The sequence below is a fragment of the Cucurbita pepo genome, chromosome 18 (assembly GCF_057944985.1).
Source record: "Cucurbita pepo subsp. pepo isolate OVF chromosome 18, ASM5794498v1, whole genome shotgun sequence".
NCBI lineage: Eukaryota > Viridiplantae > Streptophyta > Magnoliopsida > Cucurbitales > Cucurbitaceae > Cucurbita > Cucurbita pepo.
Genome location: NC_141815.1, coordinates 7,183,814 through 7,300,699, shown reverse-complemented (window position 1 = coordinate 7,300,699; position 116,886 = coordinate 7,183,814). Strand labels below are relative to the sequence as shown.

General features: G+C 36.4%; 14 protein-coding genes across 17 annotated transcripts; 9 read left to right on the top strand and 5 right to left on the bottom strand.

Moving 5' to 3' along the window:
• Window positions 1-3,079: 3,079 nt before the first annotated feature.
• LOC111780503 (cyanogenic beta-glucosidase) lies at window positions 3,080-8,498 on the bottom strand. The gene is made up of 13 exons (XM_023660929.2): window positions 8,280-8,498; window positions 8,130-8,193; window positions 7,985-8,043; window positions 6,449-6,524; window positions 6,259-6,336; window positions 6,092-6,179; window positions 5,761-6,016; window positions 5,558-5,673; window positions 4,577-4,794; window positions 4,411-4,427; window positions 4,232-4,337; window positions 4,034-4,136; window positions 3,080-3,417 (listed from the first exon to the last, which is right to left on the bottom strand). Exons 1-13 carry the CDS (start codon window positions 8,430-8,432, stop codon window positions 3,249-3,251), a joined length of 1,503 nt encoding a protein of 500 aa, XP_023516697.2. The 5' UTR covers window positions 8,433-8,498; the 3' UTR covers window positions 3,080-3,248.
• A 9,271-nt stretch (window positions 8,499-17,769) lies between these two features.
• On the top strand, window positions 17,770-23,241 carry LOC111779699 (beta-glucosidase 12-like). Its single transcript, XM_087119600.1, has 13 exons — window positions 17,770-17,998; window positions 18,084-18,153; window positions 19,125-19,183; window positions 19,278-19,353; window positions 19,469-19,546; window positions 19,613-19,700; window positions 19,778-20,033; window positions 20,856-20,971; window positions 21,512-21,729; window positions 21,920-21,951; window positions 22,017-22,122; window positions 22,203-22,305; window positions 22,911-23,241. The coding sequence occupies exons 1-13, from the start codon at window positions 17,837-17,839 to the stop codon at window positions 23,077-23,079; spliced, it is 1,533 nt and encodes a 510-aa protein (XP_086975726.1). The 5' UTR covers window positions 17,770-17,836; the 3' UTR covers window positions 23,080-23,241.
• Window positions 23,242-27,820: 4,579 nt separating this feature from the next.
• Window positions 27,821-32,295, top strand: LOC111780268 (cyanogenic beta-glucosidase-like). The gene is made up of 13 exons (XM_023660622.2): window positions 27,821-28,012; window positions 28,094-28,163; window positions 28,825-28,883; window positions 28,972-29,047; window positions 29,137-29,214; window positions 29,295-29,382; window positions 29,522-29,777; window positions 30,961-31,076; window positions 31,192-31,409; window positions 31,555-31,586; window positions 31,673-31,778; window positions 31,840-31,942; window positions 32,035-32,295. Exons 1-13 carry the CDS (start codon window positions 27,851-27,853, stop codon window positions 32,201-32,203), a joined length of 1,533 nt encoding a protein of 510 aa, XP_023516390.2. The 5' UTR covers window positions 27,821-27,850; the 3' UTR covers window positions 32,204-32,295.
• Window positions 32,296-35,064: 2,769 nt separating this feature from the next.
• On the bottom strand, window positions 35,065-37,537 carry LOC111780671 (uncharacterized). Its single transcript, XM_023661138.2, has 2 exons — window positions 37,208-37,537; window positions 35,065-35,744 (listed from the first exon to the last, which is right to left on the bottom strand). Exon 2 carries the CDS (start codon window positions 35,696-35,698, stop codon window positions 35,282-35,284), a length of 417 nt encoding a protein of 138 aa, XP_023516906.1. The 5' UTR covers window positions 35,699-35,744; window positions 37,208-37,537; the 3' UTR covers window positions 35,065-35,281.
• Window positions 37,538-39,452: 1,915 nt separating this feature from the next.
• Window positions 39,453-41,259, top strand: LIP2 (lipoyltransferase 2). Its single transcript, XM_087119447.1, has 3 exons — window positions 39,453-39,636; window positions 40,227-40,345; window positions 40,483-41,259. The coding sequence occupies exon 3, from the start codon at window positions 40,497-40,499 to the stop codon at window positions 41,175-41,177; it is 681 nt and encodes a 226-aa protein (XP_086975573.1). The 5' UTR covers window positions 39,453-39,636; window positions 40,227-40,345; window positions 40,483-40,496; the 3' UTR covers window positions 41,178-41,259.
• Window positions 41,260-43,754: 2,495 nt separating this feature from the next.
• On the top strand, window positions 43,755-46,846 carry LOC111779737 (G-type lectin S-receptor-like serine/threonine-protein kinase LECRK3). Its single transcript, XM_023659858.2, has one exon. The coding sequence runs from the start codon at window positions 43,853-43,855 to the stop codon at window positions 46,307-46,309; it is 2,457 nt and encodes an 818-aa protein (XP_023515626.2). The 5' UTR covers window positions 43,755-43,852; the 3' UTR covers window positions 46,310-46,846.
• Window positions 46,847-47,395: 549 nt separating this feature from the next.
• LOC111780159 (G-type lectin S-receptor-like serine/threonine-protein kinase LECRK1) lies at window positions 47,396-50,521 on the top strand. The gene has a single exon (XM_023660480.2). The coding sequence runs from the start codon at window positions 47,785-47,787 to the stop codon at window positions 50,173-50,175; it is 2,391 nt and encodes a 796-aa protein (XP_023516248.2). The 5' UTR covers window positions 47,396-47,784; the 3' UTR covers window positions 50,176-50,521.
• An 81-nt stretch (window positions 50,522-50,602) lies between these two features.
• On the bottom strand, window positions 50,603-61,181 carry LOC111780158 (uncharacterized). The gene is made up of 8 exons (XM_023660479.2): window positions 60,739-61,181; window positions 60,069-60,178; window positions 58,071-58,127; window positions 57,689-57,988; window positions 57,080-57,327; window positions 55,691-55,997; window positions 55,327-55,600; window positions 50,603-51,014 (listed from the first exon to the last, which is right to left on the bottom strand). The coding sequence occupies exons 1-8, from the start codon at window positions 61,147-61,149 to the stop codon at window positions 50,760-50,762; spliced, it is 1,962 nt and encodes a 653-aa protein (XP_023516247.2). The 5' UTR covers window positions 61,150-61,181; the 3' UTR covers window positions 50,603-50,759.
• Window positions 61,182-63,332: 2,151 nt separating this feature from the next.
• Window positions 63,333-68,056, top strand: LOC111780034 (protein EMSY-LIKE 3). 4 transcript variants are annotated; one of them, XM_023660291.2, is made up of 10 exons: window positions 63,337-63,802; window positions 64,947-65,152; window positions 65,243-65,352; window positions 65,448-65,664; window positions 65,740-65,925; window positions 66,001-66,069; window positions 66,877-67,122; window positions 67,220-67,288; window positions 67,369-67,432; window positions 67,709-68,056. In XM_023660291.2, exons 1-10 carry the CDS (start codon window positions 63,775-63,777, stop codon window positions 67,756-67,758), a joined length of 1,245 nt encoding a protein of 414 aa, XP_023516059.2. In that variant the 5' UTR covers window positions 63,337-63,774; the 3' UTR covers window positions 67,759-68,056. The 4 variants fall into 4 exon arrangements, with proteins under 4 accessions (XP_086975757.1, XP_086975758.1, XP_023516059.2 ...); XM_023660292.2 differs by having other exon boundaries at window positions 63,338-63,802; window positions 67,712-68,056; XM_087119631.1 differs by having other exon boundaries at window positions 63,333-63,802; window positions 65,448-65,925.
• LOC111780035 (uncharacterized) lies at window positions 68,042-71,000 on the bottom strand. Its single transcript, XM_023660293.2, has 2 exons — window positions 70,421-71,000; window positions 68,042-68,537 (listed from the first exon to the last, which is right to left on the bottom strand). Exons 1-2 carry the CDS (start codon window positions 70,764-70,766, stop codon window positions 68,215-68,217), a joined length of 669 nt encoding a protein of 222 aa, XP_023516061.2. The 5' UTR covers window positions 70,767-71,000; the 3' UTR covers window positions 68,042-68,214.
• Window positions 71,001-72,868: 1,868 nt separating this feature from the next.
• LOC111779675 (non-structural maintenance of chromosomes element 4 homolog A) lies at window positions 72,869-75,933 on the top strand. The gene is made up of 7 exons (XM_023659782.2): window positions 72,869-73,362; window positions 73,463-73,540; window positions 73,980-74,232; window positions 74,319-74,412; window positions 74,815-75,031; window positions 75,122-75,213; window positions 75,343-75,933. The coding sequence occupies exons 1-7, from the start codon at window positions 73,128-73,130 to the stop codon at window positions 75,604-75,606; spliced, it is 1,233 nt and encodes a 410-aa protein (XP_023515550.2). The 5' UTR covers window positions 72,869-73,127; the 3' UTR covers window positions 75,607-75,933.
• A 1,525-nt stretch (window positions 75,934-77,458) lies between these two features.
• Window positions 77,459-80,813, top strand: LOC111780649 (zinc finger CCCH domain-containing protein 31). The gene is made up of 3 exons (XM_023661112.2): window positions 77,459-77,678; window positions 78,825-78,885; window positions 79,845-80,813. The coding sequence occupies exons 1-3, from the start codon at window positions 77,597-77,599 to the stop codon at window positions 80,599-80,601; spliced, it is 900 nt and encodes a 299-aa protein (XP_023516880.2). The 5' UTR covers window positions 77,459-77,596; the 3' UTR covers window positions 80,602-80,813.
• Window positions 80,814-81,500: 687 nt separating this feature from the next.
• On the bottom strand, window positions 81,501-90,141 carry LOC111779667 (putative E3 ubiquitin-protein ligase LIN-1). Its single transcript, XM_023659774.2, has 10 exons — window positions 89,690-90,141; window positions 89,533-89,573; window positions 87,321-89,007; window positions 86,595-86,783; window positions 86,387-86,414; window positions 85,651-86,299; window positions 84,726-84,870; window positions 84,203-84,439; window positions 82,717-83,026; window positions 81,501-82,017 (listed from the first exon to the last, which is right to left on the bottom strand). Exons 3-10 carry the CDS (start codon window positions 88,980-88,982, stop codon window positions 81,896-81,898), a joined length of 3,342 nt encoding a protein of 1,113 aa, XP_023515542.2. The 5' UTR covers window positions 88,983-89,007; window positions 89,533-89,573; window positions 89,690-90,141; the 3' UTR covers window positions 81,501-81,895.
• A 4,621-nt stretch (window positions 90,142-94,762) lies between these two features.
• Window positions 94,763-116,492, top strand: LOC111779636 (callose synthase 3). Its single transcript, XM_023659728.2, has 44 exons — window positions 94,763-94,914; window positions 95,014-95,051; window positions 95,241-95,452; window positions 96,792-96,892; window positions 97,788-97,912; window positions 98,991-99,084; window positions 99,227-99,337; window positions 99,447-99,563; window positions 99,656-99,748; window positions 100,713-100,804; window positions 100,910-101,036; window positions 101,187-101,324; window positions 101,430-101,506; window positions 101,597-101,690; window positions 102,459-102,581; window positions 102,671-102,788; window positions 104,159-104,496; window positions 104,580-104,632; window positions 104,714-104,774; window positions 104,942-105,023; window positions 105,100-105,149; window positions 105,245-105,331; window positions 105,983-106,117; window positions 106,213-106,307; window positions 106,403-106,487; window positions 106,583-106,743; window positions 106,878-107,001; window positions 107,087-107,187; window positions 107,288-107,405; window positions 108,357-108,508; window positions 108,602-108,711; window positions 108,801-108,926; window positions 109,020-109,088; window positions 109,174-109,363; window positions 109,486-109,636; window positions 111,485-111,604; window positions 111,684-111,802; window positions 111,919-112,002; window positions 113,398-113,510; window positions 113,588-113,817; window positions 113,895-114,698; window positions 114,785-114,835; window positions 115,740-115,925; window positions 116,020-116,492. Exons 3-44 carry the CDS (start codon window positions 95,275-95,277, stop codon window positions 116,266-116,268), a joined length of 5,832 nt encoding a protein of 1,943 aa, XP_023515496.2. The 5' UTR covers window positions 94,763-94,914; window positions 95,014-95,051; window positions 95,241-95,274; the 3' UTR covers window positions 116,269-116,492.
• The last annotated feature ends 394 nt before the right edge of the window (window positions 116,493-116,886 follow it).

Below are 116,886 nucleotides of genomic sequence, written 5' to 3'. Positions count from 1 at the left end.
AAACACTTATAATCATAATGATCCTAACATTTGAAGGATTATAATTTTTGTGTTATTTCTAAATTAAAGTTTACCTGGGTATTTGTGAGTGAAGGTATCCCAAATACTTTTTTCTTTCGATGAAACACCACCTTCATACTGAACAAAACACAAAATCAATCAACAAGGGGAGTGAAACCCACGTTGGTTCCTGAATCTCTTCAAAGTTATACAAATTTTTTAACCTGATAAGCTGAAGATGATGCACCGAAATCGAATCCTTTTGGAAAATCTCTTCGTTTGATAGTTCGACCCTCAATGTCGTCTTTTGCATCTACTAGAAGAAGAAGAAATATAAAGTTAAAGGAAGAAAACAATGATATAACCATCTCTAGTTGCCATTGTCACTCAACCTTGTTAGGTTTTGGTGTGACTTCTCTCTCTTACTTGGCCTCCTTTATATAAAGAGAGATTACACGCTATTGGCAACATACTCCCTCTTTCGTATGCGTAGATTCCATACTATGTTGAAGATTGTTGGGAAAAGAGTCTCCCATCTGCTAATTAAACCGCTAATCATGGCCGACCAACACATAGCTTAAGAAAGGGGTTTAAGAAGAGGGAAAAAGAAACATGCTGGAACCAATTTCCTTTTCAATTGCACCATTCAACGTAGGAGGACGGTTTCGATTTGGATTTTTAATAATTAAATCATTAAAATTTTAAATTATGATATTACCATAAAAAAAAAATTCTTGTGATTAACATATGGACTTAAACAATTATCTATGCTTTTAAATTTTTACAAGTTGCAATAATATATTAGAGTTTTGAAAAAGTTTAAGAAAAAAAATACATCATTATAGGGAAGAACTCACGAACCAATTACCAAATTTGTAGAGTTGAAAATTTTGTTGATATTGTGCGGTTTAAATTAATCTATTTATTGTAAACACTTCCCAATGATGAAAAATGATATTCTTTCTTCACTTTATTTATTATTTGGAGATTCTTTCATTTATTTTTTTAAATTTAAGTTTTATTACCCAACACAATATATACATATGAAAACTTGGGATTGGATTTTTTATTGAGTCAATTAAGTTTATTTTTATTTTATTCCATTTTTTCCCTTATTTGTTGTTCAATTGTTTTCAATGTTATGTGTTAGAACAGGTAAGATCATTTTAGTGTTTTAAAGTTGAAGATGTTTTAAATTTGTTCGAAATTTATGCTGTTTATGATGTCATTTTAAAGAGTATATTTTGCATATGAACTAAGTAGTAGACATTAGTAGCTGTTAAACGAACACGACTCTCCACAATGGTATGATATTGTCCACTTTGAGCATAAGCTCTCATGGATTTGCTTTGGGCTTCCCCAAAAAGTCTCGTACCAATTGAGAGAGTATTCCTTAATTATAAACCCATGATCATTCCTAAATTAACGAACATGGGACTTTCATCCAACACCTTCCCTCGAACAAAGTACACCTCCCCTTAATCGAGGCTCAACTCCTTTTCTTTTTGGAGTCTTAGTCATTTTTTGACTATGCCATCGAGGAGCCTCTATTCCTTTTCTTTTGGAGTCCTTTGTTAGACATTTGAGGATTCTATTGACATGGCTAAAGTTTAGGGCATGACTGTGATACCATGTGGGTTTATAATTAAGGAAGAGGATTCTATTGACATGGCTAAAGTTTAATCATGTTCGTTTAATAGTAACGACTCTATTAAGTAGAAATTAAAGGTCGTTACATGTGGGTTCAATACTTTAACTTGAAGTTTTTAGTCTTGTTTGGTTTTCGAAGAAATGGGTTTAAGAATTATTCGACATATGAGTCGTTTCAAATTGGTTCTCTCTTAACTCAATATCCATTTCAAGAAATTGACGGTTTGGGTGTTGAAATTTCTTATATCTATGTTCGGACATACTAAAAAATGAGAAATTTACAGTCTATTTCATAGTGTTCTAGGTTAGAGAATGAAAGAAGAGGATTAAAAGGACCCAAAGAGGAGAAAAGAATGAGCAAATAGAAGAGGAAAGCTATGAGATGTAAATAAACAATTTTCATCTATTTACTGATCATTATAACATTATTTTGATTTTTCTTTATTTTATTTTCTTTCGTTGACTCTTTCATTGCAGTTCGAGATTTGAAGCTTAAAAAATCGAGTCATGACAAGTAGGTACCGTAAAAAATAAGGTGCATAAATCTTGATGTTATGAAATTTCTACGATTTTAACCGGCTTAAATGATAAATAAATATTGAAATTACAATTAATATAATGCAATAAAAGCGATTGTTATCTAATAACATCTTTGGACTAAGATTCATAATTTAATTATGAATTGATTAAATGAAAATTAAAATGTATTTAATGCTTCTATATTGAAGTTCGACTTTGCAGAACATGTCGGGAAGAACTCCAACTTCATATAAAATTTTGTTTGACGAGTTCACTATAACTTGAATACAAATGATTAATTAAAATTAACTTCTCAACTCTCATCCTTATAATTGGACCGGTACGTGTATCATGCCATAGATATTTCTCAAATATCAAGAATGTTAAAATTAATGGAATGTCTAACATTCTTGATACTCATTACATATCTTCTCTATACGTGAAATTTTGTCCTCATCTAGTTTATTATTATCGTGACGATTCCTTCTCTAGACCTCTTAAGCAAAGTATATATTAAACTTCTGTTTAAATAGTCATATCTATTAGTCTAGTACTATGATTACATTTTTGGAGCTCGCAACTTCTTTGTACAACACTTGAGCTATTATGACTATACCTTCGAAACTTATAGCTTTTTTATTCGACACTTGAGAATTTTATTGATATGACTAAGTTATAATAAAGACATGATTATAATACTACTTGAAAAGAAAAAGAAACCTTCACAATGGTATAATATTATCCATTTTGAACATAAGCTCTCGTGACTTTGATTTTGATTTTTCCAACAGGTCTCATCATTAAAGTCGTGTCCCTTAATTATATGTTCATGATTTTTCTCTTAATTGACCAACATTAAACGGGACGATCTTCAATAATTTTGATATTAAGCAAACAAACAAATGCATAATTAAAAAAGAAGACCCATCTTATTATTTATCAACGAAAACACAAAAATAAAAACGACAAGACAATGCAATTTATTTAATACTTATTTCCACTAGCAGTGTTTAAGAAAGTTGCGAGAACATATTGCAACGACACACAACAAACGACAGGAAGTGGTTGGCGAAACATGTTCATCCCTTGAGGAAATAAGAGAACCATTTTAGTGAATCCTTTGGTGTTCTAGTCAGGTTGTTATTGCGATCGATGTAGACGAGGCCGAAGCGCTTTGTATATCCATCTGACCATTCAAAAGTGTCCAGCAATGACCATGCAAAGTATCCATTTACCCTAACGCCATCCCTATAGTGTTTCCCAAAGTTTAGTAAGAACGTTACTTATGACACAGAAACACAACAAAAAAATATATTTAAACCAACAAAAATGAGGTCCGTTTGTCCAAAATATCGGTAATGCTCCATGTCCAAGATTTGAAATCTATTTTCTTGCATTTCTGGCAACATGATTATGCTATTTCTTCTAGCTTCTAAGAGGTAAAACTATCCTTACTAACCAACACGAATCCTTTCAACATGTTTTGTCCTCACTGACATGTTTTATTGGAAAATTTCCAAGATGTCACACGACAAACCTATAATTAAGCCTCTAAAAAGGACGGTACCCATTGTGGGTATAGGTACTACCTTTCAACTCTTTTAAATCTTTTTAATCATCCTATCTTATTGCTCTCATCTAGATATGATCTTGATTCACATCGAACATGGGTTTTTTTGTCAATTTTTATTTTATAAAACCTGAAATATTATTACTTTATAACACATCGAACATGGGTTTTTTTTTTTAATTCCCTCGAATCACAAATATTAAATATCAAACATTAAACTCGAAAGTATGAATATTGATGAAAATGGGTGAGTAGATGTAAATGAAAAAGAGAACCTCTCATTTAGTTACTTACCTCATTGCTTCGTGAAGAAAATAGAGATGTCCCATATGGTAAAAAGTTCTCTTACGGTCACAAAGTAGTTTACGAGCACTAGGATCATCATAATCAAAGAATCCTACACATGTATCATTTGATTAATAAATAAGGTTACGAATAACAATTTCTTTTTTTTCTTCATTCGAAAAGAAAAAAAGAGATTTTTTTCGATACCATTTTCGGTGATGTAGATAGGCGGATTGTTATAATCATTTTTCATGGTTATCAACAATTTTTGTAATCCCTTGGGATAAACTGAAAGCCAAGACGACGCATTCACCTACAATTGAAAGAGACGATTAGCCAAGTGTGATTAGTTAAGTTCATAATTGATGAAAATTTATGTAAATTACCTTTGGTCCAAGTGAAACTTCATGAAACGATCAGCAGCAAATCCCAAGCACATTATACAAAATTTAATTAGAGATTTTAAAAAGTTATGAAAGATAGAAAAATAATTTTACAAAATAGTTTTAGAAAAAGGATAGGATTTTGAATGATATAATATGAAGGCCATACTTGAAGTATTTACACCAGAATCGGTACGCCAGGAAGGGTATAGAACATGAGCGCTGGAGTCATCGATGGCATATGCAGCTGTGTAGTAGTTGAGTCCAAGAAAGTCATAGCTGCATTTGATCAAAGTGGCTTCGTCTTGTGTGAATGTGGGCAGTCTATCTTTTACACGCAGCCTCATACTTTGTGGGTAATCACCATGGACGATTGGATTGAAGAACCTATATCATTCATTTAATTTGGTTACTATCGAGTTCATGACTTAGATTAAGTGAGGATTTCGGGCCTCTCTAAATTTTTATGATAAATAAAAATTACCAAAATATCTTGAAACAAAGCCGGTTAGGAATCAAGACTCTCCACAATTGTATGATATTGTCCACATCTCTCATGGCTTTGCTTTGGGTTTTTCCAAGAGGCCTCATACCAATGGAGATAATATTCCTCACTTATAAACTCATGATCCTCCACTAAATTAACCAATGTGGGACTCACTCCCAATAATCTTCAACAAAGTATGAAAGGGAAAGCCCAAAGATGACAATATTTGGTAGCGGTGGGTTTGGGCCGTTACAATTGGTATTAGAGGCAGACACCGGATGATGTGCAGCGAGGAGGTTGTTCCCCGAAGTAAGCATGCTGGGCCCCGAAGGAAGGTGGATTTTGGTGGGGTTCCACATCGATTGGAGAAAGAACGAGTGCCAGCGAAGACGCTGGGCCCTGAAAAGGGTGGATTGTGAGAATCCCACATTGGTTCGGAAGAGAATGGAACACCCTTTATAGGTGTGGAAACCTTTCCCTTAGAGACGCATTTTAAAAACCTTGAGGGAAAACACACTCGAATTTAGAGTTCCTATGACTAAGCCATCGTGTTCGTATAGGTAATAACTTTCAATTCTTTTTAAGTTTTTCTCAGTAATTCAATCCATAGGATCACTCTCGTTTGAATGTGATCTAATTATTAAAGTTTGAGATGGTACTTACCAACCAGAAAAGAACTCAATAGCTCGTTTTGCAGCTTCTTCATCTGCAAAAGTGTTTGAATATGGTTCGTACCAATTTCCAATCACGGTTATTCCGATCACACCCTTTTGTGTTCTCTATAAACACAATGTGATAATACTTCAAAATATATGAAAGAATTCTTCATATAAATGCATATTGCTATAGTTTTAGAAATCGCAAACCTGATATTTCGTTCGATAAACTTTGACCGCACGAGCATGAGCAAGAATTTGGTTATGACCGACTATATACGGTTCCTTTGAAGAATCTCCATCACAACAATTATTGAGTATCCATCTCGAACATCTTCCCGGTGCAAATGTTCCTTGCGCATAACCGTTTATAGCGAACATATTTGGTTCATTCAAAGTGATCCAATGCTTAACTCTATCACCGAACTGGTTGAAGCAAACGTCGACATAGTCCTCAAAATCATTCCTGTTTTTCATTTTGAGTTTTGAGTTTAATTTTTATTTGGTTCCTAATTTCAAAATGTTACCATTTTTTACTTACAAAATTTGACGATCCAAGAAACCTCGATACTTATCTTCTAAAGCTTGTGGAACATCCCAATGGAATAGTGTAGCGTATGGTTTGAGGCCTATAAATAAATCAAAATGAAATGGTAATTTTTTTTTTTTTTTTACCGACTAATATATTCAATAAAATTTAGGACCAACCTTTCTTAAGGGCTTCATCGATGAGATTGTTGTAGTAATTAATGCCTTCTTGATTTACTCCTCCCTTCACTGTTCCATCTGCGGTAATTAAGAAACCCCCAAAAAGTTACCATTATATTTTCAAGTTTATTATTATTATTATTATTTTTTTTTTTTTTTCTTAAACTAAAAATAGCTTTTAATATCTTACCTGGCAATATTCTGCTCCATGCGATTGAGAATCTATAAGCGTTAAAGCCTGTGTCTTTCATAAGGGAGAGATCTTCCTGCATTTATAAAGAGACATATCAATCAAATTTTATATATATATATATATATATATATATATATATATATATATCTCGTGACGTGGGAGGGAGAGAGGGAGAATTTAATCTCTGTCTCGGACTTCATGGGTTAAATGAATATCTCTAATAGTAAATATTGAATAAATATTTATAAACAAGAACGTTTATCGCTAAAGGTAGAGATGTTCGTTTAACGTGTTGGGACGAAGACATGTCTTGCACAAAGTGGGAAATTTTCATTTAAATGGGAGAATGAAGAGGGAGCGAGAAAATATTTCTTCCTGTTAACTAAACGAGATCGAGACTGAAAATAGAAATTATATTTTTCGTTTCCGTCTTCCCCACGTATAAATATATGTATCTCTATATATCAAATTAAGACAAAACTAAATAACTTTTTTAAAATATTGAAAATTATAATAAAATATTGAAATTTGAGTGTTTGGTGAGTTATATTATATTTTATGAAATATTATTGAATTTATTAGAATTTCTATATTGTTTTTTTAGGTAAGATCTCAGGTCGGTTAGAGAGAGGAACAAAATATTCTTTGCGAGCGTGTAGAGACCTCTCCCTAGCAAACGCGTTTTAAAATCGTGAGGTTGACGGCAATACGCAATGGGCCAAAGCAGACAATATTTACTAGCGGTGGACTTGGACTGTTACTAATGGTACCAGAGCCAGACATCGGGCGATGTGCTAGTGAGGACATGAGCCTCGAAGGGAGTGGACACCGGGTGTTATGTCAACGAAGATGCTAGGCCTCAAAGGGTGGTGGATTGTTGGAGAGGGAAATGAAACATTCTTATAAGTGAGTAAAAATCTCTTAGACACATTTTAAAAACCTTGAGGGGAAGACGGAAAAGGAAACCACAAATAGGACAATATTGGGTGGCGATAGACTTTGGCGGTTACAAATGGTATCAAGTCAAATAACGGATGGGTGTACAGACGTGGATTGTGAGATTCCACGTTAGTTGGAGAGGGGAACAAAGCAGCAATCATTGTAAAAATGTTAAAACCTCTCTTATTAGAAGTGTTTTAAAATGGTGAGGAACAAATCATTCATTGTAAGCGGACAATATTTGTTAGCGGTGGAGTAAACCGTAACATTTTTAGTGGAAATTATATTGAAAAATATAAATTATCCATTATAAATTATATGAAATAAATATGTTTTTTAAAAAAATAGAAAATTTTATCCACCAAGAACTCGATTCCCACGAATTCTCCATGGTAATCCCACTCTGATACTAAAAAATAAATGAAAATTTTGGTCGAGATGCAAATTGAAATAGAAGGTGGAGCGAAAATGGAGAAGATTTTTTTTTTATCCGACCTCCTCTCATGAACATCTCTACCTAAATGTAAATGCGCATTTAAACCCTAAGCTATCTAAACCCAATCTAATCACTATTATTGTTGGCATCTCACGCACCTTGTATCTATGGTATGTATCTAAGGCTACATCTCCATTGCTACGATCGGCAATTTTATCTGCAATATTCACAAACACTTACAATCATAATGATCATAACATTTGAACAATTATAATTTTGTGTTATTTCTAAATTAAAGCTTACCCGGGTATATGTGAGTGAAAGTATCCCATATACTTTTTCCTTTTGATGAAACACCACCTTCATACTGAACAAAACACAAAATCAATCAACAAGGGAAGTGAAACTCACATTGGTTCGTAAATCTCTTCAAAGTTATAAAAAATTCTTAACCTGGTAAGCTGAAGATGATGCACCGAAATCGAACTCATTTGGAAAATCGCTTCTTTTGATAGTTTGAAATTCAACACCGTCTTGTGCTTCTACTAGAAGAAGACATACAAAGTTGAGGAAGAAGAGAATGACATAGTCATTTCTAATAGCCATTGTCACTCGATCTTGTTAGGTTTTGGTGTAACTTCTCTCTTAGTTGGCCTCCTTTATATAGAGAGCTTACACACTATTTGGCAACTCACTTCCTTCCCTTATATGCACATATTTCATATCGTGTTGAGGATGGTTAGGAAAGGAGTCTCACATATGTGTTAATTAAGGAATACATCTCCACGGGTACGAAATCTTTTGGGATAATTAAAATCCAAGTTACTAGAGTTTATACTCAAACTGAACAATATCATACAATTGTGGAGAGTCGTAATTCCTAACATATTAACGTATGGCTTAAAGAGAGGCCAATCGACGACTGTTTTGATTTGAATTTTTAATAATTAATTCATTAAAATTTTAAATTCCGACATTACGATCATATAGGCTAAAATTATATAAAAAAAGTCATGAACTTTTTATTTTGTTTCAATAATAATTAACTTTTAAAGGTTATAGTAATACCCTTTAGTCTGTGTCAAAGAAACAATGGAAACATGAAATTCGATTTTTTATTGAATCAATTAAGTTTACTTTTATTTTATTCCTTTTTTTTTTCTTTTGTTATTCAATTGTTTTCAGTGTTATGTGTTACAACAAGTGAGGTGTTTTAAATTTTTTTCGAAATTTATGCCATTCATAATGTCGTTTTAAAGAATATATTTCACATATGAGCTAAATAGTAGACGTTAGTAACAACTCTGAATAAGTAGAAATTTAAGGTCATTACACGTGGGATCAATACTTTAACTTGAAGTCTTTAGTTTTGTTTGGTATTCGAAGAAATGGGTCTAAGAATTAGACAAATTAGAGGGAAAAAAGACGGTATCCATATGAGTTGTTTCAAATTTGTACTTTCTTAACTCAATATCATTTCAAGAAATTGACGGTTAGAGTGTTAAAATTTCTTATATCTATGTTTGAGCATACCTAATGAAAGATTTTTTTTACCGTTTATTTCAGTATTATAGATTAAGAGGACCCGAAGAAGAGAAAAGAAGGAGCGAAGGTTATGAGATGTAAATGAAGTTACTAAGAAGATCATAGCCAAAAGGAGAGGATTACGTCCCATACTACGTCAATAGTTGCTATTTGTTTAATATTACACGAGCAAAATAGGATTTAGGGTATAGGATTTAGGGTTTGGAATTTAGGGTTTGAAGCGTATAAATCAAATATTTATTACCACTTAATAACTATGGCTAAAATTTCCCTTCCCTACAAAAAGAGGAAGACTTTAACAACAATCTTTTAAGCACAACATTATTACCCTAAAATCATAAACCAATCTACCATTACATTCTAAAAACTTAAGCTACTCATTATACATTCAATTAGGAAAAAAATTCATATTTTAGTTCGAAGTATATATCTTAATCAGTTATGCTCCAATAAATAAATAATTACTATAATAGTAAATTTGAACTGGAATTAATTCCGATCGAACAAACTTTGGTGAGATATTTGAACACTTAACCTCTTAGTTCAAAGTGACACCCGACTGAAGGAGTATATGACTGAATCGATACTACTTCCGAATGAGAGAAATCTTGAAAATAGGATGACTAAAAAATAATTAAAGAAAATGAAAGTTATTATCTATACTAATAAGGTGCACTTTCTTTTTCAGTGACTTTATCATAGAAACTTCATGGTTAAGCGTGCTTTGCTTGGAACAATTCTATGTTAGGTGACCTCCTCGAAGCTTTCTTAAAATTCATGTGAGTATGAACAAAAAATGTTGGAAGGACTCATATTGGTATGTAGGGATAATTTTCGCTCTTAAAAGTAAGGAATGGTAACTTGACCATATTGTAGAGAATGTAGGATATATCGAGGACATGCCAGGACATCGAGTGCCGAATCTGAATTTCGTATATCTTAAGCCGTTAAGCTTAGTTTCATAAATAAATAAATAATTATTGCATTCTTAAATTTGAACTAACTTTATTGGAAGATTTGAATCTCTTAGTCAAAATATATATCCTAATAAACTTAATTTTTAAAAAGTTAATTACTACAATTACTTCCTCCCTAAACTAACTTTGCATAAATAGCATACAATTACTTTATTACAACCCAACTTTAGAGAAAATTTCAAACTCTCATAAATTAATGCAATAAAATCAAGAACAAAAATTAATACCCGACCTAAGAAAAACTTTATAATCAACCTCGTAACCACATAAATTATTACGACTAAACCATTAATATTGTAACCTTTAGGCCGAGCTACAATACGAACACGACATAAATTACAAAGCTACTAAGTGTACAATCATAAATTAGACGTTTATACAACTTAAAAAGTGCCACACTAGGTTTCCACCCTCCCACCCAAAATCAAACTTTAGAAAAAAAAAATGTCATTACCACATAAATTATTACTCTAAAATGGCGAACGAAGCGACTTAATTTAAGGTCGCTACGGTATCCATATCATAAATATTGAATGCAGAAATATTTCATTTAAACTTTAATAAAATATAACCTAAAAACAATACGTCTTCATAAAACATAACACTTTAGCTTAAAACACTGTCATGGACTTACGTGTTTGAAAACACTTTAAAAAATGACACAATAAAAGACTAAATAAAATAAATAAAAGTTTAACTAAAAAAACATCATATTCTAGCATAAGTCTAAGAAAATAATACGATTATCCTATGCATGTGTCATGGTCTCGAGTTGCAATGCCGTCATCAGCTGTACAGGAATGTCTTACTTTAACTTGAAATAGAGATAGCACATGACTTGAGTATTTTAAGAAATACTCAGTAAATGACCCCACTATTGGGAGTTAAATGCAAGAACATGCGAATGCAATGACGGGACCTATCATATCAATCTATTTTTCCTACGGTACTATTCCAATGGGAAGCTTGGATGTGCACCATATACTCTACACAGCCCATATATGCGAGTATGGACTCACCAGACAGTTCGCATACCATTGGGCCGCTTTTCTTGTTGGGTGAGCCTTCTCTGGTAGCTCAACTTTTGCCGGACACCCATTAAAATTAGTAACTATCAAGGCATCATACTGTAATTATTATCATACAATCCACATATCTTAACATATACAAAACATGTCATAAGCATATCAATCCACAAACAATTCACGCATATCAATCCACAAACAATTTACACATATCAATATACATGACACGTACATAACCACGAGTCACGTGTCAACATCATAATATAACTATGTCGATAGTAAAGCCACCTACCTGATTAGCTTAGGCTAATGTCACAAAGTTATCCTTAATGAAAGTTTGATTTCGCCCATTGAAATCCAAGTCAACCTATGTGAGCCCATAACATCAGTTTCAAATTCGAACTTCTACAAAATTATTTCTCTAATTTACTTTGGTTCAGTGCTAAAAGTCTTGAAATGTTATATATCTATAATTATATTTTTATTAAAGATCTTATTTTTTATCGTTAGTGTTGTATAAAAAGTTGATAGAGTTATTTCAAGTTATTCTATATTTACTTTTCTCTCTATATTTAGTTTAAGTTTTGTAATTACTGAATCTTCCTTCTTTTTCTTTTCTTTATCTAATATGAGGTGATTTACTAAAATTAAACTCAAAGCTAAATCAATGTAATGATTTAATGAATATCTAACTATAATTCAATGTGATTTCTAACTGGAAGAAATAGGATAAAAGAAAATGGAGATTTAATATATACCTTAATCTATTTTCACGTAAATCTCCCAAGTGAATCTCAACTTGGTAAAGGTCATTCTTTTTTTTTTTTTTTTCTCAAATACATTAACCATGGTTTGGTTGTTTTTCTGTTTCTTGTTGCAGTAAATGTGATTTATGACGTAGGATGGGTTGAGGAGAGATAATTGGATGAATGGATGAGAGGTCGTGGAGAGATGGGAAGAGTTGTTTTTCTTTTTTATTTTATTTATTTATTATTATTATTATTATTATTATTTTTTTTTTTTTTTGCTATTACAGTAAACCAAACCAATATTATTACAACCATTAACCAAAAGTAAAACTCATCCCTACAAAACAGACTTTTGAGAAAAGGACAACGTACTTAATAGTGTAAAATCTTAAATTATGCACTAAATAAGCGCACACAAAAAATAAAGAAAAAAGGGTAGTTGGCGTTTTGATCAACCGTGATAGATAAACTAAAACACATCCATTTAGCCACGTTTTCCTTCAAATTTATGGCCAAAACGTGTAAAATAATTTTTATCAGATCTCATATCGATCGGAGAGGGAAATAAAGCATTTTTTTGTAAGGGTGTAGAAACCTCTCCTGATAGACGTGTATTAAAACCGTAAGCCTAATGGCAAGAAGTTAGGTGCTTTAATTCTATAGAGATGTTCTAATTATGATATCATGAGACACCATATGTATACTCAAATCTCGACAAGCAAGATCCAACGAACGTCAATGCAAAAAATTAGTGACTTTGGCTTAGGCCTACAAGTAAATCTTATTGTTGGAATGCCCTGATCGAGGTTGGATGAATTGTATGCTGTATGAATAACACATACTCTATAGCTAATCTACGTGTGATTACTTGTAGGATGCGATGTTTATGAGCTTTCTGAGATCCATGTGATTCAAGTATGTCAATTCATGTACGTAGAATACCATGTTCACATTACACCCTGTGAAACACTAGATGAGTCACATATGATAAGAATAAATAGTATGTCGTGTAGTGTATATACATGTATGTCTCATAGGAAGGTTATGTCATGAAAAGTATGAAAAGTATAAGAATAAAAGTATTTAAATATTGAAAACTATGATGTGATATAACATCTCAAGCCCACCGCTAGGAGATATTGTCCAAAACGCATCTGCTATAGAGATGTTTCCACACCGTTGCAAGGAATCCCCTCCCCAACCAACGTGACATCTCACAAGGGCTAAAATACCCTTATAAGAAATGTTTCGTTTCCCTCTCCAACCAATGTGGAATCTCACAATCCACCCTCCTTGAGGGCCTAGCGTCCTCGTTGGCACACCGTTCGAAACCTGGCTTTGATACCATATGTAACAACTCAAGCCCACCACAAGCAGATATTGTCTACTTTGATCCGTTACATATTGCCATCAACGTCACGGTTTTAAAACACGTCTATTAGGGAGAAGTTTCCACACTTTTGTAAGAAATACTTCGTTCTCCTCGCAACCAATGTGGCATCTCACATGTAATATTGAAATTCGAGTCTTTAAAATGTTTAAATTTGTATGATATTTTACTTATGTAATATTATTGAATTTATTAAAAATTTTATATGTTTTTAGTGGAAAATTTTGAATAAAAATTATATGAGATGAATACGTTTTTTTTAAAAAAAAAAAAAAAAAATTCGAAAATCTTCTCCACCACCAATCCTCCATGGTAATCCCACCCTAATCCCCAAAAATAAATAAAATTTTTGCCTAGATGCAAATTGAAATAGAAGGTGGGAATAGGGAAAGCTTTTTTTTATCCCACCTCTCGTGAACATCTCTAGTGAGATATAACTCACCTTGTATCGATGGTATGTATCTAAGGCTACATTTCTATTAAGGCTACATTTCTATGGGTACGATCGTTACAATATTCACAAACACTAACAATCATAATGATCATAACATTTGAATGATTATAATTTTTGTGTTATTTCTAAATTAAAGCTTACTTCGATATTGGTGAGTAAAGGTATCCTAAATACTTTTTCTTTTCAATGAAACACCACCTTCGTACCGAACAAAACACAAAATCAATCAAGGGAAGTGAAACCCACATTGGTTCGTGAATCTCTTAAAAGTTATACAAATTTCTTAACTTGATATGCTGAAGATGATGCACCAAAATCGAACACATTCGGGAAATCGCTTCGTTTGATAGTTTGAAGATTAATGTCGTCTTTTGCTTCAAGAAGAAGAAACACAAAATTGAGGAAGAAGACAATGGGCTATGAAGATTAATGTAGGAGTTGTATCATATGGTGTTGTACTATGATGAAGTATGAGCTATGATGATCTCTGAGTTGTGTCGTACGATGTTGTACACTAGTTATATGATGATGTATGAGCTATGATGCATGATGATGTTCGTGAGTTATATTACGATCTATATCATACTTGACATGCTTTATATGTTTAATGGTATTACGATGACTGTGATGTGATTGCATGTTGTTTATCTTAATACGTTGATGTCTTCCATATTAAGTGTGTTATATGATGATGAGTGTCATATTGCATCATGTCGATAGGTCGACCTAGGACACAACCCTAAGAGCATGAAAAATTATATTAATGTACGTATCTAACGAGTACGTGTTACTTAACGTAACAAAGAGATGAGACTAGGCTTGTATCAAAAGAAATGTTAAGACGAGAATTAGAGGGAATTCATGCAATTGTGTGTACATAAGCATAGGGATATTTCCCCTAGAAATGATGAGTGCGAACGTGCACAGTATGTTGATGAGGGTGATCATGGAGAGCATGACACAAGGGTTCTACTAACCTCCGGATGTTGCTACAAAAAGCTAGTTTGACCAGAAAGGGTCCAGAGGCTTTCAAATGAGAACGATGACAATACATAAATATATATTTTTAAAAAGAATTTAACAAAATAATCTTTTATATACATTAATTAAAGGCCAATTTGGTGAGCACGTGGTTCACGAGCAACAAAATCTCCATGCTTTTGACTTATATTTTAAATAAAAGGATCTCTTTCCTAATTTTATAATATTTTATTTCTTTAGTTTTAATATTATTTTGAAAACTCTAATTCTTTATCTAATTATTTAAATCTCTCGTTTATAACAATTTATAATTTTATAATATTGTCAATGTCTCTATTGAGTGTATCTTCATCATCTTGGTTGTCTTTTGAACAAAACGTGAAACACGACATTCCCAAATTGGTAATACTAACACAATTGCTTACCCTTAATTCATATATTTATTCCCAAATTTTACTAATTCAAAATTAGATCTTTCACTTTCTTTTATATCTAGCTCGAAAAACTTTCGAGAGAATTTTATCGTGATTTAAGAGGCTAATTACGGTTTTTTTTTTTCTTTTAAATCGAGCTTCAAAAGCGTAACGACCCATGTTTACGATTTGGCACCTAATGACCCCTGCATTTCCCTGCAACTGCATAACCGTAACAACTCATGTTTAGGATTCGGCACCTGTGACACCAATATTTCCCCTGCAACATGGTCACGTTACTTACTCCTTGTTTTAAAAGAGAAGACGATCTCCATGGACCACTACGAGTCTTTCTAATGTGATTTGTCCTCACTCACATGCATCCTAAAAAAAAATCCTAGAATTTCACCAAATATAGAATTGGTTGAGGTAAAACACATTAACTTTGGAGTTCCTATGATTGAGTCATGGAAAAGGAAGGTTCACCTTATTTTTCAGTAGCTCGATCATAGTAATTTCATGGTTAAATGTGCTTTGTTTGGAGCAATTTTATGTTAGGTGACCTCTTGAGAATTTTTCTAAAATGCATGTGAGTGAAGACAAACCATGCTGGAATGACTCGTGTTGGTCTGTGAAGATAATCTTTACTCTTAGAAGGGAGGAGTAAGTAATCTCGTCAGATTCCAAATCTTAATCCAATTTCTAAACATAAGGCATTACAAAAAAAATTACCATTTAGTTTAGGTTTAGATAAGGACATTGAAATGGTTAAAAAAATCCTTCTAGACAATTTTAATAATGTTTTAAAATAATATTTTTTCAAGAAAGATATTATTAGATAATATTTCTACTAATATTATTTTTTTTAATTTTTTTAATTTTCATTTTTAGAATTTGACTAACTATTCAAACATTATTTTATCTACTAGATAATTTTGTAGTATGAAATCAAACGCAAGACAAAAAAAATTAAATAAAAAAAAAGTTAATTACCATTTTTGTATCAAAATTATTTAAATGGATAAATAAGAACGTAGTTATCATTTTGGTACATTTGTTTTTTAAAACCATTTTTAGTTCATAATCTAAAGAGGTTTAAATAGAAAGATGTTGAACTTAATTGAGAACTATTTTTGTAATAGTTTTGTATTCTTTGAAAAACAAATACACAAATGTTCGGTTTTTTCATATATATTTTTTTTACGTTTTTTATGTCACGACCAAACTTTTTAAAACTCTAGATTTATGCACATCGCTACCACCACTTTGTTTGTGACCTAGCATACAAATTGCTCATTCGACTTTTGTAGCAACAAGCGAGAAAGTGGTTGCTCGAGCTCCATGTTTCAAGTTTGGTATCTTAACCCTCTCCTCTTCTTCTCTAAGAGAATATTGATGGTCAGTCCTACATCTGACTAGCCGTTCCTCCCGTCACGACTCTTGCACCTATCTCTTAGGATTAGACATGCATATATTCACAGCAAAATATCACAAAATTAAGGGAGCTCATATCGTGTTTAAAACTAGACAACTCTCATTCACACTGGCGAACATTTACCACAAGTAAAATCACAATTCAGTGATATAATCTTCCTCTACACAAATAGATGATTGTCATTAGATCATATCATAAAAATTTGTACAATTTTCATACACATACACGTAATTGACCTCAGCCAACTCGTATAGTTCAATGTAATTCTTATGGACACAAATTAGTAATTTCTATAATTCTCATATATACAAATTGATTATTTTCCTAGTCTTAATGTAATTCATGAGTACACACATAGATAATTACTATAATTTCAATGCATACAAACAAGTAAATGTCTTAGGAATCTATGTATACAAAATGTAAGATCATACATCGGTTGGAGAGGAGAACAAAACACCTTTTGTAAGGATTTGGAAACCTTTCCCTAACAGATGCTTTAAAAACTTTAAGAAGAAACCCGAAAGTGAAAACTCAAAGAAGACAATATCTACCAGCATTGAGCTTGAGCTATTACACAAAAAAATATTCGACATAGTTCAAAATAATATTTACATATATTCACGTCTTACCTCAAATGAAAGCTAAACAAATATATTGTTCCAAAGGAATTTATATCAAAACAACATAAATTAATATCATTCAATGCAATCTCAACTCAAAATAGGAAAACTAAACATTAATTACATAAAACACATACATCTAAGCATCTAGTTATGGGTAATACGTAAGAGTAAAGTTTTATATACATAAAACTAATCGATTGTCTTGAACCATGTGGAAATGATCTAAAAGAACAAATAGATCTAAACCAAATCCATAAGATATGAAGGAGTTAATAAAAAAATGATATGAAGATTAATATATTAATGAAGCTTGCAAGCTTTCCTTCCATGGCTTCCCATGGCTTCCCATGGCCTCCATGTATAAATAGGCCTCTCCTACGGTGAGAGCCACTCGGCCCCAAACCAATAACTAAGGATGGCTATCAAAAGTGGTGATGCCTTCCTTAGCTTTGTGTTTTTTCTTCTTGTTCTTGTAATTGCAAGAGCCGATGAACCCTCCCGGCGGCCAATTGATGTTGTGAGGCGAAGCAGCTTCCCCAAAGGCTTCGTTTTTGGCTCATCGTCTGCTGCATATCAAGTGAGCGATCGACTTGTGTTTCATTGTTTTAAGGCATAGTTTATTGTAAAATGTTTGTTGATGATTTTGTTTGTGATTGATTTAGTTTGAAGGTGCTGCTTTTGAGGATGGGAAAGGGCCAAGTGTTTGGGATAACTTCACCCATGCACACCCAGGTTTGTTTCTTCTTACTATATTTCTCTTGAATTTTTTTTTTTTTTAAAAAAAAAAGTTGATCACCCAAAATGAATATGAAGTGGGTAATGCATTTTATGTAGATGATGACATTCGAGTAAAAGAGGGATATATGAATAAATCGATACCACATTTGAATAAGAGTTGTAACAGCTCAAATCCACTGCTAATGGCTGATTACGTATTGTTATTAGTCTCACGGTTTTAAAACATGTCTACTAACGAGAAGTTTTCACATGTTTATAAGAAATGCTCCATTCATCTCTTCAACCGATGTGGAATCTCACAATCCACCCCTCTTGAGAACCCAGCGTTCTCGCTGGCATACTGCCCGATGTCCGGCTTTGATACCATTTGTAACAACCTAAATTTACAGCTAGGAGATATTGTCAACTTTGGCCTGTTCGGTATTGCCATCAGCCTCACGATTTTAAAACGTCTAATAGAGAGAGGTTTTCACACAAGGAATGTTTCGATCTTCAACTGACTTGGGATCTCACAATGGTCCAGAAAGAGTGATCTGGAGGATAAGATGACTAAGAAATACTTAAAAGATTTGAAAGTTAGCATCTATCCCAACAAGATCCACATTTCTTTTCGATGGCTTAATCATAAGAACTCCAAAATTAAATGGGTTTTGTTTAGAGCATGTCTATGTGAAAAATATTTTAATAGGCAGGTGAGTGAAAACAAAATATACTAAAAGAACCCATGTTGGTTTGTGCGGGATAGTCTTCACTTTTAGAAGCAAGAATTAAGTAACCATGTCGTAGTGTTAGTCAATCGAGATATTCTTCACTCTTGGAAGTGAAAAGTAAGTAATGTGACTATATTGAGGGGATGTCAGATAATGTTAAGGCCATCAAATGTCAAATCTAGATTCTAAATCTTGATGTGAATCTTAGATATGAGGTGTTACACAACTTACGCTTATTGGTTATTAAAATTGCAGAGAAAATTTATGATCATAGCAATGGAGATGTGGCGCTTGATCAATACCATCGTTACAAGGTATTTACGTTTGGGTTTAATTGTATACATCGAAGTCATTTTTATTATAAGATAGTTGTAAAAAAATCGGTTTCGATAATTTTTCGCAATGCAGGAAGATGTTGCCATTTTGAAGAAAATGGGTTTTGATGCTTATCGATTCTCGATCTCTTGGTCTAGAGTATTACCAAGTAAGAAAATCAACTTGTCGAATCGTTTAAAAATAAGATTAAAAAGTAATATCTTTATAGGCTATAAGATGTTTGAATTGGAATTTGAAGAACTTTTGTTCATTAATTTTGGCAGAGGGAACCCTTAAGGGAGGTGTGAACAAAAAAGGAATTAGATACTACAACAACCTCATCAATGAACTACTCGCAAATGGTAGGTTATGGTATCATTATAATACTCCTAAATAAGAAATTGATACTCACAATCGTAATCATGTAGGCATCAAACCCTATGTCACACTCTTTCATTGGGATACTCCCCAAGCTTTAGAACAAAAATATGGAGGCTTTTTGGGAGCTCAAATTGTGTAAGTATCAAAGTTTCATAATTTAAAGGTTAAATGTTTTGAAGAAAAATTGATATCATGCTAGAAACAAATTTCAGGGATGATTTTCGCGACTTCGCTAAAGTTTGCTTTGAAGCGTTCGGAGATAGAGTGAAGCATTGGATCACTTTGAACGAGCCATGGAGCTTTTGCTCGGGAGGGTATGCTTTAGGAGCCAATGCTCCTGGTAGATGTTCCTCTTGGCAACCATTTAATTGTCTTGGTGGAGATTCTGGCACCGAACCCTACATTGTTGGTCATCATCAACTTCTTGCTCATGCCGCCGCCGTCAAATTGTACAAAGCCAAATATCAGGTTTCTTACATAGTTACCTCAATTTATACTTTGCTAATTACTTGCAATTCCAAACTTAACATTCGGTAGCGGGTTTGCTAGCCGATATTGTTCTTTTAGCCTTTTCTTTTGAATTTTTCCTCAAGATTTTAAAAACGTGTATGCTAGGGGGAGGTTGCCACATAAACTGTAACGGTCCAAGTCACCTCTCTTTGCGTTTTCCCTTTTTCACACAAACTATAATGGCCCAAGTCCACCGCTATCATACATTGTTCTCTTTGGATTTTCTCTTTTTCACACAAACTGTAACGGCCCAAATCCGCCGCTAGTAAATATTGTTCTCTTTAAGCTTTTCCTTTCAGGTTTTCCTTCCAAGTTTTTAGAACGTATTTGATACGGAGAGGTTTCCACACCCTTAAAAAAAAATGTTTTGCTCTCCTCCCCAAACGACGTGGGATCTCACAATCCACCTTTCTTCGAGGCCCAACCTCTTCGCTGGCACAACATCGAAGGGAGAAGGGAACGAGTGTCAGCGAGGACGCTGGACCTCGAAGGGGTGGATTGTGAGATTCCACATTGGTTAGAGAGAGGAGATCGAAGCATCCTTTGTAAGGGTATGGAAACATCTCCCTAGCATACACGTTTGAAAAAACCTTGAATAGAAGTCCAAAGAGAACAATATTTAGTAACACGAGCTTTGGGTAGTTACATCGACTATGAATTTTAATGAGTATTATGAATATAGTAACCATTTTGATGAACTTTCTAGACGTTTTTTAATGGTTAATTGAATGTAAACTGATTTTTTTTTTTTTTTTTTTTTCAAACTTATGGGATTTGTAGGCTCGTCAAAGGGGTGTGATTGGTATCACATTAGTGTCAATTTGGTATACTCCATATTCAAACAGTGAGGCTGACAAAAAGGCTGCAATTCGGGCTCTTGATTTTGCTCTTGGCTGGTATGAACCATTTCTATTGAACATTATTACAAAAATTCCTTTAGAAGCTTAAGTTTTTAATAAATATTTCACCCATTTAATACATTTCTCTAATATCATATTAATAAACTAAGAAATAAAAGAATATGTTCTAAGTTGTGACGAGGTTCATGCATCTCCTGTATATGTATTCATATTTATTTGGTTAATAACTCTAGTTTATTTGGTTCATCTTTCGTTTATTTGGTTTATAACCCTTTTTTGGTTCATCTTTCATTTTAATACATGGATCATCGTGATTCATGTATGACATTAATGCTTCGAAAGGGTCGTCTAGGATGATTGAGATGTATTGAGTTTGAGTGTCATTTTATATTTGTTGAGTTGCATAGAAAAAAACTTTGTTGAGAGATTTTATAATGTGAGAGTATGAGATATACACTCTGTAAACTAGAAAATTTCTTCTCTTCGAACCACCACGTAAATCTCTGTGTCTTTTTATTTAATTTATATTTGTGGGTGTGTGAATACGATCGATCTTACTTCGGATAAAAATGGCAGGTTCTTGCATCCACTAACCTATGGAGATTATCCACCTAGCATGAGGGAACTGGTAAAGGAGAGATTACCCAAATTTTCAGCGGAAGAAAGTGCTTTAGTCAAAGGGTCACTTGATTTCCTTGGATTGAATTACTACACAGCTAATTACGCAAAAGACAATCCCAATGCACCTGGTCCACAACCAAGCTACTTGACTGATTATCGTGCCGATCTTTCAAGTATGTATTACTTTTTCGAGTTCGTCGAGATTCGTTTTATCATTTGGTGTTCGCTTAATTTGTTCTCGAGTCAAGCTAGGCTTGCATTTAAGCTATTTTATGTTCATGACTTTCGATTTGACGTTCTTCAATAGAGTATTAGATCTTAACCAATTTTGATTGAACATTTTGTAATATTTGTGGGTTGCAGCTGATCGCGACGGAGTTTCGATCGGTCCAAAGGTAATTTATGCTCAAATTCTCGTCATCGAGTGATTTATACTTGGTTCTAACAACTTGTTTTGCAGTTTAATGGAACATCTTGGCTGGCTGTCTACCCACAAGGATTTACAGATCTATTGGTGTATACAAAGAACAAATACAAAAATCCAATTATCTATATCACTGAGAATGGTACCATAAGAACAAATCTTTGTTCAGAAAAAGTGCACATAATTACATGTTTTTTTATTAATTAAAATCATATGTTGTAGGATATCTCGATATTGAAGGTCCTCCATTTGTGGAAATGATCTCGGACCGGCGTAGAGTCAGATACCATCACGATCATCTGAAAGCTCTTAAAGAAGCAATGAAGTAAGTATCAAAGCAAAAGGATATGACTATCGATAATTGAAAGAAATTTTTTGTAACAGCCCGAAAGAAATTTTTTGTAACAGCCCAAGCCTATCGTTAATAGATATTGTCCTATGTAAGCTTTACCTTTCACGCTTTCCTTCAAGATCCTCATCCGTTGGAGAGGGGAATGAAGCATTCTTTATAAGGTGTGGAAACCTCTCTCTAACAAACGCGTTTTAAAAACGTTGAGGGAAAGTTAAAAAAGGACAATATCTGCTAGGTATGTTATAAGGGCATGGAAACCTCTCACTAGCAAACGCGCTTTAATAACCTTGAGGGGTAGCCCGAAAGAGAAAGCCAAAGAGGACAATATCTGCTAGTTGTGTTATAAGGGTGTGGAGACCTCTCCCGAACAGACACGTTTTAAAAATCTTGAGGGGAAGCTTGAAAAGAAAATCCCAAAGAGGATAATATCTGCTGACTGTGTTATAAGGGTGTGGAAACCTCTCCTGAGTAAACATGTTTTAAAAATCTTAAGAGGAAGCCCGGAAGGGAAGTCCCAAAGATAACAATATCTACTAGCAGTGGACTTATATTATTACACTTTTGGTCGTATTTTGCAGGGCTGGTGTACGGGTAAGGGGATACTTCGCATGGTCATTATTAGACAACTTTGAATGGGCGAGTGGATATGTGATTCGTTTCGGCCTTAATTACATCGACTACAAAAACAATTTGAAGAGAATTCCGAAGCTCTCAGCCAAATGGTTCGAAAATTTCCTCCGAACTTGAAGATCTTCCATCACCTTTGAATTATTGTTGGTCATCTTTGGTGTATTTTCATGTGTTGTATCAATAACTAGGGCTAAAAACAAGTCCTAAGGGATTGTTTTTCTTATGTGTTGTGGTGTGTTCCATTTTGTGATGAATAAAATAAGCTTTTTACTTCTTTTTTCTTTGGTTCTCTTGTTTTGTTGGGTGCTCTTCTTAACCCTATGCATAAAATTATTGATTGATATCAACATATGACAAGTTTGATCCTTCTTGATTATACTAACTCTTTAAAACAATTCAAAAAGATGTCATTTGCCCAAGACTTGTCAATCATGCCATCGGCATAGACCCACATTTCCCCTTGTTTCATCCAAATTTGACCTTGCTCCAACAAACAAAGTGGTATCAGAGCCAAAAATCAATGGCGGGTTTCGGGAAGATGTCATTGGGTGGTGTACCGCTACCACGTCTGGTGAAGTCGAACTACAAGAATTGGAGCATCCCCTTTTCACGGGAAAGTATCAAATTAATAAGAAATGGTCTTTAAAGGCGTTTACTGTTCAAGAAGTAGGAGAACGAGGAGAAGGAGTGAAGGGGAAGGCGTTCCATAAGGTTCGGGGACTTACAGGTTTATAATAAAATTGTAAAAACAATAACAGCTAAAAATAAATAACGTGAACTATAAATAGGATAAAATAAGGTTCTAATCTAACTTAAAGATATAAAATAGACATCATGCAACCATCATGCAACCACCTTAACACTGATTTCATGGTTTTGATCGGGACGTTGTCATCTGTATAAGAGTGTCTTGCCTTTACTTGAAAAATAAGAGTGGCACGTGACTTGAGTATTTTAATAAATACTCGGTAAGTAACTTAGGTCAGAAACTGCAAACACATGCATTATGGTGGAATCTATCATTTTCAAAACATCATGGCATAGCCTTAGGAAGCTTTCTAGTGTGGGCAAAGTTGGACATGTAATACTTTTCTACACATGGCTCACACACGCGAGCATGGGCTCACCAGGCAAGCTCACTCACTAACGGGCTACCTGATACCATGGAGGAAAAAGGCTCACATAAATGTGGTACATCATATGGTATGCTTTCGTACTAATCATAACCGGAAGTATCCTGCATATGACACACAAGAATGCATTAGATCCCCATAGCTTATAATCGTGGCATAGACTGACGGTACAAGTCAAACCCCATTCATCTATAACATGATGTGTCTATGAATTATATGCATACATAACTTTTATCAAGTCTTTCGTATCGAGCATAACTTACCTGACATGTTCTATGGAGGTTTATGCATCATAGATTATTATCAAGAAACAGCATACAACTTAGCATAGCATGACATAGCATAGTACAACATGACATAAAAATTATAATTATGACATGCGCAAGGGCCACGAGGCACACTTCATCATACATAAATTACACTTATTTGGTTGACCTAAGCTGGTGTTACTAAATTACACTTAGCGATCCAAATCAACCTACGTGAATCCACAACATCGGATTAGAATATAATAACAAGGTTAATTTACTTAAAAGATATCAAATAAACCCAAACTTTAGCTCAAAATAATTTAAATTGAGCTGGCACCCACCTTGTCGAGGCCGTGGTTTGGTTGAACCTGACGTCTGGCTCTGAAACTATTTTTTTCTCCTCTAGATTCCTTGTTTCTCCTTCCTACATTTTTTCTTCCTTTTTGGCCCGTTTTATCGTCGACTTTTGGTCACTTTTTGTTCGATTTTCAACCCATTTTGACGATGAGTCATGAACGAATTTACTAGAACACGAAAATCATTTTAGTATTCATTTCTCTAATCCAAATCAATAAGATTGATGGAGTTTTTGATGAAAATTGAGAATTTGGAAATTGATCGACCATAATGGATGGTCTCTTCCAACGACGATTTCTACTTTACCAATAGGATCTATATGATGTCGAGGAAATCGAGAGATATTATATAATCGAACAATAGTCCATAGACTTCATCTTCTTCATTTGTTTCTGAAGAATCGAAAACCCTCACCGTACCTATGTTCCACCGACGATCCACGCACACTCAATAACAAGTGAATGAAAATGCATGGTCGATCGCAACCATGCACACTCTCGAATTTGTGATTTTCAACGTGCATGTTTTGCATAGTAGTGAGTAACAGTTTCTAATTTTTTTTTTTCAAACTACCGCTACATGGCTAATTACTCATCGTATAACGTTGTAATTATCATAAACTTATTTTATAACATGCCAAAAAAATTTGTCCAATGATGTCATATTAATGTTCAAGATATATTTTAATGATGTAAAACCAAATAATTTGCAAAATTAATCACATGCATATATATCTAATAATTTTAAAAATAAAAAAACATTATCATTTCAATCATACTCTTGTCATAGCTAGCTGTCAATTGTATTTATTTAAATTTCAATGTCTCAAATAATAGAACTCAAAAGATAATCTTTTTCTCGAACAAAAAAATAACATTATAGAATTCAAACACTATCCTGAATTATATGTTGTTTAAGCTGTGGTATTCGTTTCTTTACTTATAGTCATATAATGTTTATTTCTTCAATTCTTCAAATCGGTTTTCAATGTATTTCCTCGCTCATGCTTTCTAAACTTTTTCTCGTAACGTGATTCGAGGCATACGCCGACGTTGTTCGTAACGTTCGAATTTCTCAAGACTGACTTGTTCGCTTGGTTAGAACAAGTGCCGCATAATCGCTGTCCCGCTATCTCAAGAACGTGATTGTGACAAGTCTTGTACTCAAAACCCAAAAGGCAACGTAATTGAGTTTTAAAATTATTAAAATGGTAGATTGGTGTAAATTTAATGGGTATATATATATAGTAATAATTTTTACAAAATGAAAATGAATAAGTTAAAGAAATGGTACCAAATACCCTATTCTGAGCCGAATAAGTTGCCAAGCCGAGCAAAAGGGCCATCAAGCCAAATTCGAGCGCACTAAGTAGAGCTGAGAGCGAGCTGCGGTAGGGAATATCATGTGTGTCGGGTCATAATCACACTCTAATGGCAGTAGAACAATGATTGTGCTGCACTTATTCTAACCCAGTGAACAAGTCAACCATGTGAAATTCCGACTTCACGTACAATATCGACGTGCTCAAACCTCGGGTCACGTTTGAGAGAAATCTTTTAGAGAACGTGAAGGAGAAAATACGTTTAAAGAAAACAATGTTATAAGCTAAAAGTGAGTTGGAAACAACAACGGCTTTGATAATATATAACCAGGATAGGAAGAATTGACAACTAGTCACATCCCCTAATTGGAGCATTTTAGTCATGACGGGTGTAGGGTGTAGACATAATTTTAGTGACCTGTCATACACTCTCGTGTTGACACAACAATGATAGTAAAATCATATCTAACAAGAAAGTAATTAAAATGGGTGAAGAATGGGCATGCAGCCATAGACAAAACGTTCCGGACAAGCATAACTAGGACATCTAACATGCAGCCACAGGTAATACGCCTTGGACAAACATGACTACAACACGCCGCATGGGAAGAACCGAGCGACAGTCGCAGGTTGATGAGCTCGGGACTTCCGTTCGATGCACGGGTTCTAGGTCGAGGTGCAGGCCACCCTTCGCTCGATTAATGAAACAGATTGAGCTCCTTAGGTGAGGACACGTGAACTTGGACTTCGGGGCCGCTCTATCTGCTAAAGGTCAGTTTTGGAATGGGTGATTCAAATAAAGACATTGGGATTCAAATAATAGAACTCAAAAAATAAAATGAAATAAAAAAAAATATATTAAAAAAAAAAAAAAAAAATCTTCAAATAATATTTTGACCCCACCTATTTTTTTTTTTTTTTTTAATTTCTAAATTTTTATAATTTTTAAAAAAATATTAATCTCATTTCCATCAAATTTCTATAAATTTGAGATTTTGACACGTGGGTCACCAAAAACGCTTAAGATCTTCGATCAATCGACATTCCAACATGTTCTCGTGTCAGAAATAAAATAAAATTGTTATCGTAACATATTTCCAGTCTTTTCAAATAATTATCTTGTTAATCTTTTTCTCCGAACAGAAAGTAACATTATAGAGTTCAAACACTGTATCTCGTACTTAAAATCCAAAGGGTAACGTAATTGAGTTTAAAATTTATTAAAACGATAGATTCGTGTAAATTTATTTATTTATTTATTTATTTATTTATTAAGTAAGATTTTTTACAAAATGAAAATGAATTTGGACATAATTAGGTCCTTTTGTGAGGCTACAAGTTGGTATGGCCTCAACACGTTGTTTTTACTTCAAAAATATCATTGTCTTTTAGCTATTTGGCGTGAAACACGACATTCCTCATCAACTCACCAAATTAAGACCAATCATTCCTTAAACATTTCTATGCCCTAACGTATTAGCGAGGTAAGTGGCTAATTCGAGAAATTTCTATGCCCTAACGTCGTAGCATGACATGTGATTTTTGATATCGTGTCTAGTATTTTCTTAAAGCTTCAACCGATATGTCGTTTATGTGAATCTATAAATAAGATTTACGCATTGAATCTTATGTTAGGGTTTTGGAATCCAAATCTGATGTCTGAGACTCGAATATTACCTCATAAACCTATGCGGGTCTTTTTAACATGTTTTGTTTACGGTGGTCTCAGATCATTTATGCATCTTTCTTCTACATCATACCATATCCTCCCTATATAAATAAGGGTGTACGGAGAGCAATTCTCATCACCAAACCAAAAGCTAGGAATGGCTTTCAAACATGGCCATAGCTTTCTTATCTCTGTGGGTCTTCTCCTTTTTCTCGTAGCGGCCAAAGCAGACGTAGCCCCTCGACGCCCCATCGATGTCGTAAGACGAAGCAGCTTTTCTAAAAACTTCGTTTTTGGCTCAGCATCAGCTGCTTATCAGGTAGGAGAGAGAGCTAAATTTCATTTGAAAGGAACTTCAATGCATCAATGTTTGCTTATCATTTTAAGCCTTTGATATCAGTTTGAAGGTGCTGCTTTTGAGGATGGTAAAGGGCCAAGTATTTGGGATAATTTCACTCACCAACACCCAGGTCTCTTTCTCTTACAATATTTCTATTGATTTACTCTCTTTCATGATTCTAGTACGACTTTCCACAATAATATGGTATTGTCTATTTTGAGGATAAGCTCTCGTGGCTTTGCTTTTGGTTTTCTCGAGAGGCCTTGTACCAGTGGAGATAGTATTTCTTACTTATAAACACATGATCAACCTCTTAATTAGCCGATGTGAGACTTCTCTCCCAACAATCCTCCATAATCTTCCCCTCGAACAAAATACATCAAATAGTCTCTCCTTAATCTCGACTCCTTCTCTGAACCCTCGAACAAAGTACACTCCTTTGTTCGACACTTGAGTCACTTTTGACTAGACCTTCGAGGCTCACAACTTCTTTGTTCGACATTTGAGGATTCTATTGATATGGCTAAATTAAGGGCATGGCTCTGATACTATGTTAGAAACCACGCTATAATAGTATGATATTGTCCACTTTGAGTATAAGCTCTCATGACTTTGCTTTTGGTTTCCCAAAAGGTCTCATGCCAACAGAGACAGTATTTATAAATTCATGATCAACCCCTTAATTAGTCGATGTGAGACTCCTCTCCTAACAATCCTCAACATAAATAATGTGTAAACGAAAACCATCTACAAAGTAAGAGCACTTACGTCATTGTTTCTTAAAATTTCAGAAAAAATTTATGATCATAGCAATGGAGATGTAGCTCTCGATCAATACCATCGCTATAAGGTACATACGAGATGAACATGTTTGAATTTTCTTATTCATTATTGAATCATTTTTCTTATTAAGTGATAAATAATTGTTCATAATATAGGAAGATGTTGCCATTTTGAAGAAAATGGGTTTCAATGCATATCGATTCTCAATTGCTTGGTCTCGAGTTTTGCCAAGTAAGAAAAAAGAGCTCGAGTTGCTTCGAAAATAGTCAAAATATTGTGAAGAAATAACAATTTTTTACTCCTATTTATAATTATTGTAGAGGGAAAACTTAGTGGGGGAGTGAACAAGAAAGGAATTGAGTACTACAACAACCTCATCAATGAACTACTTAGAAATGGTGAGTATCATTATAACATGTTCTTAATTATTTTGATTATTTGAACCTAATTTGATTAATATTCACACTTGATTTCATAGGCATCCAACCCTTTGTCACCCTTTTTCATTGGGACACTCCCCAAGCTTTAGAAGATGAATATGGAGGCTTCTTAGGCCGTCAAATTGTGTAAGTATGAAATACTCAGACGTTAAATTAATAAAAATATCTTTGATCTTTCAATTTAGTCTTAAAAAATGTTTTTAAATTTTTCAAAAGTTACACTAATACATTTAAATTTTCTTTTAACTTCGAAAATTAATTACAGGAATGATTACCGAGACTATGCTGAACTTTGCTTCAAAGAGTTCGGAGATCGAGTTAAACATTGGATCACTCTTAACGAGCCATGGAGCTTCAGCATGGGAGGCTATGCCCAAGGAGCCAATGCTCCTGGTAGATGTTCTTCTTGGCAACCATACAAATGTCTTGGTGGAGATTCTGGCACTGAACCATACATTGTTGGCCATCATCAACTTCTTGCTCATGCAGCTGCCGTCAAAGTTTACAAAACCAAATATCAGGTTCGTTATCTAATGTATAATGTTTTGATATCAATTGTTGTAACGTAAGTAGAAATAAGATCGATCGTACTCATACACCCAAGAACAAAAATTAAACAAAGAGACACAAAGATTTACGTAGTTCAGAAAGAAGAAATTCTCTTACATCCACAAGTGGTAGCCAATCACTATATGTGAGATCTCACATTGGTTGAGGAAGAAAGCCGAAAGAGGGCAATATTTTCTAGCAGTGGGCTTAGACTGTTGCACTATAACCAAAATGTTTACAAGTGTATCTCTCACACTCTCACACTACAACGTCTCTCTTACCAAATTCTTCCCAATTGCTTCCAGGCAAATACAAAATGACAATATCTCCAAATGAGTCAAAACAACACTAATGTTCATACATGAATCAAGATGTTTCATGTACCAATATGAGAGAATGTACCAATATGGAAGAGGTGAGATCCCACATCGGTTAGAGAGAGAAACGAAGCATTCTTTATTAGGGTGTGGAAACATCTCTCTAGCAAATGCGTTTTAACAACCTTGAAGAGAAGCCCGAAAGGGAAAGCCGTTACTAATGGAATCAGAGCCAGACACCGGGCGACGTGCGAGAGAGGAAGCTGAGCCCTGAAGGGGGTGGACACGAGACGGTGTGCCAGCAAGGACGCTGGGACTCAAAGGGGGTGGATTGGGGGGTCCCACATCGATTGGAGAAGGGAATGAGTGTCCACGTGAGTATCAGCGAGGACGCTAGGCCCTGAAAGGTGGTGGATTGTGAGATCCCATGTCGATTGGAGAGGGGAACAAAGCATTCTTTATAAGGGTGTGAAAACCTCTCCCTAGTAGACACGTTTTAAAAACCTTAAAAGGGAAGCTCGAAAGAGAAAGCCTAAAGAGGACAATATTATAAGGGTGTGGAAGCCTCTCCTTATTAGACGCGTTTTAAAAACTCGAAAGGGAAAGCCTAAAGAAGACAATATCTACTAGCAGTGGGCTTGGGCTCTTACAGAAGATGAACTAAATGAATCCAGTAAATTCATGAATCGAAGTGGGAAATATACCAAAAGTATTCATGAATCCAAGAGATTCATAAACCAAATGTTCACGACAATTCTCAACATTTTCAAAGCTCCCAAAGATCGAGCTCATTAAATTTGATCATTTTATAACTCTTCTAACTTTATGGGATTTGTAGGCATATCAAAAGGGTGTGATTGGTATCACATTAGTGACAGTTTGGTATACTCCAAACTCAAATAGTGAGGCCGACAAAAAGGCTGCAATTCGAGCTCTTGATTTTGCTCTTGGCTGGTAAGCAAAGTTTCTATGAAACATTATTACAAAAATGAAAAACCCTAAGTTTCTAATATATATGTAACCCTTTGATATCATATTATAAACTATACTAAGTATATAAATATTGTAGGTACTTGCATCCAATAACCTATGGAGATTATCCACCTATCATGAGGGAACTCGTGAAGGAGAGATTACCCAAATTTTCAGCTGCAGAAAGTGCTTCAATCAAAGGGTCACTTGATTTCCTTGGATTGAATTACTACACAGCTAACTATGCCAAAGACAACCCCAATGCACCAGGACAACAACCAAGCTACTTGACCGATTATCGTGCAGATCTCTCGAGTACGTATCACTTTTTCGATAATCAAATTTGGGAGTTCATCACGATTCGTTTTATCATCTGGGTTTGCTTCAGAGCCTACTATTTAAGTTTTTTTTATGTTCAAAGACTTTCGATTTGACATTTTGTAATGTTTTTGAACTGTAGCTGATCGTAACGGAGTCTCAATTGGTCCAAAGGTAACTTACGTGCAAATCTATTCAGTGATTGAATTGTACATGTCGTGATTACCTAATAATTTTCTTTATGATTGTATTATATATAGTTTAGTGAGGTATCTTGGCTCGCTGTCTATCCACAAGGACTTAAAGAACTACTGATCTACACGAAGACCAAGTACAACGATCCATTGATCTATATCACCGAGAATGGTAAGGAAGCAAAACCTAGGTTTAGCAAACGTACATTACTAATGAAAATCATCTGTTGTAGGGTATCTCGAAATCGAAGGTCCCACATTTGAGGAATTGATCAACGACAAGGCTAGAGTCAAATACCATCACGATCATCTTTACAATCTTCACGAAGCAATCAAGTAAGTATGAAACAAGGATATGTGTCGATGTTTTAGATTCGTTAAATATACTAAAGATTTTTGTCTTACGACGTTTTTGGAAACCATTGTAGGGCTGGCGTGAAGGTAAAAGGATACTTTGCATGGTCATTTTTGGACAACTTTGAATGGGCGAGTGGATACGCGGTTCGGTTTGGCCTTAACTACATTGATTACAAGAACAATTTGAAGAGAATTCCAAAGCTCTCAGCCAAATGGTTCGAAAATTTCCTCAAAACTTGAAGATGATCCATGATGTTGCCCCTCTTATTCAATGAATTTTCATGTCTTTTGTTGATTATGGGATATGCCAGTGAAGTAGCTAAGAAATGTCCGCTAGTTTCTTATGTATGGATGATGTCTCTTTTCTGATGATCAATAAAATAAAGGGTTGTTTTCATGAATAGCCATTCTTTCCCTCAAGATTTTTAAAACGGGCTTACTATGGAGAGGTTTTCACACCCGTGTAAACAAAGAATGGTTTGTTATCCTCCCCAACCGATATGGGATCTCATAATCCACTCCCCTTCGGGGCCCAACGTCTTCGCTGGCACTCGTTTCCTTCTTAAATCGATGTGAGACCACCCAATTCACCTCCCTTCAAGGCCTAGCCAGCGTTTTTGGGCTTTTCCTTCCAGACTTTCCCTTCAGGTTTTTAAAACGTGTCTGTCGGGGAAAGGTTTCCACCCTCTTATAAAAAAATGTTTTGTTCTCCTCCCCAACTAACGTGGGATCTCACAATCCACCCCCTTTCAGGGCCCAACGTCCTCCCTTCTCCAATTGATGTGGGACCCCCTAATCTACTCTCATTTGAAGCCCAGCGTCCTTGCTAGCACACCATCTCGTGTCTACCCCTGTTTGGGGTTTAGCCTCCTTACTGGCATATCTTCTAGTATTTGGCTTTGATACCATTTGTAACGGCTCAAGCTCACTACCGATAGATATTGTCCTCTTTAGGTTTTCTCTTATAAAGAATATTTTGTTTTCCTCCCCAACCGATGTGAAATCTCACAACTCAACTCTCAAAACATGACTAAATCGAACTACTACAATGTGCATTGTATAATGATCTTTAAAAATTAAATTAAGTTTGAAATTATCTAAAAGATAAAAGCTCTTGCAATAAAATAGACTTTTATTTGGATCCCAAGTTGAGTGTTCATGTCAAAACAAAAAAAATTACATTTGACAACGCAAATCATAAAAGCTGGATTGGGTTAGATGGTTTCGATTTTACATGCATTAAATTTTTGAAAAACCTAAAATTTGATTCAGTGTAAAGACTAACATTTTTTTTATCACGTTAACCCTATTAACCCGAAATTAAAGTTACAACCCAACCCAACTTTTAAAAAGATTAACAATATTTAGTGCATAATTGGACGCGCACATAGACCCCAAGCGAGCTCGTATACGTACCTCCGGAGCTGCTCCCTTCCCTCCAGGGCATTGCGTCAGTGTGAGTGTAAGTTATACCATCGTTCATTTCATATATAACTTAATCATTTCATGTCATCTCATAATGTAGTGTATAACATGGTACAACACTCTCCATAACATAGCACAATTTCATAGGGCATAACATGTCAACGTGATATTCCATAAATTGTTTCCAAAGATATAATCATTACGAGAAAATGGATCATTCATGAATTGTTCCTAATTACAGTTGGGGCAACAATTAAACGAAATCAGCAATTAAGGGAATCATTTTCTACTTATCCTATTCGAGCATGAATGAATGTCATCTTAAGATTATGTCTACCGCTCCCTATTTTTTTCAAGTCCCAAAAATAGTTAGGTTATTGAAACGGCTATAAGGAGTTTGTAACTGAGACAAAATTAAGAACGAGTCACATATGATAATCACGTGAATTATTAATATTTTCAGTTAACGAATTTGTAAAGATATATTAAATATTTTGTGGTTCAATCTTATACAAACTCATTATATAGGATACTTTCACTCACATGCCTATACATATAAACTATTTAATTAAATCATCAATAGCAATTCTAAAGTAAACTATATCAATAGCGTTCCCAAGATCAGGAGATTTAATCTTATACATATATAATAGATCTCTTAGGTTATTAGAACGACAATTTCAAATACGTTTTTAGTGATTTTTCATCTGATCAATTTCAAATACGCCAGTTATTTTAGCTCAACAATTTTTAAAATGATAATTAGTGTCTTATCTATTGAGCTATACGCCGATTGAAAAATCTTTAACCGATCTTTTGAGTCTATTTGACAAAAAGAAGCTATTCTTATGATTTTAAAAAGATTCTTGGCTTTAAAGTAGGTATTGAAGAAACAATGAGATGCTCTCCTCCAATAAATTAAAAAATTTACTTGATTTGAGAAAGCTTTTAGATTTTGTAAAGCTTTTAGATTCTATCACATCTATTCTATAACAACTAACTCTAGTACATATGGTTTGTTTTTGCTCGTTACGTATCACCGTCAACCTCACAATTTAAAATCGCATCTACTATAAAGAAGGTCTAGCTCTACTCCAACCAACTTCTTGCACTGTCTAGTGAGTGGTTCTAATACTATTTGATATCGAGCAGTGATTTTCACGAGCCTCCAAGTAAGTTGATTGTGAGATCTCACGTTGGTTCAAAAATAACCACTCCCTTACGGACCCATTTTAACACTTTAAGATGAAATTACTATAAGTTCGCAAACCAAAACATAAAATGAAATTTTAAGAATGAACATAGAAGAATCGAAAAAAGATTGCCAATTCAAACTTTTTATATCACACGTCATCACCTCACTGAAAACCGCGTCTCACTAAAAAAAAAACCGCGTGACACGCTTAATGCACTTTTTATAAAAAAAAAAACAATGAGCTCACAATCTACTTTTACACTATGAAGACATAAAAAAAAAAAAAAAAAATGTTTATATTCTCAGACATAATAACATCTCAAAAAGAAAAAAGTAAGGCAAACCACGTCTTTTCAGCATCCAACACACTCACTTCATTCAACAAACTCATCAATGCTTCATTTCTTCAACCCATTCTTTGCAAACAATTAAAGCTTTTCTCCTTAAAAAGTGATAGCAAAAACAAGAAATGAAGATATCATTGTAAAGAATGTTGATCCATTTCATTCTTAGTTAGAACATTCTGTTGTAATGTTAAGAACATATGGTGAAGAGAGAAAGAATAATAAAACAAGCACAGTGGATCATACTGAATTCAACAGTTCTTTAGAGATAAGAAAACGCAGCAAATATGGTAATCTAGAAGAACATCTCTATGCCTCATTCACTAAGAAAAACCAAATTCTTCCAAGGTTGTTTTACCTGCAGTTCACGCCCGCTTCAGCAGCTCGATGGGGCTTGCTTTTTCGCCTGCTTCCGTTGTGACGAAATCCGTTTGATCTTGTTGATTCATCGGTGCTCGACCGTGTTCCGTCCCCGTTTTCGTCTTTGACTGGATCGAGCTTTTCTTTCACTTGTGAGCTTCTTCTCCTTCTTTTCCCATTCTCGGCTGCAGGTGGGCTTTTCATCTCCTTGCTCACAATGTCGCAGCCTTTCACGTTCTCGCTGTCGTCGTCTTCTATCTTTTCGGCTTCCTCCTCGTCGATCTCGTCCTTCAATGGCTTTTGTGGCCTTCCCCTTCGCTTTTGTGCAGGGATCTTCTCTTCCTCACCGCTCCCAGCATCATCGTGATTCGTCACGGTCAACTTCCTTCCCTTTCCCCGACCTCTACCCATCCTCTTTAAGCACTCCAAGAAAGAAAAATCATGCAACAGATTGCAACTGCCAGACACAAAACAAGTATAAAGCAATTACATAGGAAACAATTTCAATTCACTTGCGATAAGAAACTCGTGAAGTAAATAAACACGGCAAGCTCGAATATCGTAACCAGCTGATGGTTATACATCAAGCATGACACATCTTGTAACAGCCCAAGCTCATTGCTAGTAGATACTGTCCTCTTTGGGTTTTCCCATTCGGGCTTTCCCTCAAGGTGTTTAAAACGCATCTGCTAGGGAGAGGTTTCCACCCTTATAAAGAATGTTTCATTCTCCTCCCCAACCAATGTGGGATCTCACAATCCAACCCCCTTCGGAGCCCAGCGTCCTCTCCAATCGATGTGGGACCCTCCAATCCACCCCCTTCGAGGCCCAACGTCCTTATTGACACACTGCCTCGTGTCCACCCCCTTTCGGAGCTCAGCCTCCTCGCTGGCACATCGCCCGATGTCTAGCTCTGATACCATTTGCAACAGCCAAAGCCCTATGTTAAAAGATATTGTCCTCTTTAGGCTTTCCCTTTCGGGCTTCCCCTAAAAGTTTTCAAAACACATCTGCTAGGGAGAGGTTTCCACACCCTTACAAAGAATGCTTAGTTCTCCTCTCCAACCGACGTGGGGTCTCACGCATCTAATACAATTACAATACTTCCTCAAACTAATCAGCACGGAAACCTAACCAGTAGAATACAGACCCTTGAATTCTTTAAGGATGAGATCAAAGAAACTTAAACAAAATTGCACGACAGCAACAAGAGAAAAGGGCAAATTTATCAAACTTCATTGTAAGTTCTCTCTTAAAAGACCTAAATCATGAAAAGTAAACACATAATATAAGATGATTTGAATTCTTATAATAACATTTTTTGCTCCATTGATATCAATAATTCTCAAGCTCGGCTTCGAGAATCAAATTAATATCCAAGTGTACACAAGGAGGGAGCAATAAGAGTATTATAAGAGATCAAGATTTGTTCATACTAGTATAGATTCTAAGTTCAAATCCCTACAATATCACTTCCTCCCAATTGATAGCTAAAGTTCACATGTAATTGAATCTAAAGCAAAGCCGAAGTTCCTATAATATGCTGTTCTTGCTTGCAAAGTTTCTCAAACCTAAGTTGACTTCCCCTGATTAGGTAAGGATTAAACAGAGCCAGAAAGACGAACAAATCTCAATCGCAGATAACCAAATTCTAAGCAACAAGAATCTCAAAACCACAAACAAATATCAGAATCGAGAGTAAAAGCTACCAAGAAACTCGAAAATCTCCAAACAGCAGAGACAAACAAGATCCACGAAAAAGAAACAGAATCGGATTGGTAGAAGACAAGATTAGAACAATAGAAACAGTTAATCGACAGATTAATTCAATTTTCTAGGCAACAAAAGCAGAAAAGAACAAAAGCAACAAATGAAAGAAGAACAAGAAACAGACAAATTGAAAAAAGAAGAAAAAAAAACCTGATAAGAAACGAAGGCCATACGAATCACTGAAACGGACCCATTACAGTGAATCTGTTGGAGAACGAAAAGAAGTTCACAAGAACAGAGAAAATTCCATGTGGGTGTTCATGGATTGAGGATTAGAGCGAAAAGAAGGGGAAATTACAGAGGCATAAGGAATGATCTGAAGAGGGGATTTGAAAGAAGATTGAAAGTGAAGAATGAAACGAAGATTTAAGAAGGATTGGGATATGGGAAACAGTGGTGAAGGTCACTTGAAGACCTGCCCATATGAATCACAGAGAGAAGAGGCGTAAACCGAAGAGATATTTGTTGAATGCCAAGATTTGGAGCAAAAGTCCAATGTGTTCCGAGGCTTCAAATTGCAAGGTCACTTTGGTAATTTGGAGTTTATTCCAAATAATTCTATTTTTATCATTTATTTTTTTTATAGAAAAAAAAAATTAATGCTTTATTTCAAACCTATCTTAAAAAATAATTATTAAAAATATTTTTATCCGTTTTTAAAAAAAATTAAAAGTTATTTTCATTTAGTATTCATACTACCACATGATCTTTTCCAAGACCCGTTGTAGTGTTGACTTTGACTCGTTTCTGCACTCAATAGGGACTCTCATCTTGAGACCTATCCGTGTTGTCCCTAGTTGTAACGGCCCATATCCACCGCTGTCCTCTTTGGGCTTTCCCTTTCGAGCTTTCCCTCAAGGCTTTAAAACAGGTCGGTTTCCACACTCTTATAAATGGTGGTTTGTTCTCCTCATCAACCAATGTGGGACATCACAACCCACCCTCCTTCGAGGCCCAGCGGTTTGTTCTCCTCTTCAACCAATGTGGGACATCACAATCCACCCTCCTTCAGGGCCCAGCGGTTTGTTCTCCTCCTCAACCAATGTGGGACATCGCAATCCACCCTCCTTCGGGGCCCAGCCCAGCGTCCTGCTGACACTCTTTCCTTTCTCCATCGATGTGGGACCGCCCCCAAATCCACCCCCCTTTGGAGCCAGCCCAGCGTTCTTGCTGGCACTCTTTCCTTCCTCCAATCAGTGTGGGACCGTCCCCAAATCCACCCCCATTTGGGGCCCAGCGTCCTTACTGGCACACTGCCTCGTGCCTACCCCCCTTCGGGGAACAGCAAGAAGGCTGGCACATCATCTGGTGTCTAGCTCTGATACCATTTGTAACGTCCCAGATCCACCGCCAGCAGATATTGTCCTCTTCAGGCTTTTCCCTTCGGGCTTCCCCTCAAGGCTTTAAAACGCGTCTACTAGAGGAAGGTTTTCACACCCTTATAAATGGTGATTTGTTCTCCTCCCCAACCAATGTGAGACATCACAGTCAACCCATGAACTAACTCAAGTCCTCAGATCACACGAAGACCCCTATCAAACAATTATTTATTTAGCCAAACCAATAGCGGGCAAGGACTAAAGACTTTTTTAAGGTAAAGTTGATAGAGTAGGAGAAAATGTTAAAATAGATTAAAAAAGAAGCAAAAATAAGCTAAAGCTATTATACTTATTACCATTTTACTTCCTAAACTTTAAACTTTTTTTTTTTTTCTTTTTCATTTTTTACTTTTAAATTCAAAGTGAAAGTAAGGAATCTATTTACGTCCTCTCATTTAAAGATTCTATTGACATGTCTAAGTTTAGGGCATGACTTTGATACTATGTTAGTATAACATGACTCTTCACAACAGTGATATTGTCCATTTTGAGTGTAAGCTCTCATGGTTTTGCTTTAAGCTATGAAGATAGTATTTTTTTTATTATAGACAAAACCTTAGTCATGGTTGGCTTCAGATTTTCAAAGACCATTTGACATTTATTTGACCACGACTAAGGGTGGTCTTTCTTCAGAACCGCCAATAGTAGTTTACTAATCCTGGACCGCACATCGGATACAAAAGTAGGGACTTTCCACTCTTGGATAGCTTTTATCTTATCGCTATCCATCCCGATCTGTCCACAACTGATGACATGTCCAAGGAAGTTGATGCATGTTTGTGCGAAGACACATTTTTTTCTTTCTTGACGTACAACTTATTCTGCCGCAACTTGTCAAAATACCAGCTTCAAGTGCACTATCCATGATCATTAAATAGATTTAAATTTTAAAATTAAAATTTGTGCTTTTTTATTTTTTATTTTTATTTTATTTACAAAAAGATAATCTCTTTGGTTTATTATCCTTTGGTTTGTGAGGTTATTATTTCTTTATTTCAAAAAAAAAAAAAAAAAAAAAAAAAAAAAAAAAAAAAAAAAAAAAAGTTATCGTTTCCCTCTCCGGTGGACCTAGCTACCCAGACCCGATCTCCTTATCTGTGACGGCGGCGTGACGTACCAGATCAGCAACACTGCGGCTCTGCGTCACCACGCACGGCGGACAGTAGCGGCGGTGCGGGAGGGCTGAATGCAAAGTTATAGGTAAGTTGGCTAGGGAGAAAGAAGAGAGTAGTATTTGTATCTGTTGAGATTATTTTGGTTGGGATGCTGCGTTTGTTTGTGTTTGTTCAAATGAGTAAATTGGCGAGGGATATGGAAATTAGAAAGCAGAATAGTATGAATCTGTGTAGAAATCGATGAAAATATGTTATAATGCAGGTTTTGATTGCAAATGGCGACGAAAAGGAAATCGAATGTCACGATTCAAGAGGAAACTCTGATTTGAGTTAAAATATGAAGTTCTTTAGCATTTCTCGCCAAGTTAATTGCCTTCAGTTTGTTCATGTTTGATGTTTAGCCGATTTCCTCTTTACAACTGAAATTTCCTTAAGATTCTAGTCTCTTTCAAGGATTTGTTACTTCTAATTAGTAAATCTGTGATCATCCTTCAGATATAAACGCTAGGAATTGATCATCGAAACACTTGGAAGTAAAATTTAGATTATATTAGAACTGAACCAATGAGGCAATCAAAAGTTTATCCCCTTAAGCCTGTTTTTAATAGATTATAAGTATGAATTTCAAGAGTTCTTGTTCTTTTCATTAATTTTTCCTTTGTGATTCTTGCTCAGGTGTGGATCTCCTTCAATTCTTGAAGCAATTCATTCTTCTGTTCTTTCATTTTCATCTGTTGTTAAGAAGATCAACCACTCTCTGGAATCAATCTCAACATTGAAATCATTGGAGAGAGGTAATTTTCGACTTTACTTTACAAAGAATCAAATATGAATCCCTGAAATCCGCCCTGTGTCTATAATCTCTGATTCCATTTCGATTACAACCCGTAGATATTAAGAACATACTCAAGTGTTAGAATTGTTTCTATAGCTTTAAAATAGGGAATGAGATTGCCACAAACTCTGAAGATATGGAAAATGGGGATTGTCAGCTACAGAGAAGCCCTCCATTTGCAAGAAAAACTTGTGTCTGCTAGAAAAGCTAGTGAAATCCCAGACACCCTCTTATCCCTGCAACATCCACCCACATACACTCTTGGAAAAAGGCGCACGGATCACAATCTGTTAATCCCCGAGTCGGATCTAGAGAAGCTAGGAGCTGAACTTCACTACACTGAGAGAGGGGGAGACATTACATTTCATGGTCCAAATCAGGCCATTTTGTACCCAATAATTTCCCTTAGAGATATTGGAATTGGGGCTAGAAAGTATGTGGAGAAACTGGAACAGACCATGATTGACATGGCTGGTCTGTATGGAGTGAGAGCTAGAGCTGGGGAGAAGGGGGAAACAGGAGTTTGGGTTGGAGATAGGAAGATTGGAGCCATTGGGGTTAGGATTTCAAGTGGGATTACTTCTCATGGTCTGGCTTTCAATGTGGATCCTGACCTAAGCTATTTTAAGCATATTGTGCCTTGTGGGATTGCTGATAAAGATGTGACATCTTTGAGAAGGGAGACTGTGGAAGTTCTTCCCAGTCAAGAGGTTGTGGAAGAACAATTAATTTCTTGTTTTGTTAAGTTATTTGGTTATGGTAGATCGGTGGAGGAGAATTCTCATATGTAACTTCAATTTTTGTGTAGAAATACTTTAAATTGGTTCATAACCATAGCTTTCTTAATGTCATATTAGATTTTGGATGATTGTATTCCATTTGTCGTAAGGTCGAGGTTGAGTCTTCTATGATGTGACTGTCTTTTAATAATAGTTGGATGTAGATTTGAAAATCTACATGCCCGTTATAGTCACGGGATACAAATTTGATGTACTTCAGCAGTTTCTCTCTTATACATCGACGGTTAGAAATGGTTGATTACATTGTGGCAGTCTCTCCAAATAATTTCACTTGGGTTGAGTTAGACGAGATGGATAATGTTTATATGAAAGTCGAAAGCTCAGCGATGTTGAAAGGAGATATACTGTCTCCGAGGAAGAAATGCCAGTGGTCATTCACTGTTTCAAAACTTGGAGACAATATTTGTTGGGATCCCACTTCATGGTAAAGACTCACAACCACACTATTTGACTTCAAATTTGAATGTAGAGCTGGAAAAAGTAATGAAACAACTGACGTATTGAGTCGGAAGGGCGAACATGTGATCCTTTGCATGTTAGCCCACATTTATCCAAGTAAGATCAATGGGTCGATGCGCGATATCATCAGGGAACATCTATATTAAAAACCCTTCTGCCAAAGTTGTTGTTCTAGTTACAGTCGACTAGACAATTTTGGGTGGAAGGAAAGAAGGGTTGAGAATAAATTTAATGTATATTTCAAATTTGAAAGATAATTTAATGTATGTTGTTTGTGTTGAAGTTCGAAGCAAAATAAATTGATATCGAGATAATAAAGTCACTATCATAGTTATATCTCTTGTATTATTGTCTAGGTGTCTCGTTCAAACCATAAAGTAATGTCTTTAATATGCTCATATGGTCCTTTAAAGTAGGTGAAATATCTCTAGTGGTCTTTAACGAGATTGTTGTTTCGACCTCTATGATATCGATATAGATGTCTTTCAAGAACAGTTTGATCGAGAGTTCTGTATGCTTTCTAATAACCATTAGATACAAATTCAAAGTAATTTTGCAGTTTCTCTCTCGTACATTCAACCGTTCAAAAACTGTCAGTCACATTGTGACAACCTCACTGAATAATTTCACTTGGTTACAAGTATCAGGGTTATATCTTTGGTACAATTTGTCAAGGTGAACGGTTTGAAAGAGTCGATATAACGAAAAATTCTCGTCTAATCTCAAAGCTAAGTTAGATGAACTGTTTGAAAGAGTCAATATAACGAAAAATTCGTCTAATCTCAAAGTTAAGTTAAAATAGAACTTTTAAAAGAAACGAGGCTAATTGAAAAGTCAATATGACGATTATTTTGAAAAATAAAGTCAAAAAGTCACAAATTATTTAATGTCAAGTCAACGCTTCTAATTTTTGAAATTGAAAAGTAAAAAACAAAATTTTGGAAAAATGAAATCAAATTTCAACTACCACAGTTATATCTTTAATATAAATATATAATATATGGTCTAACAGAAGACACGTGTTACAATAATGCATGAAATTTCTCTTTTGATTAAATAAATTATAAAAATTAGACTATGGTTCATATTTGTTTGAATTTCTTCCACGTTTTAAATATGTTAACACTTTTTTATTTTAATAAAATTGAAGTAATATAGACAAAATAATAATAATAATAATAACTTTAAAATTTTAAAATTAAAATGAAAAATCAAAAAACCATAAAATTATATTTCAAGTTGTAAAAATACTATTAAAATTTTTATTCTTCAACTTTTAAAAATTTTAATAATACCCTTAAATTTAAAAAAAAAAAAAAATCATTAATACTCTTGAATTAAAACTTAAACTTTTGAAAATTAAAATATATTAATAAAAGAAAAAATTAAATGAGAATACAACCGTTAAAAATATTAATAAATTTTTTAAAAGGTCGAAGGTATTGAAATACTTTTGAAAGTTCTTACAATTATATTTAAAATATATGGATATTTTTATTAATTTAAATCAGTTTAAGACAAAATATTATTAATATGAGCATAATATTGTAAATAAAAAATGAATAAATCACGAGTTTTATTTCGTAATTATAAAGTTTGCATGTTAAAAAAAAAAAAAAAAAACTAAGCTTTCGATTTTTATTTAATAATTTCATTTCCATATATTTTTTAAGTTCTGAAAAATCTACACAAAATTAAAATTTTAAATTCGTAACAATGAATATATTAAAAATTTATTAGACATAAAATAAAAAATTTATAAATTTATTAAACTTATAATTTATTCTAAATATTTTATTTTTTTAATTTTTTAAAAAATGTATGGACACTGATATTTCTATTAAATTCATAATTTTGTCCATATTTAATAAATAAATAAATAAATAAAATTCTCAATAATGGTAAATAGAATTAAAATCACAATATTTCAATAATAAGTTTGAAAATTATTATATAAGGTTTTTTAAAAATATAATATTATTATTTATAAATAAATAAATAAATAAATAAGGAGAAAAAAAAAAAAAAAAAAAAAAGACCGAGTCAAACTTGGATTTTTCTGGGAAATTTGTAAGAAAAAAAAATAATTTAAAAAATGAATTTCTGGAGCAAAGGAAGACTATGATGATTCTGTAAACGTTGAAGTTCTTGTTTCTTCATCTTCTTCTTCTTCTTCGTTTGCTCTCTCAGAATCGAAGCAGCCAAAAATGGTTCCAGTAAGCGTTCTTCTTCTTCTGTTGCTGAGTTTCGTCGTCGTCGTGTGTTCTCAAAGCAATGGAACTCGAATTTCCACTGGTAGCTCTCTTGTCGCCGGTAGTTCTTCTGTTCAAACATGGCGTTCTCCTTCTGATGATTTCGCTTTTGGTTTCCGGAACGTTGATAATAATAACGATGATCTTTTTTTGCTTGCTATCTGGTTTTACAAAGTACCGGAAAGCAACATCGTTTGGTTCGCCAAAGAAAACGACAACAATCCTGTTTTCGCACCAAGAGGATCGAAGATTGAGCTTACCGCTTCAAGCGGATTGGTTCTTCGAAACGGAAACGGCGGAGAAATCTGGAAATCGGAGCCTATTACGGCTTCTGTTGCGTTTGGTAGTATGAAGGATACTGGTAATTTCGTGCTTGTGGATTCAATCAATGGATCCATTTGGGAGAGTTTCTCATATCCAACGGACACGTTGCTTCCTACGCAGAAATTGGAGGTTGATGGCGTTCTATCCTCCCGTAAATCTCAAGGTAATTTCTCACTTGGAAAGTTTCAGTTCCGTTTGCTTAGAGATGGAAATGCTGTTTTGAACACCATAAATTTGCGCTCTGGCTTTCCATATGATGCATATTATATTAGCAACACTTATGATTCTGCTAGTTCACAAAATTCTGGTCGCCAAGTGATTTTTGATGAACAAGGATTTTTGTATGTGCTAAAAAGAAATGGAGAACAGTCTAACATTACACAGCCTAGTGTTGGTAACCCTGTAGAGGCTTATTATTACAGAACCACCATGAATTTTGATGGAGTTTTGAGTGTAAGTTCTTATCCAAAGGGCATAGATGGAGATGCCAATGGAAGCTGGAAAGATTTGTTTAGAATACCTGAAAACATCTGTCTCTCTAATGAAAATCCAATTGGAAGACTTGGCTCTGGAATCTGTGGATTCAATAGTATTTGCACATTGAAATCTAATGGAAGACCGAGTTGTAATTGTGCACAAGGCTATTCTTTAGTTGATCCAAACGATGAATTAGGTAATTGCAAACCATATATCACACAGAGTTGTGATGAAGAAGAACAACAAGGTGCTGGAAACTTCAACCAGAATCTATATGAAATGGTGGATCTTCCAAATACTAATTGGCCAATGTATGATTATGAGCGTTTCTCCACTTTGAATGAACAAGTTTGCAAAAGTTCTTGCCTGGAAGATTGCTTTTGTGTGTTAGCAGTGTTTGGAGGCAGTGATTGTTGGAAAAAAAGGCTACCACTCTCAAATGGAAGACAGGATGCAAGTATAACAGCTGTTTCTTTCCTTAAATTAAGAAAAAATGTCTCACTTGAGAGTTTCCCAGATGCTGATAGAACAGTTAAGAAACAAGGAACGCTAATCATTGTCATGTCTGCACTCTTTGGTAGCTCTGTGTTTATCATCTTTATGCTGTTGGGATTCAAATGTTTAGGCTTATTTGTCTTGAAAAAGGAGAAATTAGCTGAAACTTGCACAAAGAATGTCTTTTCTGATTGTAACTTAATCCAGTTCACATTCATGGATATCTACAAAGCAACAAATGGTTTCAAGGAAGAAATAGGAAGAGGATCATGTGGAATTGTTTACAAAGGAACAACAGAAGCCGGTGCTATTGCTGTCAAGAAATTGGATAGAATGTTTGAAGCAGATAGAGATAAAGAGTTTAGAACCGAAGTGAATGTCATCGGCCAAACGCACCATAAAAATTTGGTACGTTTGCTTGGATATTGCGACGAGGGAAGCAACCGGATGCTTGTTTACCAATTCATGAGCAATGGCTCATTGTCTAGTTTCCTCTTCAATGGTGATCCGAAACCGAGTTGGAAGCTTAGAACTCGAATAGCCTTTGAAATTGCTAGAGGTCTCTTGTATCTACATGAAGAATGCGACACACACATCATTCATTGTGATATAAAGCCACAGAACATACTTCTTGATGAGGATTACAATGCCAAGATCTCTGATTTTGGTCTGGCAAAGTTGTTAAAGGTTGATCAAAGTAGAACTGAAACTGGGATAAGAGGGACAAAAGGATATGTGGCTCCAGATTGGTTCAGATCTTCGCCGATAAATGCCAAGGTCGACGTGTACAGTTATGGGGTGCTGTTGCTAGAGATCATATGTTGTAGAAGGAATGTGGAGATAGAACTTGGTGATGGTGAAAGAGAGGAGGGAATGATTTTGACTGATTGGGCCTATGATTGCTATGAGAAAGGAAGGGTGGAAGCTTTGATTGAAGGAGACATGGAAGCCATGGATGAGTTTCATAGAGTGGAAAGGTTTGTAAGGGTAGCAATTTGGTGCATTCAAGAAGATCCATCCAAGAGACCCACCATGGAAAAGGTTATGTTGATGCTTGCAGGTAATGTAGATGTTTCTGTTCCGCCATGCCCTTACCCATTTAGCTCCATGGTTTAGTGTGAGATTCTACGTCAATTGGGGAGGAAAACGAAACATTCTTTATAAGGATGTGGAAACATCTTCTAACACATGCATTCTAAAAACCTTGAATGGAAGTCCGAAAAGAAAAGCCTAAAGAAGACAATATCTACTTGCGGTGGGTTTAGGCCGTTATAAGTAGCGGCAAAGTAAGTTGCTCTTACCTCAGGGGTTCGACCTCCAAATTGATGCAGAAAATGGCCCCTCTCCCATATAATCATCATCATTCAACTAAATCATGTATGGGAAGAACTTGGAATCACAAACATTCTTCAACTTCTAATCAAGTTCATTCAATATATCTAGTGTTTTTTACCTTCATATTCATTTATCGTGTTACGGTTGTATTTATCTTATTACGGTTGTAATTATATGGCCCAAAGAAAGTAAAGACTGGCTCGAGTCACCTAGTTCTGTAGTGGATTGTTTGATTTAAAGTTTTGTTATGATATGTGAGAATAAGATGTTTTAAAACATAACGTTTGGAAATCCAATGACGAGAGGAATCGAAGATAACTTTGTTTGGTATAACATGAGAATGCTATTAGAATTTTATATTCATAAAGAAATGTTGACCACTTTCAACCATTTTATTATATTAGTTAGTTTTAGATAATTAATTGTGGTTACTTATTTTTTTTTTATATATACACAACCAAATTATTAAAATATTTAACAAATTAAATTTTAATTTAATTATCATTCATTAATAAATACATTTTAAACCATATGCTTCAAATATTAGGTTTTTTTAGTTAATTTAGGATATTTATCTTCATAATTATATAAACTTTTAATCGCAAATTAGTAGTATAGTGATCTAATTGAAGAATTAATTTATAATATTATATCTTAAAAATCAAATATTATAGAGAAAAAAAATCAATATTTTTCTCATAATTTCATATTTATTGTGAAAGGGTAATTTTTTTCGACTAGGAACTAACAATTTCAAAATATTTTTGAGCTTTTTTTTAAAAAAATTTAAAAATTAAGGATACTAATGAAATTTTTTTGAAGTTCACGAACATTTTATACATTCAATTTTAATTCAAAATTGACAGTAAATCTATTTTTTTTAAATCTAACAATATTAAAACATTTGAAAATTCAAAGATATTAACATTATTTTTCTTTCAACTTCTTAACCGTCCCAGTTTCGACTCCTGCTACCATGGTCTCCACCATCTTACATCATCAAAGGGTTTGAATATTTTGGTTCCTAAACTTGTTGGAAACCTTAAAAATTATAGATTTTTTGTGGTCAGTTTTTTAATTTTAAAATTGAAAAAAAAAAAATCAGAATTTCACTAGACCTGACGTTGCAGCTTTGGCACGGAATGAGTCAAGCTTCAAAGTCAAGCTCTGTTTCCATTGCTCAAAACTCCAAGCTTTTGATCTGTTTCCATTGATCATCTCTCTTATTATCTTTCTTCACCTTGTAAGCTTCTTTCATGGCTTCTCTGATTCCCCATCTTTTTCTCTTGTTAATGCCTTTCCTTGTGAATGCTCAAAGTAATAGCATAATAAACACTGGTAGCTTTCTCATAGCTGGTGATGTTTCTACTTCTCCATGGCTTTCTCCTTCGAAGGATTTCGCGTTCGGTTTTCGAGAACTTGAAAACGGTCTCTTTCTGTTGTGTATTTGGTACAACAAATTACCTGAAAAGACTGTTGTTTGGTTTGCCAGACATGACCAAAATCCAGCCCCAAGAGGCTCAAAGGTTGAGCTAACTGCTTTAGATGGCTTATTGCTTCGCGATTCCCGAGGTGGAACTTCGAAACTGATCGGCCTTGTTTCGGGGACGGTTGCCTCTGCTGTGATGAATGATACAGGTAATTTGATGCTTAAAGATTCAGACTCCATGCTGTTATGGGAGAGCTTTAAACAACCAACAGACACCTTGCTTCCTACACAAAAGATGGAGATAAATGACATACTTTCTTCATACAAATCATATCAGAATTACTCATTGGGAAAGTTTCATTTTCAATTGTGGAAAGGCAATGCAGTGCTCAATATCAGAAACTTGCCCACTGGCAATATGTATGAATCGTACGATACGATACGAGCCACTAATGGATACGAAATTGTTTTTGACAAGGATGGTGTCTTGTATATAATGCAAAGAGATGGAAACAGGGTTAATATCAGTGAACCAGAAGGAGATTACCCAGCTGATATTCATTACTACAAAGTGACAATCAATTTTGATGGTGTTCTAACAGTGAGTCACTATCCAAAGAATCCCACCACCAGTTCAAATGCAGCCTGGAAGGACTTCAAGAAGATGCCTGATAATATATGCATGGCTATGAGGGGAGAGTTGAGCTCTGGAATCTGTGGATATAATAGTATATGCACATTAAATGATGATCAAAGGCCAAGATGCAAGTGCCCAACTGGTTATTCTTTTATGGACCTGAATGATACCTACAGCAACTGTGTGGCAAATATCCCACAAATATGTGAAGAAGGTGCACAAAATTCTACTGATGATCTATATAGTTTACAAGAACTTCCCAATACTGATTGGCCAATGCTTGATTATGAGAGGTACAATCCTTTTAGTGCTGAAGAGTGCAAGAAAGCTTGCTTGCTTGACTGCCTCTGTGTGGTGGCTGTGTATAGAGACAATACCTGTTGGAAGAAGAAGCTACCACTATCAAATGGGAGGGAAGATAGCAAGGAAATATCTGTTTCTTTTCTAAAATTAAGAAGAAATACTAGTTCCACTGGGAAAACCCAAGATGGGTTTCCAATACCTGAAGGAAAGAAGAATCAGCAAACATTAATTGTTGTGATTTCTGTGTTGCTAGGTTGCTCTCTGTTTGTCATTCTCATCCTGGCTAGTATGATATGTTGGGGTTTCATCTCCTGCAATAAAAAGAAGCTTGCAGCAGGTAATATTCTACCAAGTGAAAGCTTTGAAAGTAACAATCTATGTCAGTTTACATATAAAGAACTTAGCGAAGCTACAAATGGATTCAAGGAAGAACTAGGAAGAGGATCTTGTGGCATTGTTTACAAAGGGAGGATTAAAACTGGTGTTGTTGCTGTGAAGCAATTGGACAGAGTGTTTGAAGATAGTGAGAAAGAATTCAGGACAGAAGTGAATGTGATTGGGCAAACACACCACAAGAATCTCGTTCGACTACTCGGGTATTGCAACGAGGGGAGATACCGCATTCTAGTTTATGAATTCATGAGCAATGGGACTCTAGCAGACCTCCTTTTTGGTGATGGGAAGCCAAGTTGGAACCTCAGAACCCAAATAGCCTATGGAATTGCCGGAGGACTAATGTACCTGCACGAGGAATGCGATAAGCAAATCATCCATTGTGATATAAAGCCTCAAAATGTACTTCTTGATGAACACTACAATGCCAAGATTGCTGATTTTGGGCTGGCAAAGCTATTGAAAATGGATCAAAGCAGAACAGAAACAGGGATTAGAGGGACTAAAGGGTATGTTGCTCCAGATTGGTTCAGGTCAGCTCAAGTGACAGCCAAGGTTGATGTGTATAGTTTTGGTGTGCAACTGCTGGAAATCATATGTTGCAGAAGGAACGGAGATATGAATGATTTTGAAGGAGGACAAGAACTATTAGTTGATTGGGCCTATGACTGTTTCCAACAAGGAAGATTAGATGTTCTAGTTGAGGAAGATTTGGAAGCCATGGACGACATGAGGAGGTTGGAAACGTTTGTGATGGTTGCAATCTGGTGCCTACAAGAGGATCCATCACAAAGACCAACAATGAAAAGGGTAACGTGGATGCTTGAAGGCATAGCTCTTGTTTCTGTTCCTCCAAATCCCAACCCATTTACCTCCAATTGCTAAGTTTCTTCTATCCAATTTGAGCAATTTTCATAGGAAGGGGTGGGCTTGATATATCCTACTTTGAGATAGAAATAAAATGAATGATCCAACTCTCAAAAATAGAAAGACCAAAGGTGAAAGTAGAGAGATCAAGTAGTAGTCAAACCATAAATAAACAAAAGTCATAATTCTCAAAGAACATATTCAGAGAAGTCATCACTAGAATGCTTTTTATGCAGATCCTTGAATGTTTTCAATGATTTCTGTTCTAAACAATAAAAATCAGCAATTTGCGAACAAATCCTAGGCATGTCTGAATACAAATAAATAGAAAGGATCAATTGAATCTTGTCTGTCAAGACTATATGTATGGACATTACAGAACGTTTCTCTCAGTAATGCAAGTACAAAAAAGCATGTATATGAACGTAGAAGTGGAAATGAGAACTGTCTAAATTTCAGGTCATATTATAGAGAAAAACAATAACTGAACATTATTGTTGTTTGAGATTACAACACTGACTTGACAACATTATATACACAGCAAATATCCTATCAATAAATTATTTCCCCCCTTTTCGTGTAACGTAAAGCAAGCTATCAACTCATGAGGAACAAGAAAGCATACAAACGCCCGGCCGATAAGCCCAAGCTGGGGGCAACCGTGCATATTTTTCCATTTCTGGCTGCTCATCAAATGGTCGTTCCATTATCTTCAGCAGTCGACGAACCTCTCCAAAATCACCCTGCTCAGCTGCATCAATGGCAGTCTGGCATAGGTAGTTCCTGAGAATATATTTAGGATTTATTGCATCCATGGAGGCCTTGCGCTCCTCATCTGATATGCCACTTGCAGCAAGCTGCAAAAGCAATAGAATACTGGATAAGATAAAGGAAAATATAATTATCATTATATTTAAAGCAGGCCAGCGTTCCTTAAATGTAGTGTCTTATGAAAATTCAGCTACTAACAGAAAACACATCTAGTAGCACTATAGAGTTTTCTGAAACTTGAACCAAGTCCAATATCTGGGCATGATTTCTGCCCAACGCAAACTGGACCGTGAGATGAGCATTAAGTTGTTTGGTTAGAACCTGGAGGTTATATGATTGGATGGCAGACACTGCCTCAAATTAGATAAAGAGGATGAGTTTTAGCAAATGATAATCATATCAGTTTAATAATTTTCATTCTCCCCATCCAAATTGAAAACTGGAAAAGAATGTATATGCCTAAACAGGCTTTCCTCGATGCTTGCGGGGACTCCAGATTGTTATAGAGATAAAATATTTAACTCAATATACTGAAAACAGAATGAAGGGAAAAAAAATGAAATTATGAATTGGTAGGTCTATTTTACTTTCTTTTTTTATAATAACCACGAGAAAGCTCCACCATACCCGATGGCACCAGTGCCACACCAAGGCCCCACCAGGAGATATGAAGTATTTTTTGGTATTAAGCATACCCAAGGTTTGAACTTATGACCTCTAAGCCGGTATGACCAAGAGTCCCCAAGCCCTTGCCAATGAGAAAATTAGCATTACAAATTGAATTATTTAATTATTGATATGAGTTAAGTTGAAGCTAATGCCTGCACAACGTCATTCCATTGAAAGGTATGGACTTCCAATTCTCTCCTACTACGGTCAATCAATTTCTAGGAAGGTATAACAAAGTACCAAGCACTAAGCAAGCTACAACCAGGAAAACCGACACCACCTGAACAGAAGTAAAAATATATAGTAGACAAAGGTCAAAGAAAATTGAATTCCAGATATTTATTTTAGGAGAGAAGAAAAAAAAAACCAAGAGATTTTCATTTGGGGGCCCTTCAGAGATAGTATGTAGGAAGGCTATTAACATTGGCTGCGTCAACGTCAACCTCCCAGCTTTAGACATGGCAAGACTCCTCCACTTGTCTTGATTTGAAATCTATCAAGCAAAGGTTCCCAAAAACCAATAGTGTGAGAGTTTCCACCTAAAGGGAATCCCAAATAAGAAATTGGGAGCTCTTGAACCGCACACCCAATCTATGGCCTTATCAACAACCTCTTCAAGACTGGCATTAATGCCCACAATGGCTATTTTTCCCAAGTTTAGGATTAATCCCGAGGCCTGCAAATAGATCTGCGGAGAAACCACAAAGCCTCTAAATTCTCAACTTCCCCATCACCAAAATTAAGGTGCCATCCGCATACTGAAGGTGAGTAACAAAAACCCCTTATTTTCCAACCACAAAGCCCTTCAACAATCTCCTTTCGTTCAGTACAAAAGTGGATAATTCTACCAAGGGCATCTCTGGCTAACGTGAAAAGAAATAGAGAGGGAATCTCCTTGTCTCAGCCCTCTCTTCACAAAAAATTTCCCTCTAGGTCTTCCGTTAATCCAAACAGAAATTGGCTCAAGATAAACAACTCCTTGTCCACCTTCTCCACCTTGTGCCAAACCCTTTCCACTCCAACACTGAGTCTAAAAAGACCAATCTACCTTATCATAGGCTTTTTCCAGATCCAGCTTCAACAAGAAACCCTTCTCCCCATTAAATTGTGTGATTTATTGGAAGGTTTGTCGCCAATTTCAAATTTAGTCATAAGAAAAAGTAAAAATTTATCCACCCTTTCAAAGTTGAAGTTTGATAAAATTAAAAATTGAAGTTGAAAAAGACTCACTGCGTTGAGTTGGGTAGAGTATAGGAGACGGAATTTTCTTATATGAAACAAGTACATATATATATACTTTTATTGGAGGCATGAAATACCAGATTTCCATTGGGAAGAAATGAAAGAATACACAAGCTTACAAAAAAATAAAATAAACCCACAAAAGGGGAGTCAACTTCAAGAAGTGGCTTCAATAAAGTAAAATAAGACATAATGAGAAATTACAAAAAGGCCTAGATACATAGACCAAGATAGAAACAGAGAGTCTAGCAAAAGACCAAACATCATGTTGGAAATCTCCTTCCATGAAGATTCTATTGTTTCTCGCCCCCACATACCTCACAAAATAGCACACTCCAGCTTGCCCCCAAAAATAGCCTTTTAATAGCTCCTCAATCGAATCCTTGTAACTTTGAGAGCTAACAAAGCTATAGCTAAAGCCTCAAAGAAAACAAACCAAACAGCCCAAGCAAAAACACAACTTCAAAGGATATGATCAAGGTCCTCATCCACTTGCATGCAGAGTACAACAGTGAGACCCAACCAAGGAGAAACCTCAGGCTGAGATCAAATCCAAGGTGTTGGCCCGTCCATGTAAAACATGCCAAAAGAATTTCACATACTTTGATATTTTTACCCTCCACACCAAGGAGAAAGTATAGGAAGGGGTCAGGCAACCGAAGAAAAGGCAGCAAGAAAAGCCTTTGGAAGGACTACGAACCAAAGGTAAATGTCCCCCTACCGGACGTAAATCAAAACTCACAAAACAAAGATAAAATAGCCAAGATATCTGTCATTTCTCAATTGGTCAATGGAAAATAGAAACCCAAAGAAGATGGAAAAGATAGAGAATCTGACAAAGAAAGGATTGACACCACGAAATGATTTCTGAAAGAAGACAGCGGATATAAATGAGGAAATAAGGCATATAGGTGTTATCCCCCAGCCACTTATCCTCCCAAAAATAGGTATTCCTCTCATCCCCACCACATTCAGAATGAACAAGGAAAGCTAAGGGAACTTCGCCGAAATTTCCAATGATTTTGGAGCTTCCTTTAACCCCACCATTGGTTCAATCAAAGGGATGAGACCCGTATTTGTAACAATAACCTTGTGATATAAAGTGTTGGATTTATGATAGAATCATCAGAACCATTTAGCCAAAAGGGGTTGTGCTTCTCTCCCTCGGGTTACCAATGCCTAACGCCCTAACCCCCTGGGTCCAACAGCCTAGAAACCACCTCCAAGTGCATGAGGTTCAACCCATTGCCCTCGTTAATGCCCTCCCGTAAGAAATTTCTCCTCAAATTCTCAAGCGACTTACTCATCGAGCTAGGGACTCTCAACAGAGACAAGAAGTAGGTAGGTATACCACTCAACATCGACTAAATGAAAGTGAATCTTTCCCCTCCTAAAAAGAAGCTCTTTTTTCATGAGGCAAGCGAGTCTTATTGATGATCAGGTCCCAAAATGAAATGCTCATATGGTTATGACTAAGGGGAAAACCAAGATAGGCCGAAGGCAAAGCATCCACCTCACACACACCCAAATGCCCATCTACTAAGCTCAAATGAGTTGCAGTAAATCCCCAAAATTTAACATTTACCTCTATTAGTCCTCAGGCCCAAAAAATGGGTTCGAAAAACGATAAAACTTGATTCAATTACCAAATGACTCCTCTTTTCCAGAACAGAAAAAATCGAGTTGTCGACTATGCTTCTCAACCTGAAAAAACCTCCAAATGTTGCTCTCCATCCTTTTTTAGATCAATCTACTTAGGACATCCACTACCAAGAGGAAAAGATAAGAAGAGAGCGGATCACCTTGTTTGATATCTGGAAGCTTAAATCCTGCCTCTCAGGTTATCGTTGATAAAGATGGAGAACTTCACCATTCAAATGCCACTCCAGATCCAGGATCTCCACTTAACACCAAGCCCTTTTTCAAAGACCTTATCCAAAAAATCCCAATTTGCATAAGCTTTCTCGAAGTCAATCTAAATGATAACTCCTCCTGCTGGCAGACTCTATAATCCTATATGGCCTCATTAGTTATGAGCACTTGATACAAGTATATAATTTTTTTTAAGAAATAGCTCTTAGAATCCCTTCTTTATGGGAATGAGAAATAGAGAATACAAGGAAGATATGACAAAGATTGCAAAAGGCAACTACATCTTGCTCCTGTGAAATTGAAGACATGAGAGAAACAGTTTCCAGCTACTTGAATCATCTAATGGCCTCCTAGTCTCATTAGTAATAATTCTATGCCAACTCCATTGCAGATAGACATGCAAGTTATATAACTTATAAATGTGACGTCCATAGTGATGCAAAAGCTTCAGAATGTTTAACTCCGAATCAACAAGCTGACATACTGAAACATGATTTTAAAAATGCAAAGGAACAACAGCAAAACAGATCAGAACCAACGTAGAAACAGAAATAGGTCAAAGTTTTAATTCATGACTGCTACTTTTTAACCATCGGGTATTTAAGGTCACTATACCTCCGCTATGTAGGTCTTTACCCAGCTGACCCAAGCTTCCTTACGCTCCTTGCCCATATCTAACAGAACAGCCTTCAGAGGGACCAGCAACTCCTCCTCTGGGGTGCTGGGATCAGCTTTGATATTGGCAAGTGATCTAAAGAAATTTGTATAATCAACTTTGTCAACAGCCATGTTGTTGAGAAGTTTGCTGATTAACTGTTTATTGTACTTTGGTAGACCAATTTTCTTGGTCATGATTGTTTGATAGTCATCCATAAATTTGTCTCCGTATCTGTAAGAGGAGAGGGGAAACGTCATATTATGAGTGCAATGATAGGTCAACAGTTCTAGAAAAAAACATAGTTCGATAAGGTAAAACTACCTCTCCATGGCATAGTTTGCTTCTTTATCATTTATTAATTCAGCAGCTGAAAGTGTTGAAGCAAATTGGGCTATATTCCATAAGCCTACATCTGGCTGATTTGCAAAACAGTATCTTCTGCCCGGAAGATCAGTTGTATTAGGCGTATAACTAGGATCAAAAGCATCCAAAAATCCGAAGGGACCATAATCAATGGTAAGACCCAAGATGCTCATATTGTCAGTGTTGAGTACACCATGTGTGAACCCAACTCCCTGCCAACTTGCTATTAAGGAAGCAGTTCGCTCAGCAACTTCTACAGCCCAAGCTGATAAATCAACCATGTAAAGGAAATAAAAAACAAAAGAGTCATTAAGATAAAATGTGAAACCCTTTTTGTTCAGAAACAGCAAGTTGAATGCAACTAAAAGGAGAACTACATCAACCATGCCATAAAATGGAGAATTTTTTCATACACTTCTTTCCCTTCTCTCCATAAAAGCTCAGTTTCTTACCCAAAAAATTTATAAATGAATAAAAATAAACAAAAATAAATAAATAAATAAAAAGATCGCATGCGCTGGCCTCTACAAAACTTCACAGACAAGAAAAGAAGTAAGCTGTTAAACTGGATTCATCACATAGGCTATGCTGTCCTTGGGTTGCTAACAAATTCCAGGTTGCTGCCAAATGCCATAAAGGAATAAAATTTTAACACGAATCCAGACCAAGGTCTTGAGAGAGAGAAGAATGACTGAAACCGTCGCTTAATAATAGGCATGAAATGTTCCTTTATGTACTTCCACGGCCACTTTGCAGAAGATGGTGGGGGTGGATTTTTACATGATGTAGGAATATATTTAGCTTTTATAAGTTTTCTCCACTAGGCATTTTCTTTGTGATGATATCTCCATATCCATTTTCCGAGGAGAGCTTTGTGCTTCTTCTTTATCGAGAAAAGACAGAGTCCTCCCTTTTCTGCAGGGAGGTTTATAATACTCTATGGAACAAGGTGTATGTCATCTTTCCACATATAGTTCCTGAACAATTTTTCTATATCTGAAGCCACTTTTTGTGGCATTTTGAACAGCATTAGTCTTTTCTCATTTTGTCAATGAAAAGTTTGTTTTTTGTTAAAAAAAAAATAATAATTAATCGACTTATCATTCTATGTATGTTTTTTTTTAGTGAAGTATTTTTTTACGTTAATTTAAAAGATTTATCCATAAAAAAGTATTAATATATCAACAAATACACATATTCTATTAAAAAGAAAAAAATGTGTCCTAGTGTGTCTGTGTTCTACTTTTTTAGAAATTGACAAGTCACCGTATCTATGTCCTACATTTTAAAAATTCACATGTCGCCACCATATCTATGTCATATCAAATTTTTAACAGAAAAGATTACCTGCATACTTGTTTGAAGTGAGATCAACAACTGAACTATCTTCATCACCCGTGCTGAAAGATAAGCTCTGACTGCTGCTCATATTCTCAAAGTGCGGAAAATGGTGGCGAATCGCATAGTCTGCTAAAGCCCGAACAATTTTATAATCATCCTTCCCTCTAGAGGCATGAATTTGGAAGGATCCAAAACGCAAAAAGGATTGAGCCACTCGACATACAATTGCACCAGGCTCTTCTTTTTGATTCCCACTACAAATTGAAACAATCGGAACTTATTATTGCATTTCCATACCAGCATCAATTTATATCTCTTCACATTTTTTTAGTTGATTAACATGTTCAAAACTACCAAAAGAGTACCTAAATATAAGTACTCAATGAATCATGATTTCAAATAAAATAAAATAAAAATCCTAACATGTTCATATTAATGCCAATTGGAATTTATTTGTGTTAGAAAGGTTTTGCAGAAAAAACGACATATTCAGAGATTAAGAATTCTTGAATTTTTTAGAAAATCCTATTCAAATGCATGAGAAGATGTAAGATCATCTTATAACTACAAATTTTCTTAAACTGCCATCTTGACCAGATTATTTTGTCTACGTACTCATAGAACATGTCTCGGGTAACAAATGTTCCTGTGGTCAGAAGACAAAGGGCACGAGTTGTTGGTATTCCAAGACTATGCATTGCTTCACTACAAAGAAACTCCCTGATGCTACTTCGTAGCACAGCCAAGCCATCTGCAAACCGACTGTATGGCGTCTTCCCAGCACCTTTTAACTGCAACTCCCACCTTTCAAATCGGGAATTAAGTATCTCTCCAAGGGTTATTGCTCGACCATCACCCAACTGCCCAGCCCACATGCCAAACTGATGGCCCCCGTAACATTGAGCATAAGGTGACCTGTAATACACGATATCAGCAGGCAGGGGATAATGAAGATCAGAATGCTGGTGCTGTCAATCAAATAATATTTCACACTTACACTCCAACTAATGGAGATGCGCCAGAGAACAAGAGGGGGAAATCTGGCCTTTCAAATCTGCAGTGACAAAAGCAAAATCCTTCAGCTCTTGCAAGAAGAAAATAGCTCTAAGGGAGAGGACATCACAGACATATAATTGACTACAGCAGATTAAGACAATACAAAGAGAAAATTACATTATAACACTCGTACAGTAACAAATCATAACGGTCCAGGTTATCTTCCAGCGACCTCAACAGCTCTTGAGAAGTATATTGTTCAAAAAGAGTTCATACAAATAAGGGGATGAGCTATCTCTAAGAAGCCATTGGATTACAAAAAGGAATTCCAATTGGCATTGATATGACGAAGCTAAAATTGCAAAAATCATTGGACAAAGAACACCAAGTAGAGGCAAAAACACAGACTAGGTCCCAAAATCCTCAAAGTTTTCACTCTTTCCTTTGAAGACTCTTCAATTTGTTTCATGCCACAACCTCCACACGGGAAGGAGTACAAAAGAAAATGATTAGGTTTGGTGTTGGGTCCTATGTATGTGCTTTGTTTAAGCATCAGGAGTTATACAAGACTTTTTTATCACTTTTTATTTTTTTCGGGTGTTTTTTCAGCCCAAAATTTTGGAATTGATCTCTACAATTGTTTCGTTTAAATTGGGGTGCTCCATTGCCTGTTGAAAGAGAATGTTATGCAGTTATCGTGGATACTTTCTTCAAAGGAGTTAAAATCTTATGAATTAATGTTTACTCTAAAAAACCAAGCTTTCATGGAAAAAAATGAAAAAATAAAAAGGACATACAAAAAACGAGCATAATTACAAAAAGGTCAAATGATTGATGCCCACAAAGAAGTATTAAACCTCACCAGCTCCCAAACTTCATCAAAGGACCCCTCAACTTCATGGAAAATCATATTATTTCTCTTGCGTCAATTACCACACCAAACAGCAAAGAAATTAGCATGCCACGAGACCTTTCCCTTCTCCAAAAAATGAACTCGTAAACACTCCTCAATCATAGTGTAACTATCCCTATTCCAAGCCAAACACAAGCTAAAGGAGCTCATCCACCGAAACCAGAGAGTTTAACCAAACTGGCAACCCCACGACAAGTGATGGAGATCCTCCACCTAACGTTTACAAAGAATGCACTATCAAATGTACAACATAAAGGATGAGTGTCCTTGAACATCTCCCATGTCAAACATGCCACAAAAAAAATTCCCTTCCTAGAGATTTTAACCTTCCAAATAGGGGAAAATAAAGGCAGTTGAGAGCGAGGAAGGGATAGACAACATGTAGAAAAAAGAACTGCAAAAGAAGCCCCACTAATAGTCACGAATCCAAAACCTAGATTCCTTTCTCCCTTGGTACAGGTGTTAATCACAAAGAAGAGAAAAAAGCCCACCAAGTCTAATGTCCCTCAAATAGAGCATCGCAAACCAAAAGACAAAGAAGAGGAAGGTTTTATGGAATTATGTTGTAAAGGCAGTTTTCTGGAATCTATAGATAGAAAGAAACATCAGGATTTGGAGAGGCCCTTCTGAGGGGATGGATGGGGTTTTTCATCTTGCAAAATATAACTGTTTTCGGTCGACCTCTTTAGATAAGGAGTTTGAACACTACTCTTTTTGCTAGTTGTTTCAAAATTAGGAAGGTTGTATGCATTCCTCCAAGTTGCGCGAGTGATTTCTATATCGGGAATTTGTAATGTTCTTGTGAGGAACAAGTATATTTATTTTGCATCAAAAGAAAGAAGACCTTCAAGAAGCTCTGCCTCAATCTATCGGAATATATTCACACTTTATTTAAAAGTAAACAATAATGATAAAAAAAAAGACCTCTAAATTGTATCTCAAGTGTCCAGTAGAGTGTATAGTGCATCAGACTATGATCTTCAAGATGCTTCTCAAACTAAATGTCCATGTTTCATAATTCATAGTACATAGTGTAAATACCTCATCTATCAATTATCAGAAAGCAAAAGAAACAAGAAAACTCACTCTTGAAGATCCAAATCTAGCAAATCAGCAACCGATTCTGACCAAGCAACAAGCTGAGGACTTTCTACTTCAACTGAAGGTAATACATTTGAATAACATGCATGTAACACCTAAGATTCATATCGTAGATAAACTAATCAGTCATAATAGTAGACTAACCCATAAAACCAAATCTAGCCATCAAAGCTATTGGTTCATAACCCATGCGAAACCAGAAGAGGAACTGGGAAATGAAAATGAAGGGGGTAAGCACAACCCTTTTTCCCAAAATTAAGAAAAACAGCATGGAAGTTTAACACAATCAATTAATTGCATCTAGAATGGATCTCATGCTTACAATAAAATACTAATTAAAACTTATCATAAAAAAAAAAAAAAAAAAAAAAAAAAAAAAAAAAAGCCTAAAAACCCTTGAGAGTTCTCTTATCAAACAGAAAAAACCAAATTCAAAGTCCTTTTTATCACCGAGAAGCAACTGAAACTCGCAGTAAGGAAACGCCATTAAACTATAGCATATAAAAGAGCTCCTACTCGAGCTTTCAATTGATTACAAACATAATTCCTCACGGTCCACATTTCCTGTAAATACAAGTACCAACCCCAATTCTAATTTCCAAAAAATTGTACTTCAAAAAAGAACAAATAAAAGCTGAAAACAAATAAATAGTACCTGTCGTGGAAGGACATCCGTACGGGGATCGCCAGGCAGCTCTCTCACAAATGAATTGTCCCAGTTAAGTTCTTCGAGCTTCTTTTTCGCCCCGTGCTCGACTCCACTACCTAAACCCCCACGATCGTCACTATTCAAGCTTTGATTCTTCAAACCATCCGCCACGGAGTCGACAGACGCCGAAACCTCCGGTGAAGCAGAGTCCATGGAAACTCTCCGGCGGCCGTGGCGAGAGTGGCCGACGAGTGGTGAAGGTGGAGAGAAAATAGAGGCAGGAGAACGGCGGTGAATGAGTGTAGTCGAATGGCGGCGAACTAAGCCGAGGCGGTGGCGGTGGCGGTGGCCATGGCAGAGCAGAGAAATGTGGGGAAGCAACGAGAGCTTGGGGAAGAGATGGGAAACCAATGACATTCCGTTTTTTGTTGGACTTCTTTTTTTTTTTGTTTTTCTCTTTTTTATTTTTATGTTCCGACTTTGCATCTTTATTATTTAAAAAATAAAATAAAAATAAATATTCTTCAATTTAAAAAAAAAATATATATATATATATATATATATATTTAATCTTGGTTCGAGTAAAAAACCACAATACTTTATTTCAAAAATATTTTTAAATTTTTAAAATGATTTAAAAAATATTCCGGAATTTTCAAAAGTAACATAATGATTCATCGAAATAATGAGTCACCATCAATATCAACACATCTAAGATCGCCAAATGTTCGGGAATTCCATTATTCAATCCTTTTCCTTCTTCTTGTTGTTGTATATCTCGTTCATACACATCTTCTCTTTGTTTCTCGAGCCTATAGTGGGTTACAGACAGAGTTCGAAAATGTCAAATCTTTGATGATTCCGTCATACATGATTGAGTTGCGAAAACTTCTGGATAGGTATCTCACACCTGAACTTGTCTTTCTGGTTAAATAATCTTTTTCTAGTTGCTCGGGAACAATTGGGAGATTCTATAGAAGAAATATGGGATTCTGCTTCTAGTGGTAGTAGGCTATGGGATGGCGGTCCCGCTTATGGGATCAAATCAATACGTTCAAAGAAACATTTATTGAAGATAAATAAAATATATCAAATATACTGTTAACAAATTTTTAAAGGGAAAAATCTCACTGAGTAGGGCTATATAAAATATATTCTAATAATAAGGTTTGCTCGTATTTATGGCCAATTTCACGTTGATATATGTCTTAAATTATAATTGAAGACGAAAAAATGGTAAACCTAGATAACGTCGGGGGTATTCATTATGATTAGGTAAGGTTAACTTTGTCAAACTGAGTATCATATCTGGGCTCGAGTTCAAATAAACTAAATATGATCCATCGAAATTACTCTTCGGCACTAAGACCGTTTGGAGACATGGGTCTTGTGTCTTAGCTTTGAAGTATATATAGATATAGACATATTTATATTAAAAAAAACGGACTAGGGTAGGGATATGGACAGATATTATAATCTCCCTCATCGATTCTGTTTAGTTAATGGAAATAAGTCTCCCCCGCTCTCTTCTTAATTCTCCGTCTAAATGGAGAGTCCTTACTTCATTCAAGCTAGGTCATCGCTGAGTCCCGACCCTGCAGGTTAAATAGACATATTTACTAAAAGTCTAGAATTTTCATCGAAATCTAGTGTCTATTGTGCAGCAATCGGATCAATATGAGCATTGATTTGGACTTTCAAACACCATATTGGCATTGAAGAACTTTTACTCTATGTTTGACTATGTCGAACTTTCTAAGATAACAACCATTCACGAAAATATCACCAACAAAACTTGAAACGAGAATCCATCCACTCTAATTAGAAAATATATTGACCATGTTGTTTTTTGTGCATTTTAATTGTAAAATATCACTGCACGAACGAGTTTCGATCCTTTGTTGAATCTATTTGTGAATTTCATCGTACATTTGCTATCTATGACTTTCTCTTAACGAAACAAAAGTGTGACTCGATGACATGTAAACTAACTTCCTGTGTTCAACATGAATATGGCTCAAAATTCACACACTTAATAATAATAATAAAATATATATATATATATATATATATATAACTTCGTGTGTTCAACATGAATATGGCTCAAAGTTCACATGCTTAAAAAAAAAATATATATATATATATATATATCTCGCCAAAAATGTATCTTCATTAAGTATAAAAAATATTAAATTAATGTAAATATAAACGAAAATAATAGTTAATTAATGTATATTAATCAATTAAATTATAGTAAAAAATATTAAAATTTCAATAACTTGTTTTTTTTTAACCGTTTTGATTTATGCTATTAATTAATTAATATTATAAATGATATTATTATTAACTTGTTCATTGAATAAAGATATTTATTATCATATTATTATCAACTTGAGCATAGTTCATTGAACATAATTTATTGAATAAAGATACTTACTATCTTTTTTGAGCGTTTTTTATATTAATCAGTTGAATTATATTTAAATGGATATTTGTCGAGAAATTAAGAGATCATATTGACATAATACTAATTTTTAAATAATTAAACGGACTTGAATGAAGTTATTAACGGGAAAACAAAATGGACGGATTGGAGACAATAATCGATTTCAAGTCCGTCTTCCTCCCAACCCTGAACGGCTTCTCTCGTCTCGTTCATCTTTCACACCTTCTTCAAGCTTCCTCTCAAGAAAACGCGAAGAAAAATCGAACTCTGAATTCCAAATCCCTAGTTCTCTCAAATTCGTATTTTATTGCCTGAAATTCTTTTGCTGTCGACTGAACTTTTCCGAGCGGATCGAGTCTTGATTCTCACTCGATCCGTGTTGGGTCTGCAAATTTAGCTTCTTGGACTTCCATGGGTGGCGCTTGAGCTTGGAGTTGGGGCCATATTCTGCAAGGTTCCGTGTTGGGTTTGCTTGTTTTGTTCCCGTTGAATCCTGAGAAATTTTACCGCGTTTTAAGAGTTGGGTTTGTCGTGAAGTTGCTTTCTGTTCGTGGGTTCGAGTGGTTTATCGTTGATTTGGGTGGGAGGAACTTCCCATGGAGTATGAACCGTCGGATAGCAGCGGTGAGTAAATTGAAAAGATTGGTTTTGAACTTTTGAAGGGTTTTCTAGGGTTCAATAGCAATAGTTTGCCTTCTGAATAATGCTCTACTCTTGATAAGGGCTAGTTTTATCCCGTTGTTTTAAGTTTTTCATCCGCTTCCAGTACTTGTAGCTGATAAGTTCATTTAGAAACGAATTTTATAATGGAAGTGAGTGGCTGTATGTTGATTTTTTCCCCCATTTATTATGCTTTTTGTTGCTTGCTTTACCTCCGTTGGCTCTTCCTAGGCACTTTCAAGTTTAGGCCCATTTGGTTATTGTTTTTTGAGTTTGGAGAATTAAGCTCATAGATACTACTTTTGAGTTCCTTTATTTTCTTATCTACTTCCTAACAAAAGTTATCCAAATTCATGCCAAGTTTTGAAACATAAAAACAAGAACATTTTACATACTTATTTTTTATGGTTAGAATTTGGATTCAAACATAAAAACAAGAACATTACATACTTTTATGGTTATAATTTGGCATAGAATCCAGGTTTTCTTTAAGAGGGAAGAATTGTGAAGAAATAAGTACAATAAGTACAATTTTCGAAGATAGAAAAGTTAAACCGAATTGATTATCAATGGGTGCCTTAGTTATTCTGGGTTAAAGTTATTTTTTTCTGTCCATTAGGCCTTTCTTACTTGTAAATTACGGTAGCATTTTTTCCCGGCAACCCGGTAGACTCGATTTTGCCTTCTTGCCATGCTATGTTTTAGTGAGAAATTTTTTACCAAATGGAGTCTTGTGCTAACTTGTTAAAATGAATGAAATAAGTCTTTCTTGTGATCCATTCTTTTGTGTCAATATAAATATTTCCCTTTGGCTATATGAACTTTCTCCTTTCTCTTGTTTAAAGCTCATTTCTTCGGGTTATGTCTTTGTATTCACTAGCTAAGAACTATTCTAGTTTTATAATGGGTAATGAATTGACATTTATATTCTGTTTAAATTCGGTGTTCGGGCGTAATAAGCGACTGCCTGTAAGACAGTACGGAAGGAGCTTTATGAACTTGCTTGGAGTTTTTTTTTTTTGTTTAATATATGCTTCCTAGAATGGCAGCATTCATCTGGAGATTTCTTCTTCTAGATTTAAGACTTTATGGTGTAAAACAACTACAGGAACAGACGATGACCTTCCTCCTCCTCATCAAAATAGATTTCAAAGGGGTGGAGTTCCTGCTGGGAATGGAAGATCTGCACCGATAAATTCTTCTACATTACCTAGGATGCTTGGTGATATGGAAATGCAGATCCACCAAATCGAGCAGGAAGCATATAGTTCAGTCCTGCGTGCTTTTAAAGCTCAATCCGATGCAATTACATGGGTATCTTTTTCTCTAAGTGTCTGTTCTTTGCATTCATCAAATTAATTTTTATGCCCAGCTTTCTGATTCCTTACAATCTTATCTTGTCAGGAGAAAGAAAGTTTAATAACAGAATTAAGAAAGGAATTGAGAGTATCAGATGAGGAACACAGAAAACTTTTGTCGAGGGTAAATGCAGACGATGTCATCAAAAGAATAAGGTTTGATTATTCATGATCGTTTATTTTGCATATGGTATAGCTTGTGCTGTGGACCGTGCTATTTTGTAATTTATTGTTATGATTAATGCTCTTAGGGAATGGAGAACAACAAATGGGCTCCAACCTGGAAAGCTCAATTCTGATCAACCCATGGCCGATCTCGTACCGAGCCCCACTGCCTCAGCATCACGGAAGAAACAAAAAACATCCCAAGGTGCACCTACATCTGCAATACCCACTGGTACGCAACCATCTTCATCAGCCTTAAGACGTGCTCCACCCCCTGGAGCTAGAACTACAAAGACAAAATCAGTAAGTTCTATAATTTGTATTTGTCCTCTATTATCTGGTCAATGCATTGCATTAATTGCAGCACTTGTTTTGAAGTCCATGCATACAGGTCTTACGGGAAGTGGCCAAGTGAATAATCGAGGTTCTTTAGGAGCCTTTGCTTCAAATGAAAATGCTGAAGCAGCGACCCACGAACCATTAATTGGACAGAAAGTTTGGACTAGATGGCCTGAAGACAACAGTTTCTATGAGGCTGTTATAACTGATTATAACCATGCCGAGGTTTGTTCTATTACCGATTTGGTTTTACTCTAAACGTTGGTTCTCCTTGATCTCACATATCCTTATTTGGGTCAGGGCCGTCATGCTTTGGTGTACGATATTAATACAGCGCACGAGACATGGGAATGGGTCAACCTTAAAGAGGTATTCCACCCTACCCTCAAAATGAATAAAGGGCTTGCTAGATTTCCCTTTGTTCGTATATTATTCTCAGGAATGTTACTTTTATTGAACGAATTGCTCTTCACAGATTCAAGATGACAAATGAGAAGCATTTTGGATTTTGTTTAGTTTATTTTTGAGATCAACTTTATATTTCCTCAGCTTGGACCTAGGTTAGAGTTAAACGTTATAGATGTCGTGATCAGTATGATGTTTATAACCATATTGCAATATTCTATGTAATAGACAATCCGAGCTTGTACTTCGATTGCTTCATTATAGAATGGGTTCTGTTTGGTTTGTTCTTGTAACAGTTGTTTACTGGTGAAGGTGAAGTAATGACAACATTATACATTCTTGTAATGTATTCTGGTGCATAATTTTAAGCTCTTAGATCAAACTTGCACCTGGAAGATAATTTATGCAGCAGTAATGATGTCACGTTTCTGTAGGACAGGTGATTTAGAGTGGAATCTTTTAGAGTTAACTGTCTTCCAACCTTATAATAGATACTTGCTCGAGATCTTGCTGGTTTACTGCTTGTGATCTATATGCAGCTGTTCAAGAATTTGTACAGCTTATGCTCAAATTGAACCACTAACATCCATTGCTGTTGTTTATAAACCAGATAATCTGAAAATGTGGCTTCATTTTTCACTTAGAGTTCAGGACTGTTAATTGAATGATGAAATGGCGGACCATATACTCAGTTGTCATATTTCTATTGGAAGTCGTGATCAGAATTGGAATATTGTCACTTATGAATTGTTTATACATCTTTTCTGTTAGATTTCTCCTGAAGATATTAGATGGGAACGAGAGGATTCGGTATTATCTCGCAGTGGCGCACGCCCTGGGCACGGGAGGGGCAGTAAGAAGTCCATGACACGAGGCGGTGCAGTTGCTGCTGGTGGAAAGGGTAGAGGAACCACGAAGGGTCAATCGAGGAAAGACTTGCCCGTAGCTCATAATGGATCTCGGAAGCAGGCTATGGGTGATATTGAAATACTTCACACAGACACGCTGATTAAGGAGGTATGCCGGATCTAATATGATTTCATATCATCTGTGAAGTTATTGTGAACATTCATTTTGGCTAACTTTGTTTTCCTTGTTGGAGTTGTTCAAGCAGGTGGAAAAAGTATTTGGTGCTAATAATCCAGATCCCATGGAGATTGAAAAGGCTAAGAAAGTGCTGAAAGTATGAACTGTCCGATCTCGACCTTAACGTTGCTATATGTGTTTATTTGTGCAACTAAATCTGAATCTATACAAATGCAGGACCATGAGCAATCCCTTGTCGACACGATTGCAAGGCTCGAAGATGCATCCGATGGTGAAAGTGGTAATAACTAATTAAACATATGCTTACTGGTGTGCAGTTGATAAATTAAATGATATTGCATTAGTTCTGTATTTGTTGTCAATGTATTTGGTTAAACATTAGCAACTTGAACGAGTAAAAAAACTCATCTGATTATTGAACTTGCAACTTGAATGGCACCATTTCATCACATGTTTTTCTTTTTCGAAGTTAAAATAACAAAGGTTAAATTGGGTTACTTGTTATGAGAAGGCGACGTTTCTTCCTCGTTTTGTCATTTGTTTTTTGGGATTCAAGCAGATGGGAGAGAACCATATTCTCAAGGACAATCAATGGTTCGTGTATGACTATCAAGTGGCCGAAGCTCCGAAATGGCAAAGAATCAAAATGCTTAAACCTGCAGCAGGCCTGCCAATGATCGATGATGACAACGGTGATGAAACGATTTTGTTGAATGGAAAACTCAGCAGCATGCTCGCTCCGTTGTGGCGTTTTCAACCAACCGTGCAGTTACTGATGCCTTGCCTTTTGTTTATTGATTGTACTAAGAGTTGTTGTCTTATTTTGATCCCTAGCTTTAACTTCAGTAGAAATATTCTGTGTAAAACTTATTCTATAGTCAATAGAATCTCTTGTAGATTAGTAGCTCCCTGCCTCTCATATATGCTGTTGTATCAATACATATTCAACACTATAACAGAATTTGTTGAGCCAAAATCTATGAATTTCCTTCACAACGCACAAGAAGTGAATATCACAAAGCCTAATACACAAATATTCTGAATAAAGTTGATGGTATTATCCTACAAAGAAGAAAGAAAACGAAGGATAAGATCCACCATTTGAGAGTCATATGCAAGGCCTTCCATTTCAAAATGGCTTGCGCCTTGTATTAGATGTGATTCAACACGTCCTGCTGCAGATTTTAACTTATTCTGCAATTGCTTCACGCTCGTAAAACCGTCCCGTGTGCCCATCACAAAAAGTTTCGGTTTCGGAGACCGTAAAATAGCATTGTGGTGTCTTCCAAAAAGAATTGAGGCAGTTAGGCCAAAGGGGTAGCCAAGGCTAACATAGCCTACCACTTGTTCTATCAAATCCACAGATGAGCCTGCAATAGGGGCCCCTGCAAAGGACACAAATTAATAGGAAATAATGTTAGATGCATCATCCCCCTCCTTCAATCCCACCCTTAGTCTTGCTTTGAAACTATATTTCTTCCCATTGTCTATGATGTGCCTAGTATATGATAGTAGCAGGTTTGACATTGTAAAATGAGAAAGCAAAAGGGTGTAGATCCTCTTTCAAGATGTGGCATTATTTTATCTCGAACGGGTTTCGTCCTAGACAGTTCATGTGCGAGGAAACCAGACCATATAGATAACTGAAGCAACATCGTCACTGAACTAAAAGGACACTTGCTAGCCTAGTTTTGGTGAGTTCCACGACAATTAGCAAGCCTTAAGATTATGTCTTAAAAGGAAAGCTTCCTATTTGATCAATTCTTTGGATCTCAAAAAGGAAATGTAATGGCAGGTAGCAGATAGTGTTCTCTTCAGGCTTTCCCTCAAAGTTTTTAAAACGCGTCTGCTAAGGAGAGGTTACCATACCCTGATAAAGAATGTTTCGTTCTTCTCTCCAACTGACGTGGGATCTCACAAGAAAGCAGATAGTGTCCTCTTCGGGCTTTCCCTCAAGGTTTTTAAAACGCGTTTGCTAAGGAGAGGTTTCTATACCCTGATAAAGAATGTTTCGTTCTTCTCTCCAACTGATGTGGGATCTCACAAGAAAGCAGATAGTGTACTCTTCGGGCTTTCCCTCAAGGTTTTTAAAATGCGTCTGCTAAGGAGAGGTTTCCATACCCTGATAAAAAATGTTTCGTTCTCCTCTCCAACCGATGTGGGATCTTACAAAAAAGCAAACAGTGTTCTTTTCGGGCTTTCCCTCAAGGTTTTTAAAACGCGTCTGCTAAGGAGAGGTTTCCAATAAAGAATGTTTCGTTCTTCTCTCCAACTGATGTGGGATCTCACAAGAAAGCAGATAGTGTCCTCTTCGGGCTTTCCCTCAAGGTTTTTAAAACGCGTCTGCTAAGGAGAGGTTTCCATACCCTGATAAAGAATGTTTCGCTCTCCTCTCCAACTGATGTGGGATCTCACAAGAAAGCAGATAGTGTCCTCTTCGGGCTTTCCCTCAAGGTTTTTAAAATGCGTCTGCTAAGGTGCTAAGGAGAGGTTTTCATACCCTGATAAAGAATGTTTCGTTCTCCTCTCCAACCGATGTGGGATCTCACAAAAAAGCAAACAGTGTCCTTTTCGGGCTTTCCCTCAAGGTTTTTAAAACGCGTCTGCTAAGGAGAGGTTTCCACACCCTGATAAAGAATGTTTCGTTCTTCTCTCCAACTGATGTGGGATCTCACAAGAAAGCAGATAGTGTCCTCTTCGGGCTTTCCCTCAAGGTTTTTAAAACGCGTTTGCTAAGAAGAGATTTCCACACCCTGATAAAGAATGTTTTGTTCTCCTCTCCAACCGACGTGGGATTTCACAAGAAAGTGAAAACTTCTCTTGTTTGATCGATTCTTTGGATCTCAAATACAATACTACATCTTAAAATTTGTATTTTCAAGCCTTATTCCATTTAATCACCTGGGAAATCTCTCTTACATCTTCCACATTCAAAATCTTCAATGTCATTCCACCAGTCTATATGTATATATACACACATATAAAGCTTATGAAACAGAACCAGTCACAGCCATTTCAGGCACTTTCTTTTCTCTGAGCAAGAAGATCATGAATAAATTCTTGTTTTCCATGAATCGATATCATACAACAACCAACCAGAGAGTTTCATTCCACAAAAGAAATCAAATGTGACAGACAGCAATTTAGAACATGATCTTGAAAAGAATTTGAATCAATATGTAAGAACAATCATATCCCAAAGCAATCACTAAACCAGACAACCAATCCGAGACCAAAATTTCACAGAAGAAACTCAAAAACAACATACCTGCAGATGAACCCACCAACAAAATTCGATGAACAGACAAATTCTCACAAACCCATTTGCAAACAGCAACAACATCCTTAATTTCTGCAAATCCAGTGAGAGAAGCCCTTCCAGACGATTTCCCAGCACCCCTCATGTCAAAAGTCACAGCCCTATAACCGCTCTCCGCTATCCCACAGGCAATTCCTCTCAAAAGCCCTTGACAACCACCCATAATGGAGTAAGGATGGACCAAAACAACCACCAGATTTTGCCTTGCCTCATCTTTTGGCTTGAAAACCCGCGTCTGGAGCTTCACCCCATCACTGGTTTCAACTTTAAAAGACTCAAGGGTAGAGGTCGACATCGCCGACACCGGAAAAATCACACGGAGATGAACAGGAACTGAAGGGTTATGAAGTGGATCGAAGGATTTGAAATGATTTTGGTTGGGAAGCAGATTGATACAACAATCTGACGGAGACTGGTTGGGGAAGACGGTTAGAGGACGATTAATTTGATGGCGAAATCGATTTTCTTCCTGCGGAAATGATAGATTTGAGAGCAAATTTGTGGAGAACAAACTCAAAAAAGTTATAAAATGAACATTTTCTCTTTAATTTATTATATTATAGTGCTAATTTAATATTTGAACTTTTGAATATTGCATTTTTTTTTTAAAATTTATTATATCATGTTCCTATTTAATTTTTGGGACCGATATAGTTACAGGTGCTGTTCACCGGGGCTTTGGTCATCGGCTCCCCTATCATCAAGTCAACAAGTTTCTTGGCCTTACGGCACTGGGCAGACGTCAGCCCTCATATATGGCCTTACGACTTTACGGAGACCTGGGTTTTTGGTAAACAGTCGCCTGAGTCTGGTCACTGCGACCCCCTTTGTGAGGAGTCACCCCTTCTCCCGAAGTTATGGAGCTATTTTGCCGAGCTCCTTAGAAAGAGTTGTCTCGTGCCCCTAGGTATTCTCTACCTACCCACCTGTGTCGATTTCGGGTACAGGTTCTCTTTGTTAAAGGTCGTTCGAGCTTTTCCTGGGAGTATGGTACAGGTTCCCTAGTTTTGACTATGAGTAAGCGCACACTCACATTGCTAAAAAATCAATGAAAAAAAATGAATGTGAATAATGTCGTGAGTGTATGCGTCCATACATTACATAACTCGAGAAGTAATCTATGGTTGCATGAGCATACAACATGCAAGATGTCTCGCATGTAAACTCATGGTTCAGTGATATGATACACAGTAACATTTTTATACGTTACATTACTTCATCATTACGAGACGTGCATTTGTAACCATGGTCTTTCATATAGCATATACAAATTCATATTCGTAGTGTCTCGAAAAAACATATACATAATCACGTTCATGGTATCTTGTATATCATATGAATGACCATATAAAATCATGGTCGATCATACATGACTGCATATATATATATATATATATATATATATATATATATATATATATATATATATATATATATATATATATATATATATATATATATATATATATATATAATATTTCAATTAATAACACGCAAATAAAAGCCACATGATACGTGTTATTTGTGCATCAAACAATTCCAATCAATCTAGCTCGTAGACATTTAAGCAGTGAATCCACTGCTAAATCGAAATACACTACTAAACCGACTAAAAAACCGAGTTAAATTGATGTGGATAACCTAATTGGACTGAATTTGGTCTAGAATACGCCAAAATGTCTCAAATTAGCAAGAAACCTGAGTTGAAAAATGGCTAGAACTGAACCGACAAGGTTGAACACTTCAAATCTAGCTTTAAAACTAAATTTAAGCCACAACTAAATTTTTAACGGGATGAAATCTAACTGTTAGTAAGTCATTTAACTGCACGTAGAATTCAGCTAGCTCGGATTCAGACATATGACATTCGTTCGTGGCATGCAATTCTGCCTCTAATATGACATCAACCTCGCTATTTATCTTCCTAGGTGGAGATAAATACTGTCTAACTTTCGTATCTCACGTTGTGGTGTTTTTGAGTTGACCGCAAGACTTTTGTTGGGGTTGGCTCATTTGAGCTTCCCTCTTCCGATACGGTAATAACAGCAAGTGTAGGCTCATCGAGTATCTAAATGCCCACCGAAGGCAGCACTATGTGCCTTCCAAACAAAACTCGGAGCTAATTCAAAAGTTGAGCATGAAATGGTAGAAACAGAAACACCGTTAGATAGGACTGTTGGATACCCTCGTGTTGGGGCGCTTAAGTACTTGTCCGCTCTTCAGAAGAGAGTGGAAGAGATAGAAGAGTTAGTGGAACTCGTTCTTATGTATGTCGGGATTTGGGTAAATCATAAAGCAGTCACAAACACCAACCAGCCAATCAAATATTTTTTTTGTATTTATATTTAATATATCAAATATGGTTGGCAATAAAATAGTATAAATAAATTTTGTCTCATAAACTGTGAAGAAGAAATCGGAAATGGAAACCTCCGACACCGACGGCGCGAAATTTCAGTACTCGGAGACGGCCGCTCATTTCCTCTTCTGTTTTTCTTTTCAATCTCTCTCCAAATTCAAATTTTTTTAACAGAAAATCTCGATTTCTACTCTCAAATTTCATCTGCAACGTTCTGATTCTTCACCAATTTTCGATTATTCTCCCTGAATTTGACCCCTAATTTTAGATAAGGGCTTGCATTGCGCGATCCTAACGATGAGGCCTGTCAAACGCGAATCCGCCGCCAGCAGCCGCACTAATCGGAGTAGAGGCGGCGCCGTTGCTGTCGATGCTGCGAGTTTAAGGGGCGTTAAGCGGGAGAGGATGGTAGCTCGGGAGCGAGAGAAGTCCGGCGTGGACAATGCGACTGAAGAAGAAGAGGGTCAGCAAGAGTTGTCGAAGCGGCGGGTTCTTCGCTCTCGGTACCTTGCTGTTATTCATGAGATTAGCGGTAGGATGAGTCTCTGCATTTTGAATTAGAGCTGGATTTTGAGTTGTGGGCTTGATTTGACTGTGTGTAATCGGTTTTTATTGGTTTCTTTACTTCGAAGAACGAAGAGAAGATTTGTCGAAGGATTTGGATAAGTTTAATGTTATCATCAATGAGGTGGAAAAGTTGCACGAGCAAGGTATCTCTGAACTCTTTCTTTCTCGTTTTTTCATTCCAGAACTGTTGTCTCTTTTACTCTCATTTAGTTTGTAACGTTTCGATCGTTCATATTTTCATTTATTTTGGTTATTAACTCTGATTTAGTTCACTACCAATTCATAATCATTTGGTAGTGTGAGAGTGTGATAGATACACTTGTAAACCACGTAAATCTTTGTGTCTCTTTGTTTGTTTGTTTGTTTGTGGGTGTGTGAGTGTGATCGATCTTACTTCCGCTTCCGCTAGAACATTTGAGTATCAGACCATTTTGGTTGTGGCATTACGGCACAACTCTTAGAATTTTCACCAACAAGATTAAAACGACGAAATTGTGCATCTTTGGCTTCCCCCCTGCATTCATACATTCCTGTTGATCTTGTCAGCTGTGTGACATGGTTGTGTTTCCATTTGGGTTTCAGTTCAGAAGCCAAGGGAACAAGTTGCAGATGCAGAGGCGTTGCAAGATATTGCAAGCTCCCTCGTGACCTCTATTAGGTCTCAGTCGAATGAAGGTGTTACTCCATCAGATTTTGTCAGTTGTCTTCTCAGAGAGTTTGCTGACATTAACGGTAATATAACATCCGAAGAAAACGACCTGGTTTCTGTCAGTTGGAAAGATATTGGACTCAGTGTTTCGTCTATTTTCATGAATGGCCATGGATGCCGCACCATGTGAGATTCATGGATTCCTTTTGAATTGTCTTCAATTAATGTTTTAATTCAATTATATAACTTTTTTTGTTGTGTTCTTTTTCAAGGCTTGGACCTATGAGCAATCAGTTGAAGCAGCGAAAAACTACTAATATTTCCAGGAAACGTTCCCGACCTACTGAAAGTTATAGACCTACAGAGGTTAGAACGTAAAGATTTTGATATTTAAGTACTTTGGATAGAGATTGAGTGAGTCATCTGCCACTCTGTTGTGAGCTTTGTTAATTTGTTGGTAAACTTTTTAAGCACTCTATTAATGTGGAGACTAACACAAGCGCGTTTCGCTAGATGAACGTTGTGTGCCTTACTGCAAGTACATTTATTTCTTTTCTTGACCGACGCATATCATTGAACTTGCTAATGCCTCAGCTGTACCTTAATGAAGTTTGATTGGAGTCACCCCTCAACGCTCGACTGCATTACATTCTTCGCTTATTATCTATAACATTTTCTTTTTGCTCAAGTGGTTTGTGAAATTGATTGCTGTTTATGTTCGTTTCGTATGAATTTGACATTGTATTATTCTGTGATTCATACACGCAGGTCGAAGATAATGTATCTGAAGAAAAAACAGATACAGATAAGAACATGGGTATCATGTTTGGAATTTTGAGGAGGAACAAAACCGTTAAACTTGAACATTTGATATTGAATAGAAAGTCTTTTGCTCAGACAGTAGAGAATTTATTTGCTCTATCCTTTCTAGTTAAGGATGGTCGGGCTGCGATAACTATTGATGAAAATGGTTCTCATTTTGTGTGTGAGTATCTACAAACTAAACGTTTTATGCTTTTGTTCGAAAACATCGTGTTCTTTGTAGTATACTTACATTCCCTGCCAACGTTTTCAGCACCGAAGAACGCCCCTGCCCATAGTGCCATTATGTCACATGAAGTTAATTACAGTCATTTTGTATTCAGATTCGATTTCAAGGATTGGAAGGTACATAAAGTATTCTGCCCTCTTGATTTGAGTGTATTCAATATTGGATAGAGGATCATTATAGATATGAAAGACTGAACTATTTAGATCCTTATCTTCATTTGAGGAACACATGATATTTATTTGCAGCCAATGGTGGATATGGTACCAGTTGGAGATGAGCTGATGCCACACAGGAACATACTGAACTCAGCGCAGGTGCCTCAAGCAGAAGCATCGACGGACGATTCTGAAGCAGCAGCATTACCTACTACACCAATTCGAAAGCTGTCGCGAAATCGAGGTTTAGTTATGCAATCTGTTGTTGAAGATTCTCCTGATAATGGCGCTCATTCAGGAGCAACTGCAATCTTGAGGTGTAAGAGAAAGCTTAATCAAGGTATGGTTAACTAGAGCTCCGAAAACTACCATTTTTGTTCTGTTGGTTGTATATTTAACGGTTGCCTCGTAAATAGATAATTAGGTTCGAAGAGAAAATGATTGGGTTACATAGTTTCGATTAAGTTGTAATGATGTTTGTGGAGTAGTACCATGCCTTTTGGGTAGTTTAGATCAAGCTCCAACCATTTTGTAAAGGTCATTCTTTGTTCCCCTTGATACTAACCACGTAAAAACAGAGTGGCTAATTACAGGGAACGATAGCCCAAAGTAGGGCCATTTTGTTTTGTAGTTTGTAAGAACCAAAGTATATTGCTTCTAATTATAAGCATGTTTGCCTAATTGAATATCTTTTTAAGGTGTATTGTTAGACGAACACAACTCTCCTGGTATGATATTGTCCACTTTGAGTATAAGCTCTTGTGGCTTTGCTTCGGGCTTCCTCAAAATGTCTCATACTAATGAAGATAGTATTTTTTGATTATAAACCCATGATCATTCCCTAAATTAGGCGAGATCCAACAACTGTTGGTTTGAAAAACCATATAGAAAATTGCCATATCCTCGGAGTAGAAAAATAAGAACTCTTGCCATGATTTTGGATTAGGGCTAAGTGAAATGTAAGTTAGATGGAAATTATGGAAGCAAGAACAAGAAGAGGAGGTAAACAAGGACTTGGCTCAAAGCTTGAAGGATAAGCAATTTCTTCCTTTTCATTTCAACAATCAGCTAGGGTGTTTGGTGTCGTTGGTTAGCGTTTAGGATCAAAGTCGTTCAAATATCGGGCTATCGACTCCCACTCCCATGGCATTCAATCCATTGTGAACATAGATAACAGAACCAATTATGGCAGAAGCTAAATGAGATGCCAAGAAGGCAGTTACATTCCCCACCTCTTCTGTAACGACCCAGACTCACTGCTAGCAGATATTGTCCTTTTTAGGCTTTTCCTTTCGGGCTTCCCTTCAAGGCTTTAAAACGTGTCTGTTAGGGGAAGGTTTTCACACCCTTATAAAGAGTGTTTTGTTTTCTTCTCCAACAATGTGGGACATCACAATCTGTTGAGCGAATTTTAAGATATCAAACTTTGGTAAAAACAACATTATAACTTCTAATTTTTTTCTTTGCCCATTGGAATAAGAGAAGCCAAGCCATTGCTGGTAGCTCAGCTGCTTACAGAAATTTTTTTTCTTTGCCCATTTGGAGAAGAAAGTGGGTCTAAAACTGTCACTGTTATGGGTGGCGGTCTCGCTTATAGGGTCAAATCAATACCTTCGAAGAAGAAGGATTGAAATATCAATCTCAATCGAATCACTTTTTTAAAAAATACGAGACATCTAAGTCATACAAGTAAATATATAATATATATATTAAAATTTTAGAAGTTTAGTAGGTTTGTATATGAAATATATTGATTTATTAAAAAAAATTTATAATTTGAATGAAAACTTTAAAATAACTATTTTTTTTTAAAAAAAGATAATGATGGGAAAAAATTACTCCCAAATTTTCATGGGAAATTTCCTGATCTTCACAAAATAAATGGAGAATTTTGCAGGGATGAGAAATGAAACAGGTGGTGGAGATGGGGACGAGGAAGGCTTCCCATCCCCACTCTATCTCGTAGACATCTCTAATTAATATCTAATAACTAAGTTGGGATTGGATTAAAATTATTCGATTTTAAATTGATAATATTATCTTAAATACTAAATTAAGTTTTAAATTTGTAGTTTGAAAAATAATAAATATGCTGAAATTTAAAATAATAAAAAAAATAATATATTACATTAAAGACAAACATGAGAACTCCCGTGCACAGCACGTGACTCACACCCATACATTTTTGCAGTCCACCTCACTCTTTCCATCTTATCATTATTTTGACCTAATTTTCAAATCCGCCCCTATTAGGGTTTTCACCTTCACATCTCCCGCTTCTTCATTCCCATTTGATTTCCCCTTCTTCGCTTCCATTACTGGGTACTGTTCTCTCTTCTCTCCCATGGACATCGACGCCGTTCGCAAGAGGGAAAGAACTGAAACCGCCTTCAATGGAAACGGCAGCTTTAAGAAGTTCAAACCAGGTTCGTTAAGCTTCATAAATGCACGTTTTCGACTTCTTTTTTTCTTTTTTTTTCTTTTTTCTTGGCATTTTCAACGTCTTTACTGTTATCTCATTTACCTTGTTCTTGGGTTGTGTTTCCCTTGCTCGGTGTCAATGTTGCTCGTATGTGAAATCCCACTACTGTTTTTTTTTTTTCTTCTTGGTTCTGTTGAAAAGGAAATGCATTTCGTTTGATATCTGTATGGATGTTCGTTACTCATTTGTACATGTTGGTCTATTGTGTGAATTGATAGTTTCGATATTTTATAGCATATTTGTGTTTTTAGATTTTTTCTTGGGTAATGCTGTTTTTGGTTCTGTTGAAACTCGAATGTTCATTGTAGAACAATCTCATTGCCTCTGATGCTCCAACCATGTAGCTTTCTCCCTGTTTGAGTATATGGATGTAGTTATAGCGTTTTTGTCTTGTTTGAGTGTATGGTTTCGCGTATCCTCGTTTGGTTTTTGGGTAGTAACTGGAAGTTGCTTTTGGTATTCGGTTAAAGATTGTCATGTTTTCTTCTGAGATCTGGTTAAGGTCTTGGATGTTACTTCACGAGACTACTGTTTATGGGATTTCAATTTCACATCTTTTTCTAGGAGATGTAATTTTTTTTTCAATCACTGCAATTTCTTGTAGATTTGGACTTTAGGTTATAATGTGCAAGCTTTGTACATTTTTTTATACAGTACTCCTTTCTTCAATCTGTATTTTTCATAACTGTTGCAGTAGAATGTGTAACTAAGTATTCTATTCTGTAGTGTAATTGGTTCAAATTGGTATGTTATCACGATCTTAGTGGACTTTACTGTTTTTATTTCAGTAAATAAAACAATGAAAATTTTGGTGCTATATATTGTTCTTCCTTTCTCCAGCCTGGTGTGGTTATTAATTATAAATGAAAATATATGGTTTAATATTTTTCGGATATATTTTGTTAGAGAACTTAATCTTTGGAATGTGATTTTCTGTCTTCTTCGTCCTGCTGGCCCCTTTCACAGTCGTAATAGTAGTGCACTGTCTTAGTGATGGAAGATGGTATAAACAATATTAGATATTGTAAGCTGGGAGATCATAATACACTGAAATTTTAACTAAGGAAAGTTAATTAATGTTCTCCGACAGAAATGGACTCCTTATCTACTGGTTTAGGAAGCAAATCGAGGCCTTGCACAAAGTTTTTCAGGTGCTAATCTTAACTTATCTAAAATGAATCAATACAATGCAGTGTTAATATTTTTTAATTTCCAGAAAGATTTACTTAATTTGTAAGCAAAATTATTGTGACTTGGACTAATGAATTGGTTAGTTAAAGTTGTTTCAGGTTATGCATTGATGTAATCATAACAACAATCACTGAACTGAAATAGTTGAATCACAAGAGTTCAGTGGGTATAACATTTTGCTGGAATTTGTCTAAATTGAAAGCAATACATTTGATGCCAAACTTGTTATCCCTAAAGTGGATAAAATAATTCTTACTTGTACCTTTTCAAGTAAGCAGTGTGATGCAGAATTGATTGGCATCTTAAGTTATGGTAACTGGTTTTGATCAAAGGAATAAAAAAGTTATGGTAATGGTTATTCTATTTGTTTCAATGCTATCACAGTGCGATACATCCATTTTTAGGTGCAAATTGCATCTTTCTGTGTCTTCTACATTCTTTTTTGTTGGTGTATCAGTTCTTCTTATGCCTTTTACCAATTGATGTTTTGTGAATATCTTGAAGCCTCAACTTCTTTTATTTATATGTATATCTGTACTTGTTCTTCTCATTTTCTGTCTAACTTAGTTCTTATGGAAGTATTTTGTTGAATGATGTTCAAGTCTGTTAAGATTTCAGTTTATTTCCGTGTTCTTGTTTTGGGCCTTACAATTTTATGATACTGCAGTAAACTTGTCTCTGTTGCTAAATAGAGAGGTTTCCTGAAAATCAGATATCTTTGTTCGTTTTTGAATTAAGTTACTGAAATATCATCGAGTAGAACTTGTGGACCCGGAAAATACATTATTTGGTTGTTTATGGTCAAGGATTTTCATTTGTTTTTTCTTGGTTTTGATAAGTCTTGTATGGCTTTGTACAGTAGTCTGGATTGTGCTGTTATAGTGAACTTTACACCTTTTCTGAAATAAAACAAATGCAGCACTTCTGGTTGCCCTTTTGGTGAGGGGTGTCATTTTGCGCATTATGTTCCTGGTGGATTCAAAGCAATTTCTCAGATGATCACTCCTGCTCTCCCCCCTGGGAATAGGAATCCAGTACCCCCCTTTCAAGATGGTGTTTCTCCTCCAGCTGTCAAGACACGTTTGTGCAATAAATTCAACTCAGCCGAAGGCTGCAGGTTCGGTGACAAATGTCATTTTGCTCATGGTGAGTGGGAACTTGGAAGGCCAAATCCGCCACAAGATCACGGTGGAATGGGACAAATGCAACAACCTAGAATGGGTGGTGGATGGAATGTTCCTCCACCACCTAACCATGGACCTGCTGCTAGCTTTGGGGCCTCTGCAACTGCAAAGATTAGTGTCGATGCATCACTTGCAGGCCCCATTATTGGGAAAAATGGTGTCAACTCAAAGAATATTTGTCGAATGACAGGGGCAAGGCTCTCTATAAAAGAACACGAGTCAGACCCTAGCCTGAAGAACATTGAGCTTGAGGGTACTTTTGATCAGATCAATCTAGCTAGTTCGATGGTGCGCGAGTTGATTGCGAATGTTGGCGCTGCCTCTGCCAATAATGCCATGAAGCAGCATCATTCAGCCACGCAGCAATCTTCTGGCTCCGCAAACAACTTTAAGACGAAGCTTTGTGCCAATTTTGCGAAAGGTACTTGTACGTTTAGAGAAAGATGCCATTTTGCCCATGGTGAAAGTGAATTGCGCAAACCAGGTATGTGAATGACCACTTAGCCAGCAGTCTTTGTAGCAGCAGCGGATCTCTTCTTCAAAAAATGTTCTTTTTTTCTGCTTTTCTCTGTTTGAATTATTTGTTAATTTTGTAATACGATATCCGATTACTTTGTAAGACAAGCATTTTTCAACCAAGAAATCGGGAGGAGATTTTGATAGCTCTGAACTTTAATGGAATCAGCTCGTGCTGTTCTTTGCAACTACCTTTCTCTACACTCGTTTACAATTGGATTATTGTGTGCATCTTTGTTTCAGTTGTTATTTTGATTGTTTTTGTTCCTTCCAATGTCATCTGAGTGAAGTTTTTTAGCAAATTTATGTACAATGTTTGACATCGCCTTGAATGCAGACAGTTTCTACAACAATGTGCAATACAATGGAGTTGCCCTTTAACCTAAAGTAATTATTTGAAAGTTGCATATTCAGTTTGAGTGGAGGATGAATATTCTACCAACATCGTTTGTTCTTGTTTTAAGATATAATTGATATCTTATTTATCGAGTTAGCGAGTTAGGTTAGAATTTGCAAACTTAAAATTACATTTATTTTACCTTATTTTTCATGATGTTAAAAGTATTTAATGATGGTATGAGAAGTCTTGGTGAATGCTTCGGCATCCTCGGGTGCTTCTGAATATGAAAGTGGCATCATTATGTGAAAAAAAAGCAATTTTTATCAATTTGTTAAGTTGTATTAGATTCAATCTTAAACTTTCAATTTCATCGAATTGAACTCTAAATTTGAAGGGCTAGTATTAATTCAATTTTCACTAACTCAACCACTAATTTTAGTTTTCTTGATTAAAATAATTATAAATAAAGATTTCTTTTGGATTTCTTGATTCATAACTATTTCAAAATCTAGAACGGAGGTAAATATAAAGGACATAGTACAACTATATTGATATATTGAGTAAACCTTTTATTACGATTTATCTATTCAAATATCTTAAAAGTCGATAATACCGTCACTTATAACCAAATCTACAATAGTTGAACGGAGCTTAAAATGGAACGCCCTATTTAAATATACATTCTATCATTACATACACTAAATCATTCCCAAACGAAAACAATTTCAAATTGTTCCACACAGAAAAAGAAAACAAAACCTGTTTGTACAGATTTGAAGAGAGATACTATTAATTTCCTAGTAATCCCTTTTTCCCTTCTCATATTCAAACCTTAGAAGATGTGCAGTGTTTCATAGAAGTGGTATCTATAATGATGTTCAAAAAGAAAGGTTAATACTCAGAACTCTTCTCTATCTTCTTTTCCTCCATTCAAATATCTCCTCTTCTAGTAACAATACCATAAAGTTGCTTAGCAGTCTGTGAGATTTCACCAATGCTTCTAAGAGGATCTTCAATCTCTTTGCGCATAGCAATCACGAGTAACCTGCATTCTGCATCACACAAGGCCATTATTGTAGGTTGGCAATTTGCCTAATTGTATTTGCTGCACCATGAATAAAGGAGCTCAGATACACAATAGTAAACTCATGGTTCTCTCTCCCTCTCTCTCTCTCTCTCCCCAGCCAGCTTCAATCCCCAATTCTCTGATCAACTAGTTCTTTAACTTCCCAGAACTATTTTGATGTCCCTCAAAATGAAAGTTGCAACTTTTAAGATTGAAGACGTTTTATGAGTTCGCTCAACCTTGTGGATTGAGCGTATCAGCAGAACCATTGAAGATTGAGATAATGAGTTGATCGATGGGATGACTTGTTGGAATTTTTGTAAATTGATCATGACCATCCTCGTTTGAGTGTATCTAAAGCACCTAAGGTACACAACTACATGAAACTCTAATCCATATGTAGTTTGTTTATAAGTCCATATGCTTTTCCACGACTAGTTGGTTTACATGAGTGCCCAGGCATTCAGTAATATCTACGAGGATTAAAAGGTTGTTACTAAAAGGACCAAACTATACAAAATGTCCCAAAGAAATCCAGGGATCTGTATTACAGTTATCAAACTACAAGAATACAGAATTTATAAACAGAATTCTACCTCGTGAACACAATGTCATGTGTACAGAGCATATATTGAATAACTAGAATGGCAACAACAAAAAGAGAAAGAATGAATGAATGACAAACCTGAAATTTTGCTGAGATTGAGCAGACAAGTTGAAGCAAGAATCTTGTGTTCAACTATCATACTGTTTTGTAAGTTATCTTTAAGCAGACAGATCAGATTTGTTAAGGCTGAGGGATGAAACTTAGGTGCAGAAAGAAGAGGAAGGGAAGAACTCAACCATGTCAAAGTGGAAAGTCCCACACCCACTAAATCAAGGCTTCCAGCAGTCAGACATTTGGAAATGACCACAAAAAATGATTGCTTCACACTTTTCATCAAGGATAAACTCAAGTTCCTCCGCCATTCTTCAATTTCCTGCTTTTCATCATCCTACAGTTTGCAACCAAACACCAGATAAATAAATTAGTATAAAGGCCAAATGCTTAATTTTTGGATATAGCGTTTCATAAATTAGAAAGAATAAGGGGGAAAATCAATTTATAACGATTCATAAATTACAAAGAAAAAAAAAATCAGGAAGATTTTTATCCGCTTGTTCCATGTTAAAAGAAACGTTTCAGACAATTGAAGGACCATGCACAGATTGAAATATGAGCATTTAATCGGTCGTCAAAAATTTTGAACGAAACTGGCTACAACGGCAAAATTTCATAACACTGACGCTACAATGCTGAAATTTAAGGCAAAACACCACCTTCCAAAAGTGCAGGTTATCTTCTTTCTTCTTTTTTGACGAAAAACAGAGCATTAAATCAGTATAGAGAAATAAACTGCAAATGACCAACGGAGTTATACAGAAGATTTCAAATAGGCCTGTAAACAAAAGAATAATTGAAAGAGATTTTAGATTTTAAACACCAAGAAGGGGCAATAACATCCTATATCTTATGCATTTTAGGAATTTTAAAGGGTCTGTTTCCAGTATGACATAAATCGGAGGTTTGAGAATAATCATATACCATGGTAGAAAAAGTTATGGGAGAATTACACTTTTGATCCGAAGGGAGATTTATGGTTCTAACCCTTTATTATAATTCTTGGGATGAGATGAAGAAGGGGAGAGAGAGAGGAAGAAGAGGAAAAATAAAAGAAAAAAGAGCAACGACTATGAGAGGATGGAGAAAGAGAGGGAAGAGGAAGAAAGATGAGAAAGAAACAAATGAATCTATATTAAAAGTTTTTTTATTTTATTTTATAAAAAGGAGTAATATGAGGGGAAAGGGAGAAAGGGGAGAGAGAAAAAATTATATGCATTTAAAATATATATTTATCAGTAACCAAAAACAAAAATAATGGACCAAAATACTATCAAACCCAAATTCAATGACCAAATGCGTAATTTTGACCAGACTTTGATAAAATTGCTATTAAGATCTGAGCAAAGAGGCCAAAATGTCGATCAAGAGGCAAAGGGAAACATAATACTCCCCCCCAGCTTCCCGTTATATTGTTCCTTACTTGGATCTTTAATTATGTTCATGAGTAATCTTGTCTTTTTCTTTTCTTTTATTTTTCGGAAGAGAAGATATTAGTTGTTAAACTTACCGATGAAATATTGCTGTCCGTTTCTGGATGCTCTTCTTTATGGTCAGGGTTGATGAATCCTGCTTTGTTTAGCTTTGAACTCCCAAACTTCTCAGGCAAAGAAAAGTGCCCCCCCAAAGTTAAAATTGCTCTGCAACAGCTTTCTCGGATCCTCTCATTAGTTAAGCTGTCATCAAGGGCTTTGATAATGGCATCAACAGCTTCTTCCATATACATGTTGTGCTGCAGAGATTCTACCTATGATACCATTATATCTAATCGATCATACCTCATGATTTCATTGTATGGGTGAATCCATGCATATACATAATTTAATGCGCATTAGGGTGGGGGAAGTGGTTTAGATAGAACAATCAAATGGACATTTATCTGATCTCGGAATACGTCTTTTTCAAATGTCATGAAGCATATTTAAGAAAAAGTATAACAGAAGTTAAGCAAGTTAAATGCAAGATATACTTCCAGACAAACTTCAACGAAAAGCATCGGTAAGTGCCGTTTAATCGAAATTCAAGAAACTTACCACTAGATTAAAGTGCATCAGAAGTACAGCAACAAGTGGTCTTTGCTCAGGTGGAGAACTACGGAGGTATACAAGGACAGCATGCAAAGTATCCTCTGAATCTTCATTCAGCAAGCTACTTAAAAATAAAGTAACATCTTTTCTCCTGCAGCAATGAAAAGGATAACATTAATCGCAAGACCTTCCAAAATAAAGTAACATCTTCATGAAGCTCTTCTGACTAATTTACTATTCCCCTTAACATCAAGAACACAGCACCTAACTAAACTAAACGATCCTCACACCAACTTATGTTTATTCTTCCTCACTTGCCCTTCTCTTCTTATGAATAAGTGCATATAGCCTGGGGTTATCAACACCACACCCCAAAGAAGCCACCATGTCCTCAAGGGGAAGTTGGGGAACTAACTTTGAGAATCTAAAGAAAGTTCCCCGTAGCAGCCTCCTTAATCATATATTATCCTGGAACTGTGCCTGCAAGCTGCTTATCATGAGGCTTGGTCCTGTCCCGTGATATTAGTAAATACACTTTGGGATGAATTTCAGGTCTTCCTCTTGCTTTACTAACTCAACCTTACTAAATTTTTTCGTACACTAGCCAGTTACACTTTCTCCTCTTAAAGATTCTGCCATTCCCCTTCACATCATGATTTCACCGCCTGATCAGACTCTCCTTCTGTCAAAGATACTTTTAAGTGCTTCGTCCTTAATTTCCCTTCCCTTAGTTTTATAATAACTTCATATAATCGGGGGCTTATCATTATATAAGTGAGAATGAATAAAGTTTGATAGGTTAGTCGTCAGAAGAATCAAGGTAAAGATTTACTAATTTCTAGTCAACATCCCCAGTGAATGTATTAAGATGTAAAACAAATAACTATAAAGCATAGCCAGCTTCAATTACAAAAGGTCAGTATCAAAATACCTCTTGAGGAAAAATAATTTGGTCAGAAGCTGCATGACACTTTCTAATGACTTAACGTGCTTGCTATGAAGTAGATTGACAAGAGAACTTTTACTAATTTCGTTAGCTATCCGATATCTGCATTGTCCATCTGCTTCAATACAGCGAGATAAGAGTGCCAAACTAGATGTCTTCTCTTCCAGATTTCCCGATTCAAACAGTTGAATAAGAAACCCCAAGTATCCATGACCAATAAGATATTTGGCATTCTCCGCTGCTTCCACATTGCCACAAGCAGTTAAAAACTGCTCTAACATAAAAATAGTCATTTCACTCTTGTCTTCAGTCATAGATTTTCCAGAGCTATTCAATCTCTGAGAAAGAAAGGCCAGGAGATTTGCACGACGATAAGAATTCCAATTCTTAATGACACGTTTCAAAACAAAATTTGTAAGAGGCACGGCTAGAGTTTCCAATTTCTTTCCTGTTACAGGACAAGTTCTGTGTCCTTGATCGAGCCATGCCTTGATAGCCGTCTTCTCAAAACTTTGACCAGTCTCCAGGGTCACAGGATCTTCATATAACTGCCCAGTTAGAGGGCAGATGAAGTCTTTAGGAATGCTCAAGAAAAAGGATCTTTCATCAGAGGACTCATAACTGTCAGACGGCTCTGTAACAGGAAAAAAACAAAGTACATTACTGTAGCATGCATAAAACAAGGGTAGGGTATAAACATACCTCAAACTTCTCAACTTACCTCTTACAGAGGGCTTAACCTTGATAGGCTGCAGAACATGAATAATATATGTGAAAAATACAAATAAAAATCCAATATAAACATAAACTTTGAAGCAAAAAATGTTATGGGGAATCTCAACGTATTTACAAGAGAAGAGAATGATGCATCGCTGAAATGTGAAGGATCGAATGTTTTTGAAATGTTCAGAAGCATCAGAGTGGCTTACTTCAAAGCAGGGTTGTGCAAGCTTTTGCCGACTATAGTTGCTTTCTTTTGTATATGGCTGGGCATGCATCAATTCAAAGTCGATGTCATTCTTTTTCAATGCCGTAGAACTGCAGAATTCATCACTATTATCCATTTCTGATAGAATATTGATATTATACATCTTCCATTCCTGGGCTTTACAATTTTCCTGCAGAAAAACGTTGAGCATTTAATTATGGTCTAGCCGAGAATCACTAGCATAGGATATAAAAACCTTCTTGTTCCTAGAAAGTGAACAAAGTCCCATTACAAGAGAGAAATTAAGAGAGATTTGTGCTTAGTTTTGAGGTTAAAATTAACCATGATCCTTAAAGACATTGCCGTCAGAATAACTTGGACCCACCAACTAAGAGTACTGCATATGAACTTCTATGTCAACGCATGTATACCTAAGAAATTTATTCTATGTAAGAACAAGCCTAATGATTGCACCTTCCATGGCGCACAGTTGAGTAGCTAAGATCTATAGAATTATCCTCTTGAAGACTTGACCTACCCTGGTGTATGTGCACTAGACAAGTGATCATTGCAGAAAGCATTATTGATAATACTAAAACCCTAAACCACCTATAATCTTTCTGAAAGCTCTTCAAGGTATCAACACAATTACTAAAGTTGAGAAGGAACATTTTTAACAATATAAGACATTGATATGAAAGAAAAACAAATTTGAGGAAACACTTACAAAAAGTGCTGTGTTCTCTGCCGTACTTCCCAAAGAATCCTCATCCGTAGCTTGATCCAAGTCTTTAACCGTGTCAGAGTAGTATATCTGTGTATGTTTTGAAAAACTGGAACTGTTAGAGCTTCTGACACAGTTGTCGAGATTCTCTGACTCCCATTCACTTTCAGTGTCCGGAGCTCCTGGAGCTCTTGAGGAGGCAAACATAGCATCATATAGTTTTTTACTGACCATCAGATTAGATGAGACAAAATCATTAGGAAGAGTCGTTGCAGTAGAATTATTAAGAGGACTTCCCTGATCAACTCCCTCAAAAGATACAGATGGGACCACAATGGAAGGTGCAGGAGCTTCAATTCCAGTCAGCCAGTCCTTGTAGTAAACTGCAAATTCGCAAGTACCAGAATCCAGGGTTTCGTTATACACTTTAACAAGAAGTTTATGGTTGCTTGACTGGTTTGAAGTATCAACTAGTGAATCAACTTCGTGGTCATACCAAGATTTTATGTGTGAAAGATGTGGAAGAAACAGATAATCCCATAGTTCTGGAAACAATATGATTCGTGCTTGATAAGGTATACCGAAAAATACTTGTAAAATATGTTTGGCTGAACTATTTTCTTTCTTTTGTTTCTTGAATATTAGACCGAGATAGAGATGGGCCAGAGCGGATAATTTTGAATTAGATATTTCAGATGTAAAGCCATCCTTTAGAGCGTTCGTATTCAGACCTGCTATCATACTTAGCTGCCATAATGCTCTCTTTAAATCCTTTTCAGTTGACAGTCCTTCAGCAGCTTTTTCTACTACGTCAATTGCTTGTTCAAGGCTGGTAACAACTTTGGAACTCTTACGTCCTTCAACTCCAAATAAATTCAGTAAACTGAAACTATTGTGCCGAAGCGTCGAGCGGAAATCCTTGTCTTTGAAAAAGTATTTAAGATATCCATTAATGATAGAAATCACGGCTTGGATAGCAGCTAAATCTAAAGCAGGAATTTTAACCGAATCTACAAAACTGTCCTGTGCTTGACTGTGATTAACTTCAAAGCTTTTCCGATTGCTTGCACTGCCGTTGGATTTATGGTAAGGTCTCTCTGGAAACTTTGCAGAATTACTATGTTGAAAATTTGTACGCCCAAATCCATTTATCTTCAAACTGTTTCTTTGCCTTATCTCTGCATTTATGTCCTTCCCTGACCAACTCTCTTCATATTGCTTCTTTTCTTTAGCTTCACCTTTTACTCCATGTCCGATATGCTTTTGATTAGAATATAGGTCCTTGAAGTTCTCATTTTCTTCTTCAGAAATAATATTATCTCCTCTTTGTGGTTTATCCTTGGCTAAATTTATAGGCCATGGCATCTGTTCTATTACTTCGCCATGTCTTTTTCCATCAAGTATCTCCACATATTCGTTACTCAACTTTTTATCCATCTTGTCTCTGTTTGTAAAATTATCTCCACTAAAGCTATGACGGTGTAGAGAAGGCCTCATAAGGGATCTAACTTGACCACCCAAATCAGAAACCGAGTTTCTTGATTTTTGGCAATGATCGTTCGACGTGTTTGTGGCGTGTGATTTGAAGGGTCCTTTAGACTTCCTTAACGATCTTCTTGCTCTAAAACCTTCTTCAGCAAGAAGGTCCTTCAGTGATGAAGCCATTGAGTCTTGAGTGATATCCTCTGCACTAAATCATGTGGCAAGTTAAAAGAGGTCCTGGGAAACTCTCTTAAATGCTCGGTCTATATTTTTTATGGAATCTCATGCAAGCTAATTCACTTTTAGCATTTATTGAAATTTCTTTAGGCATTGAATTATGATTCTCACATATACCATTTGAAATATTGAAAATGTTTTCGTACGGTATATGTGAGTTACAAATAATTCCTCTCTCTATGAAAAGAAAGGACAGGCAGAAAATAGAAACTTAACAGAGGTGAAGGAAAATAGAATCTTTATCATTTATGATCTGTAAAATTTAAAATCATTCATTTACAAAAGTTGATTGTGGAAATATCTCAAGCTCCTGGTACCTCAACTAAGGAAATATCTCAAGCTCCATAAATTTCCATGTCCCAAGTTAACCACTGCTTCTTGAACTTTCACAAGAACATGATTGACCCAGAAAGTATCCTCTCCAATATGCCACAACAAATGCTAAGACTCAATAAAAAAAAAAAACGACACAACGAGACAAGACATGAAAACTTACCCCAGAAGGATAAAGTGTCAGCTGTTAATGAGAACCGATAACTGATCAAGCGAGAGAGAGAAAAATCAGAGCAGTTACAAAGTAAAAAATCCAGATCAAGTAACGGAAATCACATCGCCACCGTCTAAACAAAAACTGTACAAAAAGAATCACTCACCGTCTGCGTGTCTTAGAAGGGGAATTTCCTCGAACACCTAGAGGGCATCAAAACCCCAATACGGAAATGACCCCTTTCCAACACGATCCGCCTGTAAGCTCTTGAAACTCCAAATGGGGGTCCAAATGTGGGGGAATCTCTGGGAAATGACGAGGATAGAATAATGGCCATTGTAGAGCATAAAAACCGCCATATAAACGACAGCAAGGTCCAAAGAGAAGAGAGAGAGAGAGAAGAAGAGGGATCAACACTGGGCAACAAGAGAAACAACGAAGTGGGAAGAGCGACAAAAGAAAGCAGACGAACGACAAAGATGTCTCAACGAAGAAGCTGAGAGGACCTCGTCAATGGACGCAGCTGAGCTGGGGGCTCTGCCTGTTGGGCTTCACTCTTCAACCGTTTCAACTGCCGCCCGCCCCGTCCTTATTCGTCGAATATTTTATATTTCTTTTTTGTCTTTACTAAAAAATAAATAAATTTATTCACATTTTAAAAATATTTATTCTAAGTAGATAATTACTAAACTCTCTCGTAACATAAAATAGATAATATTTAATTCTAAGACCCGACATCATAGGATGTATTTAGTTTTACTAAGCGTGGGTCGGGTTTGTTAGTCTGATAACTCGAAAAATTCGAATAGAATTCACAGCTCAATCCTCGATTTTCGAGTTGGATCGAGTTGTCAGACTGTTTTTTTTTTATAAATTATTTTTTAAAAATCCTACTTATAACTCAAATATTCTTAATCTTCGTAATATTCTTAAAAATAGTGTCAGTGTGTGTAACCCTATGTTCAAGTTGGTCGGGTAAGTCAACCTGCGAACCGACCCAATTTTTTTTAGTTTTCCGAAAACACAACCCAACCCAAATCCAAAAAAAAATGAAAAATCTGACCCAACTCAACTTTTACGGTTTGGGTTGGATAATCCAAATTAACAGACTTCTCGAATCATATGAACACTCATACCATAGACGAGGAAGTTGGAGCCTAAGATGCTTTTATCCATAAATAATATAGTTTTTACTTCCATGAATCCTAACGTCGGAGCCTAAGATGTGTGGAGTATATTAAAATCACGCATCATTTAAAATTATTTTTCAAACATCCACGAATAAAAGTGTCTCATTTTGATTTTTTTTTTAATCGAATACGTGAGATGCTGTCATTTAATATATAATTTTACACGTTGTTATTTTTGTTGATTGAAAACGTGCTACTATTCATGTTGATATTTAAATTTAATCGAGACAAATTTACCTGATTCATACATGATCATTTGGGAGTAAAATATATGCGCGTATCCAAAAGATTGTTCATGGGTTGGGTAGGGTCGGGTTGAAATATTTTTTACCTAACCTTATTAATGGAATGACAAAAATTTGAAAAAAATGTTCTTTTAGCGATAAATTTAACCGAGCATATACGTGTGTTCTCATCTAAAAAAAATTAGCATATTAGATCATAATTATAAACTATTTAAAATTAACGTAAATGAATTTATTGCTGCTAATATTATAATTACTTTAAAAAAAAAATTGGCAATTACATTCTACCTTCTGAAATATTAGGAAAATTTTCTTTCGATGAAATTTTTATACTTTCGTATGAAATAGACGTCATCTTCCATGTGTTCCTTCGTGGTAATCTCGTGCGTCACGAAAGATCCAATGAAGTTTTGTGAATTTTTTGCCTCCGGAATTACGGCTAACTTTTAGGTAGAGACCTAATAAATAATTTGTAAGAATTTGAAAGAGCGTTTAGCTTCCAATGTGTAAGAAATAATTTGATGATCGATAGAATACAGTAACGCACAAGTTGCAATATTCCTTGCTTTCGAACCCAACGCTACAAATGTTTGTGGTTAAAAAAAATGCCTCGAGAAACATATCAGAAAAAACAGAAAAAGAGGCGAGAAGTCCCTTATTCTGCTTGAGGCTTTTGTCGTTTAGTGGTAACTAATAGTGTTAATCCAAAATCAACGAGTAGCCCAATTACATATGTAGTAGCTCTAGATCACAGTCTAACCACGTAACCGAGACTTGCGCCCCCATAAACCCTAGACCCAGTTGCATACGTAGTAGCTCAATATCAATATTCTAATAGACTTACGCTCCTGTGATTAGTTTTAACGTGATAAAATATACAAAAATCTCAAAATTCATCGACTACGTTATTATTATAATTTCAAATCTTAAAGTGTCCCATCGATCGTCGGTCTATAAGCAAATTGATGATTAAAGGATACCTTTAAAAGGGTGGGACATAAGGATTTCAACTCGTTGATTAAAGACTATAATTCACTTTGCCTAACTTGAAACAAAGTGCAAATTCAATTTGGCTACTTTTTGTACGTGTTTTAGGTTTGGACGATTACGAACTATTTCACCCACCTGTTTTCTTTACATTTTTTCGTATTATCCGGAAAAGATAACATAACCTATTTTGATAACGTAAAACCTAAACGCCAGCTTGGTGACAGCTCAAATGGCTGAGATGACCATCAACCGATCGAGAGCTCGGGTTTAAAAAGAAATTCATTATTCATAAAAAAAAAAAAAAGTTTCTATTTAACAACAATTTAATTGCATGAGTTCAAAATAATATTACATGGGGTCTATAGTTCGACAATATACGATCCCGACGGTCTGGAGGACTGCCTCGGCTCCTCTCTTCTTGAGAATCTATACATCACTAAATAGTATATGAACAACTATCCCTCGAGCACAAGTTTTTATTTGGTCTCAATGGAAAAATAAAACAGAGCACCTAACATCCTATCTTCATCGACCAAAAATTACGAGATTGCCCCTTTCATTTTGGATGACGGAGGGATAGTAAATTAATAAAAAAAAATTAAAAAACATATTTAAAACATACACATAAAAATTTAAAAGTATTATTAACACCATAACCCTCAGATAAATATATCAACAGAAACCATCTAAATAATTTTATGTTTTCTAAAGATTTACGGTATTTTTTTTTTTTTGTATTAATAAAATTTTTGAAAGTTCCATAATTTTAAAGTTTCTAAAAGTTTAATGATATTTTTAAATTTAAGAATAATTTTTAATTTTTAATTTTTTTATAGTTTAAATGAACACGACTCTCCACAGTGGTACGATATTGTCCATTTTGAGCATAAACTCTCATGATTTTGGTTTGGATTTCTCCAAAATGCCTCAGTCATGAACGTTTCCTAAATGAGTCGATACTAATTTTTAGAATTATTAAAACTTTTAAAAATTATATTTAAAACAATTTAGTCTAATTTTCTTAATAGGTAAGTTTAGAAAATGTTTTTTTTTTTATTTTTATAAATATTATTTGATTAAAAAACTAGTTGAAAATGATTTAATGTATTAAAAATAATTTATTTTGAAGGTGGGTAGAGGGTCCCACCATTTGTTCATCCAAAAAGTAAAAAATAAAAAAATAAAAAAGAAAAAAAGAAAAGAAAAAGCGAATAAAGGGCAAAAAAGTCAAAATGAAACCGACATTTCAAGATTCCCTTATCCCAATAATACCATTACTTCACTCTCCTAATTTCCTCTCTTTTTTCCTCTAATGGTAATTTTTCACTTTTTTTTTTTTTTCAAAAAATAAAATCCACGTCATCCGCTCATTTTATTTTACCATTTTACCCTTTCCCCTTTTTTCTTGTAATAAAATCCACGTCATCTACTCATGTGATTTTACTATTTTACCCTTTCATTATTGTAATACCATTACTTTCACTCTCTCTATTTATTCACTCCTAATTTCCCCTTTTTTTCCTCTAATGGTAATTTTTTACTTTTTTCAAAAAGTAAAATCCACGTCATCTGCTCATGTGATTTTACTATTTTACCCTTTCATTATTGTTGCTTTGTATATGCCTTCGAGGGTACTATTGTCCGCTCGGTGTTCAAGAATGTCTGCTTTTGCTTTTTCCTTCCCTCTCCCATTTCCTTGTCGTTCGGTTTCTTTTTATTATATGGATGCCTTTTTTCTTAATTTTTAATTCATTGTGACTGAAATGCCCTTCCCATTTTTCGCTTATTACTCTCCCTACCCCTTTACATTTACTTAGAGTCCAGTCCAATTTGAGCCTAATTCAACTATATAAAATAATATATTCTAATTAAAAAAATTTGAAACGTGTATATAGTTTTTTTAGGATGGACTTATTACTCGCAACGGAAAATCAATATGTTTCTTAACCGTTAACGATGAGTTCCAACCATTAGATTTTTTTTTGATAAAATTAGCTTTCATTATACAAATTGGATCCGTATGCAATTTCGTTTTGAAAGATATGGTGTCTATTCATTTTTATTAAAAAACGAGTCAGCTATTGCAAGTCAAGTCACCTTCTTTTGGGTTTCGTGAAACGCTCAAACCAATAAATTAATTTAACTATTGTTAGATGAACACGACTCTCTCCACAATGGTATGTCCTTAATCGAGACTTGACTCTTTTTCATTTTGGAGTCCTTTGTTCGACATTTGAGGATTCTATTGACATGACTAAGATACCATGTTAGATGAATACCACTCTCCATAATAGTATGATATTGTCCACTTTGAGCATAAGTTCTCATGGCTTTACTTTGAGGTTCCCTAAAAGGCCTCGTATCAATGGAGATAATATTCATTGATTATAAACCAATGATCATTTCCTAAACTAGTCGATATGGGACTTTCATTCAACAATGACAATCGTTCTCGATTAAATTTAATTTTTTATATTTCCTAAAAACCATTGAAATTCAATTATTTAGTAGCGTTTTGTAAAAAACATTTTTTAATGAAATCAATTTTTATATAAATTAAAACGTGTTTCGTGTAGTTTCGAGAATAATTTTAGAGAATAAAAAATGAAAAAAAATGGAAAAAATAAAAAAATTGAATATTTTAAAAACATTACAAATTCAATCCTAGGACAGGATCAAACGGATCGATGGCAGTCTCGTAATTAAATGAAAACATTCTACCCTTTTGGTAAAATGGAGCTTAAAAAGAATGAAGCTGGGCCCTACAAAAAAACAGTAATTCTTTCCCTCCACTGTACTGAGAATTGTGGTATACAAACACAAGCAGAGCTTCCTCTACTGACACCAAAAAAGTTGCTCTTTCCCTTGCCTCCCTCTTCCTCTTTGCTTCTCTTTTCTTCCATTTTTTCTCTTGCATCTCTCTCTGTTGAGGGTTTGTTCTTCTTCTACAATCGCCATTACCACAGGTGATTCATATCTATGCGTTCTTAATCTCATACACATTTTGTATATCTTTTGAAATGAACCCATGTTTCTGATACCCATTTACTGTTATTGTGTAGCAGATGCTTGATTCTTGCGTATAAGTTGTCGCATTCAGCAGGTAGTTATTGAAATTTTTTGTGGTTTTCGTTTTTGTTTTGGTTTATGTTTGATTGTTGTGCATTTTCTTCTGTTTGATTGTTTTTTGTAACTTGTTAGTGTTTGTCGTTTTGAAATGTGTTAGGGTTTTGTTGATGTTGTTCTTATGAGTTACTGTGGTTTGTTCTTTGAATTTTTGTGATGGGAACAGGGAGATTGGGAGTTTGAGAGTCTGAAGGAACGAAATGTCGTCGAGAGGGGGGTCGGATCAGCCTCCTCCATTGCAGAGGAGGATCACGAGGACGCAGACGACGGGGAATTTCGGCGACAGTGAAGTTGTACCGTCGTCGCTCAAGGAGATTGCACCAATTCTTCGTGTGGCTAATGAGGTCGAGTCGAGCAATCCCAGAGTTGCGTATCTATGTAAGTTTGAACTAATGTTGTACTGTTAGTAGGATGTTATCTTGGTATATATAGCGTTCTTAGATGAACTCGATCGTAAATAAGTACTTTAATGCTTACGTCGAGGAATATATGTTTTTCTTCTTGATTTCTGTTTGATAACAAGCTTCAACACGATCCGATTTCTGTATTTTGGACACTGGTTCCAGTAAAGTGCTTGCTTATATCCATACCAAATAGATTGTGGGTCCATTCTGTCCAGTGCTTACTGGTAGACACGGTAAGGGTCCAAACCCACTGCTAACAAATATTGTCCACTAGCAAATATTGTCCTCTTCGGGCTTCCCCTTAAGATTTTTAAAACGCGTATGCTAGGGAAAGGTTTCCACATCCTTATAAAGGATGCTTTGTTCTCCTTTCTAACCAATGTGGGATCTCACAAACACAGTACCAGCTTACACTGTGGGGCTGCACTATCAAGTTTACTTGGTGCTTTTACCTTGTGCTAGTGTCTCCTTTGTACGAGCGAATTGTGATTCTAGGTTTCTGACAAGCTGCTTGATTTGCGCAAGTTTCAATACTTGAAATCGATAATTGTTGTCACTCCATAATGTTTGCTTACTAGCTTTCTAAAATTGAATCCATGAAGCATTGACTAAACTTCGAACCAATGAATTGATTCGTATTTGCATGCAGCTAAATCTGCTTTTTGGTTCAAGTCAATATACCAAGTGATCTATCTAACTGGTTTTGGACAAGGATATTATTCTGGTTTAGTGACATTTGTGCTTGATGTAGTCCTAGTTCATAATGGCAACCTTGATCGTCAAAATATGCGTTAAAACTTATTAAGCGTCGTTTTAAGGGACTCAAATCAAATGTATGGACGATTGAGTATGGGGATATTTTTTATTTCAATTTGGAAGGGCATGAAAATAAGTCAATATGATATGAACCAAAGCATCAATCATGCGAGATAAACTTCAAGGAAGATGTGAAGAAAATGTCGTTTAAATTATCACAAGATGTTGCAATTCATGCCACATTAAAAAAAGAGTCAAGCTTCATTTATTCTTGGATGGTTACAAATTTTGGGTGGATGATAATCTAGAGTTATGGTGTTTCCTTAATGTATTTTAAGTTTCTTTGCAGTTACATGTAGTTTAGGTTGCATGTTTAGAGTCATTCAAGTTTGACATGATCGATCTTGCTTGTGGAGTGATTTGAATCTCAAGCAAGTGTTATTGCAATGAGATATTTGATCTAATTTTTTATTAATAATCTATCATTTTCCTTTATTTGAGCTTTTCTGGTTTCTCAAAGTTTTCAATTGTTAATCTATATATTTTATTCATTGTAGGTCGGTTCTATGCATTTGAGAAAGCCCATAAGTTAGATCCAACTTCTAGTGGGCGTGGTGTTCGGCAATTTAAAACTGCTCTACTTCAACGGCTCGAAAGGGTTAGCTTTCTCTTTTTATGTTCTTTTTTTCAAATAGAAAACACTTCTAATGAGTAGTTTGGATCTATATTCTTGCTTTTATTTATTTTGAAGGGAGTGGGATTATTAGTTTTGAGTAGTCTACTGCAGTCATATACTCGAGCGTACCCTATGTTTGAGAAGACTTCTTTGACTCTCAATCGCTCATAGAAGCATCATCTCGAGTTTGATGGTACATTCATTTTAGTTATATCATTAGTACCGTTTCGTAACCCAAAACTGGAAGACATTTTCTTGGAGTCTTTTGGCACTAGTTTGGCCTAGTCTAGATTTAAGAACTATGCAGACAGAGAAGTCCATGTTTTTTATTCAAAACCTTGAACTTCATTCAAAAGAACTGAATGGTGAGTGCCAATTGTAATAATCATCAAAAGGTTGTAGTTATAAAAGATTTTTGAATGCAAAGAATACCACCAGGAGGTCTAATTCTGTATCTAATTTGAGGTGCAAAAGGTCGATTCGACCCCAAAACTTGTAAATAAGAAGTAGCATTCCTGCCATTGGACCATGAACTCACCTTGAGGTCCTTTTTTAGTCGAGTTATTATTTTTTGTTGGAATCTGTAGAACCGTGGAGGTCGGTCAGGAGTAGATTTTGAGTTCAGTCAGGAACATGTCTTCTTTCTCTCGATTGTAGGCTTTTTTTTGCGCTCGCCCTCGTATTCTTTCATTTCTTCACAATGAAAACTTGGTTATTCATCACAAAAGGGAGTAGATATGTTAGCTGTCTCCTGGAGCTGGCTTTTGGGATGGCAAAGCCTCCCTAGGGATTAATGGGAATTGGCCATGAGAGTTGCTATATCTTTTGCGCTTGCTAATTCAATTCGTTCATTTACTTTATTGTTCTTTGGCTGCAGGAGAATGATCCAACCTTAATGGGAAGAGTAAAGAAAAGTGATGCCCGTGAAATGCAGAGCTACTATCAACATTATTATAAAAAGTACATCCAAGCTTTGCAAAGTGCTGCTGATAAAGCCGATCGGTATGTTTTTTTCGTTAGCTTGTGGTATTTTAGTTAACTATTTCCATCTTTATTCAATTTGATTATCTACTGCATGAGAAGATTGGACGCAAAGGGAAATTGGTTTTTGAAGAGAAAAAGGAGATTTTGCAGGCATTGCTTGGGATTGCTCATAATTTTGGTCGTGTTTAGGATGAAGTTATTGTTACTACTACTTTTTTTTATGTTCTTTTAGATTGTTTTTATGGAATATTTGTGCATATTGGTTTTGTGAGATCCCACGTTGGTTGGAGAGGGAAACGAAGCATTCCTTATAAGGGTGTGAAAACCTCTCCCTAGCAGACGCGTTTTAAAATCATGAGGCTGACGGCGATACGTAACGGGCCAAAGCAGACAATATCTATTAGTGGTGATCTTGGGCTGTTACAAATGGTATCAGAGCCAGACACCGGGCGGTGTGCTTGCGAGGACGTTGGGTCCCAAGCGGGATAGATTGTGAGATCCCACATCGGTCGGAGAGGGGAACGAAACATTCCTTATAAGGGTGTGAAAACCTCTCCCTAGCAGACGCGTTATAAAATCGTGAGGCTAATGTCGATACGTAACAGGCCAAAGTGGACAATGTCTACTAGCGGTGAACTTGGCTATTACAAATGGTATCAGAGCTAGACACTGGGCGTGTGCCTGCAAGGACACTGGCCCCTAAGGGGGATGAATTATGAGATCCCCACATTAGTTGGAGAGGGGAACGAAACATTCCTTTATAAGGGTGTTGAAACCTCTCCCTAGTAGACGCGCTTTGTGAGGCTGACGGCGATACGTAACGGGCCAAAGCGGACAATATTTGCTAGCGGTGGGCTTAGGCTGTTGTTCATCCATATTGGGGAATAACAATTTCATGTATCCACTAACATCATGCTTCAAAAATATTTCCTCGAACCAGCTTTTACAAATTATTATACTCGAAATATCCCCAACAGCTCACTTTAACTCACTTCTGTAAAATCTCCTAGGCCTCTTGGTCTTAAAAACGGATGTATCTTTCCTATATTTGCTTGTTTGAATGGAGCACTAACCATTCCTTTTTCTGCATATTCAGTGCTCAGCTTACCAAGGCCTATCAAACTGCTAATGTACTCTTTGAAGTTTTGAAGGCCGTTAACATGACTCAGTCCATTGAAGTTGATCGTGAGGTTACTCTATCACCATTTTGTTGGTTCTTATGAGAATCTTATTGGATGCTTTTTAGACAACTTTAAAGTCAATACCTGAATCTCAGTTATCATCTTCTATATTTTTACAATATCTTTAAAATCCCTTTTATTTTTCTTATAGATTTTGGAAGCACAAGATAAAGTTGCAGAGAAAACACAGATCTTTCTCCCATATAATATTCTTCCTCTTGATCCTGATAGTGCAAGTCAGACGATTATGAGATACCATGAGGTTCGGTATTAGTTTGATATTATCTACTAGTTGTCTTCGTGAAAGAAGAGACATTTGTCGATAAGCTTGTGCTTGTTTTCTGATTAAATTTGCTGAAAAATCACTGCAGATCCAAGCTTCGGTTATTGCGCTTCGTAACATTAGGGGCCTTATTTGGCCAACTGATCACAAGAGGAAAGATGGCGAAGATATCTTGGATTGGCTCCAATCTATGTTTGGGTTTCAGGTAACAGAATTAGCTGAGTTTTTTTTTATTCTTTTATTTATTTTGATGCAACAAATTGAGCCATATGTTTTGAAGTGTTAACTTGAATGCAGGAAGGCAATGTGGCAAATCAAAGGGAGCACCTTATTCTATTACTTGCAAATGTACACATTCGGCAGTTTCCGAAGTCAGATCAGCAGCCCAAGGTCAGTAATTTGCCGCAAATATATGGAGTATTCTAAATAAATCCTTAGATAATAGGTAACGAGGTCAGATAAGTCTAAATAAATCTCTAATTACTAGGTAACAATATATATAAGATTAACTACTTCTCTTATTTACTGGAAAAGGTTAGCACCTTTAGATGACCACATTCGACAATATAGAGCCTCCTAAGTGCAGCCAAACGAGAAAAGAACTCGAGCTTTTTTGGGATGCTAACGTCCTAAAGCTTAGTAAGGAAAAGAGGAAGGATAGCAAGATTTACGAGAGAAAGAGCTAGAAAGCCCAAAAGACCAAACGTGGTTATTCCTCACCTTGGTGACCGGCAAAATGAAGAACACTCGAATATCTTTGTGTTCAAAAGGGCATTCTTAAATGGAAATTCTGTACGTGCATTAGAAAAGATGATGAAGGAAATGAGAATCGAACGATCTTTTGGTCGAGGAAGGTCTCTGGAATGGAATGACTTTGACTATCGATTCATCTAAACAACCATATTTTCAATCTTCATTAATGGAAGGCCAAGAGTCATCTAAACAACCATATTTTCAATCTTCAATAATGGAAGGCCAAGAGGAGGAATTCCATTATAATATTTGTGTCCTCACCTCTAATGGTTCAGTGATTAATGCTCAAAACTTGCCCCTTGAGTTTGTGGAGAATTGGAGCAAGGCTATGTAGGCGCAACATTCTTCATTTTCTGGAAATAAATGGTAATTTGACAAATGATATGGTTCCCAACAAATCATTTCTCAACCAATCAACAATCCTCAGCTTACAACAAATAAGATGAATCAAGCCTACGCGTCTCAAAAGTTACCTTTGTACTTATCTACAGTCATCTACTTTCGGATGGAAATACCTTCTGCTCCGATGTCAGTCACGTTTGCCATGTTACCATGCTAGTCATCTACAGTCATCTCTTATATGTTCTTATTCATTGTATAGCTGGATGAACGTGCTGTGACTGAAGTAATGAAGAAGCTTTTCAAGAACTACAAAAAATGGTGCAAGTATTTGGATCGTAAAAGTAGTCTTTGGTACGTTCTTATTTTCGTGTCATTCTTGTACCTCTCGTAAGTTAGTAATATTAATAAGAAATTATCCATACACCATTTCATATGTTTTGGTTTCTGACACTTCAGGTTACCTACAATACAACAGGAAGTGCAACAAAGGAAACTTCTATACATGGCTTTATATCTTCTAATTTGGGGAGAAGCCGCAAATTTGAGATTCATGCCCGAGTGTCTTTGTTATATATACCATCATGTATGTCTCAGTACTCCATTCTTTTACCTTTTTGGTAGAATATCTCTCGTACATGGTGTTGCGGTGATTGATATTTCGATGTATTTGCCTCGTAATGCATCTAGGAACTTGTTGTTGTTTAAAGTTTCTATTTTTGGTTGTTCCTTGAAGATGGCGTTCGAGTTATATGGCATTCTAGCTGGGAATATCAGCCCTATGACAGGAGAGAATGTCAAGCCAGCTTATGGTGGTGAAAATGAAGCTTTTTTGCATAAAGTTGTGACTCCCATTTATCAAGTGATTGCAAAGGTTTTTGTGACACTAATTCATTCATTTATTTTTATGCTTGTTCTAATTGAAATGGTAGTAAGGCCTTTATCATTTCGATAATATCGTCATTTTTCAACGTTCCAGGAAGCTGCAAGGAGCAAACAAGGGAAATCAAAACATTCCCAGTGGAGGAATTATGATGATTTAAATGAATATTTCTGGTAACTTTTCCTTGTGGTATCTTTCTCTCAAATAAGTAGGCCACATATTTTTTGTGATTAGGCCATATGATATCTGTTCTATAACTGTAGGTCAGTCGATTGTTTCCGTCTAGGGTGGCCAATGCGTGCAGATGCGGACTTCTTTCGCCTTCCGCACGATCAAATTCATGCAGACAGAAGTGGGGTGAGTTATTTCCTTTTGAACTGGGATTTCCTTTGTTATGTCTAACTCTAACGACCCAGATCCACCGCTAGTAGATATTGTCCTCTTTGGGCTTTCCCTTTCGGGTTTTCTCTCAAAATTTTAAAACACGTCTGCTAGGGGAAAGTTTCCACACCCTTATAAGGGGTGTTTTGTTCTCCTCCCCAACCAATGTGGGACATCACACTAACACTTCGCTCTCGTTCTCTGACACTCTTCTAAACATCCGTTGCAAGTGTTCATGAAAATTGTACCTACTGGATCCTTTTTCTCTCACTCGATTAAATAAGTTGTGTTATTAATTGGAATCACATATACGGTTTTACTTTTTTTCTTTACATAACTGTTCCTGTATGTATGAGTGAATTGTTGAGGATTGTTGGGAGGGAGTCCCACATTGGCTAATTTAGGGAATGATCATGGGTTTATAAGCAAGGAATACATCTCCATTGGTACGAAGGCTTTTGGGGAAGCCCAAAGCAAAACCATGAGAGCTTATGCTCAAAGTGGACAATATCATCTCCATTGGTATGAGTCGTGGTTCCTAACATGAATGACTTCTATATTCTAATCTTTACGTTGATTCACTAGGAAGTAATGTTTCGTAATTCCGTTGAGACTTTCTATTATAATTGTTCGTATCGAAGTGTAAAGTATAGACAAGAACTTTGTACTTGGTAATGTTGTAAAAATATACTGCAAGTGTCTTACGATTAGTGAGCTCGACTTGTTTTTGGCTGTTATATCCAGGAGAACAAGGCTCTTTCGAAAGATCGATGGGTGGGGAAAGTTAATTTTGTTGAAATAAGGTCATATTGGCATATTTTCAGAAGCTTTGATCGTATGTGGAGCTTCTTTATACTTAGCTTGCAGGTTGGTCAGTGTTTTTCTTTAATGTTTACACACTTGGATGTTGTTGACAAATAATATTTACTTTCGGTTTCGAACTTTTTTTTCCTCAGGCGATGATAATTGTAGCCTGGAATGGCTCTGGGCAACCAAGTGCAATCTTTAATGTTGATGTGTTCATGAAAGTTTTAAGTGTCTTCATTACTGCTGCCATACTGAAGCTTTGTCAAGGTTGGTAAACTCTCTCTTTCTTTGTGTGGATCAATGAGTTTTTGAAGTTACTGTTATTCCCCTGTCGAAGTTTGTATTTTACTCGAATGACAATAACATGGAGGAGCGGAGCGGAGGGTAGGGAGTAATCTAGGAGTTAGGGAGGAGTAATGCTGAAAATTGAAATGAGAATTGGAGGTTTAGTTTCTTAGATACTTACAAGAAATTACCATTTCTTTTCAAGGAGGATTTTGATTTTGAAAAAGAGAATAGGCGATTTCTGAAGATCGAGAGAAGCTTTGGGGAGAGTAAAAATGCCCATGTAATTAATTGTAGTGATCAAGCCTATCGGTAGCAGATATTGTCCCCTTTAGGCTTTCCTTTTCGGGCTTCCCCACAAGGTTCTAAAACGCGTTTACTAGGGAGAGGTTTTCACATCCTTATAAGGAATGTTTTGTTTTCCTCTCCAACGGATGTGGGATCTCAGATCAACTCCTTTGGGGACCCAACGTCCTTGCTGGCACACTGCCCGGTGCTTGGCTCTAATACCATTTGTAACAACCCAAGCTTACCGCTAGCAGATATTGTACTTTTTGAGCTTTCTGTTTCGAGCATTCCCTCAAGATTTTAAAACGCGTCTACTAGGGAGAGGTTTCCACATATGTATAAGGAATGTATCGTTTCCCTCTCCAACCGATGTGAGATCTCACAATCCACTCCTTTGGGGACCCAACTTCCTTGCTGGCATGCCGCTCGATGCTTGACTCTGATACCATTTGTAACAACCCAAGCTTACCGCTAGCAGATATAGTCCTTTTTGGGCTTTCTGTTTTGAGCATCCCCTCAAGGTTTTAAAACGTGTCTACTAGGGAGAGGTTTCCATATACGTATAAGGAATCTTTCATTCCCCTCTCCAACCGATGTGAGATCTCACAATTTCACTAATTCATTAGTAATATACATAACCTTCTTATATAGGAGAAAGACTCCATGCATAAAAGGAAAGAATCAGAACTGATTACTTCCAATTATCATATTTACAACCAACACTCCTCAAGCTGGTTTAAATATATCTTCCATTGTTGGTTTTCCATTCATTCTATCGAACTGAACTTTTGGAAGTCCTGTAGTCGATACATTACTCGTTGCTGTGTACTTGAGAGACATGGGATACATATCGTATCAGTTTCAATTTTGCATGCCGAAAAGAAATGATTGTTGGCAATGTACGTGAAGCAGCTAGTGTACGAAGTTATAAGTTATATGTTATTAACTACCATTGGTTTCCTCTCCTCCTTGTTGGTGTTTAATAATGGGCTATTTATATAGATTCCTGTTATGTATCTCGAACAAAATACTTATTTCTCAGAGTCCTTTACATGTTTCTGCAGCTGTTCTTGATGTAATTCTTAGTTGGAAAGCCCACCGGAGCATGTCGTTTTATGTCAAGTTGAGATATATCTTAAAGGTGGTTTCCGCTGCTGCGTGGGTGGTAATTCTTCCTGTGACATATGCTTATAGCTGGGAAAATCCATCTGGGTTTGCTCAAACTATCAAAGGCTGGTTTGGTGGCAACACTTCAAATTCACCCTCCTTGTTTATCTTGGCTATTGTGATCTATTTGTCTCCGAATATGCTAGCGGGTTTATTCTTTTTATTCCCTTTTATTCGTCGGTTTCTTGAGAGATCCAACTACAGAATTGTGATGCTCGTAATGTGGTGGTCACAGGTAGAATGAAAGCTATGGTGTTATTTTGAATTTTCCTGTTCGACGATATCAGTTTCTCATCGTATTTTCATTGGAATTTGCAGCCTCGACTTTATGTTGGCAGAGGAATGCATGAAAGTACATTTTCTCTTGTCAAGTAAGACTTCATTATTTTAAAAAATCGAAAATCTTGCTTCGATTTCCTCCCATTCTAATCAATCTCGTCTCGAACTTTTAGGTATACATTATTCTGGGTGCTTCTTATTGCAACCAAGTTGACATTCAGTTATTATATAGAGGTGTTGTTTTCTCCTCTACTTAGCTTGTGCCTCTTTATAAACTGTCAGCTCATTATGCTTAATTTCTTTGACTGCTCCCTCTTTGATGCTACAACTTTACCCGGTCATTGTAGCACGAACAGCATACCTTCGCTTATTTTCACTTATTCTTTTGCTTCTCTTGACAGATAAAGCCTCTAGTAGGTCCAACAAAAGCAATCATGAGTGTTCGAATAACCGTCTTCCAATGGCATGAGTTTTTTCCTCAGGGTGGGTGTCGTAATTATATGCAATGGAGTTGTTCTTTCGAACTTCGACGTTCTAATGTGTTTTTATTTCTCGGCAGCTAAAAACAATATTGGTGTTGTCATTGCACTCTGGGCTCCTATTATTCTTGTATGCATTTTGTCCATTCTGACAAGACTTTTTTTTTTTCTCATTTTTTGCTTTGTCTTGTTTTTTTGTCGTAATTAGTTCGAATTTTGTTTCAGGTTTATTTTATGGATGCCCAGATTTGGTATGCCATATTTTCCACATTATTTGGTGGTATTTATGGTGCATTTCGTCGCCTCGGAGAGGTTTGTATAGCTGTTTTAAGGCTTATTTTTTCCCTTATCTTTTCTTACATTAAAGAAAACCGCCTAAGGGCAGGGAAAGAGACCGCCGGTACGATGGTGAGGAATCACGACTCTCCACTATAGTATGATATTGTCCACCTTGAGCATAAGCTCTTATGGCTTTGCTTTCGGCCTCATACCAATGGAGACGTATTTCTTACCTATAAACCCATGATCATTCCCTAAATTAGCCAACGTGGGACTCCCTCCCAACAATCCTCAACAATCTTCCCCTCGAACAAAGTACACTATATAGCCTCCCCTAAGACCTATGGAGCCCTCGAACAACCTCCCCTTAATCGAGGCTCGACTCCTTCTCTGGAGTCCTCGAACAAAATACACCCTTTGTTCGACACTTGAGTCACTTTTGACTACACCTTCGAGGCTCGCAACTTCTTTGTTCCACATTTGGTAGAAAAGGATATCATAGACATTTGAATACATGATCTCATGCTCTCAACCATGTTAACTCACCACTAAACCCAAACACTTAAGTTAATGGTAACGTTAAATTACTTTTAACATCATCCCCAAGTAGAAATTGTAATCTACACTGCATTTTGATGTGTTCTTTCCTTACTACTGATTAAGGAATTTGTTTTATTCTTTCAGATTCGTACGTTGGGAATGCTCAGGTCTCGTTTCGAGTCGCTGCCTGGAGCTTTTAATGCCTGTTTGATTCCAGAGGAACAGGGCGAAACCAAGAAGAAAGGACTGAAGGCTACTTTTGCCCGAAACTTCTCAGTCGTTAGTTTTGTCTTCCTTAAACTTTAGTTTCTCAATTCTTTTCTTTGTTCCTAACTTAACAAGCCATTTGTTTTTTAAATTTGGCTATCCTGCAGATTTCATCTAACAAGGAGAAAGAGGGTGCAAAATTTGCTCAGCTGTGGAATAAAATAATCAGCAGTTTTCGAGAGGAAGATCTTATAAGTAATAGGTATTCTTATAAGATTAAACTCATAATGGGTTCAAGTTGTTACTGACTCTATCTCGGTTTAGCACGTTGTTTGCTTAAGCTATTATATATCTCAGGGAAATGGACCTTTTGCTCGTTCCTTATTGGGCAGACACGGAGTTAGGCCTTATGCAGTGGCCTCCGTTTCTTCTTGCTAGTAAGGTGTTTCCGCTTATCCATCTTTTTTTTTTTTGACGTCGGTCGTGGAAAAATGTATTTGGATTTATGACCATGACGTGTTATTGCTCTTTGTTTAGATTCCAATAGCATTAGACATGGCTAAAGATAGCAACGGAAAGGACCGGGAGCTGAAAAAGCGAATCAATGCTGACAGCTACATGTCGAGTGCTATACGTGAATGTTATGCCTCATTTAAGAAGATAATCAAGCTTTTAGTTCAAGGTGTTCGTGAGAAAGAGTAAGTCTTTAGTTCGACATATGATTTCGTTAAGGAATGTAACGAAATACATATATACAAGTCGATATCAGCTTGTTTCTAATTGCTCACTTTTTGATATCCTATTTTTAACCCCAGTTTTTGAATTTTACCAGGGTAATAGATTATATATTTACTGAGGTGGACAAACACATAGAAGAGAATACCTTAATAAGTGAGTTCAAGATGAGTGCTCTACCAAAGCTGTATGATCGTTTTGTCAAGCTTACAAAGTATTTGGTAATGTTTAATAAATACTTTTGTTTATCTATTTTGATTCATCGGGTTCTGTGCAATCTAGCTGAGCGATATCTTCGAATCGCAGTTGGATAACAGGCAGGAGGACAAGGATGCTGTGGTGATTTTATTTCAGGACATGCTTGAAGATGTAACAAGAGATATCATGATTGAGGATCCTATACCCAGGTGTTATATCTAAATTTTGAGATGTCCCAGAAAAGTATAGCCTCTAAATATTGTGTTTTTTTTTCATATGTAAAGTATCTTACATGGAAACTTTAACTAGTTTGCTCGAAACACTCGATGGAGGATTTTCGCATGGAGGAAAGACTTCATTGGATCTATTTGCGTCCACTGGAGCCATAAAGTTTCCCGTTGATCAGACAGAAGCGTGGCAGGAAAAGGTCGGTGCTGATTTAGAAACATTCATGGTTCTTTTTTATCTTTTGCCTACTGGAAGGTGTTGAGGATTGTTGGGAGGGAGTCTCACGTTGGCTAATTTAAGGAATGATCATGGGTTTATAAGGAATACGTCTTCATTGGTATGAGCCCTTTTTGGGAAACCAAAAATAAAGTCGTGAGAGCTTATGTCAAAGTGGATAATATCATACCATTGTGGAGATTCGTGAGATTCCTAACATGGTATCAGAGCCATGCCCTTAACTTAGTCATGTCAATAGAATCTTCAAGTGTTGAACAAAAAGGTCGTGAGTCTCGAAGGTGTAGTCAAAAGTGACTAAATTGTCGAACAAAGGGTGTACTTTGTTCGGAGGCTCTGGAGGAGTCAAGCCTCAATTAAGGGGAGGCTGTTCAAGGGCTCCATAGGCCTCAGGGGAGGCTCTATGTTGTACATTGTTCAAGGGGAGGATTGTTGAGAATTGTTGGGAGAGAGTCCCATGTTAGCTAATTTAATGAATGATCTTGAGTTTATAAGTAAGGAATACATCTCCATTGGTATGAGACCTTTTGGGGAAACAAAAAAAAAATCCACGAGAGCTTATGCTCAAAGTGGACAATATCATACCATTGTGGAGATTCGTGATTTCTAACAGAAGCAACATATGAGGCATGCCTCCCTCTCTTCAATGTAAACAGTTGCTTGAAAAATGAACGTACTTTATTGATAAAGGATTTCCCGAGATGCAAAAATATACAATGACAAGAAAATGGAAGAAAATCAACATCGTAAGTCTAGTGGGTATTTCCTAAAGTTTTGGTGAGAAAAAGAATAAGAGTTCGGGTAAATTTTTTTGATCTCAACTAGTTAAAACATATACTTTCGACTAAAAGGTAAAAGTTTGAATCTGTGGAGTAGCTTATGCCATGACGTTTAATGGACATACTTCTATGTTCAGATTAAACGACTCTATCTGTTGCTTACGACCAAGGAATCTGCCATGGATGTACCGTCCAACTTAGAAGCAAGAAGGCGAATCTCTTTCTTTTCGAATTCATTGTTTATGGACATGCCTGCAGCACCTAAAGTCCGGAACATGCTTTCGTTCTCGTAAGCCTTTTTCGTTTTTTAATTTGTTTCTTCCTTCTAGCCTTTCACTTCATTTTGTTCTTATTTGTTTTCTGACACTGACATTAAATTTAGTGTCTTAACTCCATACTACACGGAGGAGGTTCTATTTTCATTGCATGATCTAGAAGAGCGAAATGAAGATGGCGTTTCGATTCTTTTCTACCTACAAAAGATATATCCAGGTTTCTTTTTTGTATTGGTACACTCGTACTTGTGTCGTTATACTCGTGTTCTATTTTCTTTGATGAACAAATTGCTTGTATATCTTTAGACGAATGGAAGAACTTCCTTGAACGACAGAAATGCAGTAACGAAGAGGAATTAAAGGAAGTGAGTGAGCTGGAGGAAGAACTTCGACTCTGGGCGTCCTACAGAGGCCAAACGTTAACTAAAACGGGTTTTTCCTCGTTCCCTTTATCAGCTACATTTCATTTATCCCTCCTTATAAAACGTTGTTCTACATCTAACTCCGTGTTTTATCGAAACTCAGTTCGAGGAATGATGTATTACCGAAAGGCTTTAGAGCTTCAAGCTTTTCTTGATACTGCTGAGGATCAAGGTACTCCTTTTCGAACGCATCGTCTTTTATATCTAAGTTCTAAAATTTGTATTTTGATTCTAACTTCAATGTTATTCCTTTTAAGATCTAATGGAGGGTTACAAGGCGGTCGAGTTGAACTCAGAAGAAAGTTCTAAGGGTGATAGATCATTATGGGCACATTGTCAAGCAATATCTGACATGAAATTTACCTTTGTGGTATCATGTCAACAGTATGGTATTCAAAAGCAATCCGGTGACGCTCGTGCCCAGGATATTTTGAAACTAATGACAAAGTACGGGACTATTTCGATAATAAACCTTTATTCGGAAACCATTTCATAAAAGAAAATAATAATGGCGATGGTTATACTTCTGGATTCGGATTGTAGTTCATGGCGTTGTATATTTGTTGTAGGTATCCATCGCTTCGAGTGGCGTACATCGACGAGGTAGAAGAACCTAGTAAAGACAAATCCAAGAAAAACCAGAAGACATATTATTCATCTCTTGTGAAGGCTGCTTCTCCCAAATCTATAAATGCTTCTGACCATGTGCAATTGGATGAGGTATTGGTTACAATAAGTGTGGTGGCATGCTTTTACCTTCCCTTGTTCTTTTCTTTTTTTTCTCTTTTGTGCCTAGATCACCATATGAACATTACCAGCCTGTTGACATCTCGGAATGTCGAAGTTATTAGCTTCTAATTGAACGTGTGTGCGTCAGTTGACAAATCGGGTCCAAAAGTCGGTTGACTAATTGGGTTGTCAACTGACACTGGACGACAATTAAATAATTTCAGTCTTGTCGTTCTGTGTAATCAAACACTCTTCCAAAAATATAAATTACCAAATTAGCAACATTCAAGTGGTATGTGTTGAGGATTATTGGGAGTGAGTCCCACATTGGCTAATTTAGGGAATGATTATGGGTTTATAAGTGAGGAGTACTATCTCCATTGTTATGAGGCCTTTTGGGGAAGCCCAAAGCAAAGCCATGAGAGCTTATGCTCAAAGTGGACAATATCATACCATTGTGGAGAGTTGTTATTCCTAACATGGTATCAGAGTCATGCCCTAGAATCCTCAAATATCGAACAAAGAATTGTGAGCCTCGAAGGTGTAGTCAAAAGTGACTAAAGTATTGAACAAAGGAGTCGAGCCTTGATTAAGGGGAGCCTATTCAGGCTTAGTGGACAATATCATACTATTGTGGAGAGTACTGATTCCTAACAGTATGGTCATAAATTTTGTGTAACGGCCTAAGCCCTCCGTCAGTAGATATTGTTGTCCATGCATTTATCCTTTCTCTTTGCCAATTTTAGCTTCTTATTGAAGTTTCTATTGGCTTTTTACACTAATTATTCCAGAAGAACACATAGAAGCGGTGCTTTCTGCCACAGTTCCTGTGAGATCCCACATCGGTTGAGAAGAACGAAGCACTCTTTATAAGGGTGTGGAAACCTCTCCCTAGCAGACACGTTTTAAATACCTTGAGGGGAAGGCTGGAAGGGAAAGCCCAAAGAGAACAATATATGCTAGCGGTGGGCTTGAGCTATTACAAATCGTAATGTGAGCTAGACATCGGGCGATGTGTCAGTGAGGAGGCTGAGCCCCGAAGGGGGTGGACACAAGGTGGTGTGCCAGAAAGGACATTGGGCTCCGAATGAGGATGTATTAGGGGGTCCCACATCGATTGGAGAAGGGAACGAGTGCCAGCGAGGACGCTGGGCCCCAAAGGAGGGTGGATTATGAGATCCCCACATCGGTTTGGGAGGAGAACGAATCATTCTTTATAAAGGTGTGGAAACCTCTCCCTAGCAGACGCATTTTAAAAACCTTGAGGGGAAGCTCGAAAGGGAAAGCCCAAAGAGAACTCGTTGGGCCCCAAAGGGGGGTGGATTGTGAGATTCCACATCGATTGGGGAGGAGAACGAAGCATTCTTTATTAGGGTGTGGAAATCTCTCCCTAGAAAACACGTTTTAAAAACCTTGAGAGGAAGCTCGAAAGCGAAAACTCAAAGAGAACTCGTTGGGCTCTGGAGGGGGGTGGATTGTGAGATCCCACGTCGATTGGTGAGGAAAACAAAGCATTCTTTATAAAAGTGTGGAAACCTCTCCCTAGCAAATACATTTTTAAAACCTTGAGAGAAAGCCCAAAGAGGACAATATCTGATAGCGGTGGGCTTGAACCGTTACACTTCCACTTTTCAAGGCTGAAACTTATTTATTTAGTATTAAAACGTTACGGTTCCTAAGGTAACTTAGTTTATACAATGATCCTCGGGTTATCTAAGAGTACATCCCTTTATGTGGCTCAATACAATCATCTCAGTTCCTTATTAAAAAAAAAAGATTCCATAAGATGAACTTTCAATGCTAATTACAAACCATATGTCCTACAAAATTTGCATACAGATTATTTATCAGATAAAGCTCCCGGGTCCTGCAATCTTGGGTGAGGGAAAGCCAGAAAATCAGAACCACGCGATAATATTTACCCGTGGCGAAGGCTTGCAAACAATAGACATGAATCAGGTATATTAAGTCGAGTTGAACGTAATGGATTTGTTCGTCCCATGTTATTTTCCGGGTTACTTATACTGTTATTTGTTAGGATAACTACATGGAAGAAGCATTGAAGATGAGGAACTTGTTGCAAGAGTTTCTTAAAAAGCATGATGGTATAAGATACCCCTCTATTCTTGGACTTAGAGAGCATATATTTACTGGAAGGTAAATTTTCTCTCTCTCCCTCTCTCTCTCTCTCTCTCCTGATCCTTTATTTTGATCTATTTTGCCTCTCATGGCCAGTTTTATGCTTTCTTCATTGTTCTTGTTTCTGGATGCAGTGTTTCGTCGCTTGCTTGGTTCATGTCTAATCAAGAAACGAGTTTCGTTACGATCGGTCAGAGACTTTTGGCGAATCCTCTCAAGTAAGTAGTCATCTCTAATGATTAAGTGCTTGAAAAGGAATTTTTGGTTCCCCTCTCCAATCAATGTGGGATCTCACAATCCACCTTCCTTGGGGGCTAGTGTCCTCGCTGATACACTGCTCGGTGTCTGGCTTTGATACCATTTGTAATAGCCCAAGCCCACCGCTAGCAGATATTGTCCTTTTTGGGTTTTCCCTTAAGGCTTCCCCAACACAGCTCTGATACCATTTGTAATAGCCCAAGCTCACCGCTGGCAGATATTGTCCTTTTTGGGTTTTCCCTTAAGGCTTCCCCTACACACCGCCAGGTGTCTGGCTCTAGTACCGTTTGTAACAGTCTAAGCCCACCGCTAGGAGATATTCTTCTTTTTGGATTTTCCCTTATGGGCTTCCCCTACACACCGCCCGATGTCTGGCTCTGGTACCATTTGTAACAGCCCAAGTCCACCACTAGCAGATATTGTCCTTTTTGGATTTTTCCTTATGGGCTTCCCCTACACACCGCCCGGTGTCTGGCTCTGGTACCATTTGTAAAAGTCCAAGCCCACCGCTAGCAGATATTGTCTTTTTTGGATTTTCCCTTATGGGCTTCCCCTACACACCGCCCGGTGTCTATCTTTGGTACCATTTGTAACAGTCCAAGTCCACCGACCGCTAGCAGATATTGTCTTTTTTGGATTTTCCCTTATGGGCTTCCCCTACACACCACCCGGTGTCTATCTTTGGTACCATTTGTAACAGTCCAAGTCCACCGCTAGCTGATATTGTCCTTTTTGGGTTTCCCTTTATGGGCTTCCCTTCAAGGTTTTAAAACGCGTCTGCTAGGGAGAAGTTTCCATACTCTTATAAGAAATGCTTCGTTCCCCTCTCCAACCAATGTGGGATCTCACAATCCACCCTCCTTGGAGGCCAGCGTCCTCGCTAACACACCGCCCAGTGTCTAGCTCTAATACCATTAGTAACAGCCTAAGCCCAGCCCACCGTTAGTAGATATTGTATTTTTTGGGTTTTCCCTTGTGGGCTTTCCCTCAAGGTCTTAAAACGCGTCTGATAGGGAGAGATTTCCACACCCTTATAAGAAATACTTCGTTCTTCTCTCCAACCAATGCGGGATCTCACAAACGATGTCCGTTTAGATTTAGAAGTCACATACAATTGGCACTACAATCTGTCATTACTCAATCCTTCGAAGTAACAAATATTAGAGTAATTATAACTTAGGACCAAATAGTGTCCGGAGGAAACTATGACACTTAAAGTCAAGACTTTTGGGGGATCGTGTCTCACTATTATCGTATGTCGAATCAAAATTAAGTATAGTCCATATATCGACCACTCCAAGTCAAGTTCTGTTACATATTTTTTCATCCAAATCTTTATATTTTGTTCTTTCTAGAGTTCGTTTCCACTACGGGCATCCAGATGTGTTCGATAGGCTCTTCCACCTAACTCGAGGGGGCGTCAGTAAAGCCTCCAAGGTTATCAATTTGAGTGAAGACATATTTGCTGGTACGCAATGATTTTCGTTTAAAAAAAGTTCCTCGATTTCGGCTTTACGAAGTTATTTACATATCTATAAATTTCAGGTTTCAACTCGACTCTTCGTGAAGGCAATGTCACTCATCACGAGTACATACAAGTCGGAAAAGGTCGAGATGTGGGCCTTAATCAGATTTCAATGTTTGAAGCAAAAGTAGCAAACGGGAACGGGGAGCAAACACTAAGTCGAGATATATACCGTCTTGGACACCGATTCGACTTCTTTCGAATGTTATCGTGTTACTTTACGACTATCGGATTCTATTTTAGTACTCTGGTACAAGCCGTGTTCTTTATCTTTTCACCATACTTAAATAAATACTTTTCTTCACTTTATGATGTCTCTTCTTGCAGATAACGGTACTCACAGTATACGTATTCCTTTACGGTCGCCTTTATCTCGTTCTTAGTGGACTCGAGAAAGGTTTGAGTACCCAACCGGCCATTCGAGACAATAAGCCTCTGCAAGTTGCACTTGCTTCTCAATCTTTTGTTCAGATTGGATTTTTGATGGCATTGCCTATGCTGATGGAGATTGGTTTGGAAAGGGGATTCCGTACTGCATTGAGTGAGTTCATATTGATGCAATTACAGCTAGCCCCTGTCTTTTTTACCTTTTCTCTTGGAACAAAGACTCACTATTATGGGAGGACATTACTTCACGGAGGCGCTAAATACAGGCCTACGGGTCGTGGGTTCGTCGTGTTTCATGCCAAGTTTGCTGATAACTACAGGCTCTACTCTCGTAGCCATTTCGTTAAAGGTCTCGAGCTCATGATTCTACTTCTTGTGTACCAGATATTTGGTCATACTTATAGAAGTGCAGTTGCATATGTGTTGATTACTGTATCTATGTGGTTTATGGTCGGTACGTGGTTGTTTGCTCCGTTTCTCTTCAACCCTTCTGGTTTCGAGTGGCAAAAGATCGTCGATGATTGGACGGATTGGAATAAATGGATAAGTAATCGTGGTGGCATTGGTGTTCCACCAGAAAAAAGTTGGGAATCGTGGTGGGAGGAAGAACAAGAGCATTTACGACACTCGGGAATGCGCGGTTTGGTAGCTGAGATATTGTTAGCGTCTCGATTCTTTATCTATCAGTATGGTTTGGTCTATCATCTTAGTATTACGCAGCGCGTAAATACGAAAAGTTTTCTGGTAAATCGACCATTTTATGTTCTATTCAGCTTCTTTGTGTTTAAAACAATATGAATATCATAATTAGTTCTTCTTTATGATCACAGGTTTATGGCATATCATGGCTGGTGATCGTTCTAGTTTTGTTTGTAATGAAGGTGAGTTGATTTGTGGTGGAAACTTACGTGAGATCCCGCATTAGTTGAAAAAGAGAACGAAGCATTCCTTTTAAGGGTGTGGAAACCTCTCCCTAGAAGATGCGTTTTAAAATCGTGAGGTTAACGACGATATGTAGCGAGCTAAAATGGACAACGTCTCCTAGCAGATATGTAGTGGGCTTGGGTTGTTATAAATGGTATCAGAGGCAGGCACCGAGCGGTGTGCCAGCGAGGATGCTGGGTCCCCAAGGGGGGTGGATTGTGAGATCCCACATCAATTGGAGAGGGGAACGAAACATTCCTTATAAGGGTGTGGAAACCTCTCCCTAGAAGACGCGTTTTAAAACCGTTTGGTTGACGGCGATGCGTAACGGCCCAAAGCGAACAATATCTTCTAAGGGTGGGCTTGGTTTGTGACAAATGGTAACAGAACCAGATACTGGGCGGTGTGCCAGCAAGGATGCTGGCCCCCAAGGGAGGTGGATTGTGAGATCCCACATCGGTTGGAAAGGAGAACGAAACATTCCTTATAAGGTGTGAAAACTTCTCCCTAAAAGATGCACTCTAAAACAGTGAGGCTGACGGCGATGCGTAACGGGCCAAAGCGGACAATATCTGCTAACAGTGGGCTTGGATTATTACAAATAGTATTAGAGCCAGACACCGGGCCCCCAAGGGGGTGGATTGTGAGATCCCACATTGGTTAGAAAGGGGAACGAAACATTCTTTACAAGGGTGGGGAAACCTTTCCCTAGAAGACGCGTTTTAAATCTGTAAGGTTGACGACGATACATAACGAGCTAAAGCGGACAATATCTGCTAGTATGTAGACACACCCGCATATATCCCACACGGTCCCTTATTTTTGGCTATTAACGTAATCTTTTTCTTATATTTTTTCCAGACTGTATCAGTTGGAAGGCGAAAATTCAGTGCGGATTTCCAACTCGTGTTCCGTTTGATAAAGGGCTTAATCTTCCTAACGTTCGTCGCGATTCTCGTCACCTTGATCGCTCTTCCTCATATGACCGTGCAGGATATCATTGTTTGCATACTTGCTTTCATGCCAACTGGTTGGGGCATGCTTTTGGTTAGTCCCTAATTTCATTCTCGAGAATGGAACTTTCTTTACTGAGAAGCAGGTTGTTTTTCTCTCCGTACTTAAAGCTGTGTTGTCTTTCCAGATTGCACAAGCATTGAAACCGCTCGTTCAACGAGCGGGCATCTGGGGCTCGGTAAGGACACTCGCTCGTGGTTACGAGATCATCATGGGTTTGCTTCTGTTCACCCCAGTCGCATTCCTTGCCTGGTTTCCATTTGTTTCAGAATTCCAGACCCGGATGCTCTTCAACCAAGCGTTCAGCAGAGGACTGCAGATTTCTCGTATTCTTGGCGGGCATCGGAAGGATCGATCGTCCCAAAACAAAGACTAAGAACAGTTGATGATGCATTGTTGATAGGCTTGTTCATATGGGTAGGTAGTAGAGTGCACTAATAGTTACTTGATGGCTGCAAATATTGGTTTTGTTCATAGTTCATGATAACACGTCCGTTCCCCATACTCAAAATGTAATCTTGCTGGAATGAACAGTTGATATTTTCTGGCAACTTATTGTATGATTTTTATTGTTATCAATGATGATATTATTTGTTACCATGTTGCGGGTTCGATCCGATTTTTATTGGATTTTTAATTTTTTCCCCGTTTGCAAAATGGAAATGTTCGGCTTAGTCTACTTAAAGATGGCCAAGTATCATCGGTCTATAAGCAGTTGGCGGGCTTAGTCTACACATGATCATTTCCTAAATTAGTCAACGTGGGACTCCCTCCCAACAACCCTCCTCAAATGTCGAACAAAGTTGCGAGCCTCAAAGTATAGTCAAAAGTGACTCGAGTGTCGAACAAATAGTGTACTTTGTTCGAAGGCTCCAAAGAAGGAGTTGAGCTTCGATTAAGGGAAGGTTGTACTTCGGGGGCTCCAAAGAAGGAGTCGAGTCTCAATTAAGGGGAGACTATTCGAGGGCTCCATAGACCTGAGGGGGAGGCTCTG

Excerpts from the sequence above, each read along its gene's own strand:
- LOC111780503 (XM_023660929.2), bottom strand. The coding sequence starts at position 8,432 with ATGGCTATTAGAAATGACTATGTCATTCTCTTCTTCCTCAACTTTGTA. Across the intron at positions 6,180-6,258 it reads CGATGAAGCCCTTAAGAAAG|GCCTCAAACCATACGCTACA; the intron begins GTTGGTCCTAAA and ends ATTTATTTATAG. Across the intron at positions 3,418-4,033 it reads TTTCTTCACGAAGCAATGAG|GGATGGCGTTAGGGTAAATG; the intron begins GTAAGTAACTAA and ends GAAACACTATAG.
- LOC111779699 (XM_087119600.1), top strand. The coding sequence starts at position 17,837 with ATGGCTATCAAAAGTGGTGATGCCTTCCTTAGCTTTGTGTTTTTTCTT. Across the intron at positions 19,701-19,777 it reads TTTTTGGGAGCTCAAATTGT|GGATGATTTTCGCGACTTCG; the intron begins GTAAGTATCAAA and ends AACAAATTTCAG. Across the intron at positions 20,972-21,511 it reads CTTGATTTTGCTCTTGGCTG|GTTCTTGCATCCACTAACCT; the intron begins GTATGAACCATT and ends TAAAAATGGCAG.
- LOC111780268 (XM_023660622.2), top strand. The coding sequence starts at position 27,851 with ATGGCTTTCAAACATGGCCATAGCTTTCTTATCTCTGTGGGTCTTCTC. Across the intron at positions 29,215-29,294 it reads CAATGAACTACTTAGAAATG|GCATCCAACCCTTTGTCACC; the intron begins GTGAGTATCATT and ends TTGATTTCATAG. Across the intron at positions 29,778-30,960 it reads TTTACAAAACCAAATATCAG|GCATATCAAAAGGGTGTGAT; the intron begins GTTCGTTATCTA and ends TGGGATTTGTAG.
- LOC111780671 (XM_023661138.2), bottom strand. The coding sequence starts at position 35,698 with ATGGGTAGAGGTCGGGGAAAGGGAAGGAAGTTGACCGTGACGAATCAC.
- LIP2 (XM_087119447.1), top strand. The coding sequence starts at position 40,497 with ATGAGATTGCCACAAACTCTGAAGATATGGAAAATGGGGATTGTCAGC.
- LOC111779737 (XM_023659858.2), top strand. The coding sequence starts at position 43,853 with ATGGTTCCAGTAAGCGTTCTTCTTCTTCTGTTGCTGAGTTTCGTCGTC.
- LOC111780159 (XM_023660480.2), top strand. The coding sequence starts at position 47,785 with ATGGCTTCTCTGATTCCCCATCTTTTTCTCTTGTTAATGCCTTTCCTT.
- LOC111780158 (XM_023660479.2), bottom strand. The coding sequence starts at position 61,149 with ATGTCATTGGTTTCCCATCTCTTCCCCAAGCTCTCGTTGCTTCCCCAC. Across the intron at positions 55,601-55,690 it reads GCAAACTATGCCATGGAGAG|ATACGGAGACAAATTTATGG; the intron begins GTAGTTTTACCT and ends CTCCTCTTACAG. Across the intron at positions 51,015-55,326 it reads TAAAGACCTACATAGCGGAG|CTTGCTGCAAGTGGCATATC; the intron begins GTATAGTGACCT and ends TTGCTTTTGCAG.
- LOC111780034 (XM_087119631.1), top strand. The coding sequence starts at position 63,775 with ATGGAGTATGAACCGTCGGATAGCAGCG. Across the intron at positions 65,153-65,242 it reads AATCCGATGCAATTACATGG|GAGAAAGAAAGTTTAATAAC; the intron begins GTATCTTTTTCT and ends TTATCTTGTCAG. Across the intron at positions 67,123-67,219 it reads CAGACACGCTGATTAAGGAG|GTGGAAAAAGTATTTGGTGC; the intron begins GTATGCCGGATC and ends TTGTTCAAGCAG.
- LOC111780035 (XM_023660293.2), bottom strand. The coding sequence starts at position 70,766 with ATGTCGACCTCTACCCTTGAGTCTTTTAAAGTTGAAACCAGTGATGGG. Across the intron at positions 68,538-70,420 it reads GTTGGTGGGTTCATCTGCAG|GGGCCCCTATTGCAGGCTCA; the intron begins GTATGTTGTTTT and ends TGTCCTTTGCAG.
- LOC111779675 (XM_023659782.2), top strand. The coding sequence starts at position 73,128 with ATGAGGCCTGTCAAACGCGAATCCGCCGCCAGCAGCCGCACTAATCGG. Across the intron at positions 74,413-74,814 it reads AAAGTTATAGACCTACAGAG|GTCGAAGATAATGTATCTGA; the intron begins GTTAGAACGTAA and ends TCATACACGCAG. Across the intron at positions 75,032-75,121 it reads AAATGGTTCTCATTTTGTGT|CACCGAAGAACGCCCCTGCC; the intron begins GTGAGTATCTAC and ends CAACGTTTTCAG.
- LOC111780649 (XM_023661112.2), top strand. The coding sequence starts at position 77,597 with ATGGACATCGACGCCGTTCGCAAGAGGGAAAGAACTGAAACCGCCTTC. Across the intron at positions 77,679-78,824 it reads CTTTAAGAAGTTCAAACCAG|AAATGGACTCCTTATCTACT; the intron begins GTTCGTTAAGCT and ends GTTCTCCGACAG. Across the intron at positions 78,886-79,844 it reads CCTTGCACAAAGTTTTTCAG|CACTTCTGGTTGCCCTTTTG; the intron begins GTGCTAATCTTA and ends AAACAAATGCAG.
- LOC111779667 (XM_023659774.2), bottom strand. The coding sequence starts at position 88,982 with ATGGCTTCATCACTGAAGGACCTTCTTGCTGAAGAAGGTTTTAGAGCA. Across the intron at positions 84,871-85,650 it reads AAATTATTTTTCCTCAAGAG|GAGAAAAGATGTTACTTTAT; the intron begins GTATTTTGATAC and ends TCATTGCTGCAG. Across the intron at positions 84,440-84,725 it reads TGATGCACTTTAATCTAGTG|GTAGAATCTCTGCAGCACAA; the intron begins GTAAGTTTCTTG and ends ATGGTATCATAG.
- LOC111779636 (XM_023659728.2), top strand. The coding sequence starts at position 95,275 with ATGTCGTCGAGAGGGGGGTCGGATCAGCCTCCTCCATTGCAGAGGAGG. Across the intron at positions 111,605-111,683 it reads AAACAATAGACATGAATCAG|GATAACTACATGGAAGAAGC; the intron begins GTATATTAAGTC and ends GTTATTTGTTAG. Across the intron at positions 114,836-115,739 it reads TAGTTTTGTTTGTAATGAAG|ACTGTATCAGTTGGAAGGCG; the intron begins GTGAGTTGATTT and ends TATTTTTTCCAG.